Below are 115641 nucleotides of genomic sequence, written 5' to 3'. Positions count from 1 at the left end.
GAAGAGGAAGCGCTAACAAGCAATGGAAACCTTTTGCCTTTATGTGACCAGCTGTGTTACACACACACACACGTCCACATCACTTGACTTACTCGGTCAGTCTGAGGTTCCATTGTTATATTTTTGACGAAAAAAAAGGTAGTCGGTGCATGTGCATGTGCGTAACGTGTGTATAACGCACATTGCAGACAGGCCCGGCTTTAGGAAACGGGCGGCCATAGGCAGATGATGGTCAGATTATCGTCAGCGTTCAAGCTGTCAGGAGACGTGTGATCTTCCTTACATAACCCTTCCCCCAAATTTCCCACTGAACAAAGAGACTGACACAAAGTACATGCTGTTCCTTCTCCAGAGGTCACAGGCTCTGAAAGAACATGCTGTTTCCCAGCAGTGGCATAACCCTTTCCCCAGCAGCCCGGCAGAGCAGGGAGGCGTATTAGAGGGGCAGGCGGCAGCTTTGCACCGTAACGGCGCCGAATGACCCGGCTCGGGGATTAAAAAACATTTAAGAAAAGGGGGAAACATCCAGGCAAATGTACAGCTATGTGTGCTAGGCCCAGATTGGGAATGGCTGATGTTCAGCCAGATTAGCTGGCAAGACCAGCGCTAGCCCTGAGAGGCTGAGAGGCCAGATCACACGCGTTGGGCATGTGCAGACGCCGACTGGCCGTGGGTTCGGGGGACGCGGCGAACGCTTGGAGGCAGCATACAGGAAGTGAAGGACAAGGACAAGGTTTTGAGCACGCCATCGCGCTTAATCAATCACCGCCTCGTTCGCGGCGTGCTGCACGCTGACTCTCCCAGCTGCCGTGGAAAATAAACAGCGGCCGTAAACAGCAGCTGCCTCCTTTGCTCTGCGAGAACGCCGTCGTGAAATTTGCACGCTGCCGCTTAAAAAGCGAGGTGATGCTGTGTGTGTGTGTGTGTGTGAGTGACAGGTGAGCCGGTGCTGTGTCTGTGTGTGTGAGAGTGTGTGCGCCCGACCGGGTGTGTTTGTGTACGTTTTGTGGGATTAGTTGGGAGTGCTGCCACCAATGACACGTAATAGGGGCTTGCTTAACCTGGAGATCCCTGCCGTATCCGTGGTGATGGTAACCAGGCAGCGGCTCGGTCACTGCGCTGTAAAGCTCGCTCTCTGAATGTGCGGCAAAGGTCATCATTGGCAGGTCGTCTCCTTTGCCACCGGTATTACGTAAGCATTTGGAGCAAGCCATGGCGACAGCCCTTTACACACAAGCGCTGCTTCTGGGTAATTTTGGGGCAAAAGGGGAGGGGAGGCATTTCATTTTCTATTCAATCTAGAGAGTAGGATTGTGTTAATCTGCAGCAAATCGACCCAAACCCCAAGGCTTTAGTCCATTTGATTGTGTAAATACGTGTAAATACATACATGTTTTTGTGAATGTGTATGAAGGAATATACAGGGTGGGCCATTTATATGGATACACCTTAATAAAACGGGAATGGTTGGTGATATTAACGTCCTGTTTGTGGCACATTAGTATATGTGAGGGGGCAAACTTTTCAAGATGGGTGGTGACCATAGTGGCCATTTTGAAGTCGGCCATTGGATCCAACTTTTGTTTTTTCAATAGGAAGAGGGTCATGTGACACATCAAATTTATTGGTTATTGCACAAGAAAAACAATGGTGTGCTTGGTTTTAACGTAACTTTATTCTTTCATGAGTTATTTACAATGTCACCAACCATTCCCATTTTATTAAGGTGTATCCATATAAATGGCCCACCCTGTACAGTGCTTTGGTGAGTGAAAATGAGGGTGTACATAATTGCATTCTTTTAAGGATGTATGAACTGTATGTGTAAGGGAGTGTGTATGTACGGTACATGTTTGTGTTTTTAAATATCTACACTGTATCACATATTTGTGTGAGTTGTGCCAGTGTGTGTCTGAATGCAATACTTCGGTGTGTGTGTGTGTGTGTGTGTGTGTGTTTAAATGTGTATTGTTTCTATAAGTGTGTGTTTTGTGTATGCCGGTATTGGTATGCTACAAGTGTAAAAGTGTGTGTGCTTCTGTTTGTGCGTCTGAGGGCCGAGCTGAAACACACACACTTCCCGGGGTTGCACTGCATCTGTATGGAACTCATTGTTCTTAATCCAGTCACAAGAGCATGAGAATCACATGAAACTGCAGGCCCTGTCTCTGTGTCTCCGTCTCTCGCCCGCTCTCCCTTCTCTCCCTGTCTCTTTGGTTTCTCTTCATCTCACAGCTCTGTGCATTCTTTTCCAGTTTAATGCGTCACATTCGAGTCCTTCGGTGCCTGAGATGTTCAGGTACACAGCACTGGAGACGGAACGTTATTCCGCATTCATTCATCCTTTAGAACTGGTCTGAAAGTGTAGTCCTCGGTCCCTCCCCCCCTACTCTCGCTCTCTCTCTCTCCCCCAATGCCAGATGTGACCTATCCCACACCCCATCTGTTTCACACATCTCACTGCACCACCACTGCCGTGTCTACTACACGCTCCAGAATGTCACACTCTAATGTACTGAAGCCACTGCGGACGTGGCGGCTTCTCTCTGCGGCCTTCGCATTGATTTTTGTCTTGATTTTTACTTTGCTTCGTATGATATGGAGTTAGCGTGAGACTCAGTCCATGTTAAATGATGGACACTGACGTGGTCAAGGTCTTCCGGGCCTCTTCCTGAATGACCCACTTATCTCTCCATCCTTTTCTCCCTCCCTCCATCTGTCTATCTCTCTATCTCTCCATCCCAGTCCTCTGTCCCTCGTGCCACACGTCTCCCCTGCAGCCTTTATGTTCGGCTCGCAGTGCCATCATTGCTGTTGCCATGGAGAATGATGTTCCACCATTGCACACACTTGCTCAACCCACCCTGACACACACACAAACACACACAGACACACACAGACACACAGCCCAGAGAAGTCTTCTTGTGTCTCAGCAGAGCGCTGGCGAAAGCGATGATGATGATGATTCCGCGGTGACTCACGTCAGCTGAGACCGTCAAATCTCACACACACGTGCACACGTACACACACACACTCACACACACACGTTACACTGCTCCGTAATGTTGTCATGGTAATTACTGCTTTCTCGGGCTCCCGCTGAGCTGTAATGTATTGTTTATTCTGTGCGGTGGGGGACGGCAAACAGAAAGTGAAAATGCTGCACGCGTGCACGGCACCGGGGTCTCTGGATGCCACGTCCAAACAGGGGAACCGTGGAACCCAAACTAACACCATCGCAAACTCACTCGGTTGCTCTTCCCACAGAATAAAAGGCCGTTTTATGCCGATTCTCAACAGAAAAGATCTGTTTTGGCCGTCATCTGACAGGGTGCGAACCTGGGGGCCGTGTCCTGACAGGGGAAAATTCTGTCCAGCGCCTGACACTGTACACCCTCAGGCCACAGCCAAACCCGGGGCACAAAAAAACGGCTCTGTTGTTGTGCCGTGACGGTGCAGATTCTCCCCTTCGGGGGCCCTGAGAAATTGGGCCAGGGAAGCTGAGGTCCTGTATCTTTCCCCTTTGACTTCCGTCGGCCGTCTTCAGGCCCGCAGACGTGACAGGAAGCAGTTATTATATTGGAAGAGCCAAATTACCCAGACTGAGGTATAATGCATCGATGCGGCGGTGACGACGGAAAACAACATTCCAGGGTCAAGCAGGGGAGAGGGAGATGTATGTACCTGAGTGCAAATTAGGACCCTGATGGATTTTTTTTTTTAGGGAGCCACGGGCCTCTGACATGTTCCCGTCCAATAGCTAATTAGGGCATCGTTTTGCAGGGCATCATGGGATAAGGTGATGCCCCCACCCCAGTCCCCCATCCGAGGAACGGAGGGGAGCTGTGATGCAAGCGGAGTGAAACGAGAGAGCCTTCAAACGTCCTCTTCCCCCTCAGCCTGATAGGGAAAAATAGAGAAAGGAGGGCGAGAAAGGGGAGAAGGTTTGGCAGAGGGCTGTGTTTTGGGTTTTGTGTTGCGTTGTGATTTAATTGTGCATCGGAGCGATCTCGCTGCACCCTGCTGAGTGGGTGTGTGAAAATAGTGCATATTCCCTCTCGTCTTCTATCCCCCCCTTCCTGTCTCCCTCCCTTCTCTCTGCAACACTTAAGTATTCTCTTCCACTTCTCTAAAAGGCTCCAGTAGGGTGTCGGGAGGAGTGTGTGCATGTGTGTGTGTGTGAACATGCCAATGGGGAGGGAAAGAAAGAACGGGAAGGGAGAACCCTCACAGCAGTCATCTTACAGCCCCTGTGTTTGTTTTAATGCGTGTATCGTGTTGTGCCGGGCAGCGTGAGATACACCATGGCTCCTCTGTGTTTGTATGGATTGCACTCTGCTGCCCTTCAGACCTGCAGAGGTGAAGCATGAGTCAGGCTGCAGGCAGGAGATCTGCTGCTCCCTGAAAATGGAGACCCTCGGATATCACTGTGTCTATTCGTTCTGTGTTGTGAGCTTCAGGCGGCCTTGTTCATTGTGCTTTATAATAAAGATCAATCAATCAATTCATCCTCTGTATACATTAAATATGTTGCTCATGGATGCACAAGAATGGTTGCTATTGCTATTTTATTTTTGCATTATTACTTAAATGTAGTTATTTCAGTTGAAATAGTTAATTATATATTTAAAAGATACATATATTTTTTCCCATTCTGTATGCCTTGTAATGGCTATCCTAATAGGCCAGTCTGGCTACCTAAGGGTTTATATTTGTATTGTGAGTGTTTGTGTGTGTCTGTGTGTGTATGTGAGAAAGATTATAGAATTTTGTGTAAGGTGCATGGGGCCCATAGTTGCGGACAGTTAAGCTTTCAACCCACACAGAAAGCTGTTCGAATAGAACATGCACAGATGCCCACTGTGCATGGTTGGCTCAGACATGGTAGAGTTTCCAATGTTGCATATAGGTTCTGTCCCTCTCACAATCTTCAGTGATGACACCCACATGCTGTGCTCTAGTCATGGAAACTAGGACAGAGGATGTTTTCTCCACATAGGAGAAATATCGCACATAACTCTGTATTCCCCTGGTCCACTCAATCCCAACTGGTTCTACCATTCAAAATGCCTTTTTGGGGGTGTGCAACTGACCTGAAATATTACAGCAGAATCCATAAAGATGCAGCACTGACCTACAACTGTGCATCACCTGACTGACAAGAAACCATTTAGTATGGACTTCACTGAACTTTCACTGACCTACCTGGTAGAACCCAGATATCAGTTCTATGTACTGCAGTATCGTGTGATCTTATATTTTTATCTTTTTAATTTTATTTTTAGTAATAGGAAAGCCTGGGATGAACATTTCACTTCTTTCCCTACCTTAGACCATCACTTTCAAATTATTTTCATGAAGTACTTAATAAATAAATGGGTACTGGTGTAATATTTATGGTAGGAGCAGATTTGTTACATAGTTATAATACATGCGTTGCATCTTTGTCATATGAAAATTAGTGTGTGTGTGAAGCCAAGCAGATTTGCTTTATGTCCACTCGTATGTGTCGATTCAGATCTATTGATGGCGAGTGACGGCAATCAATTCAATAACCTCTATAGCCCTGGGGCAGGTGCACTCCCATAAAATAGTGTGTTCTGCAGGCAAGGAAGAGGCATGGTTTAATGATGAATATGGTCTGTTGGGACATCACAGGATAGTTGTGCAGGGATGATCTGATGGTTTCATATCAAAGGAGACCCTTCGCTGCAGAGACGGGTGCAGCTCCCAGAATGTTTGATGGCGGTGCTGCTGCTGATTGCTATTCTGATATTCAGCATTGTGCCATCTGTTTCAAGTTAATATGAAACTGGAGCGTGTGAAAGATGGATTTAGGGTGAAAGAAAAGGCATTTAGTTCAGTGACGAGAAATGAGGATTAGGAGACCATTGCTAGCTCAACTACAGTTATGGTAGTTGATTAAAAATTGTACAAAATGAACAAAAGTGTTTCTATGTATCTTAGAAGACAAAGTTTTCCCAGAGATTTGTCCACTGACTCCAAATAAAGGACACAAACACAGGAGTATCAACAGGGAAAAAGGTTCTTCAGAGGACAGAATTAGTGATGATCAAAGAATATGTTAAATGGCTTCACATGGATTTTCCACAGTATTGATCCCAGAAGAGGCTGAAGAAAGGGTGAACGCTGGGTTATCGGAGGGTTAATATATGCATGCCTGGCGTCCCATCATTCCCCTGCTGGTTCCACATAATGGTCTGGGCGTCTTCTGTCCATGGGAGATTTAAGCACCTTGCCAATCTGAACACCGCACCTTAGTCAGGCCGACTAACTATCAGTCGAGCTGATTGCAGCCCCTGCAAGATGGGGGTCAATCAACATAACATGGGGGCCATGGGAGCAGTGATAGGAAATCAATGAAATTCAAAGAGCAGCTCAGCTGAGCTGATAATAAAAAGGTCAAACGCTGAACAAAATACATGTACTATTAGCTACGGCGCTACACGCTAATTTAGCTTTAGCTCCTGGGTTGCGCTCACTAACATATGTTTTAACGTGAACAGCGCTACATGCTAATTACATCTGTTAGCGAGCGCAACCCAGGAGCTAAAGCTAGTGAGCAACCCAGGAGCTAAAGCTAAATTAGCATTTTGTGCCATAGCTAATAGTTCACATTAAAAGTCAGAAATTAAAACAAGCAAGAAAGAGCTGACATGCCAGCAAGCTAGCTTTTACTTGTTTGGGTTGATTTATTTCCAAAAAATGCCCCTTGTGTATGCTTGGGTATGCTTGTTTTAAGACGTATCAAGAGTGTCCATTTGGAAGGTTTTGCCATCATGGTTTTTGCCTAATTAACTGTTACTTGTAAAACAATTTTTTTCTCTAAGTTCTGGAAAGAATCTGCTTTCCTATTGACGGTGAAGAAATGGCAGATGCCACGTGTTGACAAAATCACCACAGTGTTGCAGAAGAAATAGGGCTGCGTCGAGCCTCGGGGAGATCCTGCGCTGTCTGCTTTGTAGCTTCCGCTGCAACAAAAGATGTTTGAAGAAATAAACAACCAGCTAACAAAAGAACATCTGGAACATGCTTTGCTGTAAAAAAAAAAAAAAAAAGGCCAAGAGGAACTCTATTGACTAAAGCAAAATAATAAAGAACAGTGTAAAATTGTACAGTTGTGTTCTCTTCCAAATATTCTGTACATAGGCCTACATTGTGCAGAAACAAAACACAACACATGGCAGCTCATGTGGACAATTCTTACAATATATTCAGATAACATCTATGTTCAAATAGTTCAATAGTTGAATAAACATAATGTTGGATATGTTGGAGGTGTATATATAAAATATAGCGCTCGAGGAATGTTCCTGAATGACAGATTAGCCAATCAGAATAGTAGGAGTAATCAGGAGTAGCAGTGTATGAATATCTTCACAAGGATTGAATAAGTAGCATGTTTTTTTCGTTTTCTTCTTGGTTTCAGAAATAGTTACACACCAACAAAAAGTCCAGGTGGATAGTTTCTCATCCCCAAGAGACAGATAACTTGTACGCAGTTTTTTTTATTTTCTTAGTTCATTTATGTAAGTTCTGAAGACTCACCTTATCAAATAATGTTTTTATTTGTTACATTGCGGTGCCATATTTGCCATACATAATACTGGATTACATACTGGATGACCTGAAGGTGTATAACATGGGCAACAGCATTAATCAATAGCTACTGTGGAACCACTTACTATTTGTGGGTTGGCTGTGAGTTCTGGTTGCCCATTGGCTCATAGATTTAACAAAGGGCCCTAAAACCCTCTTCCTCTGCCGAAATGAAATTGCTCCGGACTTGCAGATTGTTGTATGGCTTTACATTATTGATGAGGCCGCACTCGGCCCATCTCTAGCGGCCTGCGGGAGGGTGCAGGTCCCCCTGACTCAGCACTCTACTATCCAGCACCAGCAGCTTTCAGCCCAGTCAGCATTATCAGGGAGGAAGAGAGAGATAGAGAGCATGAGAGAGAGAGAGGATAGTATTTCCTGCTTTAGTGGATGCTGCAGATACACTTTTTGCACTGAAGAAAAAGACAAAAAAACGTTTTCAGGACAGTAGAAAAGCCATATCATTCACCTGCTCATGCACCGAAGCACACATCCAGCTGCACCATGGTAATTTATTCCTTACAGTACCCAGCGGAATAATGAAATGCCTTTTTGGCATCGGCATTCCTCTCTACAGAGCGTGAGATATGCCCTTGCTTGGACTGCTTTGGCTTAATTAGTATTTCATCCCCAGGGAGAAAGCCAAAACAAATACACAGAGAACAATGTGAAAGGCCCTGGCCTGCTGGGCAAGGACCACAGCACAGGCATCAATTACACCATCCTTAAACAGAACACCAGATAGTATCGTGTGTCTGTCATTGGGTGTGGAACCGGACCTTAAAAAAAAAAAAAAGAAAGAAAATTATAGTTTGTCCATGTCTGGTGGTATTCAGGATTGTGTTCATTATATGCTTCTGTGAAAAATCTCTCTATAATTTGTGTCTCTCTGTGTGTGTGTGTGGTGTGCATGGTGCATGAGCGAACCCACTCTGCGGAAACGCCATCTTTGCTGGTCGTCCTCTTCCCTCACACACAGAGGAGTCAGGGGCGGTTGGTTAAAGGAACAGGCTTCTGGTTGCGGGTACTGGCCTCAGAGCTTTGTTTGTAATGTGTACACTGGTTAAATATTTCATGCTACACAACATAACTGTATTACTCAATACAATGTGGCTTTGTTGCAGACCGTTTCTCCTCTCTCTAGGAGAAATCGTTCCATAATTATGCCTTAGGTAGAAGTAATGAATTTTTTAATGGCTTGAATGTTTTATTCATAATCTTGCTGGCTCTCTGGCAATAGAAATATCAAGACTACACAGGCCAGGATCAGCATTGGTGAATACATTGGACAAGCACACATTACTGCATATAGAATTTTAAGCGTTTACCCATAGAGTAAACTTAGGTTATAATAATTGATTCTTAAATTTAGCTTGTTCTCTAGTTTTGCCTTATGCATCGTTGAAAGGGGTGGTGTCTCAGTAAATCAGGCCAGTCTGACTGGTTATATGCCTCAGTAATCCAGTGCTTGCACTCTGCCTCTTTCAAACTGTATGATGTATGCATGGATGTGTGTGTGTAGAGGGACAAATTCTGAATATCAAATGGTCCCCTGCTACCCATGTTCCATATTTGTCACAATGAATGATTAAACATCTTGGCAACCTTATTTACCTACTTGGAGCAGAAATTACAAGACAAAGGTTGAGGAACGAGCATCTCCATCAAATTGCAGTGTGCAATTACTGTAAACTTGCTCTCGTGGCTAAAACGACATGTGGATGTTGGGTGAATAATGAGCAAATCATATGCCGAGTTTGGGAATGTTGTCTGGCTGGATGCCGTTGCTTCCAGAATAACTACATTTCTCCTTTTCTCTGGAACGTATCAATCACTGCATGTATTTTTTGACAACTTTTGACAGAGATCAAATGTTAATTTGATTCTGTCTAACATAATGAGAAATGCATGCATTCATGGGTGAGCACATGCTAGCAAGCCATCACAGCTAATCTGATTTTGTTACAGTGAGACTCACAGGGTAGGAATAATGATGATGATGATGATGATGGTGGTGGAGTGGCGCTATTTTAGCGTAAGGATAACAGCAGCGAGCTGGTTTAATGAGATCTCTGTCTGTGGCCCCAGCTGTCCTAGACACCCCCCTCCCACACACACACACCACAACTCTAACCTATCAATTGCAGCCTTAGAGATAATGAGATTGATCCCTTTTGCCCAAAATGGGAGGAAAAGGACCAGCAGGTGCATTTTTTTTTTTCAATGGCCGTCACTTTCATCTGGCATTGCACTCAGGAATCATAGCATGATATAGAGAATTCTTTACCATTAGGCTGAATTGTATAGTTAGACGTATTGGGGTGTACTGAACGAAATTTAATGAAATGTAAAGACTTCCTCCCGTGATCAACGTGTTCCGATGAAGCTCCCTCTGCCCAGACCTCAATAGGCAGGACCGGAGGAGTGAGGGCGGTGCGAGCGGCCGGCGCGACCTCACAGGGCTGGCGCGTCATTGCGCGTCGGTCCTAAATTAGTACACGGCAGACGCGGTGAGCCGCGGTCCGACCAATCGGAGGCGGGCGGAGTCAGCGGGCGTGCGGCCCACGGCCAATGGCGGCATGGCTCGAGGAGAGGGGGCGGGACTGGAAGCGGAAGTGTCTCGCGACGGCTCCCCCTGTCATTTCGCTACGGCGGATTTCTGAGGAGAGAAGGACGGCACAGGCGAGGAAACGCGGCGCTGTCAGCTGGCAGGAGAAAAAGGATTTAAAGAAAAGGGGGAGCCACGTAAAAAACAAACAAACGATGAAACCGTCAGACACACGTAACTAAAAAAAAAAAAAAAGAACTAGTTTCCGAACTAGGCATATATATATATATATATTTTGATATTCGGTTCAATGACGTAATCTTCGTTTCATTTAATCTAACAAGGTTAGCTGCTTGCTAGCGAGAGAGGGCTGTGTCATTGAGAAGGCAGGACACGTCAGGACGGATAGAGAGAGAGAGAGAGAGCGAGAGAGAGAGAGCGAGAAAAAGCTGGGAAGCCGCGGCTAGAATTTACATTCCGGCTACATGCGACAGAAATAGAGCCTTTAACGTCGCCCATTAATATCAGGCACGTCGCAGTTTAGAGGGTGACCAAAGCCGGAACGGATCTCGCCAGTCGTCGCCTGGATCAAGGTAACCACTGGAAGGTGGGGAAAAAAGTGCATTTAATACATGTTCCTTTTTTTTCCTCCTCCGTTTTTTTCATTCTATCAACGCCATATCCGCCTTTGGATGTATTCCAGTTAGCCTGGTGGCGCAAACTGTAGGAAGGATTGTCGTAGACGAAGGGCGAAGCCTTTAATTTCGTGGAATGGGCAAGAGAGAACGTCATTATCGGTCTGCCGTTTAAAGGGTCGACAGTGAGGCGAGAAAAAAAAAAAAGGAAGGAAATTCTCAAGGTTGCCTTCCTGGTAGCCCTTTTGGCTATGACCTGTCGTGCATTTCGGTGCGAATAATTCCGTCCCGCGACGGTATTGTTCGTTGTCTGCGCACAAATGTGACAACGTAGACGCGCAGAGGGGGATTTGGGCGAAACGCTAACAGCTGGCCTTTATCGGGCGGACCGCGCTGAAGCGTTTGCCGGCTTCGCCTGCTAGCATTTCTGTGCTAGTCCGAGGAAACGTCACGACGCTATAATTAGGCAGCGCAGAGTTGCAGAGATCAGCAGCCTTCGGCTCTGGACGGAACCGGCTAGGGCATAATAATCTTTTATCAAACCAGGGACGGGCATTTGCCTCTGTATTGTGTTAATGTTCGATTACCTTAACGCTCGCGGATTTTTTATATATATATATAATCGATTACGGCGTCGTGACTAAATTTGTAGCCTGTAGCGTGGTCCTATTCTCTACCTTTTCTTTATCGAATGCTAATTAACATAAAACGACTGATGTCACCTATTAACCTTCACAGTAGCTTATAATATCTATTTTGAATATTTTTTTTTTTTTTTAACCCATGGTATAAATGCCCAAGTAATAATACTTATTAAGGCTGTACACATGATTAAGGATGGTGGTAATAAGTGTGCTTGCTTTATTATAATTTTTTTTTAATCTCCTTTACCAGGTCTAGGTTGTAAAAGGCAACAGGATTGACTGTCGCGCAGGGCATAACTGAACTGGGCCAGATAAATGGGGGATTACGGGTTCGGAGTCTTAGTGCAAAACAGTGGCAACAAGTCTGCGTTCCCAGTAAGAATACATCCACACCTCCAGCCTCCTCACCACCACCAGAATGCTGCTCCCAGCACCGCCGCCTTCATGAGCAGTAGCACCGCGGGGAATGGAAGCAGCACCGGGTCACCTTGGCTTTTCCCCACCACCAATGCCCACAGCAACATGCAAGATGAAATTCTCGGCTCGGAGAAGCCCAAAGCCCAGCAACAGGAAATGCAAGAAACACAAGAAAAACACCAGCAGCAGCAGCAGTCCCAGCTGTCCCCCAGCCCCCAGGAGAGCGGGATCATATCCGAACTGGAAAAGGCTCGATCCGAAGATGGGAAAGGAGAGGGTGGCCCCTCAGATGTCACCAATGGCAAGGAGAAGCTGCGCCTCGAGTCCCCCGTGCTTACACCCTTCGACTACCAGGAGACGCCTGGTCTGGGAACAGCTGCCCAGTCTGGCTCCTCCTCCTCCTCTCTGACCAGTTTCAACAACTGGTCGGCTGCTATCCCCCCAACCCCACCCTCGACCATCATCAATGAAGACATAAGCTTCTTCAACCCGGCCGCCTCAGCTAACAGTGGACCCCTGCTGTTCCAGAACTTCTCACACCACGTCAGTCCAGGTTTCGGGGGAAACTTCTCACCTCAGATAGGCCCCATTTCCCAGCACCACCCCCCGCACCCCCACTTCCAGCATCCTCACAGTCAGGCACACCCCCAGCAGCACCGCCGCTCCCCAGCCAGCCCACACCCACCTCCACCCTTCCCCCACAGGAGTGCCGCTGCCTTCAACCAGCTGCCGCATCTTTCCAACAACCTGAGCAAGCCTCCGTCTCCATGGGGCAGCTACCAGAGCCCCTCTCCCTCGCCTTCCTCCACCTCCTGGAGCCCCGGCGGCGGCTACGGTGGCTGGGGCGGCTCCCAGGCCCGGGAGTATCGCCGAGGCCTGAACGGGGGTGTGCCCCCACTCAACTCCATTTCACCTCTCAAGAAGACCTTCCCCAACAACCACGTGCCCTCGCAGAAATATGCGCGGACCAGCCCGGGCTTCAACCCCAAGTCTTGGATGGATGAGAGCGTCAGCAGGAGCGAGAACATCTTCCCTTTCCAGGTGAGCGCTGTCGCAGTCTGCCCGGCCCTGCAGGGTTATTTCAATTTAGTCCGATTTAAACAAGTCAGCGTCTCTCCGGTTTCGTCACATGATTAGGAAATCGGTAGTGTGGCAAATGAACGTGCCACAAACCCTGACGACGACCCCGCAGACATTGTACGCAACCCCCCAAAAAAATGGGCCAAAACGGGATGACGTGAGCCACTGAAAACAGATGCCCCTGCAAACACCTCCCCTCCCCTGTCCCCAAATTCACTTACAGCGCTAGCAGAAACACCGGAAAAAGGGGGCAGCGATGCCATGCTTCCTCCTCTCTCGCCTCTCCAGTTCATTAAGCCAATAAATACGCCTGCGTTCTTAGTGTATTGATTTAAGCACGGCGAGCGCGACCATAGGCCGTAAAAAAAAAAAACCGGGGGAGGGTCCACGTTAAACCGAAGATGAAGGACGTCCAGCCCGCACAAGCTACGTCCCCGTCGCCGTGTTTCCATCCCGCGTGGACCTGGCGTGCGGACGGCGTCCGACTCCCCTGGCTGCGTTCAGTCAACAAGAGCCTCGGGTCTGATTTCATGGCGCCTGTGTGCCTTCGGAGGTGGGTCGGCGTTAGCGTGAAGAGAGGACAAACAAACGCTGAATAAGCTCGCAGCAGATCAGCGGCCAGTTAGCGTCTAGATGGGCAGGGCAGAGGGGGGGGGGGTAAGTGCACCTTCATGTGTGATTCAGTTGAATTAACCATAAATTCATCGCGGGGTAAGCCAGAGAGGGGGGGGCAACAGGCGGAACTGACGCCGATGGCGTTTTCCGGCTCCGCCATTCCCGATTTTTCTGAATGGATTCCGCTTTGACGTCTGTAAGCCCCCGCACGCCAATGAGATTGAGTGAGTGGGAAATCCCTAGAATTAATTTCAACCTGGTAAGTCACCGCGGGCCTAATCCGTAGCCGCGTGCCGCGGGCCTTCAAGTGGCTGCCTGAATCTTTGATGAGATTCAGAGCCCTCGCACGGCGACACTGGAAACTTCCACTCGCCTCGCTTTGGCCAGGAACGTCGGATCTGTTTTGTGTTAAAGCAGCAGCAGCAGCAGCCCTCTCGGATGGGAGAGGAAGCACACACACACACACACACACACACACACGTGCTCTCTTTCTGATATTTTTAACAAACTACTTCCTTGAAGAGACTCTTGTAGACGAATCTTTTCTACCTTCTGAGTGCAGCATTTTGCAGCATGGTTCGCAGTTTTGTCGAGCCCTGCAGCTTTTCGTGTCGTAATAAAAAGCGCAGGTGCGTGGGGACGTTCGAGCAACAGGCTCGTCTTTGAATACAAACGTCAGGACTCAAGATGCGGACCCGACTCGCTGGGGTTTTCATTAAACTCAGCGTTCAGCGGCCTGACGGAAGAAACGCTTTGCTCCGTCAGGCCAGGCCCTCCTCTTTCTAAAGCCCAGGCATCCTCTTAGCTGGGCATAAGCCTCTAAAGCCTGCCGTGACCGTCCTGCAGCGGGCACTGCCTGGGCGTCCGCCCAAGAGTCCGAGTCCTGTCAGACCTGTTCTGTTTCTGCTCGTGCCTCGTGCATTTAGCCGGCAGTAGTTTAAGGTTTTCTAAACATTCTGTCTCAAATCAGGGTAGTTGTAGTCAAGCAAAGAGTAAAATGACGCCCACTTAATCAGTTCGTCAGCAGGACGGTGCAAAAAACATGAACGTCGGCGCTGACTTTGCAACCGCTACTGAGACGCGGTGCATTTAGCCGCTGCCTTAGTCTGAAGTGACTCCGAAGGAAGCTTGTTCGGCAAAGGGTTGCTCCCAGCAGGTTTCGGGGGGACCGGGGTTTAGCGTCGATCGTGTTATGCACACTGCGAATATCAGTCCCTTGCTACTCGCGCATTAATAGCGGGTCCAATCGCTCCCGGCAGCGGAAGAGCCGCCCTGGCTCCGTTTGGACCTCCCATGCGCCGCTGGTACCCCTGCCTGCTGTTTTGAAACAGGAAGACGTTGCCGTAAGAGCGGAGGCGAAAGGGAGGCGCTCCGGACCGGGTGTTGTTTCATGACTTTGTTACCAAAGTCGATCTTTGATTGCGGCAGAGCGATCGTAACGCTTGCCAAGCCTGCCGAGCCTTTGGTTCAGCCGGGATTAGCGGCAGGAACACCAAAAAAAAAAAATCAACTTAACCACCCACCCCCTTCGTCCTCTCTTCATCAGTGCAGCGGCCAAAATAATATCCCTGCTGCACCGATTCGCTCCCAATAACAGTTATTTTCTGAAGCATAAACATAGGATTTCATCACGAGTAACACACGCACACATGCAGAAAATGCGTCAGAAGGCCGTTTAATGGTCTTTATGCTTTAGACTTTAATAATAAGTTGATCTTTGCGAGTTGAAACTCCGCACAATGGTTTTATTGTTGTATAACACTCCTAGTGGGTAATGTGCAGCTTGATGGCAAATTAGTTGCAGGGCGTTGACGGCAGTTCAGCATTTTGCAACTAATTGCACACAACAGCCAATCGCTGTTTGGTTTACAGAGGGTGAAACTTAAAAGATCTTTTCAGTACAAGAACTCCCCACTGTGTCATGTCTTTTGGTCGATTGTCTCTCTCTGGATTGATGGAGGGTGGAGTGTTAAGGGTGGATACTATGAAGGGTAATTATCGATGTATTTATTTTTTTAAATTATTGTTAAAAAAAAAAAAAAACGACTGTGCATTACACTGAGGTTTGTATCACTGGACGCGTGAGAAGCTTCTCGTCTTTCAGTTAAATTGAGCATATGTAGGTATGATATTTATTGGGAGATGGAGGCACGGAGGGGTGAGAGATTGAACTCTGCCCGCTCGTATTGCAGACGAATTGGTCTGTTCGCCGGGTTAAGTGCGCTTGTACAAACGCCGCCTATCTGAGCGGATGGGGGGATGAGATCCAGACAGATGTCAGATTGTGGAATTGGAAAAGGCCGATCAGATGGTTCCGTGGCCGGTTCCCTACTCTGATGCTTAGCAACCGCCATGGTCAACATCCCTGTACAAATCATGCCGATCATTCCTGTGGCCCACATCTTCATATTTTGACCTTTCCCCCCTTTTTATTTTTTTTTAAAAAAGAAGCTTTTCACTTTTAATATCTTCTATTTGAACATGCCATTCCTTGTGCTTTGTGGGAATTACCGGCCAAGCGCATTCAGTCGACAGCTGGCCCGGTGACTCTCAGATAGCGAAGCGAATCCTGTTCACCAGGCAATGCTTTATAAAAATTCATTTGTTAATATATACACATATTTTTTAACATGCTCACTCTCCAACTGGCCTTTTTATTTATTTGAATAAATGTTGACCATAGTAAGCAAGTAATTATGGCATTTGGCTGCTACTCCTCTGAAATTAAATATGTATTTTACGTTGGATGCCTTGTCTCTCTTCTGTGTGAAATTAACGGATCAAATTTTCTTCTTTTTGAACACAAGACAGTGTTTGTTCCCATTGATCGTGACAACTCCTCTTCTGTGCCTCTCTGTGAGGTGAAGAGGATTGTGCCGTTGTTAATAATGACGCTGCTTTGATCCTGCGAGAGGGACGTGTTGCATTAGCTCTTGTGATTTTTCTATACGGTTTCATAGCAACTGCCGTGGGCCGGCAGAAGCTCTTGTTTTAATCCAGTGTTGCTCAATGCAGATCCGTTTTAAAGCTGCATAGGAAAAAAAAAAAAGACAATGGTGTATTACTGGAGTTGCGCTGCGTAATGAATTTTGATTAAGATAAAGGGGAATGGAGCTCAAATGGTGCTTTTAAGGTTTGTGGAGGCACATGGATAAAGAGACAATATGCTTCTGTTTTCAGGTAGTCACGGGATACTGGCAGATGTGAGAAAATCAGCTCAGAATAGCATCATGTCGATTATCATAATAATCTAACTAGACTGGATATAAATACATTTAGAAACCCATTTAGGAATGATAATCTCATAAAGGCATTGAGCCATATATATGTATATATATTTTGCCACCTTGATTTGGTGCTCGCTTTTCCATGTGTGTGCTACGATTTTGAATGTTTTGTGGTACGAGAGTCCCTGAGATAACAACACGGCAGTGTTCACACCTGAGCTCGCCCTGTCTTTTGAGGCATTGTGGTCCTTAATGTCGCCTGTCTAGTCTGAGCTGAAATACAGCCTCCGTGACCCATCTGAGCCTCATTATGACGGCCGGCCTCTGGCATGCCATTCCTCGCCAGTTGGTTGAGCTTGGAAAAACAAGGGGACGTTTCTCTCGGCTCATCCGCGTCACGTCATGTGACGCGCCTTCGTTGGTTGCGCTCCAGCTTGGTGCAGTCTTGTCGCATCTCTTGTGCGTGCGCGTTTGAGGAATGCGCGAGGGCTTTAGAACCTGAGCTGCTATCTGGGCCGAGTGTTTTCAGCTTTCGCTGACGTCAGCTGTTTTCGCAGCCCATGGAGTTTAAAGTACATGTCAATCACTTACTTTAATGCAGCACTGTTGGTACAGATACAATCACTGTTTTCTGTCTGTCTCTATCAGAGGGGATATATGGATTTATGCTGTTAATATTTGTTTTTTTGAGGTTTTTCTGAAATATGCTGTGAAGTCCGTGATTCATACATTTCTTAAAAGCCCTAGTAATTGGAAAGGCAGAGCATTTTTTTTAAAAAGATTTTATTAAAGGGAAAATTGCCTCCACTAATCCGTTCTTCTCTTTTTCTGCTTTTGACAGGAGCGCACTCGTTCGTTCGATGGCTTCAACATGCACTCTCTGGAGAGCTCTCTCATTGACATCATGAGGGCTGAGCAGGACACTCTGAAAGGTAGGACCTGTCTGCTTAACGCGACCCTGCAACGAGCTACTCGTGCCCCCCGGTCAATCAACACTTCTGCTTGATTAGACCACCAGGCGTCCTCCACCTTGCCCGCTCATAAAAGTCCCACTGCGCTATTTTTCACTGGCGACTGAAGCAGCCGCTGAAAAAAAAGAATGGAATCTCGTTTCTTCATTTTCCAGTCAATACCTAGTTCCTGCTTCCTTCTCATATATCTTACTTTAGAGGTCAAGAGCAGCACTGCAGTGGTTGAGGTTTTTTTTTTTAACCTTCCATTTCTTTTATAAACTGTTGGTTGTGAAGGAAGCTTTGTAGTTTTACAGTCACCTGAACACCTGAAGCTTCTCGGCCCTGTTCATGGAGACCCCCTGTCCCTGCCAGAATGTTGTCATTCCAGCCACACGCATAATTAATCTGTAACAGTCACCTGATTAAGCATTTGAGCAATGGCTGGAATAAAAATTCAAGTCACTTTAAATCACTTGTTAGACATGTTTGGCATATTTCCTGAACTATATATATATATATATATATATATATAAGGGAAAGTAAAGTAAAGTGATTGTCATTGTAATACACTGCAGCACAGCACACGGTGACACAACGAAATGTGTCCTCTGCATTTAACCATCTCCCTTGGTGAGCAGTGGGCAGCCATGACAGGTGCCCGGGGAGCAGTGTGTGGGGACGGTGCTTTGCTCAGTGGCACCTTGGCGGCTCCGGATTCAAACCGGCTTCCTTAACCGCTAGGCCACCACTGCCCGTGCCCCGTATATATCGGGCAGAAACCAGTCGAACAGTACAGTCCAGCCACCCTGACCCATAGAAACTGGCTGTGGTGCAGTAGTGCTACTCTAAGCCGGATCTGCAGCTACAGCTCTGTGTGAAATGGCTGTGCGGAGGGCTGCTCCCTCGCTTCACGCATGAGCAGAAGACAGGATACGGTTCTGGGGGATAGGCGCCCGTGCAGTGAGGATGATTAACTATTCAGTTTGGAGTGGTTGACCGGGTTAAAGCAGGATGTTTCCAGTCCAGTTTTTTTTGGGTCATTTTTATGGGACGCTGCTTAAAATGCTGTTACGTTAGGTGTATAGGAAACAAACCTGAACAGGTGAGGGGGTCTTTCAAGCTTGAGAAGATTGTAGTATACTGATGGTAAAACATCTATTACCATCGACTGTTATGACGCTACTAAGTTGAGGTCTTTTCAATGAAGCAAAGTAAATTATAGGTTTATTTACCCACACTGGCAAACTTCGCTTTCTTTTTTTTTTTTTTTTATTAAAGAGGAACAAGGACACAAAAGAATTCTCTAAAGTAGGGCACAAACACGCAGCGCTTTTCGCTCTTTGACACTCTCTAAATGCGGACACGGCTCCTCCCTGTAGAGACCCTGGCTGTCTGGCTCTTTGAATGGCGTAATATTTCTCCAATGCCCTCATCCTCCCTCTGTTGATCTGCGACCTGCCATTAGAACAGAAGCTCTGCAATAACTGGGATTTCGCACAGGAAGGCCTTCAAAGCACAGTTGCAGGGGCGTCGTTTGTCTTGTCTGTTTCCGTTTCTTGGGGGCAACACGTGTCCGTGTGCTGATAGGCAGCACTCCCACCGGAGCATAACTACAACTGGCTCTGATTGGCTGGCATGTTTCCTGCCCTCCCTCTGATAGGCTTTGCTTTTGCCCTTATCTAACTAGGACAGCTCAGGGTGAACTCTTCAGGCCCGATCGCTCTGTCTCTGCCCCCTCCTCACACCCCTTGAAATATGAAAGCTGTCCCCCTCGCACCCAATCCCACAAGCGAAAAGAGAAAATATCTGCTGCATAAGTGGCTTTGAACAGCATCCAGCATTGTTCCCCTGGCTGAAAAGGCCCCTCTGTTCTCGTCGGTGCGCTGGCACAGGCACAGCTCTGCCCAGTTCCACAGACCCGCACTCTGACTGGAGTCGGCGAGGAAGGGGTTGGGAGTGTTACGGTGACCCGGCCACAAAAAGGCGTTTGCTCCACGTTTCATGCCGTCGTGCCTCAGTACCGAATAAAAAATGTTCAAAAAAAAAACAGAAAGGAAAAAGGCCCAGCCGCGTCTGGCGTTGGGGGCAGGGAGAAAATGTCACCAGCTACGCTAGTGCAGATGGTGGCTAACTGTCCAGATCAACTGTGAGGGTTTATGACATGTTATGTACACAGAGGTTTGAGGGGGTGGTGGAAGCACCACTTGCTCTCTCTCTCTCTCTCTCTCTCTCTCACAACCATATTTCATGTTGGCTGCACTGGTAATTATTTACACTCTTCCACTTTTAAGGTCGCCTTGGATTCGCTCACCCTGGGGGAGACAGTCCTTTGCCCATAAATGGTACGTAAATGGATTTTATTGCTTTCGGAGAGGCATTGGTCTAACTCTGTTGCAGCGGACGGACGGACGGACGGACGGATGGATGGGTGGAAGAGCGGGTGGGCAACCCGGTGTTGACACAACCAGCAAGATTAGCGCGGTGTTTGCGTTGAGCGGGCCCAGGGCCTTGTGTGTCGCTCTGTGCTTCTGTTGGGCGCACGTTTGCATGCGTCTCAGGATGGGGTTAATGCAAATAGCAGTCATTTCCCCAACAAGCCCAGAAGCCTGCACCAGGGCACACGTTTGCTCACGGCACGATTTTTTCTAAATCGGTTGCTACACTGGTTGAAAACGAGTTGCGATGTTATGATCGCTGGGTGTACAGGGATTGACTGGATCTGTAAATTACCAAAACCCAGACAGTCGGGTGCATTCAGAGAACCTGCCTAAAAAGTGTCTTACCTGAAATTGGAGTCAAATTGCACCCGAATACCAATAAATAAGTAACTAACTAAATAAAAATCGGATCAAATAAAAATCAAAAACTACTTTTTTTTTTTTTTTTTTTTTTAAGCCTTGAGTGATTTTGTGCTGGCCTTCAGATCTGTTTAGTTTTTTTTTTTTTTCTTTCCCCAATTTGCATTTTGTTTTGCGGCGTGTAATAGGAACACAGAGGCCAGCTGTAGAGAACAAATATGGGGTTCAGGATAACAATTTGCCATTTTTCATGTTAAATGCTGGTGAAATTAGAATTCTTATGTTCAAGATTCTAAAAGAGAAACAGGCTGCCAACGAATGGTTATAAATGCTCTGCATATTGATAAAATTGGTCCTTTTCACGTGGCAGTAAAAAAAAAAAAAAAAAAAAAAAGTTTTGAGTAGTGTATGCATGTATCTACTTGAGGTTGTCCTCTCATGGGTCGTCTGTCTTATCTTGCAAGCAGCCAGGAATTATGGGAGGAGACGAGGTAAAGGAAACCTTTCAAACAAGCTGCAAACCTTTCCCCGTAATTGGCCAACAATTTAAATTGCTGTAAATAATGCATGACGTGATTTGGGCAGGAATCATGCATGTTAGCTGTGGATGAACCAGTGTGTGCGCGTGTGTGTTTGTATGTGCAACAGTCCTGTAAATTGGTGTGCAATCTTTTTGTACTATCGTCCATTTTATTTTGTACACTAGTTCATTTTACACCTAGGGCTGTGTGATGTAAACGGTTTGCAATATAAATTTGGCCTACTGCAGAAATATCCCCTCCTCAGATGACCGTAGCATCACCGGCGCGAAACCACGCCTACTTGCAGCATGAGCAATTCGTTTTTTGGCGAGAGCAAAACTAAAACAAAACAGGATTTCTGCCGATCCTTAAAAACTTTCCAAAAAAAACGAGGCCTTAAATATAGTTTTAAAAAAGTTTAAAAATATAAAAAATACTTCAGACCCAATAAATAAAGTAAAACAAGCCTTCGATCAGTCAGTAATCCACGGCTCAGTGCGCGCGGCCCACTTCCAGGTTTACTAAAGGCAGCACATGCTTGTCAGTGCCCAATCTGTACCACTCCCCTGATCGGTCCTGCGTCTGGGTGGTGGTGGCCTAGAGGGTAGCAGAAGACCTGGGTTCAAACCTCACTTACTACCATTGTGTCCCTGAGCAAGACACTTAACCCTAAGTTGCTCCGGGGGGGGGACTGTCCCTGTAACTACTGATTGTAAGTCGCTCTGGATAAGGGCGTCTGGTAAATGCTGTAAATGTCTGCGATTGGGTACTGACAGCATTCAGGGAAATTACCTGGGCCAGTCCTAGCCTCTTTGGTGCACTTCGCAAAAAGAAATCGCTAAATAAAATCTTGGAATCCTGGAGGTGCCCGATGATAAAAAATGAACAAGGGTGGTAGTGGCCTAGTGGGTAACACACTCCCCTATGAACCAGAAGACCCAGGTTCAAATCCCACTTACTACCATTGTGTCCGTGAACAAGACACTTAACCCTTTACGTTTCTCCGGGGGGGGGACTGTCCCTGTAACTACTGATTATAAGTCAAATGTATTTAAATAGTTTCTGACCATATTTTTTAATGTAATCTCTACAGCTCAAATTTTAGATGGTAACTCGTGTCATTCAAATATTTCGTATATCACTGGCCTTATGGGTGTGACAAAATCACCTGGTATATGGTTATGCTATATGTTGATGTAGCTGTAAAAAATTATTATAAAACTTCCTGCTGCAGTGCCTTTGCTATGGACTCATGTGAACTTCTCAAACAGTTAAATTTAAATGTACTTACCAAATTATGGTTAAATTTGTATCTTAATATGAATTTTCTGCCATATCGCACAGCCCTATTCATACCCATGAAAGGTTATTGAACTTTTTTTCAGTATGTGTATAGTAACATGCGTACACACCCACACACATATATGCACACACACATCCTTGTTCAATTTATTGTGATGTTATGTAATGATTTATGGCTGGTATTAGTTCTGTTTGCACGCTTAGAGTAATTTTTAGCCAAATCATTTTCAGTTCTACCTCAGATTACGAGTATGTGTGTGTTTTGTGTGCGTCTCTGTTAACCTGTGGTTGTTTTGTAGGCCACTCATCGCTGTTCCCCATGGAGGATGGTTTTGGAGACGATGAGCGGGCAGAGCAGACCCTGCCAGGCCTGGGATCCCCTCACTGCTTCCCCCACCAGAATGGAGAGAGGGTGGAGCGTTACTCACGCAAGGTGTTTGTGGGCGGCCTGCCCCCTGATATAGACGAAGGTGAGACTGTGTGCAAATGTCTGGGTGGCTGAGTGTTTTGAGCACAGTACCTCTTACAGCACAAATGGCAAAGAGCTTTTGGTTTCTTGTTTTTTTCCATATGTTTGATCCAGAAGGCTTACTTCAGATGAAATCCAGATGGTGCAGTGCAGGTCTTCTTGTCCTTCAGAGGACTGTTTATAACTGCACACTGTCACTGGCTGGTGTTTCTCTAGTTTGATCTAGGTCTAGCACTAATTCTGTTGGATTTTTCGTCTTTTTGGTCTTGTCTCTGGCTTTTTTTTCCCCCCATATCCCTCTTCACGTTTGTTTAGTCTTACATTTTGTTTTATCTCAGACTCAGTTTTTTTGACACATCGTCTTCCATTTTCACCCTTAGATGAAATCACCGCCAGCTTCCGGCGTTTTGGACACCTCTTTGTGGACTGGCCTCACAAAGCTGAGAGCAAATCCTACTTTCCCCCCAAAGGTAATATTCCCTGCATCTCACAATGGTGAAATCTGGGCAGCATTCCCTGCACAGTCTGTTGGCCATGGTTGCCGTTTACATTTTTTTTTTCCATTGCGAAGGAGGCGTGCTTAATTTTAAACAGGGCTGTAATGCCAGCCATGTAGCGTTACCTTTTGCTTTTCCACCAAAAGGAGTTTCCATTTCCTTGTAATGCTGAATGCTAATCACTGAACCAACGATCCCACAAAATTACCATTTGTTGTTAGGTATATGCCTATTGCCTTTTTAAAATGTTAATAGATGTGTAATAGATGATAGTAAAAAGTATTTTTGTTGTGACCCTTGGAAAAATTATATTTTATACATATAGATATATTTGTGTGTGCTTTGCAGGATATGCCTTCCTGCTGTTCCAGGATGAGAGCTCAGTCCAGGCTCTGATTGATGCCTGCATTGAAGAAGATGGGAAACTTTACCTCTGTGTATCCAGCCCCACTATTAAAGACAAGCCGGTGAGACACACTCACTTGCCGTTAGGTGCACTGTTTCACAAGAGGATTATCAGCAGCCACAGCCCTAAACACAAGCAATTCCTAACCTGTTTATAGCCACCAACTGCAAGTGTGGTCATGTTGAACCTTTTACATCGTAGTCATGATTGTGAATAACCTCCATATTGCACACAACAGCTGATATGGTTTTAAGGACTTGATTCATTGTGTCGTTATTCTTTTCAGTTAAAATGACATTGAAACCACTGTGACTTTTGGTTTCCTCCCTGATTCGCGATTTTTCTTGAAGTATGGCAGACACAGAGTATTGTGCAATGGCGAAATGACCATGTCTTGCAAAGACATGTCTTGCAGTTTGTTGACTCCTGTGTGGCTTTTTGTGTTACAGGTGCAGATCCGCCCCTGGAACCTAAACGATAGTGACTTTGTGATGGACGGCTCCCAGCCTCTTGACCCCAGAAAGACCATTTTTGTTGGCGGGGTTCCACGCCCTCTTCGTGCAGGTGCCTGAAAACCTATAGAAGACAAAGCTGACAATGGTTTAGAAATATAAAACAACATTCACTTTTGCATATATTTCGCAATTGATTGGCTCGTGTCTGTCTAAAATATAAGGTCACGTTTGAATAAAGAAAAAAAATATTTCTAATTTATATGGTCTCATATATTTTCTGAGGGCTGTATTTGTTCTATTTCTGAACTGCCCCCTTCCTGCAAGTACATTTAGAGTACATTTAGTGGGACTGTATTGATTTCTTGTTTTCTGTGCTCCCTGCAGTGGAGTTGGCCATGATCATGGACCGGCTGTATGGTGGCGTGTGCTACGCAGGCATTGACACAGACCCAGAGCTCAAGTACCCCAAGGGAGCAGGGCGGGTCGCCTTCTCTAATCAGCAGAGCTACATAGCGGCTATCAGTGCCCGCTTTGTGCAACTGCAGCATGGAGAAATCGATAAACGGGTGAGTGGAGAGGCCCTCTTTACACACACAATTTTTTGTGTGGTCCTGTTTCTTCTATACATAAGATATTAAATGAAGAAATGCAATGGCTATAGAAATGGTAGTTTAAAATGCTTTTTTTTTTCTATTTTTCTTTCTCTCTCAGGTGGAAGTGAAGCCATACGTGTTGGATGACCAGCTCTGCGATGAATGCCAGGGCACACGCTGCGGGGGCAAATTCGCCCCTTTTTTCTGCGCCAACGTCACTTGTCTGCAGTACTACTGTGAGTACTGCTGGGCCGCCATCCACTCCCGTGCCGGCCGAGAGTTCCACAAGCCCCTGGTGAAGGAGGGCGGAGATCGCCCCCGCCACATCTCCTTCCGCTGGAACTAGAGAGTGAGAGAGAGCGAGAGAATAACCAGGTAGAGAGGCAGAGAGAAGGGGTAGGAGGAGTCGCAGAATCATTGTATAAATAAATGCACTTTTCTGTTGCTGGTTCCTTTTTAGTTAAATTTTAAAGTTTAATTTCTAATTTAATATATTTAAGAATCAAATCTTAAAAAAAAAAATAGAAAAACAGAAAAAAAAAAAACCCAACCTGGATTTGTATCCAAATGTTCCAGGAAAGGTTAAGAAATGTGTTGGAAAAAAAATCCCATTTATATATTTTATTCCATTACAGTTGATATTCTGGTTTTATTTTTAGTGCACACAAGATGATTTGAGCCTTATTTTGAATCGCCACTGAAATGACACAACCATATGAATCTGGCTTGGAATTTCATTTGGATTTTTTTTTTTTTTTTTTTTTTTTTTTTTTTTTTTTAATAGAACTTCAGAAGTGCGGTGGAAGTGTTGCTGAAGAAGAGTGCACTTATTTCCTTACTTTAGAGTGCAGATGTGACGTTAAACCCCAGGTCTTAACCAAAGCTCGATCGCTATAATAGAGCATTAAAAAAAAAAAAAAAAAAAGAAAGAAAATCCATATTCAGATTAGCGGATTCTCTCTGAGATCAAAGGTTACAACATTCTCTTGTTTAAGACCATGCTAATTTTTCATGCTACTTGACATGAGTGATTTTCCAGGAGGCGTGTTTGATGGGTTTGAACTCCATTTTGACGTGCAAAAACTAATACCTCAGGCTTAGCTGCTAATGTTATGAGTAAGGTATAGAACCCAAGCTGGTCTCCTTTCTACTTTCCCTTCCCACAACATCACAGCAAAGGGAAATGACGTCAGCAAAAAGCAAACACCCCCCCCCCCCCCCCCCAAACACTGCTTTGTCACTTCCTTTATTCTTTTATTTGTTTTATTAAGTATTTCATTATTGAACCCGTTTCGGTGGAGGGACAGAGCAGAAGTGAACAGGTGATGCTGCAGGATGAGTTTTGTTGAGTAGAGCAGGGATGAACCAACTTGTCGCGTGCAGATTTCCCAGCCTTCCTTCGTTTGTTTTTTTTTTTTGTTTTTTTTTTCTTTTCTTTTCTTTTTCTCTTCCCAACAACAACAACAACAACAAATGTACGTTTGACCCTTCGCTTCATGAGAGCCAGATGGAGTCCAGTAAACCAAAGATTGGCCTTGAATCGACCGGTGGTGCAAGTCAAAATCCAGAACAACACTAGTGAAAACACCAACGACCAAACCCGCCCTGCACACTTGCACACTGACCTTTCCTCGAGTCACCCCAATGCTCCTATCCAAAGGTCAAAATGGAGTCGCATTGCTCAAGCAGTTGTGTGTGTGTGTGTGTGTGTGTGTGTCAACGAAGAGTGTGTGTGCGTCAGAAGTCAGATCAGATTTTAAACCGCCTTTCTGAGGTTGGCACACAGGAAAATACACACACACACACACACACACACACACACACACACACCAAGGAAATCACACATTTGGCTGAAATTACCAGACTTACTGTATCTGAATCTGCTAGCATATACGTCAGGGACTTAGCGCTGAACTATAACTTGATACACTAGTGAGAAACGTATCCTCGTGTTGGCTTGATGGTGTTCCACTGCGCCAGTTCTGCACCATCGCTACAGCTCGTGGGGGTGGTCGGTGAACACTTTTAGAACTTAAAACACTTTTTGAAGAATTTGCTGTTAGTGAGATGATAAAAAGATTATTTTATACATGGCCTGCTGATTTTTGGTACAGTGTTTTCTAGTTAAATTATTTTGTCATGCACATATAAACATTTATTATGCACTACTTTTCTAAATATTTTTTTTCCAACAGTCATTTTAGGCACATTTTTCACAAATGGGAAAACTCCTTTTTGCAATACCTCAAATTTTTCACATTGTGAAAGGTAGCTTTTGTACTTTTGTTACTGAGAGATCTGCGTATATGGAATTTTTTTTTTGTTTTAAGGAAAAAAAAAAAAAGTTGTGATTTTAATATATATTATTTTCGATTATGCTTTTTATACATTTCAGTGCTGAGGAATCTTTACAACAAAGTGCGCACTTGTGTTGATGCGACTTCTGCAGAGGAAAGATCAAAGTGTATTGCTTAAGGTCTTGGAACTTGTAGACTAGACGTTCATGGAAAAAAAATTCTGAAAAAAATAGACACAACAGCATGGCAAGAACACGTTGTCATTTACAATGATTGTTAATGTTTGGATAAAAATGGCTAACCTAGTTGGTAAAAAGGTAACTTTCTCTTTTTTTGTGTTTCCTCTCCGTAGCTGGAATCTTAACTATTATAAGGAGAATGCAAAATTGATTCATGTTAAGGCTGATTCTCGTATCACAAGAATGGATGTTCAGTGTTTAGATATTTTAACATTTGAAAATATATATTCTTGATCTGCCAACTAGCTCCTATTGTAATCCTTAGCATGCATGAAACAAAAAAGATAACTAAGTACATGAATTAGCTATTGAAATTAATTGTTGTGGTTGTGCACCAGATGTTTCTAAAGTTTAATTTGTTAAGGACACCCCCACACTTCGCACCCTTCTCATGTTAATCTGTCCATCCATCCTCAGACCTCTGCAGAATGCACAGAAAATACGACAAACGAAGAGTAATGGAGGGAAAAAATAAAACTCATTAACAGTGTAGGAGTTGAACATCAAATATAACACTGTTGAAAACACTTGACTCATCCCCACTATCTGTTAAAGTTGTTAAAAGATATAATTTTTTTCCCGATTTCTTTCCTGTTTTGTTTTCGTTTGCGGAAGGGGAACTTCAAGACTTGAATGTGGTAGATGTTGCAAGTTAACTTCGAGTTGTTATGTGCAATACTTTTTTTTTAAACTTTTTTCCAGATAAAGACTCTTTGCAATGTAATTCTTTAATGCCATTTTTAATTGCAAACATTTAAAGAAGATGTTAATATGTTTTTCACAGTCATTTTCTACTGTTATTCTAATCCTTTACATGCTGGTGTTTGTAAAAAGAAAAGAAATCAGACTATTTGTACTAATATAAATAATTGAAGTTATTTTTAAAACATTAAAGGTTTTGTGCTCATTTGCTTATTTTGTTTATTTCAAGCTACTGTGATTGATTGCATTGTAATTATTAGGTCAATAATGTATTTAGCTGTTTATTGGTATATTTTTAATTGGAATGTATAATTAATTTTTATAATTTTGATCAGATTTTTGTTATATTTTTGAGGTGAAGCTTTTAATATGTTAAAGTGTCTAGTTTTTACTAATTGCTATATTGTGCTCCACAATATATGGTTCACATTTTCTGAAGGAAAATAAATATTTAAATATTTGTCTGTTAATGATGTTACTTAATGGCAAAATTTCAATAGTTTTTAACTGTGTATGGGAAGGTTGTTGTATTTATTAATAGCATTTTTTACTTAAGATATCACCTTAATTTTTATTGTCATTTCACTTTATAAGTTCCTATTTTTGTATTTTTCTTTCTAATTAAGTTATGTAATACAAAATGTCCATATTCTAGGAGTTGGTCTGTAGAAGTGCTAGTGTAACAAAAAGAAAAATCTAATGTTATTTAATTGTTTGCAGCCAACTATTTATAACAATATGCATAATTTTTAAATATTTGTAATGTGAAATGTTGAATGAATAAAACCTAACTGTGATGTTTTTTTTCTGTTCGTCTGGTTATTTGTTTGTCTGATCCCCCTCCCCCATGACCCCTATTATTATGTGAAAGGCAGAAATTTTATTCAGCTTATGATTCATGTACATGTAGCAAATTTAACTTTTTGTTAATATTGCACATGCAGTATATTTTAATACGATCAGTTGTTTTGGTAGTCTGGTCCTGCATGTTGCTTTTGCCTGATATTTTGAATAGAAGCAAACAATGTTTGTATATTAACATTACATATTACACTCACCTCACACTTGTGTGAATATAGGACACCCTGATTCAATAAATATATATATATTTTACTACATAATGGGGTCACATTGATGGCAAACTCCCTCAGAGCTTTTTTTTTTTAGGCTGCCTGTGGCTATATGAAGAAGTGATTCGAGCGTCCCCTGCAGGGACCCTCCATGGGAATCTGGGCCACACCCTGCCCTCTCCCTCTCTGTGCCGCTTGTGTGTCAGTGTGAACGACTACGCTGTGGGAATAACAAAGTCGGGGGAATTCATGCGAAAAGCTCCTTTTCTGTCCAAAAACCAGAAACAAAAAAAGAAAAATCATGCTGGCCCAGTCTAATCCGGCGTCTGGAAGTCCGCCTCCGAGAAATAAACGTAGTCACCTCACGATCAGCTCTTTATTGCTGTTCCAAGACCTGTTTGTCCAGCTTAACCTCAACATGAACGTTAACCCCGGGCCAGAAGAGGAGGCCAATGTGTGTGTGTTTTTAAAACATGATGACACACAGCATGTTTATTATTTATTTTTACTAAAATAAAAAATAATAATCAAATAATAGTCATTTTGTAATCAATTTTTAATTTTTTATATATATATATATATATATATATATATAAAGCGTTGGTTTTGACCAAACCTACAGCCATTTATTTGCCTGGGCTGGGGTGGCATTGGTGTCACATTTATGAAGCATGCTTGACAGGACATGCGGTGTACTGGGGTTCATGACTGTCTTACCAGTGACTTATACACTTTCTTACACGGTTAATTTGAGGTTGAAGGTCATGGGGGCTGGGATGCTGTTTTTATGTTTCACAGCTCTCTGCCCCTTCCAGGCTACATCTGACAAGTTATTTCCTTGTCAGGCCATCAGATCTTTTCTGAACGTGCCATATTTTGTCTACACCTTGACTGTAGTCCTTAATGACTTCACAGTGTTCCAATTTATATTTAGCACCATTGAGTTCTTTTTTTTCTTTCTTTTTTACCTCAGCATTTTGTGCCATATTGTGCCATCTTGTGGTTGACAGGAAGAAATACAATATTCTCAACCATCCGTCCATCAATTGACACTTTTCTTAAAGTGTCGGCATAAAATGTAAGACTTGAATAATGCCTGCACAAAAAGAATACACACACATGCACATATATGTGTGGTGGTATAGCCTATTGGATAACACACTCGCCCACAAACCAGAAGAACACAAAATTACAGGTTCGAACCCCACTTACTACCATTGTGTCCCTGAGCAAGAAACTAAACCCTGAGTGTCTCCAGGGGGACTGTCCCTGTACCTACTGATTGCAAGTTGCTCTGGATTAGGGCATCAGATAAGTGCCATAAATGTAAACATAGTGTGGCTGGAAACTCATGCAAACCCACGGCGAACATGCAAACTCTGTGTTCTGCAGTCCTGGAGCTTCACTCAGCCATAAAATCACCTGTGTGCTATAATTTATTTAATTTATATATAATTTAATTAATCATAAGTAATATATAATTGCATGTGAAGCACGACCCCTTTTTTTGTAAATGCACCTAAGTGGCAAATGAGCCAAAGGCTCGTATTATACAGAAAGATGCACTCCTGACACAGTGTGTAAGTGGGTGGAAATATAAGCCTCTGTCCCAGATAATCAAATTAATGCAATTTCAAACCACATTTGTGACCCACAGCAGGATGCATGATGAGAGGGACCGTCCCTCTAACATCTGACTGGTTCATTATTCTGTCTGAATTAAGAATGAAATATAATGTAATGTTTACTGGTGGCTCGTCAACTCAGGGGCAGTAGTGGCCTAGTGTAAAATGTTTTTTTAAGTGTTTCAACATGGGTTGACTATTGAAATGTTTAATCCTTACCAAAACCAGGCACTTTGTGCCCCTTACTCAGAAAAATCCTACATCTGCCACTATGTATATGTGCCAGAGGAAAACATATTTCTCTACAGTCAGGAACCTTAGTTTTAATCTCATAATCAAAACGTAATTACACCTTTTTTCACGATATAGTGCAAAGGAATGTAGGGCATTTGTTGAAGTTAAATGTCTCCGAAAAAAAGGCAAAGAAAAAAAGCTGATGTAACTATTTAGCGCAATAATGAATTGAACTTGCTCGGTGTGGCGACCGGGACAAACCGCTCCTGCAGTTCCCACTCGCGGCCACCAGGTGGCGAAAACCCACGCCTCTCCAGTTCGCGTGGTCGCGGGTTGAAAAAGGCTTTTCCCCCCCGTCTTCTTTTCCCCCTGCTGGCGTCGCTGTACAGCCCGCTGGTCGGACGGTGTTTTTCTCATCTGAGCGGCGTCAGTTCCTGCGGCACTCCGGCTGGTGCGCGCCTCCCCAGCATCAGCAGCGCCCCAGTAAAGGCTGAAATCCCGGACCCGCGGCCGCTAGAAAGAGCTCCGCAGCCCGATTCGCGCCCACAGACGCAGCGGTCAGCGGTGAGTGCGCGTCGGAACGAGAAGACAATTCGCTGCTTTGTGTATTCACGCTGCGTGGCGCAGCGTTTCTCGTGTTTCCCTGATTGGTTCATATCGATCATTGTTGGTTCCAGATTGGCACAAAGGGAAGGTCTTGCTGGAGCGAAGATGGTCAAACTCGGGAGTAACATTCAAGACAAAGGCGCCAAGGCGGCGAGCGTGGAGGACGGTTTCCAGAACGTGCCCCTCATCACGCCTCTGGACGTCGGTAACCTCCAGTACCAGGCGCCAGATAAGGTAAGGGGGGGGGGGGGGGGGGGGGGGGGGGTTATGTTAGTACCAGGAGGGGGGATGTGGTGGTGGTGCCAGACACTGTAAAGGAGGGCTGGGGGGGTTGATGTCAGTACCAGGAGGGCTGGGGGGGGGCTTGGTGCCAGACACAGTAAAGGAGGGCTGGGGGGGGGGGGGGGGGTTGTACCAGGATCAGGAGGGCTGGGGGGGTTGGTGTCAGTACCAGGAGGGCTGGGGGGGGGCTTGGTGCCAGACACAGTAAAGGAGGGCTGGGGGGGGGGGGGTTGTACCAGGATCAGGAGGGCTGGGGGGGTTGGTGTCAGTACCAGGAGGGCTGGGGGGGTTGGTGCCAGACACAGTAAAGGAGGGCTGGGGGGGTTGTACCAGGATCAGGAGGGCTGGGGAGGTTGGTGCCAGTACCAGGTGCCAGAGAAGGTAAAGGAGGGCTGGTGCCAGTACCAGGACGGCTGAGGAGGTTGGTGCCACTACCAGGAGGGCTGGGGTGGGGTTGGTGCCACTACCAGGCACCAGAGAAGGTAAAGGAGGGCTGGGGGGTTGGTGCCAGTACCAGGAGGGCTGGGGGGGTTGGTGTCAGTACCAGGTGCCAGAGAAGGTAAAGGAGGGCTGGGGGGGTTGGTGCCAGTACCAGGAGGGCTGGGGGGGTTGGTGTCAGTACCAGGTGCCAGAGAAGGTAAAGGAGGGCTGGGGGGGTTGGTGCCAGTACCAGGAGGGCTGGGGGGTTGGTGTCAGTACCAGGTGCCAGAGAAGGTAAAGGAGGGCTGGGGGGGGTTGGTGCCAGTACCAGGAGGGCTGGGGGGTTGGTGTCAGTACCAGGTGCCAGAGAAGGTAAAGGAGGGCTGGGGGGGTTGGTGCCAGTACCAGGAGGACTGGGGGGTTGGTGCCAGTACCAGGTACCAGACAAGGTAAAGGAAGGCTGGTGCCAGTACCAGGATGGCTGGGGTGGGGTTGGTGCCAGGACCAGGTGCCAGAGAAGGTAAAGGAGGGCTGGGGGGGTTGGTGCCAGTACCAGGACGGCTGGGGTGGGGTTGGTGCCAGGACCAGGTGCCAGAGAAGGTAAAGGAAGGCTGGTGCCAGTACCAGGACGGATGAGGGGGTTGGTGCCACTACCAGGAGGGCTGGGGTGGGGTTGGTGCCAGGACCAGGTGCCAGAGAAGGTAAAGGAGGACTGGGGGGGGGGGGGGGGGGGGGGGGGATTGGTGTGGCACGTGATGCGCGCATCCAACAGCGTACAGTAAAGGTGGGGATAACGCAGGTCACACCTTCATCTGCAAATACCTGGCATCCGACTCAGCCTCAGAAAGCACTTACTGTACACAGTGTTAATTGCCTATCCAATGAATTAAAGCTGACGAGGCTTTATCGGAATGGGAACTGCTGCACGGTGGCCTGACGACAGTCGGCTTTGTGTTTTTTTTGGTTTTTCCTTCCTTCTGTTAGACCAGAGATGCTGTGTTGCCAGGTCCAGCAGCAAAAAATCAGGCAGCGGCCGTGACACTTTTGCAGAATAGCGCCGAGCCCCTCATGTGACATTGTGCTGACGGAGCTTCAATTTAACTGCACCTGCTCACCAGGCTGGCCTGTCAATCATTATCACACACACACACGCCCTCATTGTTTTGTTTTTTTATTCACACGGGGGTAGACGCACCGCTCCTCCTCCCTCTTCTCGCAGCATCGTCCCAGGGGACTCTTCATTGGCCTGCATGTCAAGTAGCATACAGCAGGCAAGCCAGACAGATTCTTTTTTTTTTTTTTGACTGATCGGATGGAGAGCAGAGAATGATGGGTAATGCAGTTGCTTGAATGCTGGTTGCACGCTTTTCCTTATGAGCCTGGATCGGGATCCAACATTTAATTTAGCAATTTTTTGACCTTATTACGGTAACACATTCATTTATGCTTTAATTTTTAATCCCACTTACTACCATTGTGTCCCTGAGCAAGACACTTAACCCTTAGTTGCTCCAGGGGGGGAGGACTGTCCCTGTAACTACTGATTGTAATTCGCTCTGGATAAGGGCGTCTGGTAAATGCTGTAAATGTAAATGTTAAGCATGTTAGGAATTTTTGCTTAAAACATCAGATATATTATACACGTTGAATAAAACAGACTTGTCCATTTTTTTAGTTCTGCAAGAGAAGTTTTCTCAGGTAAATAATGTATATTCAGTGTGGACAAAATTGCGCAGCTTTGTTGCAGATTATTGATCCAGACGAAGTTAGAAAGCTCCGCTTGGTTTGATTGAAGACAGAGAGGTTCTGTGTGATAATTTGTATTCCGTTTGTGAGTGTGGGAGGGCGTTCTGCTGTTAACTCTGCTTCGGCCTTGTTCTCAGTGTTGTGTGTGGGGGGGTGGGGGGTGGGGATGAAGGCTTATGGGGGGCGAATCTGCCACCACAGACTGAACCCCGTCTGGCCCGGACGTATCGCAGCCGCCTCCTGCTCTGACTGGGATTCTCAAGGATGGATCCGTATTCATGTGTATATATTTTCACCTCCACCTGTAGCTCCCCCGCAAATTATTCTGACATCACAGCGCCGGCGTCATAATCCATTTCCTGATTAACCCCACACATCACGTTTACGAGACGGCCGCCAGGAAGCTGATGGATCCGGCCAGGCCTGCAGCGGTGCCTCCGGTCTTTACTGTGTATTGGGTGGTGATTGGGCGATGGGGACCGGAGTTAAGGGCTGCTGGTGGCCCACAAGACGGCATGAGGCCCCCAGGGTGGGATGAGCGGACGCGGCGGGGGCCCGTAATCGAGAGGGAGGTCTGTGAGATAAGCGGTAATTGTGGAGTGGTGCCGCCCGCCTACGTGATGGGGGTATTAATGGAGCGTAATTTTACCACGTGGTCACCGCAGAGAGAGATGCCATTACCTCCCGCCATGGAGGTCAAACACGCACGAAGCCGCCAGAAGCCATTCCCACTGAAACCCCTTTCCAGAAAGGTTCCTCAGACATCCAGCAGAACCCTGGGTTAGAGTTCTGGTATCATTCTGCTACTTTGTTTCATTCCTGTCCAGGTGGTGGTGAAGACGAGGGCTGAGTACCAGACGGAGCACAAGAAGACCAAGCTCAAGGTGCCGAAGGTGGAGGAGTTCACCATCAGCTTCACTGACGGCGTGTCCGAGAGGCTGAAGGTAAAAAGCCGCTTGTTTCCTTTTCTGCACGACCCAGAAGCATCATCATGAAATTCATCTAAAAAAAACAATCGCCATGACCTGGAACAGATGTCTCTGTGTGTCGCCACCATCCGGTGTCCCTGAATCAAACTCCTGAACGCTGTGCCGATTTCGCTAGGCTGCAGCTAGCTTTCTCACATTCTTACAGCATTTCACATTTCGTGGTGCGAGAGGAACTTATAATCACGTTGTCATGGTTGCAGACACCACAGCAGAAAACAAGCACATTTCTAACTCCCACAGCAATTAGAAAACCGTAGCCAAGTTTTCAAGGCCTTAGAGTTGCATTCAGGGCTGAAATGTCAAAGACTTTTTTTAGAGTTGCAGTGCTTGTCAGTCCTTGTCATTGTATTAAGATAAGATAAGCGAACTTTACATTTGCATTTACAACGTAAATTTACAAGTGGACAGTACAAGATATATAAAAAGTTCAATAGACACTGGTGGCCTAGTGGCCCCGTAATCAGAAAGTTGCCAGTTCGAATCACGATCCGCCACGGTGCCACTGAGGTGCCGCTGAGCAAAGTACCGTCCCCACACACTGCTGCCCGCTGCTCACGCAGGGTGATGGGTTAAAAGCAGAGGACACATTTCGTTGTGTCACCGTGTGCTGTGCTGCAGTGTATCACAATGACAATCACTTCACTTTCACTTTAAATATTCTGGAATAAAGAGTGGATGTGTGTATATACCTAAAATATATTTGTGAATGCCTGTATACATAGAATATAAGTAAGTGTACATATATTCAGAGTGGATACATGTACACATATTGCACATGAGAAAACTGAAATGGAGTAGTGGATGTGTGTGCTATGTATGTGTGGTTGGCAGAAAAGACCTTCTGAATCCTTAAAGTTGATACTTAAATCACAGTTAATATTTATTTATAACCGCACAGCACTTAAGTCCTCACCGACCTTTTTATCTTATTAATATTTACTTAGCCTAACTCGGCATTTGTATGTGGGCAGTAAAGAAGAATTGTACACACGACAATAAACGCTTTGAATCCCTGAATCCTTTAATGATTCCTTTTTCCCAGCAGCCTTTTCTTCATTATTGCACCAATCAAGAGTTTTCCATTAAATGTCTACTACTGATTTGAGGCTAATGCAAGTCCACCAGCATTTTCTTATAGTTTTTGTCTAGATGCTTCAAGTCTGTTAAGCTTTGACAGAGATTCAAGATTCAAAGTTTTAAACGTCGTATGTTCAAGGTGACATTGTATTCTTACCTGAATGCTCATTGGAACGCACCCCATTATAAATACCTCACACAAATACGTACCCAGTAGCAAGTATAAAGCAGCGTAGTGGGACAAGGGGAGTAAATGCATGAATCATGGAGACAGCAAGTGTGCTGTCTTCTCCTCGGCCTGAGTTTGAAGTTGATGGGGTAGGTGGCCTGGTATGTGATGTCACATCTCACATGATGCTCAGTGGCTGGCCTGCAGTGAGTCAGAAGAATGTCTCGGACAACCAAAGCTACAATGTTCTGAATGGGAATAAGAATCAGAATGCTAGCTTTGTAAGGAACTGTTTTTAAGTCATAAGAATCTTAGAAGTTGTTTATTTTATCAAATCAAAAATGTATTTTTCTTTGGTTATTGCTGAGGAAATGTGTTTCACAAGAATATTTAATACTTTCTTTTTGTATTATACTGTCATCAGCTGGTTGGTTGGAGGTTTGAGCCAAGTGTATTTTTTGGCCTTCTTTCTTCAGAGTGCACGAATATGATAGCATGCTCAAAATTTTGACAAAGAGGTCGCAATTTTTGTACAATTACTATTATGGAATATGGATTAATAGCAGCTAAGGAACTTAGCTGCCAGTGGATACAGTTATAATCTCACAGCTGGAGGAGCAAGTGAGGCATGAGATTTTTCCTTAGGTTCAGGATAAGGACTTAGATAAGGATTTGAAAAATGCAAAAAAAAAAAAACCCAGACAGAGCAGCACCCAAAATAAAGAAAAACTTTATTTTGGGATGGATACTCTGACATGTAGCAATGCTCTCACTGCGACGTTCTTGCCATAAACCCGCACTGTGTTCCCCGTTCTTTCAGATATGTCAGACGGGTACTTGACTCAGTGGGTGGTCTGTGCACCTGACAGATATGAGCTGGGATGAGAAAAGGAGAAGAAGACAAAGTGCTTCGGAGGGGCAGATTGAATGCTGAGCAGAGTTGGCAGCTTGGCGTGGTGGAGTCTAATGAATGCGAAAGGGAGAGGAGAGATGAAGGTCGTTTACGAGGATGACACAGAAAAAGAACAATTCATTTAGGAGGAGCAGCAACCACTTAGCTCGCCGGGGTTTCTCATACCTATCTGGAAAACGTTTACTTAAAAAGGGGAAAATGCCTGTTTTTTATGTCCAGTATTAACATTATTTTAAACCAAATAATTATTATTCATTACCCAATTTCCATTCCACATGAGCAGAAATGGAACTGTGCGCAATTAGCACCACTACAGGGGGGCGGCTGCAGATTTTCTATAGTAATAAACAGAACCAATTAAAATGTGCCTTTTATCACTTGCTTGTCTAATGAGGCGTTTGACCAAATAATAACGTGACTGAAATCTGAAGTAATTCTTCAGTAAGTGTTTACAGCGAATACTCCAAATTGAATTAACCTCCTGCAAAATGGTCCAGTTGTTACCCAGTTGTTACATGTGCATTACACACCACAGCTCACTGGAAACCAGCAGATCATCCGCTTCCAGCCTACCAGATCAACTGTAGTCTGCAACTGAATGGAACATGGCCGTACAATGCTGTGGGGAAGTTTAGGGCCATTTAAAATGTCCTTGTCTTTTCGGTTGTTTTCTGCTAATCAGCATTATTCCATTCAGTAGATATTCCATTCATTAACCATTTACCAAAGATATTCATCACCTGGACAATGTCTGGACAGGATTTTTAACCAAGTTAATCAATTTAATGTTGGAGAAAGCAATTGTTTACTGTCAAAACAGAGGTGGACTTTTGAGCAGTTGTGTATATGTGAATGTAACATGGCTAGAATGGTAGAATTTCTATCCAATTTCTTTTAGACCTGCCTTGGTTATGAGAAGTGTCCTTTGTAATCAATGCTCTGTTCGCAGGTCTTCGGATTAGGGTCTGAACTGGCAGATCTGCAGCTGCAGAGAAGGCTGTCTCAGGGCCCTCGACCCTGTTTATCGCACAAGGCCCTTTGCTTGTCTCCGGGCTCTCTCGCCTTGTATGATTGCTCCCCGTTGGGCAACAGCAGAATTCCCAGCAGCGATTATATCTGCAGATGGAGAAAGCGTTGCTTTCCCTCATTAAACATCCAAAACAAAGTCGGGCTGAGCAAAGGTCTCCGCGGCATCTGACGCAGCAAAGCGGAACATATTAACACGTCTTGTTAAAGTAAAAAAGAAAAGGGAGGAAATTAGAACGGCTCAATTAAGCGATGGAGGAGGAGCAAGAGGGTGGGCGTTGACGTTTGGCATCGTGGTCTTCCGGGATCTCTTTGAAGCCTTGGAAGGTGACAAAAAGTGGCATCCAATGCTACTCTAGGGACTCAGAGATGCTAACTGGCAGCTAGATGATCTGAAAGGGGCTGAAAGAGAATGGATAATTTCACTTAAAGCAATTTAGTTGGGCATGTTTCGGTTGAGTTGAGGCAGCCTCATTATGTTTAATATTGCTCCATTATTGCTGTATGCTGGTCTGCTGATGATGTGAGCAGTTATGAGCTACAGGCATGCATATGATGTTCATGTCAGTGTTCACATACTGTGGATATTCTGCTGTATATTCTATAATCGGGCAGAATGTAGCACATCTTTGTCACCCCTCACCAGATTGCAGCAAATTGGCTGTAAAAAGCTAGGGCTAAATTACACGGGTATGAAATAAAGTGCATCAAGATGCACACACACAAAGGCTCACAAATGCTCTAAGAATGCATATTTTTCCCAGAAGCCATTGCTTCCCAGACCTCTTTTAATACGTGTGTGTGTGTGTGTGTGTGTATTTGATGAAGGCGTGCCCTGCAGGGAGCTGCAATCCTGACATATCCACCTACACCGCCAGGACCCTGGAGCTTTTGTTTAGTCTACCATCTGATGGGCCCTGGGCTGAGATGAGGAAAGAGAGGGGCAGAGACGGAGAGAGTGAGGGAGAGGGAGGCTAATGACAGGTTACGTGTCCAGCAGAGATGTGCAGGGTTATGCCAGGCATGAAAAGAAAGTGTTGTTGTTTTCATACGCATTTTTAAAAATGCCAGCCTGTGTGTGTTTTTGTCAAAGGCCCACTGCTGCATCTAAGGAGAAAATTCAGCATCAGTTACTCAAAACGAATCCTCCCTCTTGCAGACGGTCTCAAAAAACCAAGTACATTTAATAAAAACTTTCATTTAAGAAAGCTAACCCTTAACCGATGGAGCATGTTGGCCAACGGCTCAGTTTTCATGTTCAGAAATTTAAAAAAATTAAAATGAAAGCAAATATGCTGGTCATCAGTAGTTTATTAAAAAATAAGCACCAATACACTGTGTAGATGTAGGCAGGCGTGCAAGTTGGTCGTGTTGTGACAGTATTAGTAATTAGTTTTTCCTCTTTAACATACAGAAATCGAGCAAGTGCCCGTACTTCATCTCTTATTAACAAACCCCATCCCCAAGCACCATTGCTCAGCACCATGTGTTGAATGTGTTGACAACAAAATCACACAAAAATTATTGCTTGAAATCAAATTTATCAATGGCGGTCTGGAGGTCTGGATTTGGAGTCACACTCAAAACTAAAGTGGAAAAACACTACAGGCTGATCCAAGTTTTATGTAATGTCCTTACAACAAGTGAAAATGAGGCTCAGTAGTGTGTGTGTGGCCTCTACGAGCCTGTATGACCTCCCTACAACGCCTGGGCATGCTCCTGATGAGGTGGAGGGTGGTCTCCTGAGGGATCTCTGGGATGATGTCCCAGATCTGCCCAATTGGATTCAGGTCTGGGGAATGGGCAGGCCAGTCCATAGCATCAATCCATAGCGTCTTGCCAATCACACCAGCATATGGTCTCACAAGTGGTCTGAGGATCTCATATTGGTACCTAATGGCAGTCAGGCTACCTCCCCCAAAGAAATGCCACCCCACACCATTACTGACCCACTGTAAAACCGGTCAAGCTGGAGGATGTTGCAGGCAGCAGAGGTCTCAGTGTGAAATTGCTTCGAAGATCACAGGGCGCCAGTGGCGAATTTGCCAATTTTGATGTTCTCTGGCAAATGCCAGACGTGGTGCACGGTGTTGGGCTGAAAGCACAACCCCCACCTGTGGATGTCGGGACCTCATACCACCCTCATGGAGCCTTTTTTTCTGTGACCATTTCAGCAGACACATGCACACCTGTGGCCTGCTGGAGGACATTTTCAGGGCTCTGGCAATGCCTTTGTGTTCGTCTTTGCACAAAGGCAGCGGTAGCGGTCCTGCTGCTGGGTTGTTGCCTTCCTACGACCTCCTCCACGTCTCCTGATGTACTGGCCTGTCTCCTGGTAGCGCCTCTATGCTCTGGACACTATGCTGACAGACACAGCAAACCTTGCCACAGCTTGCATTCATGGGCCATCCTGGATGAGCTGCACTACCTGAGCCACTTGTGTGGGTTGTAGACTCTGTCTCAGGCTACCACTAGAGTGAAGGCGCCGCCAGCATTCGAAAGTGACCAAACCACGCCTTTATTGTCTTGCTAATTGCCTATAATTTCCAGAATTTCCACCTGTTGTCTGTTCCATTTGTACAACAGCATGTGAAATTAATTGTCAGTGTTGCTTCTTAACAACAACAACAACATTTATTTCTTATATAACCCAAAATCACATACAGTATGTCTCAATGGGCTTTGACACCTCCCACACTAGACCCTTCTGCACACATTGTGTTCCCTTATTTTTTGAACAGTGTATATCCTTGTGTATGTGTCTGTGTAGTACAGACTGAAAGTGATTAGGTTTAGATTAGACTCGCCTTTCCACGCCAAACGGCCCACACGCAATCAGCCCCTAAAACCAGCATTGTCTGGGCGTGTCGCAGGCTTTGCTGCTGTAGTCGTTTGTCACGTAAAAGGGGACGCGCCGTTGGAGGCACAGATAGGGATGTGGCAGGGCTTTGTTTGAGAGATGCGTGGGATGATTAATGACTCCAGATGGCTTTTGCTCTGGCCTGAGTCTGATTAATCTCACATTTGCCTTTGAAAAGGAACAAAACCGTCTCTTTGGTTTCATGGCTATATCAAAATGGCAGGAAAGAGAAATGTGTGGGGTGATATTTTTTGGGTGTGAGATCACTTGATGTGATATTGGCAAAGATTTTTAGGCTTTCATGAAATAAACGCATAGACATTAGAAAGGTTTGCACCACTTTCATGTTCATGGTAAAAAAAAACTCAACATCTAAGCTGACAAGCTTGTGGACCAGCAAGTTTAACAATCTTTGTTGTGCTGGTCACTCTAGACCAGCTAAAATCATCTTACAGCATTACGCTATCTGTTGGTGCAGGATGACGATGGTACAAATGTTCACATTACAAACATTTATACTCTGGAAATTGCGTCTGTAAAGGAATTTAAACCTGGAAAGCTTAACATTATGACCTCAAAAATCCAAAATGCCTGCACCCTGATGCAGCTCATTAGCATATCCACCTTTGTTTCGATTCAATCTGTCATGCACACTAAGCAGTCCATATATTTTGTATGTAATTCAATGCACTGCTAGGATTTACAACTAAATTGTGCGCCTTTTGAGCAAAAACCTTCAGCTATGCTAAAAGCTGTATTGTATTAGCATTTCAGTCATAATCCCAAAACATTCTGAATTATGACTGAGCATTTGTCTTGAGTTTGGTCAGAATCATGGGAACATTTATTTCTAGCTTTAGCACAAACTGGCTGTTGGGTTTTTAATTTCTCCCACGGAGGCCCTCTTCTTCTCCGGCCCTTTTCCCAAACCCTGGGGATCAATTAGCATTCTCCGCCACTGCCCCGCTGCCCTCCTGGGCTCCTCCAGTCACCAAGGTGGGCACAGCCACCCTCACTGTGGCTTGTTAATATTCTAGCCACAAGTACCATTTTAGCTGGTCTAAAGTCAGGTGTGTTTCTGTTTGAGAGACAGCGTTGTAATCATGATCTTTTGGATTTTGGAAATTTGAAGAGTTGGCATTTTACAAAGCAAACCCGTGGAGCACCAATATGAAGTCGCGGAGCATGTTAGCATTTAAAAACATTGGCTCGTTGGCATATTTAGAAAAATCTTCTTTTAGAAATGGCTTGACGGTTGCAAACCGCAAAAGCCTGGAGGAACAGAAAAACTAAAGCATGCCATGTGTTGTTTCCCATGAGATCTGCGATCGCACAAAATTATTCACACACACCCAAACACGCAGGCCGACCCCTCTACCCGACAACTTTATTCGCCGGCATCGGGCAACTCATTAGCAAACCAAATCCGCCTGGTTTGCATATCCTCAGAGTCTCGTTAATGCGGCATCGTGCCGAACAGGTAGAGGCCTTGGAACCTCATCTGAGGCGCATGGAGGTGGGCGAGTTGCGGGTTTGTTTTGCCATCGACACGGCCACGGCTTTCTAGCAGTATTTAAAGTGCGATGAGCCTCACGGGAGTTGATCACCTTAAAACAAAAAAAAAAAGCAAGCAGAAATAGCAGCCAAAGAGTGTGAGAACAAGATATGTCCTTGTTTCCTGAGAGACCTGGTCTAATTGGCTACCATTACCCTCATTAGAAATCATAGTGAGAGAATATGACACCTTTTCTGTGTGTATTTTGTCCACATTCTTCATGCCATGGCACAGTGTTGTTTTTTGCGGTACAGGAACTGGACTAGACAGATTTTTTTTCTTTTAAACGAGGCTAAAACAGGCTTAGTGCATGGAGCATGTTCTCTAAATACACATAAACCCTGCCGCCGCAACCCTAGCCTCCACTGGAACATGGCAGCTCAATTTTGGGCAAAACTATCATTTGAAATTGAAACATCAAGTGGAAATGGGAAACCATTTAAAAAAGGCAATACAATCTATGAATATTAAAATTAATATAACAAGCGGGAATGTTTTGCGACACGTGGCAAAATGAGGACATCGCGGCAAAATGCAGTGAAGCAACATTGTTTTTTTATATTGATTTGTTACATTTTTAATCATCGGTGAAAGACAAATTCATATCCGAATAAATATTGGTTTAGTAGCCCAGCCCTACTGTAGCGACTACGCCTATTTGCTAAGAAGCTAATTTCTGCTGTAACAATGAACAGCTGCATTTTAAAATAAACGAAACAAATTACTGGTCACTTAAAGGCATTTAAAATCCTGGCCTACGCCTACGTGTTTGAGCGTGTAACTGAGCGATCACCGTGTTGCATTCAATAAAATGCCCAAAGGAGTGTGTGTGTGTGTGTGTGTGTGTGTGTGTGTGTGTGTGTGTGTCTTAGACACAGGTTCCCACAGTGATGTTACTGTGTGCGTCACTCTGCTACTCCCTAACCATTGGACCCCAGAGGTGATCTCTCTCTTTCTGCCCTCTCTACTCAGCTCACCGACAGGCAAATTAATAGAAATTTTGCATGCAGCCGGATAGAGCTGTTATCTGCAGCTTTATTATAATTGTTTACTGGACAGATAAAGCCAGGGCGGCTGATAAAGCCGTGTTTTGCAGGAGGGCAAAGCTGGCAGGGCGAAGCTCTTAATCATATTACTGCAGTTTATTTGCCGCTAGGAGGGCTATTGATTTATTTATGAACTCATCTGTTTTGTGGACTCCACCTAGAGCACCTGGAAGGAGCATTTTTGTCAGCTGGTGTGTCACCACATAGGCTCACACAAGTACTATCTACTATATACTACACGTATCTACACATGTATATCCACAAACTCACATGCACGTACTGCAGGTAACCACATGTGCATGAAACATGCCGTAAACCACAATAATACACATACATATGTTCAAAAGACACATCACATTGGCCACTATTTTCATACTGGCTCTGAGCACAGAGCCCGGGGCTTGTTCGCAAGGGTAAGGTGAAGTGTGCCCTCAGGCAAATAAATGAGTAAAACAAAAAAGGAACACAAAATTGAACTGTGGTTGCGCATGTGACATGCCATATTATATGCCAAATCTTTAAAATATACTTTTAAATATTATTCCAAATACTGGTTGCCATTATGTCTGTGCCTGCAGTTCCTCATGCATACTAGTACATTTCATACACAAACACACTAGTGCATAAAAAAAAAAAATATTTCATTATGAATCCTTTTTTGATTGATTGTAGATAATATCATAACAGTTAACAAGTTCATTAGCCAAATGAAAATAAAGCCATCAACGCATTACAGCATACATGTTTTTTTTTTGTTTTTTTTTTTACAATTAATTTAGAAAAAAATTTATCACTTTATGAGATGCGGTAGTACAAGTCCTTGCACTGCCTGTCACCTATATCTGAGAGCAAGATTCCATGAGATCATGTGAGCTTCTAAACACTTACACAGACACTGCAGGGTAGTGTTGACAGGATAAAGAAGTCTAAGTAGCCAGGGGGACACAGCAAGGTCGATGGGATGGAAGTCATTGAACTGTTGCTTTCATATCCAAACCATTTAGCAAACGGTGAGACAGATCACACGCCCTCCCCCTTCGTCTAAAACACCCCCCCACACACACACACCTCTTTCCCTCTCCCCTGTCTTCTTTGGCAACCCCAATCTCTCGCTCTATTGTGCCCTCCCCTCACTCCCCTCAAGTCCACAGCAGCACAGTCGTGGAGAAGTAGGTTATGTCTATGTATTAGCCCATGCTGGGAGGTGCTGGGCTTTAACACGGCGCAGGGTATCATCGGCAGAGCTACCAGTAATCTTTTAATGCAGGATAACACTAATATCGCCACGCGGCTCTTTAACCGAGGCGCCTCTCCTCCCCGAGCCGGGGAATCTGGAGAGGTTGGAGAGAACGCGTGACGGGGTGGAATTGTTTTAGACCCTTGGTTCTCAAATTGGCCTACACTCTCTGATCTATCTGATAATTTTTTATGAATCAATTGAAAATAATTATATATATACTAGGAATAAAACTGATGCTATCCAATTGTACTTTAATTTTCCATAGAATTTTGGTACTAGGAGAGCCAAATATTTTCCGATGTGATTATGAAAAGTTTGAGAACCACTGTGTTAAACAAGAAGTGATGTGTTGTAATATATTGTTGATTATAACTGACCTAGTAAGAGTAGTATTTCCACCATCCAAAAAAAATGGTTCCTTTGTTCTATCAACCTTTATGTACCATATGTACCTGCGTATTTTAGAACTGGTAAACCAGCTCCAGGAAAGCTCCCAGCAGGGACGTGTGGACACGTTGGACAGGCTGTGCGTGATGTTTGGTCCTCTCGCACGGCGAGCGGGCGCTCAAATCCACAGCATCTGTGCCGTTTCATTAGCAGCTTCTTGATGCACGGTTGAAAAGCAGGCGCAGCTGGGTAAGGAGGGAGCTGGCAGCAGGCTCTGAAAAAACTGGGATATGATCAAATTAAATGTTTGCGGTTTGGAAAATACACCTCCTTTTTCTTCAGTAGCTATAATAAAATGAATGAAACTATGCATGAAAAGTATTCGTTTTATGTGTTGCTGCACCGTAAAGAAGATTCTGGTTATTTTACGAGATGTTTTTAAGGGCACGGATGAGAACACAGACCTCCACACAAACACCAGAGAGGAGCAGATTAACACCGTCCAGCCTACCAGGGAGACGTGGCTTCATAATAATCCTAGGCCGGGATTAAAGGGCATCTATCTGCCTGTGGATTATATTGATGTGGAAAACCCATTCAGACACCAGCCACCAGAAAAACAACAAGGGGAACACCGGACGGCAGCTGCGGCAGCCTTGAGTCCGAGAAGCGGGGCAAAGGAGGCGGGAATTAAAAAAAGGACATTTAATGAAAGCAGATGGTGCCTTGTCTCGCCTGGCGGCAAAGGATGATGTTTTGGTAAAATGACCCCATTCAGAGCCGTCCCCGTCCCCGCTGTCACACTGCTGGGCTGAGTGTTTCCGGCGAGGGACAATTCGGTTTGAGGGAGTGGTGCCGTCCGATTCGCCGTTGCTTTGCCTCATTTCGTAATGATTGGGCTCAGCCTATCGGCAATCCGGTTTACCCACACCACCAGATGGATTTAGAAACGGCATGTATGTATCTTTTTTCCCAAAACGCAGAGTTTTCAGCCATGAAACGTCCGTTCCAGCAACGTCCTCCAAACTGGCCGTGAGGGTCACCCACGATCAACTGCTCAATGATCCTCACTCGCTGAGTGAAACAAATGGAATGAGCAGAGAGGGATAAAATAAAGGTAATTTGATTACAGGCTAACCCAGTTATAGCTTCACATTCATCCCTGGATGTGCCAACGCGGATTTCATCGGTTCCCTGTGAATGGGCCGTCTATTTAAGGGATGTTTCCATGGGGACGGAGGCATTGTGTAAATCCACGATAAAGGTCACAAGGTAAAGAAACCAGAACAGGAGAAAAAGATATGAAATAATTTCACTTTCACTGGCTAGATAATGGCCAGGTTTTCATGGTAAAGCCTTTCTGGCTGCAGGGTAAAGTGGAGACGACATGTTGAGGAAATTAGAATCGCGGCATTAGGCAAAATCCCAGGAGGTTTAAGGTTCACTGAGATTATGAATAATGGACTAAGGGCATCATAAATATTTATGACCCGTCTGTTGCCGTTAGGGTCGACTGGAATTAAATTTATACCCAAAGCTTATTGTTAAAAACACTGAAAGTGTAAAGATAAACCCCTGAAGTTAAGTACAATGTTTACTAGTCAGCAATTACACACTAATGAATATCTAAAAAAAAAACATTACTGATACAACATAAGATTGACACTACAACTGGACGTCCACACAATGGTGTATAAGTGAAGTGAAGTGATTGTCATTGAGAAACACTGCAGCAGAGCACACGGTGACACAATGAAATGTGTCCTCTGCATTTAACCATCACCCTTGGTGAGCAGTGGGCAGCCATGACAGCTGCCCTGGGAGCAGTGTGTGGGGACGGTGCTTTGCTCAGTGGCACCTTGGTGAACCGGGATTCGAACCAGCGACCTTCTGATTACGGGGCCATAATAAGTAATTATAGACTGAAGTCACTGTAAAGGCACAACATTTGGAGGAAATGTGCTCAGTGCCTGAGCAGAAATTCTGTTGTCATCATGAAGTGTAAATATGGAGTAAAACAGAAATAAGAACGGTGAAAAATAACATATTTAAATATTTAAGACCCGAGTCTCCACTTTCCACTGTCATAGTTTTAGCAAGCTTTAGTCTTAAGAATTGTGATTAATTAGAGTTAGTTCATTGCTAAATGTGGGATTAATTCATTAAACATGAAATATATGTATGGTATGATAGATAATACAGATAAAATATAGATAGTGTAAATGGAGTGTAAATACAGTGGAGAAAACATTTGAACACAGCTAACATAACCAGCAGGCTGAAGTCAAGAAGCCTTATTACAGGATGCTTTGTGACAGAGTGGCAGCAGTCCCCTGGAGACATGCGGGGTTAAATGACTTATTAGCAGGAAGCAGGGTTTGAACCTGTGACTTTGTGTCCTTCGGGACACAAACACACCCAACGTACAGCTTGAACCCACAAACCTGAGATTAAAAGTCTCACGCTCTATCGACTAACTATAGCTAAACTAAAAAAAAAGGTTCAATGTTAAATAAAAAAAATACAACTTGGACTTAACAGTATAAAAAAAGTTAGTTGCTCTTTGCATTTAATCATGTCTCAGGTCCAACAATGTTAATATTTCCTTTTTTGTCACCACCCCCGGAAAGTGTCAGAGCTGGACTTGATGGCTGAGGGTATTTACGTTGACCTTGCTAATCCTTCACATTACACACATAAAAGCATTACAGACTTGGTATGTGAACCGATATACTGCACACCTACACACATATAGTACGCGAAACACACACAAACACTCCCAAGTGCACACACACACACATACACACACACATGAACACACAATTTTTTTTTTTATCCCTCCGCCCTCTGACTGTGTATCTTTCATTTATCCTTCATAGTACATTTGCATAATTCTAATTAAGCGTCGCTCAGAAACACTCTTTCAGATACAGCAGTTTTGAGAAGAGAAATTCCTTCGCTTCCTGTGTTAATCCGCCTCGAGTAGTCCGCACTGACTGGGAGGCAACGCGTCTTTCAAGCTGCAGATGTCGGCGGAGAGCGAGTCCGGTTTTCCTTGTTTGCATCACTTTGTTGTAACAAATGTATTCTGGCAGACTGGGCTCTGTGCTGGCCTCAGATCAGTCTGCCGCTGACAGTAATATGAACATATTAGCGCGCAGCAGGAATGAGTTCAGTTTTTCGTCCTCGCCAGGCCCGTCCTCCGGGCTGGAGGGGAGCTGGAGGGGAGCTGGTCGTGAGCGGGTTCGGCCGCGGGCTTTGAGAGGGACGGAATTAGTGTAGGTGTTTATTGGATCCGTCTCACCTCTGCTGGCCACTGGTGAAGACTGGGGTAATTTGAACTTCGAGGTCCTCGGGACAAGGCGAGCAGAGAGTGGCAGAGAAAGGAATATTCAACAAATTTCCACGCTTCTCCTTCAATTACGCTCCGTGGCAGAAAATTGCATTTCTGCACTAAACGTAATTTAGATTAGTTTTTCTTTCACCCTAGAAACCTTTTCAGTTGGACGAAAAGAGACAAGGTTTCTAACAAACTGTAAAGGGAATCACCTAAAGCAAATTAGCTACAAAATTAGTAAAAAGTAATCATGGGATTGGACTGTGGGCAATTCGACAGGAACGAGGTGGAATTGAACTAGCCGTTTAAGAATTTTCTCGGCTGGTAGTTCTTGCGTAATGATAAAAAAAAAAAAAAAAGATAAAAAATTTTTTTTGTGCGGATAACTACTGGAACTGCAACGTGAAACACTTGTTCTTCCAAAATGTCTTTCTAAAGAACCCCGATACCAGCGACTGTGTTCCCATCTCATCTTTGATCTTCCGTTCCACCTCATATTCACAGACTCCTACAGATTCTTACTGGACCCTACTTTTTATTGTTTAAAACTTTGTGTAAAATTACTGTAAAGTTGCCACGTTCCATGCAGAAAAAAACACTATTTGCTAATTTGCGATGTAAACGGTGGTCTCAAGAAAGTATTACGATTCATGCTTCATATTTGAAGCACTTTATTATCATTGGAGATGAAACTTGTCTTTTGTACAAATATTCCATTATGCTTTAGAGCCACTGGTTTGAGTCCTCACAGTCATGCCGGTGCCCTTGCAACCAGCGGATTTGCTCAGAACCAGCAAGTCTCATCAATAGATCTCGACAACCAATCCAATGGTGTTTTAATACTAAATGCGTTCACGGCAAAGCCAAATGAACACCTTTTTCACTAGCTCTGTAAAGTTCAGTGAAGGTTTTGTGAAGGTCTGACCCGTTTTTGTGGTTTGTCAGGTGACCATCCTCATCGTGCTGGCTCTGGCGTTCCTCGCCTGCATAGTGTTCCTCGTGGTGTACAAGGCCTTCACCTACGACCACACCTGCCCTGACGGCTTCATCTACAAGGTAGTATTCTGCCTGGGCGTGTCCGAGTCTGACCGCCACTCGTTATGCTGTTATGAGTTAGCCTTAGCATGTGGGGCTAATTCACTAATTCGCTTTAGCCAGTCAGAATGCTTGAATGTTTGCTATGTGTTTGTAGGACAGGGTATAAATTGTTCCGAATGCAGATTGTGGGACATCCCCATGGTCTCTTTCCTGTCGGGCACAACTAGGACACCATGAAGCCTGGTGCTTCAATGATTACATCTTAGCTCTGCAATAATCAGCATGAGCATCATGAAAAAAGGCCCCATCTTATTTAGCCCTAAAGTTCATAAATGATGCGTTTCAGCCTTTTATATGGCCACCCACACAAATTTGCAGCTTACTCAGCTAGGCACATCGGTGTAATCATAATATATGTTATCGACAAGTATGAATTAATAGCGTGGGGTGTGGAGGGGTAGCAGAAATGTCCCCGCTCTGAAGGATTTTATCATGCATGATTAAACGATCTTCTTACAAAACTGCCAACCTAACAGGTTTTCTGATATACGGCCCGCTGATGTCAGTTGTGCAACTTTCCTCTGCCCCATGCGCGTGTGCTAAACTGGACACCGGAATTGTTTTGCTCTTCCATCATGCAGCATAAGCGCTGCATCCCGGCTTCGCTGGAGGCCTACTACAACGCCCAGGATGCCAACTCACGGGGCCGCTTCTACACGGTGATCAGCCACTACAGCATGGCCAAGCAGACCAGCTCGCGCTCCGTCTCGCCCTGGATGCCGGCAGGCAGTGGCCCCCACGACGCCAAGCCGCCCAACACAGACAGCCAATGAGCCCATGCTCCTCTGCGCGTCACGACTGCTTCATACTCATCGACCTTAGCTGCTGCTCTGGAACCAGCTCTCCCAAACAACTCGACTGACCTTAATCCGCCTGAAAAGTAAATGTGGAAACCGGTCTCAGACCAGTAGTTAAAGGCATAATGTGTCTGGTCTCATAGCCCACGCCAGCTTTTTAAATGGAAAGTCTTGTGACCTGCTTCTCTCTTCGATTCTCTGTTCCCCTCCCCTCCACTCCAACCCTTTTCTTTCCTTTCTTGCTATTCTGCATATTCTACTGTCATTCCCTTATTTATTGATTGATTGATTTTTTTCAAAATTATTATTTATTAAACCGGTTTTGTACTTGATGAAAGAAGACTGTTTGTACAAAGGCATGACTTTGAAACCCCCAAACATGTTCATGTTCTGCTCAAGTCCGACATGTCACAGCCATACCTGTTCACAACCCTCGTAGTTTAGACGATCTGTTCCAAAAAAAAAAAAAAAACATGACTAAAGAAGTGTTTTTAATCTCATGTCTCCTACGACCCATTACACCATATACATGTTGTTCTGTAAAAGAATTATCCCTTTGTATGAACTGCAACATGGATGATGCTAATGTAGATGTTTAAAAAAGAAAAAAAAAGCGATCAGAGCTATGCTAAGTATTTTATCTTGACTGAGTGGAGACTGAACACAGCTTAAATGTGAATCATAGTTCCTAATTTGAGCCAAGATGTACATACTGTAGTCCGTTACGGCCATAGTTAACCTTGTGAGTAGTGCTGTTGGGTATGCGGTTGTGTTACTGCCACTACTTTTCATTTGAGCTGTAACACAAAGACCCGAGGGACACAGACAATTTTCTCTGCTCTGAAACAGCCGCAGCAAGTACCTGTATGTGGGAAAGGATCTGATTGGCTGGAAAGCATCTCATCCTTGTCTGTCCCTAAGATGGAGTGCACGCATCGCCTAGATGTCCTCACTGCTGTTCGGTTACCTTTCATTTATATCTGTAGTGGACAAAAAAGGGTTTTTGAAATATTGTGCAGTTGTTAGTGGATATGTAGCGAAGCCTGGAGTATTTTTCAATGTGTAACCTTTAGGTTTGGGAAAAAAAATAAAACATGATGTGTTCAGTAGATTTGTTGAAGTGTTTTTCTTTTTTACCATAGCATACAATTAAAATTTCTATGACATATTGTGAACATTGACATATTAAAGGTGACATTAATTCACGAAAATGTAATCAGGTCTTGCAAGCTATCTAGCAATAAATTATTGTTACACATTTCCTACATTGTAAGACAGTGGTAGGAGAGTCAGTGAAACTGACTAATGAACATCTGTCTGTTATAATATATAATTAAAATAAGCACGCAAATTGCTGTGACTAATTTGAAATATGAATGGAAAATTCTTAATTGTCTTATTGTTTTATCAGAAGTAAATTCTTTTTCTTAATGCTGTTCTTGTAATTGATTTGCATAAGCAAGATTGGCTGGGTGATTAAGGTAACCTTGACAGGAAGCCAGTATGTCTGCAGCATGACTCGATGTGTTGGTTGAAATAAAAAGAACCCCTCTCTCTACTGTATTGTGCACCACTCTATATTGTCTATATTGATAAAAGGCTCATGCAGAAACGTTTTTTGACTTGATAGTTGTACAAGACTGAATGAAGGGAAGTGATTGTCATTGAGAAACACTGCAGCACAGCACATGATGATACAACAAATTTTTGTTTAATAATAATAATACGAATCATTTAGGCCACCATTGCTGGCCTAAATGATTCGTATTATTAAAACCACCGTACTCTTTGCAATAATTTAGAACTAATTAATTATTGTAGCACATCAGTGCTGAATTAATGCTGGAGAGTGGGTGTGTCTGTCATACAGGGAGCACAGGAGCGGCAACCATAATTTCTCAACAACATAGCCTCTTAACCCACAATAGACCAGACTATCTGTGACCCCTTCATCCCTGACAGGGTTTGGGGTGGAAACTTTGACTAACACTGCAGTGGCTAATGTATGTAACTCACACTACGTATCTCATATTATGGAACACACTTGCATTTTCAGCCATTTTGCATTAACATTTATCAGATGCCCTTATCCGGAGCGACTTACAATCAGTAGTTACAGGAATAGTCCCACCCTGGAGACACTCAGGGTTAAGTGTCGTGCTCAGGGATACAAGTGGGATTTGAACCTGGATCTTTGTTGTACCCAGTGGGCTACTACCACCCTCTGCACTCCTCTGTTATTCTGAGAAAAGTGCACTCCGAGAGTGAGAGTGAGGAAGGTTGTATATTTCTCTCCCTTTGTCTTGGCGTAATTAGCACTTTGTGTTCTCACTAAACTCCCCTGTCTCCATATGTTCTCAAAGGGAGGAAATCACCACAGCTGTGCAACCACAAGAGGAATTTCAAATCAGACACTGTCAGAAATCTGTTACATTCAAACAGTCTTGGATGGGGAAGCTGAAAGCTCTGAAGCACACACACACCAATAAAAATCATATGCACTCCTCACCAAAACCCAATTTATTGCAAATCCATTTATTGAATTCATATGCAATTCATATGCAATTCATTCATATGAATTAAATGATTTTTAGTTAGTTTCGTTATTTTTTTGTTACAATTCTTAAACCAACATTGTCCTTAGTGCTGCAGTGACGTCCTGCACTAGATTCAGATGTTCTGCTTTCCAAATGAATTTCTTAAATCAGCTAAAAGCCTGAGCCATTAGTAAAACTCAAAGCAGACATCCAAAGATTGGCCATTCCGTCTCTGATGATTGGAGATTTGTCTTAATTAGCTGCACTTTGGGAGCCTTTAACTATTCACAACATTCCTTGGATAGGGATTAATTTTAATCTCCACTGCTGCACAGTAAAATCTTCCCTTTATCTCAGGAAAATGTGAGGCTCCTAAAAGCTGCATGGATCGGATTAGCTTGTAAAGGGCTGGAGAGCGGTGCAGACATGGTGACAAAGTTTAATTCAGTATGAAGACATCTGCTGCCTGTTTAAATGCCAGTACAATTTTTTTTTCTGCTTATTTGTATTGTAGAAGCAGGGCATGGATTCTATGGACAAGTTCTTCACTGCACAAGTAGTCTATGGGTGAAAAGGCATATATATAAAGTGTCCTCTAGATTAGCAAGGGAAAAACCATGGCGTATTGCCCTCACAATAGTCCGAACCTTATATTCCCAATGTGTTACATGGAAAAAGGTTCACTTTCATGATTAAGAAGGTGGAAAACCAAATATGTGTCACTGGAGTGGCATTGCTGTATGGGTGTGCCTAAATTCTTTATAAATGTCTATATGTCTTATATTCAAAGTTACTATTTACAGTTCTTGGAAATTGTGAATGCATGTAGTAAACTATCCCTTTTATTCCCAAATTTAGCTTGTCATCAGTTCACAGCCCTGCCCACAGTCATCCATTTACATTTACATTTATGGCATTTATCAGACACCCTTATCCAGAGTGACTTACAATCAGTAGTTACAACTTAGGGTTAAGTGTCTTGCTCAGGGACACTATGGTAGTATGTGGGGTTTGAACCCGGGTCTTCTGGTTCATTGGCGAGTGTGTTACCCACTAGGCTACTACCACCATACCACAGCCATGCGTGAAGTACTTTAGCATTAGATTTACCGAGTTTTTATTTTCTGGTGAGAGTGGTGTCTGGTGTAAAATACAGTAGCTGTATTTTACAACACACTGGACCTGGTGGTGGCAAATTCCTACGTTCTGTACAAGGCATGTACAGAGTGGGAAGGCAAAAGAAGATTCTTTCTGAGTCTTCTAGCCAAGGAACTCCATCGCCAGTCTATGCAACAAAAGGCAATGGAGACAGAGCGGAAGGCTGCTGCTGTGCCCGGACAACTCAGTGCTGGATACAAAAGAACTGCAACAGAAATCACAGCAGGTTTACCAGTGAAAAGTGTTACAAACTCACTCACTCACAGGGACAATGGTCACTGGGTCTGCAAACTCTGCAAAGTTTGAAACACTCAACTTTTTTTTATAAATAAAACAGACTTGTGTTTCCATATATTTTGTGTCTTTCATATTTGCAGGTCAGTCAGAGTGTGGGACTTTTAATGGGGGGTAATGGGGGGATGGGGAGTGACACATTCCAATGGGCCACCCATTTACAAATGATAATAAATGAATAATAAAGTGAAGTGATTGTCACATGTGATACACAGCAGCACAGAACACGGTGCACACAGTGAAATTTGTCCTCTGCATTTATCCCATCACCCTGAGTGAGCAGTGGGCAGCCATGACAGGCACCCGGGGAGCAGTGTGTGGGGACGGTGCTTTGCTCAGTGGCACCTCAGTGGCACCTTGGCGGATCGGGATTTGAACCGGCAACCTGCTGACTACGGGGCCGCTTCCTTAACTGCTGGAAGTTCTATTGTTAAAGTAGCTCTGTCTTGTGGTGCTTCCATTTTTATCACACCAAATACAGACAAGCCTAAGCAGACTAAATGAAGTGTTGACTATTTAATTATTTTATTGGCTGATATAAACCTCATGTATTACCTTGTGTGTTTATATGTAGTGTAGCATCATTGCATCAGATGTAACATCAAATTCATGCATTATCTCTGGCTAGTTAGGGTGTTGCTAAAACAGATTTTCAACATTAGGTTTGAGATGCCTATTAATTGAAGACATATGGACATATGTACAGATCCATTCACCTGATGCCCACATTCTGATGGTCTAGTGGTGGTCTAGCGGTTAAGGTAGCGGCCCCGTAATCAGAAGGTTGCCGGTTCGAATCCCGAGCAGCCAAGGTGCCACTGAGGTGCCACTGAGCAAAGCACCATCCCCACACACTGCTCCCCAGGTGCCTGTCATGGCTGCCCACTGCTCACTCAGGGTGATGGGTTAAATGCAGAGGACAAATTTCACTGTGTGCACCGTGTGCTGTGCTGCTGTGTATCACATGTGACAATCACTTCACTTTTAAGAATTGATCTAATTTGTTTTCTGTACAAGAAGACATGAGTAAACCATTTGTGATTTACAGTTTTACATACAGGTCATTATTCATAATCAGTGTTTCTCCCCGAAAAAACAACAGATAACATCTGAAATCACAGCTGGCCCTGAGGCACATCAACGCATTCTGTGGGTGCAGCCTCATGCGTGGGTGAGCTGAGTAGTGACATGCATATGGCAGATTTCTCTATCAATTAAGTAGACTGAGGCAGTAAATGTTTTTCTCAACTGTCCATTTCATGTTGGATGCAGCACAATTCATTTATCGCCCATGTTAAGAGATACAAGGGTGACAGAGTGGTGCAGTCCAGTGCTGATTCACTACAAGGTGCCCTGGGCTCCTTGACCCTGAAAGGGTTCAAAAGACAGAAAATAGATTGATTCATGGTTGACTGTTGACAGATTCAGAAAAAAAGAAATGAAAATGAGGTGGCTTTTATTGCTCGGTTTAATTAGCAGGACACACCCGGGCTCCAATGTTCCTTTTCAGTTTCATTTTTAAAGTGGAAAAATGTGTGCTCTAGCTTGGATAAAGAGTTAGCTGCTGGGTTGTGTTAAATCAAACAAAAGTGATGGAAACTGTATGCCAGAATAACCTCACAGATCAGTACTGCAGGGTTCATGGTCTTTTCAGCTGATTCAAAACTGTCATGAACAAGTGAAGGGAAGAAAGTAAGGGGCTAATGCACAACTCACAAACACATGGTTTAATGGGGCCCACACACGGGCATGAAACATGAACACATGAAATCAAGTACGAATGATGACTGAACAAGGACGTGACATAGCAAGGGTACTAAAAATCACAGATGATAACGATCAAGGTAATTGGGGGGCACGAGACAAGGCTAACATGAAATTTCAGTCAGGATGATGTGTCAAAAACACATTTCCGTGACATGTCCGTACAAGTCTTCTGATGATCATTCAGAACGAATGGTGACTTTTGAAAACAGTAGAAGCCGGGCTTGAGTGAACCAGCGTGACAGAGAGCGCCGGGGGGAGCAACAGACGTCCCGGCAAGGCGGAGAGAACGTCTCTAACCTGCACACAGAATGCTCTACCCAGCATGCATATGTGCTCATACATGCAAATTGATCACACATGATGCTCAGTTCATCTAATACATAACCTTTGCTTAATATTTGGTGCAGTTATGTCTAGAGACATGGGAGCATGGAAAAGAACTCAAATTTTATTCTTCACATAGCAGTGCTCTTGTGAACTCTCTTTCTCTCAGACACACACACACACACACACCTCAGGAGATCCTTTTTTCCGAGGCATGTTGACATTTCATTCCCAGCTACTGATTTGCACTCTTAAGTCCTGTGAGCGATGCCTGATCTATCCACGCTGCCGCAGCCTGGCTGCTTCCTGTGGTGTCCTCCAGCACACACCAACATGCCGCTCTTTAAAATAAAAAAGTTATTTGTGCCTTTAGAAGAAGACTTTTCTTCTGGTTCGCTACTAAGATCTAAATATTGTCCTAGACTCTGTTTGCTATATAAATGAAACAGTTGTGCACAGATTGCTGGTTTAGATTAACGCCACACTAGACCAGAAAACAGTTGCGGCAGAGCATCTTGTCTCAGGTTAACTTTCTATTATCTATTGTCTCTATAATAGGAAATATGGGATGGACGGACATTCCAAATAAAGTGTCCCACTAGGAGACCAGTAAGGCTTGGATTTGTTATCCCTCATCATTTTCAGGAGCACAACCATACTCTGCATCCCAACGTAGTCCACAATTTGTCATATAAGCGCCATTCTGCAGGACATAATAAATCTGTTCAGAATATTGTCCCCACCTTACGGACTGGCAGATGGGTTATTAACGTGGCAGATCGTCTGGCGTGTGATGGAGTATGCCCTTGTGGTTCTGCGTTTATGACTGGAGTGCAGCAGAGGATTGTCCTACTTTTGGCCATTTGAAGGCTGCCTGATTTCTCCCACTGTACAATGGGAACCACGCCTTTTCTTGTGAGCAGCATGCAATATTCAGAGAGATTTAATTATTTACAGAATGTGTCTAGAATGGAAATGTTTTTTGTCTGAAGCCAGTCATGTTTTGGATCGTAAATTTATTGGGGCTGTGTATCTGTTACACAAAGTGGCACAAAGAGATGCATGTAAACATGATGCCCCAATTTAACTTGCAATGTAGAGCTTTTTTTGCCAAAATTCCAAATATTCTTACAGTGCTTTTTTTGTGCATTATAAATGGCCTGGCCTTATTCTGTGAAAAGTTCTATCTCTAAAAGAAACCGAGGAATGGCCCCGGTTGTAATCATGTCATGAAGGGGCATTTCCGCATTTTGAGGTGGAACATCGGACATGACGCAGAGGTTTGTGTGCTTGGCCTCTGGAGTGCTCACCTAAAGACAATCTAAAGCAATCCTCGGTATTATTTATACCCTTATCCATGTTCTGCAAAAAAAAAGAAGAAAGAAAATGACTGTTACTGTTGTGTGGGATTGTGTTTTGATCAGTGTATGGCCTCAAAGAAACCTTTAAAATGGTTCCAATTAATAGAAAACATCAAAGAAATTTGCATTTAGCTTGTTCTGAAAGACCCCCGAAATAATGAGATGTTGCCATCAGTTAATCTTTCCCCTGTTTTGCCAGTACCTTCCCACACTAATTGCACACCCTGCCTTAGTACAGTTTGCCTCCGCAGCTTGAGCTGCCTTATCAGGTCACACCAGCGCCATTAAACCTAATCAAGGATGGGACAATAACCCTCATCTCCTCTTCCACACACCAGCTCCTCGGTGCTGAGAAGTTCACTGGGAGCTCTGCCCCCTCACAGCCGGCAGCCAGACCGCTATCTTAATACCAGAGTGAGCCCAGCGCCAACCGAGGCCATTAGCAATTAAAGTAGCTGTTAATGAACCCCCCCCCCCCCCCCCACTCTCTGTGAGCATGAAGCCATGTTGAATAGGGCAAACAGGCTAATATGTGAACTTGCAATTTGATGCAAATGATGCATAACAAACATCATTTTCCATTTAGTGGTTTATCCAGAATGAATATCCATATAGAAGGCTTTTACTTTTATTGTATCACTTTATTGATTCATTTTAGCAATATTTTTGGCACATTGATCATTTTAAATTGACTTAATTTGTCCTATTCATTCCATTTGAAATAATAGCTTTTGGAGACCACAAGGGGGCAATATGCAAGCTGTTCTGTGTGTACTGCTTCCCATTTTATACTGCTGGTGACCAAATAAGCCCGGGCGTGTGTAGCCCAAAATGGCCATGTGGAATCATGCAGCCATTCATCACCCAATCATGCAGTACAAAGGATGCGGGACACCAAAGTGACAAACATCTACTAATATATACACTTACAGACTGTCAAATATAATGGGCTAGGAATTGTGGGACCCCTTGAAAGAATATTGCTCTAGGCCTCTTTAGCCTACATACTTTTTATAGCCCATTTTCATGTGCACTGTGCGCTCCTAGAAATTGTTCACCCCATTAGCAAGAGTCATGATAATAAGACTCTGTACTGCAATATTTTACATGAAAACGGGCAACTGCTGTGGTGGGTGGGGAGTATGCATCATAGCATAGCGTAATCATATGATACGTTGCTTGTGATAATAATCATACAGTCATACAGTATAAGCTACAAGAGACCCTAGTGATACAGGGCATGCCTGCCATGGTATGTGTCCTTTATTATGGACATCTGGTCTCTGCAAGCGGGGCATAATCAGGACGTTGTGTGGGTGACGTGCGAAAAGTTACCAGGTGTACTTGTGAGCGTGTGCTAGGCATATTTTCTCAGCTTGGTCTTCACTTGTCCATCTGCCTCTCCTCACTCTGAATGACTGTCAACCATGCTTGCACACACGAGGCAGGACGCATGTCTTCCAGAGACGTGGTGTCTGTTGTGTGATTGCTGTTGACTGCTAGAGCTGACATGCCCAGGGGAGCATGATAGAGATTAAGGTGGTCAAGGGGAGGCTGGCCATCAGACACCCAGTCACACAAGTGCTGGGCACTGACAGAGCCAGGGCGTTACGCTATACTGGCACAGCACACTGCATTCGATCAGTGTTCTTTCCTTCTATATCTACAAACTTCACAAAATCGAATTTATTAATGAATGAAGCCAGTCTGCTTATCTAGTCTGCAGTGATTCTCTTCGAATTTCGTACGTGATCTGAATTTGGTCAAGCTCAATTTCCTTCGGCCGTCGTCAAGTGCTAAGTGTTAATTGACTGAAATGTGGCTCGACAGCATTCGCAGACTCTCCAAGGCTTTTACCATACTTTTCAGAGAAGGCTCTGCGGCCTATATAAAAATTATGCTATTATGCGCATGTGTGCACTGGCCATCTGGCACTACTTCCGTAACCAAAAACCACATTCAAATTACAGGAAGATGATTCAGAAGAAAAATGTGGTCTAGACTGCATTTGACTTGGTGCAATTGTTGCAGTATTACCATAAAAAAATAAAAAAAACAATTAATTAATCGTAATGATTTCTTATCTTGAATCTTGCAATAATACATATTTAAAGACTATGAGAGAGACAGAGACCAGTGTGGAAAAGAGTCATCTTTGTTTAGGGTTTGTCTCTGGTGTGTGAATTTGGCATCATTGTCAGACCCACACAGGAAGTAAACAAAATACAGATGCGTTAATTTATTTTAAATGTTAAAAATGTAATTGAATAGTCTAAAATAGTCTAAATAAAGCAGAATATTCTTTAGATTTTTTTTTATTTATCACATATGTTTTGACTAATAAAATGTCTTTTTATCCCCAACTCCACACTGGATAGAAGATCAAAGTCAGAAGATGCTTCTCAGAAGATTTGAATGCCACAAGGTCACTGCAAGACACTCATATCTCACTCCCTCCAGTCCAGGGCTTCTGTGCAGCTGTCACTCTCCTGTGCTGTGATAGCTAGCCCACTGCATTACCACTGACACCCCACTTCTGGAGAGCTAGCTGACAAGGAAAGGATCACTATCTTGAAGGGGACTTTTATAAGAATTTATCAAAGCTTCAGCTGGAGCACATTTGAATTAAAGTACAATATTGTGCTGAACCTCTCCCTACACTTACACTGGTGTTCTGTTTTTCTCCTATATTCCATGATTGTTAGACTAATTGGTGTGTGTGGAAGTATGTAATAGACTGGTGCCCTCTCTGGGGGTTGCTCCTGCACCGAGCCTGAGGATTGCTCGGATCCTGACCTGGATAAGTGGGTTTAGAAAATGGATGAGACCACATGCTGTTTCCCCTCCCTGTGTTCTGGCTCATAATTACAGTCGTAATGATTGATCCATCCATTGTTTTGATTGATGGATAGTATGTGAGGGTTCTGATCACCCTGTAGGACAATTGTGTTAACCTGTACACTGGGATGACAGCTGGTCCCTGTGAGTAAAGCTCAGTTTGTAGGCTATTGACATTGTGACAGAATAGCCTGGATAGAATGCTTGTTGGGCAGAATGAGAATAAAAATAGTCAAGGTGGCAGGAATTACCAGTTCCAAATACCAGTCACTTTGACACAAAACTTTCAAATGTCTGAGAGAAAATGAAGAGAAATTTCCCCTTTCAACATGACAATAACACAAGGAGCCCAGAATCCAACAAAAAATCTGTTTGATATGACTATATACTAATATAGATCTGTAAAAGGCCCTAAAATGTTATGCTGTGTGGTGCGTTTAAATAAATGACAGTCACACGGTCAATGTTTTTAGTGCTCCATCTTTAAAAAACCAGCTTTCTTAGCGTGCGCCATGAGCAAAAAAGGAAACGTGCGGGTTAAAAAATATAATTGTCAGCTGCTTGCCTCCGTTTCATCTCATCAGCATCCATTTTCATATCTCTCATAATTAAAACGCATCACCTGACAACAGTGGCCGAGAATTGCAAATCAAATACAAATTTCACAATAAAACCTAATGTTTAATCAAACAATTTTGCAACATACAAAATGCTTTTACCAGCAGTGAATCATATGAAAAGGCCAGGTACTATAGACTGGAAGTTTGTGTTTGCTGACAAGATCCCGATGAAAAAATTATAGAAAGTTTGCTCAGTGGCAAACCAATACTGCACGTAACGGGTGCAACGACCAATAAACTCGCAGGGAATTAGCAATGAATTCTGGTCACCTTTAGCCAAAATCCTATAGCCAAACTAAGCTATTAAAGTTAACAATATCAACAATAATGCTTTACTGGAGGTGCAACAATTAGAAAAGATAAGCATAATCCTCACACTGAATAAGGCTATATTCATGAAATTATATCTGTATTAATGCACAAAAATATAAAGCCTACTGTTATCAAAGCCAACAACAATACTGAAAAGGGCAGAGTTTTACTGTAGGATGTGAAATCTGAAAATCAGCATGTTTTTTATTTTGGCAGTGTGCTTTCCTGTGCTTTCCTGTGTGTGTGTGTATGTGTGTGTGTGTTTGTAAACCTACCAATATGTGGACATTGACCTGACTGCACACCAATAAGGTGGGGACGTGTGTCATCGTGGGGACCAAAAACCAAGTCCCCACAAAGTTAACTACGCTAGCATGTATATTTCATCAAAATAAGCCTACCCCTTTAATATCTCCAAAGTCCCCAAGATGGACATTTTCTTGAAAAACATTGTGTATGTGTGTGCCTGGAATTGCTCACAGTGTGTACACGCCAACTAGGGTTGAAGAGGGTAATTGCAATTGCAGATACACACAGTAACACGTGGTACAGCAATGCTGAACTCTTATTGGCTCGTCTTGATGACGTCACGGACCATCAGAAACCAATGAGAGAGCTAATTGTTAATAAGTGCCTCAGTTAGCAAGACTGAGTTTGCTGAGCTATAGCACCATCCAGATCTATGTAAGCTAACTTTAACTGCAAGAAAAAAATCATTTAAAGATTCATACTTTTATGATACACATTGTGTTAGGGGTAAATAATATTTCTTTCAATAGTAAAGTGTTTTAGTAAGAAAAGCTATGACAATGCTAGCTAGTTAAATGGTACTAGCTTAGTTAGCACATGCTAGTTTCTGTTATTTATGGATATTTAAAATTACAATTATTACTATATCTTCCATAGACGTTTTCACTAAGCAGTAAGAGAAATAATGTGCTAAGAAAAATGGCTCGGAGGCGACAAAGCCCAATAAACAATGCCATTTTTCACATCACCACCTGCCGTGATAAAGCAGGGCTTGATGTTAAATACATCAATTCCTATAAAGGTGAGCAAAGCAGATATATTATCTTAAACTAATTACTATGAGGGAAAGTAGGTATGAATGTGGGTTGTGATTCACAAATTAGGCAGGGGAGTGTTTGCCGAGTCAGATATTTTCAAAGGAGATTTCATACTGGAGTACAGAGGAGACCTTATAGATCCAGAAGAAAGTAAACGAAGACGGCGAATTTACCACAACTCCCTAAAAGGATTTATGTTCGATTTCATCTGGCATGGAAAATTCTGGACGTGAGTACAAATGGATTTATATATTTTCCTTTGTTTTGATGTATAACTGTATTAAATATTTAAAAAATATATTTGAAAACGCGCTGCTAAAACTAGTATTAGTTTTTTATTAGTATTCTAGTTTTGTTGCCACATGTGGGAACTCGTGTCTTGTGTGGAGTTGCACAGCATGGGGAGCATTTAGATCATTTATCATCGCTAAACCGCCCATAACAGCTTTAAATGTGTATTATTAATTTTTTCAAGTCAGATGTGGAGTCAAAATGGGTTACATAACGTCGCTCAGACACACAGGGATTGTGGGTAATATGGTTGTTTTCTTCTGATGGAACAGAATTATTTCATCATTTGTCTGTCAGCATTTAAGGTACTTATTGTAAACATGCAATACTATATTGACTTATTTACAGTTGGCTTCTAATAGTTAAGATAGCAGCTCATGCATGGTTCCTGCTCAGGTCTGAATATTTTCCAGAAATACAAAAAAAAAAATGTTTATTTGTTCAGCTATTTGAAGTAGATTTATAATGTCTGCATATATCAGTTGTGTCATCACAAGATCACAAAAAATTGTTTAACAATTTATATATTATATTGATAATATAAAATTAAGTAATACAAACTAACAATAGTATAATTTTGCATTTAATAACTATTCTCTTTATTCAAATTCAGTATTGATGCTGCAAGGGATGATGGCACCCTTGGAAGACTGGTTAATGATGATCACATTAACCCCAACTGCAAAATGAAAAGAATCATGGTGGAAGGAAAGCCTCATTTGTGCCTTTTTGCCTTAAAAGACATAACACCTGGAGACGAGATTAGATATAATTATGGCGATGCTGATTGTCCTTGGAGGAATCAGGTAAGAATTGTAAAAGATATTTTGAAATCTGATATTTATATAAATTAAGATTTTAGTATTAATTAATTGTAATATTATGTTTGTTCATAAAGTTTTAACAATCAGAATAATTCACACATGCTCGCATCCATTTTACTGTTATTGGTTTACTGGGCTTTTCATATGTTTGCAGCCCTGGTCCTGCATTCGAATTCTGTAACAAATATTGAATCTAGAGAATTGTGGTTGTTTTGTTTATTTCACTGAAGATGCATCATCACTATACCTACTTAAGCATATTCTCTGCATCTGTATTTATTTAAAAATGCTTTTGCAACCTGACACTGTTCAGCTTTTTTATCTTTTACCAGTATTTGGGGACTTATTGGGGATTCCTTTGATAATTTCAGGAAGAAAGAAGTGGAATGGAAGGAGCCAGTAACTGTCCCAGGTCAGAAAACGCCTCTGAAAAGGATCTACATTACACCCAAAGTTCATTGGATAACTGCACCCTCAACAATCAGGTATAAAACTGCTGTTTAATTACCCGATATTATCCATACTTTTAGAATGAGAGTGTGCATTTTAAAGTTATGCAAACATAACTTTCATATTTGGTCTAATTGTTGGCTGTTTTGTTCATTCCAGGAGACAATAAGTGGTGTAGACAGAGCTAATATCTTCCCCAAATCAGATGGTACCTCTGAAGACATTCAGCATTCCACAGACTGTTCACAGGTTGAGACTTTCCACATTCAGGTATGATACTTCTTTTTAAAATGTAATTTTAATATAATATACGTTAAGTCCCCACACTGTGCAATGTGCATGATATATGTGAAGTCCCCATGAACTATTGTGTATCACAAATCTTTTTGAAAGATTCACAAGACTCAGGATGAGAAGTGCTGCACCTCCCCCACTATGTCCCCACATTGTCTTCTAAAATTAAATCTCTATACTAAGTCCACACACTACACCTATTTTGATCTATTAGGATTTTGTAACACATGTACAACTCTTAGTACATTTAAACATTGAAAATATGTAGTGTGATTGTAGAATGGCAACGTATCTTTTATGTTTGGATTAATGGCTGACTGTTTTGTTCATTTTAGGAGACAATAAGTGGTACGAACCAAGCCAGTAACTGCCCCAAATCAGATGGTGCCTCTGAAGACAATCAGCATTGCACAGACAGTTCACAGCATGACAGTATCTTCCACATTCAGGTATGAAACTGCTCTTTTTTTATGTATTTTAATTACCATATACGTTAAGTCCCCACAATGTGCAATGTGCATGATATATGTGAAGTCCCCATGACGTATTGTGTATCACAAATGTTTATGAAAGATTCACAAGACTCAGGATGAGAAGTGCTGCACCTCCCCCACTATGTCCCCACATTGTCTTCTAAAAAAAAATTTCTACACTAAGTCCACACACTACACCTATTTTGATCTATTAGGATTTTGTAACAAAATTAATTATTTTAATGACATGTATAACTGTTAGTACATTTAAACATTGAACATATGTAGTGTGGTTGTAGAATGGCAACATATATTTTATGTTTGGTCTAATGGCTGACTGTTTTGTTCATTATAGGAGACAATAAAGGGTATGAACCAAGCCAGTAACTGCCCCAAATCAGATGGTGCCTCTGAAGACAATCAGCATTGCACAGACAGTCCACAGCATGACAGTATCTTCCACATTCAGGTATGAAACTGCTCTTTTTTATGTATTTTAATTACAATATACGTTAAGTCCCCACAATGTGCAATGTGCATGATATATGTGAAGTCCCCATAAAGTATTGTGTATCACAAATGTTTATGAAAGATTCACAAGACTCAGGATGAGAAGTGCTGCACCTCCCCCACAATGTCCCCACATTGTCTTCTAAAAAAAAATCTCTACACTAAGTCCACACACTACACCTATTTTGATCTATTAGGATTTTGTAACAAAATTAATTATTTTAATGACATGTATAACTGTTAGTACATTTAAAACATTGAAAATATGTAGTGTGGTTGTAGAATGGCAACATATCTTTTATGTTTGGTCTAATGGCTGACTGTTTTGTTCATTATAGGAGACAATAAAGGGTATGAACCAAGCCAGTAACTGCCCCAAATCAGATGGTGCCTCTGAAGACAATCAGCATTGCACAGACAGTCCACAGCATGACAGTATCTTCCACATTCAGGTATGAAACTGCTCTTTTTTATGTATTTTAATTACAATATACGTTAAGTCCCCACAATGTGCAATGTGCATGATATATGTGAAGTCCCCATAAAGTATTGTGTATCACAAATGTTTATGAAAGATTCACAAGACTCAGGATGAGAAGTGCTGCACCTCCCCCACAATGTCCCCACATTGTCTTCTAAAAAAAAATCTCTACACTAAGTCCACACACTACACCTATTTTGATCTATTAGGATTTTGTAACAAAATTAATTATTTTAATGACATGTATAACTGTTAGTACATTTAAAACATTGAAAATATGTAGTGTGGTTGTAGAATGGCAACATATCTTTTATGTTTGGTCTAATGGCTGACTGTTTTGTTCATTATAGGAGACAATAAAGGGTATGAACCAAGCCAGTAACTGCCCCAAATCAGATGGTGCCTCTGAAGACAATCAGCATTGCACAGACAGTCCACAGCATGACAGTATCTTCCACATTCAGGTATGAAACTGCTCTTTTTTATGTATTTTAATTACAATATACGTTAAGTCCCCACAATGTGCAATGTGCATGATATATGTGAAGTCCCCATAAAGTATTGTGTATCACAAATGTTTATGAAAGATTCACAAGACTCAGGATGAGAAGTGCTGCACCTCCCCCACAATGTCCCCACATTGTCTTCTAAAAAAAAATCTCTACACTAAGTCCACACACTACACCTATTTTGATCTATTAGGATTTTGTAACAAAATTAATTATTTTAATGACATGTATAACTGTTAGTACATTTAAAACATTGAAAATATGTAGTGTGGTTGTAGAATGGCAACATATCTTTTATGTTTGGTCTAATGGCTGACTGTTTTGTTCATTATAGGAGACAATAAAGGGTATGAACCAAGCCAGTAACTGCCCCAAATCAGATGGTGCCTCTGAAGACAATCAGCATTGCACAGACAGTCCACAGCATGACAGTATCTTCCACATTCAGGTATGAAACTGCTCTTTTTTTATGTATTTTAATTACAATATACGTTAAGTCCCCACAATGTGCAATGTGCATGATATATGTGAAGTCCCCATAAAGTATTGTGTATCACAAATGTTTATGAAAGATTCACAAGACTCAGGATGAGAAGTGCTGCACCTCCCCCACAATGTCCCCCACATTGTCTTCTAAAAAAAAATCTCTACACTAAGTCCACACACTACACCTATTTTGATCTATTAGGATTTTGTAACAAAATTAATTATTTTAATGACATGTATAACTGTTAGTACATTTAAAACATTGAAAATATGTAGTGTGGTTGTAGAATGGCAACATATATTTTATGTTTGGTCTAATGGCTGACTGTTTTGTTCATTATAGGAGACAATAAAGGGTATGAACCAAGCCAGTAACTGCCCCAAATCAGATGGTGCCTCTGAAGACAATCAGCATTGCACAGACAGTCCACAGCATGACAGTATCTTCCACATTCAGGTATGAAACTGCTCTTTTTTATGTATTTTAATTACAATATACGTTAAGTCCCCACAATGTGCAATGTGCAAGATATATGTGAAGTCCCCATAAAGTATTATGTATCACAAATGTTTATGAAAGATTCACAAGACTCAGGATGAGAAGTGCTGCACCTCCCCCACAATGTCCCCACATTGTCTTCTAAAAAAAAATCTCTACACTAAGTCCACACACTACACCTATTTTGATCTATTAGGATTTTGTAACAAAATAAATTATTTTAATGACATGTATAACTGTTAGTACATTTAAAACATTGAAAATATGTAGTGTGGTTGTAGAATGGCAACATATCTTTTATGTTTGGTCTAATGGCTGACTGTTTTGTTCATTATAGGAGACAATAAAGGGTATGAACCAAGCCAGTAACTGCCCCAAATCAGATGGTGCCTCTGAAGACAATCAGCATTGCACAGACAGTTCACAGCATGACAGTATCTTCCACATTCAGGTATGAAACTGCTCTTTTTTATGTATTTTAATTACAATATACGTTAAGTCCCCACAATGTGCAATGTGCATGATATATGTGAAGTCCCCATAAAGTATTGTGTATCACAAATGTTTATGAAAGATTCACAAGACTCAGGATGAGAAGTGCTGCACCTCCCCCACTATGTCCCCACATTGTCTTCTAAAAAAAAATCTCTACACTAAGTCCACACACTACACCTATTTTGATCTATTAGGATTTTGTAACAAAATTAATTATTTTAATGACATGTATAACTGTTAGTACGTTTAAACATTGAAAATATGTAGTGTGGTTGTAGAATGGCAACGTATCTTTTATGTTTGGTCTAATGGCTGACTGTTTTGTTCATTATAGGAGACAATAAAGGGTACGAACCAAGCCAGTAACTGCCCCAAATCAGATGGTGCCTCTGAAGACAATCAGCATTGCACAGACAGTTCACAGCATGACAGTATCTTCCACATTCAGGTATGAAACTGCTCTTTTTTTATGTATTTTAATTACCATATACGTTAAGTCCCCACAATGTGCACTGTGCATGATATATGTGAAGTCCCCATGACGTATTGTGTATCACAAATGTTTATGAAAGATTCACAAGACTCAGGATGAGAAGTGCTGCACCTCTCCCACTATGTCCCCACATTGTCTTCTAAAAAAAACATTTCTACACTAAGTCCACACACTACACCTATTTTGATCTATTAGGATTTTGTAACAAAATTAATTATTTTAATGACATGTATAACTGTTAGTACATTTAAACATTGAAAATATGTAGTGTGGTTGTAGAATGGCAACATATCTTTTATGTTTGGTCTAATGGCTGACTGTTTTGTTCATTATAGGAGACAATAAAGGGTATGAACCAAGCCAGTAACTGCCCCAAATCAGATGGTGCCTCTGAAGACAATCAGCATTGCACAGACAGTCCACAGCATGACAGTATCTTCCACATTCAGGTATGAAACTGCTCTTTTTTATGTATTTTAATTACAATATACGTTAAGTCCCCACAATGTGCAATGTGCAAGATATATGTGAAGTCCCCATAAAGTATTATGTATCACAAATGTTTATGAAAGATTCACAAGACTCAGGATGAGAAGTGCTGCACCTCCCCCACAATGTCCCCACATTGTCTTCTAAAAAAAAATCTCTACACTAAGTCCACACACTACACCTATTTTGATAATGACATGTATAACTGTTAGTACATTTAAATTTTGAAATTATGTAGTGTGCTTGCAGAATGCAAACATTACTTTTACATTTGGTCAAATTGCAATCAGACAGTCAGAATTGCACTGCCAGTTCACAGGTTGAGAGTATCTTCCACATTCAGGTATGAAACTGTTCTTTTCAATGTATTTTTATCATAATATCGAATCTCGAATTCCGATCCGCCAAGGTGCAACTGAGCAAAGCACTGTCCCCACACACTTCTCCCCAGGCGCCTTTCATGGCTGCCTACTGCTCACCAACGGTGATGGGTTAAAAGCAAAGGACACATTTAGTTGTGTGCACATGTGCTGTGTTGCAGTGTATCACAATGACAATCACTTCTCTTTTACTTAATAAACATTAAGTCCCTTCAATGTAAATATATGTGACATCCCTACAAAGTAGAATGTGCTTCACCACTATTGTTGAAAGGTTAATAAGACTCAACAAGTTTTGTGTACGTGCCTCAGCAGGTACCCACGTTGTCTTCTAAAATGAAGGCTTTAGTGAAATAGCTAAGAGACTCCATGGTAGCATGAAATGGAGTCTACAACTGACATAAGTGGCTCAGGTAGTGCAGCTCGTTCAGGATCAAATTCAAATTTTATTTGTCACATACACAGTCATACATGATATGATATGCAGTTTTAACAAAAGTGTTTAAGTGTTAGGATATGTTAGGAAGTGTTCAAGTGTTAGGTATATCAATGCAAGCTATGGCAAGAAGGTTTGTGTAGAGTCCAGAACATGAAGGCACTACCAGGAAACAGGCCAGTACATCAGAAGACATGGAGGAGGCAGTAGAAGGGCAACCCAGCAGCAGGACCGCTACCTCCACCTTTGTGCAAGGAGGAACAGGAGGACCTCTGCCAGAGCCCTGCAAAATGACCTCCAGCAGGCCTCTCTGCTCTGCTCAAATGGTCAGAAACAGACTCCACAAGGGTGGTATGAGGGCCCGATGTCCATAGATTGGGGTTTTGCTTACAGCCCAACACTGTGCAGCATGTTTGGCATTTGCCAAAGAACAACAAGATTGGCAAATTCGCCACTGGCGCCCTGTGCTCTTCACAGATGAAACCAGGTTCACACAGAGCACATGTGACATGTGACAGTCTGGAGACGCCATGGAGAACATTCTGATGCCTGCAACATCCTCCAGCATGACCAGTGTGGCAGTGGGTCAGTAGTGGTGTGGGGTGGCATTTCTTTAGGGGGGCGCACAACCCTCCATGTGCTCGCCAGATGTAGCTTGACTGCCATTAACTACCGAGATGAGATCTTCAGACCCCATGTGCACATCTGGGACATCATATCTCGCTTCATCTACCAACACCACGTTGCATCACAGACTGTGCAGGAGTTGGCGGATTCTTTAGACCAGGTCTGGGAGGAGATCCCTCAGGAGACCATCCGTCACCTAAACAGGAGCATGTCCAGTCATTGTAGGGAGGTCATAGAGGCACGTGAAGGCCTCATTACTGGGCCTCATTTTTACTTATTTTAAGGACATTACATCAGCCCATAGTTTGTTTTGCCACTTTAATTTTGAGTGTGACTCCAAATCCAGAGCTTCATGGGTTGATAAATTTGATTTTCATCGATAATTTTTGTGTGATTTTGTAGTTAGCACATTCAACTATGTAAAGAAGTATTTAATAAGAATATTTCATTCATTCAGATGTAGGATGTCTTATTTCTGTGTTCCCTTAATTTGTGAGCAGTGTATTTTCTCCAAGAAAGAATCAAATCCTTAACAATTTTGAATGCATTTGTTTTGTGTTTAAGTGGCTCTTGATGTAGAACCACCCATAGATCCTTCTGCAAAAGAAGTCCAGAAATCTTCAATTGAACAAGCAACAGAAATAACAAGTACCACAACTACCATGAAAGGTACTGTTTGTTAAACTTCATAGAAAGCCTTTATGAACTTAAAAATCTCTGTTTTTTCTGATGTGCTTTGTTCATTCAGGTCGAAAGGTGGTAAAGAAAAAGAAATGGGACAGTGATGAAATGAATGCAGTTGAAAAGCATCTAAACAGGTTCATCAAAACTTGTACAGTGCCAGGAAAACAACAATGTGAGGCCTGTATAAATGCTGAACCTGTTGCCTTGAAAGACAGGGATTGGTTGTCTGTAAAGTTCTTTGTGAAGAACAAAATCACTACCCTTAAAAGAAGAATGTAAAGTCAGTTATTTTATTTTGTTTGGTATCTTATTTTCTGGTATTTTAGATTTCTGGTTATTACATTTGTTTTAAAAGGATCTTAGAATCTCTTTTTTTTTTTTTTGGAAATGGGTGCAATTCAGTAAAGTGTCTTTGAATCGAATGTAAATATGTACAGAATACTGTTCAGAATGCTACATAAAAATAGCAAAAAAAAATAAATATTTTATTCATGTTATTAAATTTTGATCTTTTCATTCATTATAGCTGCATCCCAGCTGTTTCGTCCCCATGTTGTTCACAAGTACCTACATCTTACAGTTAACCAGACAGTTCACTATGTGTGTCTGCTGGTCCTCACAAGTGATGTCTACCAGACAAGGTCCCCAGTTTGTAGGAAAATGTCACATTGCTTTATTAATGTATTTTCTATATTTTAAAGTGACAGTCATTTTTAAAGCCTCAAATGAAACATAAATCTATCTTTAGATTTTTCATAAAGCCTTTAGAAATGCACGTCCCCACGATGTGGCATCGTGCATGTAGTCCCCAAATTGCGGCTACACAAGTATGTGTGTGTGTGTGTGTGTGTGTGTGTGTGGGAGGGTTCATTGCTCTGACTACTGTCTCCATAGAGGAGTGCCCATGTGCTGGAGCTGTCAGCCATGTCCATGCAGATTAAATCAGAGGCAGAGCAGCCCTCTACTGACCTCCAGTCCCCACATGCATCATGTGCAGACAGAGATCTGATGGCCCCTACTGAACCCCCACTCCCTCAGCCCGGTGTCTCTCTGAGGGCAAGTGTTAAAATCACTTACCTGTAGCAGACTGTCCTCACCCACTCCTGCAGCCTTGCTTGTTCTTTCTTGAGGTGACAGTGTAAACTCCTTTTGTGAAGAAGGTGCCATGTCTAGATAAACTGAGCATTTGCTGAGGATGTGTACTGGTCCTACTTTGACAACCATTCAAACTGAATTTTTCTGGTGTGGGGACACTGAAGAGAGTTGCAGAGCAGTTTTAAATGCTAACAGTAGATTATCTTGTGGATTTTGCAATATCAAAGTGGACATACTAATATATTAGTTAACTGTCTATTAATGGGAGTTGTGCTTCGTAAATAACACTGTGCCCACTAGAATCATCTTGCAACTCAATATCAGTCCCCCGGGATTTCATGTTGTTTTTCTTTTTGGGGTGATTTTGCAATGTCACGGTTAGTAAACCCCATATAATTTCTGGGTCTCAACAACAGGACATGTTTGGGTAAAATAGGATGGGTAAACGATTTTAAGAGCAGGCTATAATGGTAAAAAGCACCAATAGCCAGTGTAGTGAGTACAGAGTTGGAGTGATGTGGTCATTTTGAACCGACTGAAGGCATGAGAGGGAGGACTTGTTCATGGATGTCTACATGGCATTACAATAGTCGTATAAGCATATCCATTTGCATCGTGAAGTACTTATCGATAAATAGAAAACATGACATTAACTTTGAGTATGGGGCATGGGAGATGAAAATCTATTGTCCCACTACCAGTGACTGATACCAGTCCAGAAGGTTCAGAAGGTTTTTGTAGAATTACAGAAAAGGGGTTTCCTTTGTTCTCCAGAACTTTTTGTGGGAAGACTTAATGTTTTATGGATCTGTCACGATCCGGTCCGAAAAGGGGTTACTCCGGTCCGGGATCCGGATTGTATAAAGCTGCCCTGTTCGTTTCTGTTCGCCGCCAGGTCTTTGACTTTTATAATCCGTGTTCACCCATGTCAACGTCTCGGATGTCTCCCCTGTCCTGTGATTCACTATTAAACCCCTGTTTCGTGATGTCAGGTGAAAGCGTCCTTCATTCCTCGTCTCCTCGTCACTCTTCGTCTTGCTCTCTGTGCACCCGCCGCGTCATGCCCGCATGGACGTGACAGAAAGACCTGACCCACATTTGGACGCCACCTGATGCAGCCCCGCTGAGATCGGAGGAGCCGGGAGGACGCCGCCAGCTTCCTTGTCCCTGGCCTTCCATGGCTTCTTGTCCTGCAGGGTCCCGACCCCTGCCTCTCAGTCCCGTGTCTGGCGGCATTGAAGGTGAGGAGCGGCCATTCAGCGGGGCGAGCCGGAGACTGACAGGGAGCGGCGGACGCATGCCGGTACCACACTGACCTGAAGCCGTCTGCGCTGGACATCCGCCATTCGTCCATCGTGAATACTGGACCAGTCATTTGTTCATTTATCATTCCTCACAGCTGTTCATCTAATCTTTTTGTAACACGAACCGGGACCAGAACGAGAGACCTCGGTGCGGCGGGACGCAGGGAGGCAGGTAAGTTCCTCCGCGTTAATCTGCGAACGTGGACGGCGCGAGCCACAACACCACACTGATGTGGACCCCCGACGGCCCCGGAGCGGCGGCGGTACGCTGCCGGTACTCAGTCACCAGAGAAGAGTCCAGGATGAAACGACTCGGGATCCAAGACGTTCTTCTGGTCCATAGCCGGTCCAATGCACCAGGTACTGGACCCCCCGACCTCTGCGGCGAGAGGCAATAATGCGCTCCACAGTGTAGGCGGGTCCCCCGTCGACGATGCGTGGCGGTGGCGGATCCGGAGCCGGACAGTTTGTGTGACTCAGTCCTGAGACGTAGGTCTTTGGTGGACAGCCACACCCTCTGTCCCACTTGGAAGTGCAGTCGACGAGGGTGCCGGCGTGCTGGGTGGACATCCTTCGGGAGGCGATGAGGAGGGCCGACCGCCGTTCGGCAACCGCGGATCATCTGACGGGCCAAGGGGACCCCACCTGCAGGCACCTGGTGCGTGAAGATGGGGGGCTGATATCCATGGCAGATCTCAAAGGGACTATGGCCAGTGGCGGAGGAGACTTGCAGGTTGTGGGCCAGCTCCGCCCGGGCCAGGTGCGTCGGTGTTCTGACGCAAAGCACTGCAGGTATCGTCCCAGCTGTTGGTTGGCCCTCTCCACCTGACCGTTGGTCTGGGGATGGTAGCCAGAGGAGAGGCTGCAGGTCGATCCAAAAAGGCGACAGAACGCCTTCCACACAGCTGAGACGAATTGGGGTCCCCGATCAGAGACGATGTCCTGGGGGAACCCATGGAGGCGGACCACGTGTTGAAGCATGAGGTCAGCGGTTGTGGCAGAGGACGGTAGGCCGGGCAGGGCGACCAAGTGGACCGCTTTGGAGAAACGATCCACTATGGTCAGGATGGTGGTCATACCACTAGCTTCAGGGAGGCCGGTGATGAAGTCCCAGGCGAGGTGGGTCCAGGGGCGATGAGGAATGGGAAGGGGACGCAGGGGCCCAGCAGCCGGAGTGTTGGGAGTCTTGGCCCGGGCACAGACGTCACAGGCATCCACGTAGGCCTGTACGTCCCGCCGTACTGAAGGCCACCAGAATGCTCGGCGAATGAAGGAGAGGGTCCGTTGGCGTCCTGGATGGCCTGAGAGGACGGAGGAATGGCCCCAATGCAGTACATCGGGCCGGCAGGTATTTGGGACGTACAGGCACCCGAGTGGGGTGTTGTCTGGGCCAGGGTCGGATGCCTGGGCCGCCTGGACCTTCGTCTCGAGGGACCACCGGAGAGGGCCTAGGATGCGATGAGGAGGAAGAACGGGTTCGGGGTCAGAGGATGGTGAGTCTGGGGCGTGTTGACGGGAAAGAGCATTGGCTTTTTGATTTTTGGACCCGGGACAGTAGGAGAGTTGAAAGTTGAATTGCTCGAAAAATAATGCCCACCTCGCCTGGCGGGGATTCAGTTGTTTGGTAGCTTTGATTGATATGAGGCTTTGGTGATCGGTCCAGACCAGAAAGGGGGTGTCACTGCCTTGTAGCCAGTGCCGCCACTCCTCGAGGGCCCATCTGACTGCCAGCAGCTCACGGTCCCCCACCCCGTATCGCCGCTGTGCAGGGGTGAACTTCTGCGAGAAGAAGCAACACGGGTGCAATTTCCAGTCCGGACCGCGTTGAGAGAGGACAAGACGGGTCGGTTCTGGGTTCAAGGAGGCAGACGGGGAGGGCTGTGGCAGAAGGCAATGGCGATGGCAGTGCGCTCCCCACTCCAACACCACGCCCGATGACCAGGAAAGGTGGGGTTCATGGAGGGACAGCCAGGGGAACCCGAGGAGGAGTGGTGAGGTGATAATATTGGTCACTAAAAACTGGATCTTCTCCAAATGCGAGTCGAGCCGGAGATGAAGAGGGACCGTGCGGTGAATGATGGGTCCTGCGGAGATAGGATGACCATCCACGGAGGTGATTGTGAGAGGACTTGGGAGGAGTTCCAGTGGTCTATAAAATTTCCAGCCGCCCCGGAATCCATAAAAGCTGTGGTGGAGATGACTCGCTGATAACATTCCAGGACGGCCGGGAGAGTGAGTCGGGAGGTCGGTGGCATCAGATGTGGAGGAAGGGGCCCATCTGGCCGCGCCGTGCTGATCTGCTGGGTGTCCCGTCTCCCCGGACGACTAGGGCAGGTCAGGCGGATGTGTGAGGGGGAAGCGCAGTATGCACACAAACCCTCCCGAAAACGCCGTTGCTTCTCTTCAGGCGTGAGGGTTGTCCGTCCCAGCTCCATGGGTTCCCCCCTACGGTCTGGAGGAGTGACGGTGGGCTGAGGTGGTGATAGAGGCGGTCGAGGGGTCTGATGCAGGGTCGGAGTGGGGGCCGCAGTTTTCGGGAGTGCCAGCAGGTGGCGATCAATCCGCATCGCGAGTTGTATGAGGGCCTCATACGTTGCTGGCATCTCCCGGCTGACCATCTCACCACAAATTCGTGGGGCCAGTCCCTCATAGTACATCATCCGGAGGGCGTGGTCGCCCAGTGGAGTCTTTGCAGCCAGGGTCCGGAATCTGGCGGTAAACTGGCTGACCGATGAGGAACCCTGGCGCAGATGGTACAGCTGCGACGCAACGTCTTCCACACCGTCCGGATGACAGAAGGTGAGTTTTAATTCCTCCACGAATTCGGCATATGAGAGACGCAGAACTGGGGGAACTAATTCGCGCAGCCGCCCACTCTGCCGCGGAACCACCGAGCCGGGTTAGTAATAAGGCGATTCGGGACCGGGCGCTGGGGTAGCGGCTAGGCTGCAGCTCGAAAATCAACGAGAGAGCGGTGAGGAGCACCTCGCCGCTCCCCTCGGTCCCGTTCCAGCGCTCCGGGAGCGGCAAACTGGGTTCGGGAACCGCGGGGGGGCGAGGGCTCTGCGTAGCGCTCGCCGCTTCATGCTCTCGGTGCGCGACAGTCATCTCATGTACGCGCTGCCGCAGGAAGCGAACCTCCTGCGACAGACTTCCAAAAAGATTCTCCTGCCGCGCTATTCGATTGCATAAAGCAGCGAGTTGTGAAGCGCGTAATTCGGGCTCAGTCATTCTGTAACGCGAACCGGGATGTGAAAGAGAGACGTGTAGGAGGAAACGAGAGACCTCGGTGTGGCGGGAGGCAGGGAGGCAGGTAAGTTCCTCCGCGCTAATCTGCGAACGTGGACGGTGCGAGCCACAACACTACACTGATGTTGTCGTTCGCGTTTTAAGACACAAGACAGGGCAGGACAGGGCGACAGGAAGGAGTTCGTGGATCAGGAGAACAGAGAGGACAGGTACGGTCTTACTGGGTTGAAGGTTTTCGGGGCCGAGTCGAATGGCGTGCCTCATTCAATGACTGAGCAGTTGGCAGCTGCTCTCCAGCCTAATATATAGGAGTCACGTTACCTCGTTTCCGTGTTAAACCCCTGTTTCGACACTTTTCTGGTTTTCGAACCGATTCCGTCCGATTCCTCTTGTCCACTCGGACCATTTAAGACTCTGTGTATGGACTTTCCTCCCTCCTTCATGGACCGCTTCGTCTGGCCCGCCAGGGGTCATGCCATAAGAGGGGGGATTCTGTCACGATCCGGTCCGAAAAGGGGTTACTCCGGTCCGGGATCCTGTGTAATGTTCCCTAATCATTTTCACCCTGTTCACCCTGTTCGTTTCTGTTCGCTGTCAGGTCTTTAACGTTATGTTCCGTGTTCACCACTGTCAACGTCTCGGATGTCTCCCCTGTCTTGTGCTTCACCAATTAAACCCCTGTTTCGTGATGTCAGGTGATAGCGTCCTTCATTCCTCGTCTCCTCGTCACTCTTTGTCCTGCTCTCTGTGCACTCGCCTCGTCATGCCCGCATGGACGTGACACCATCACCCTTGGTGAGCAGTGGGCAGCCATGACACGCGCCCGGGCAACTGGCAACCTTGCGATTACGGGTACACTTCTTTACCTGCTGGGCCACCACTGGCCCCAATGGATGCAGCACCATGCAAGCACCTTCTGACGCTCTCGATGGCGCTTCTGTAAAATTTGGTGAGGATGGGTGGGGGGAAGCTTACCTGTTTCAGCCTCCACAGGAAATGTGGTGTCTGCTGAACTTTCATGATCAATGAGGTGGTGTTGACTGTATACATAGGTTCCTCAGTCTCCAAAACTTTATACCTTAGCACTGATTTCATCAAATAAAGTCATATCATATGGGAGAAGAAGCAGAAAGGCAATTGCGCTTAGGTTTTCTTTTTATTTTAATTGTCTTGTAATGGTATTTTTTTTTGTATTTTCTGTGTTTTGGCCTCATTCAGACTGATTCACTTTTGCTTTTTTTATGCTTCCTTTCAGGAGTCTTCTACTTGTGTATTTGCTTGAAATGTTTTTTGCACAACATGAAGAATTTACAAAGTGTTCTGTTGTATACCCAATAAATAATGGGCACCTGCTGAGCACTTCACAAGCTCCAATTTTTTTATTTTTATTTCTCCAACAACAGAGACCCTGAGCCCTCCACTGCTGATGCATTATCACAAGACTCCATTCACGGGGGTGCCGAGCACCCCTAACCCTGTTATTTGTATCCAGCTCTGTTCAGCTGAAGCGATATTCAGCCCAGTCCTCTCGGTTCCTCTGCAATAATATCCACACTCAGCGATGCAGAGCAAGGGACGGCATCAAGAGGAGCCTGCAGATTAACATAATAAAGGCTACAGGAGGGAAAAGCAGCTGTCAGAAAAGCTCAGAAATGTGTTGCGCTATGCTGTTCGGATGTCGTGAGTCAGGAAAAGTGAGATTATGGTGCAGAGAAGAGGGGAATTGGGGAGAAGAACCTTCCTGAAAGGGTGTGGGGGTGTAGGGAAAAAATAATAAGAAAAAAAAGCACATTCCACTGAATTGTGAAAAGCCAGAGAAGCTGCAATTACCATGAAATAAATTTGTCAAATTAAAATATTCCAATATTATCATGCTGAGGACTAGATTCCAGGAGAGTTTCTTGGAGAGCCGCTGTTTCTTTCCACTTTGCTTTTAACAAGCCTTTAATCCTGTGGGAAGAGAGCAATATTGGCATTTTCCCTCTTGTGATACAATATCAATACACTGGTGTCGAAAATCAATACTTAATAGCTTAGACTGTTTTTTGCAGAAGAAAAATGGTGGGATTTGAAGGAGGTGTTTGCGATGAAGCAGTCATGTTAATGCAGTAATGTTAGAATTTTAGATCAATGTTGTGATTTTAGTGTGCAGTGAATTATAATGTCATTGTTGCTCTGGGTTGCATATTGTGAGTGTGTTGCATTGTGGGACGCTTTGTAATTCCCACCACAGCTCAAATGAAAGTCGGCGGCTGTTTACAAGCATGAATGCAGTCCAGTACCTAGAAGATACAGAAATGGAGAAAGCTGCAGTAATTGTGACTAGATTTGTACAAGAAACCTTCAAATAATTCGAACCAATGTGATTATGCTCAACAATTATGCTATTTATGCAGCATACATTGCCAATCTACAGCATACATTTTTAAAGATGATTCTATAATGACCTTTTCCAGTTATCTTATTGGTTGGAAAAAGGGGGGGACTCTGAGCTGGATTTCAAACTGGAGAGCAAGCAAACAAGCAAATTGAAATGACAAAAGAAAACATCTTATTGAAAAGAATTGTCTGTCACTGCTTGCTATTTTGTGAATATGGTAATACAGCTCATTAATTCAGTGCACCACAGCGGGAATTAGTGTGATTATAATTGAAAACATCACCTTTCAGGACACAGATGCCAGATTTCCTCAGTCAACTTCACACTTTCTTTAAGGCACAGACAGAAATAGACTAGCACCATGTCAAGGTGTCAGAGTCAGAATCATTGTAGGGTGTAGGCCTGTAATTGTCTGCGTAAATCGTTGCTCTTCTACAAATCATGGCCAGATATATACAGTCTCTCTCTCTCTCTCTCTCTCTATATATATATATATATATAGAGAGAGAGAGAGAGCACAGGGACTGAATTCAGCCAACAGTTCGCCTTTGTTACTATGAAAGAACCACTTTAACTGGCCCTGCGGCGAGGGCTGGATTCGAATCTGCGCAGAAATAAATGGAAGAAGGGAAGGAGGTGCAATAAAACTGGTGTAGCTTGCTGGAGCTGGGCATCGCTTCAGCATTGCTTCCCTGGCTCCCATAAGCTCCCATAAGCACACACATATATACAGTTGTGTTTTTAGTACCACCTCTCAGACTTCACTATCTACTGAGTAGGATATGTGGACATCTAGTGTGGCAATCAGAGTTTTTTTGTCCAGGCAGAAAACAAGCCCTACAGTCCAATACACGATGGCCAACCCCAGTTTGACCTGGTGCCATAATGTGCTTAAGCCTCTTAAACTGTAGCACCATTAAAAATACCCTATTCTGACAGCCTCTGCTGGGTTCCTGTAGGGTTCCTGTAGGGTTCCTCAAAATTCTTGGTTGAAAGTTTTGACAACGAGAAGACATTTATGTTTAACCAACCAAAGGGACTTCTTGTCCAATGAATCTAAGCCTTTAATGGTAAAGACAGTGTTGAAATGAAGGTGGTACACTCCTTGAGGACCCCACACATCCCACACAGAAGTTTGTATAATCCTGTTTTAACATTTTACTCTGCTGCAAATGATCCATGTCATGACAGTGACGAAAAGGGAGCGCAGTGAGGGGAAAACATTGGCCCGTGCCACATGGTGTTCAACAATCCATCACAGCAGCCTTTGCCGCTATGGATTCACACCGTGGGCCATAGAATCAGCGCCTGCTTTCCGAACACCTCCCATAATGAGGCTTCACAAACATGGGCACCTAGAGTAATGCACTGTGACAGCACAGTATGGGAACAGGCTTGGGTGGTATTAAAGGTATTACAGTACATCCACATATTCAGATGCTATGGTTTTCAACACAGTCGGTTCCATTTGGCATCACCACTTCTTTACAAGACAAAACATTGACTGAATTTTCAACCATAAAATTTGTTATGTATTTGCACTGGTTGACTACAAGGTCTTCCTGGCACAAATAATAATTTAGTGGGAGACATCAGAGCCGGTCACTGCATTGCCATTGTGTCAGCAGGCTAATTGTGTTTCAACCCACACTGCCTACAACCTGCCATGTGCATTATTAAGTTCAAGAAGGACATGAGCCTCATTATAGTAAAGTTGGTGTGAAAAAGGCCGGACCAGGATTGACACAGGGTACCAGCACTGCACATTTTTCTTATTTTAATCTCATTTAAGACACCTGACTCAACCCATCTCCCTATTAGCAGCCGGTTCTTGAGTTGAATCAGGTGTGGTGGATCAGGAAAAGGCCTCATTTGACTTAGAAGTGCTTTAAAGACGAGATCTCACCCAGCATGAATCGGAGCGAGGTTGGGCTGTTGTCTTTAAACAATGAGACCAATAAAGAGACCGTGAGGTTACATGGTTGAGCACACATGCTTAATGCAACATCCACAGATCTCTACAAGCTCTATTTGTTGGCAGCCAATGCTAAAGAATTTAGGCACAGCGTGCGCTACGCAGAACAACACAAACACAAATCGTTCTCATTATCTTGCTTCATGCAGGGTGCCAAGCCATTTTTGAGGGTGCAAGCTCATTTTTAATGCTCTCTCTTAATTTAACATCAGTTTTTAACATCTGTTAAATGCTCACAGTTGGGGTCTTAGCCCACATGTGAACTCAGATTTGAGATAACAAGGAGAAATGTACAGTTAGGATTTATTTATATCTGCACAACACTTTAGTCCTCACTTAACCTAACTCAGCATTTGTATGTAGACAGCAAAGAAAGAATGTCATTGAACAGAATTTTTTATTTTTTTTCCGTACACACGACAAATGCTTGATTCCTTTTAAATCCAACTTGTGTGTTCATATGTTGGAAGTGGGCAACAAAAGTTGCATTCTGTGGTTCAGACATGAGTGTACTAACACACGCATGGCAAATGGGAATACACTGTTTCTTACTTTTAGCAACTTACTGACCATTGGGGGCAAAATGTTGAATGCCGCCATTTTACAAATACAGGCTGGAACATAACCGACAGATTCTCTGGGACGTTCTACATCGGCTCTAGAAGATTTTGGGACATTGTCTTCTTGATTCGGGTGGCCATATATTCCTGGCACTATATAGGACAGAGCACATGGACTGCATGCAATATATCTTTATCATGGAACAGAGAACCTAAAAGTTGCATTTCCCTCTACAGCCACTACTAACATGCAGATAGTGTTTCTGCATTTCAAGCATTCTGATTGGTGAACTATGCCTTATATGTAGCGGCATGAACCTAGGGCCTAGGTCTCAACAGATGGACCTTCTATTCAGTCTTGGTCATGTAGCAGTCAGCAACACTCTTGTCTCTTCTCTTGGTGTTCTTGTTGATAGCTTTAGGCTTTGTCTGCACCCCCATGATACTGAAAGGCAACACGTAAGTGTGATTCCTTTTATTAGCAGCAGCCCATTTGGAGTTCAATATAGATTTTCCTCTGTGTGTGGAACACAGTCAGCCTAATCTAGCCATTGATTTTTTTCTTTTTTTATCATCGACAGCGAAAAAGGTAGATGATGCAAGGCTTCTGTTGATTCAGGACTGTGATGATGGGGAACACGTTCACTCCTAGTGAATGAGAGAACTGTAGTGACCTGCAGATGTTCTGATGGACTCCAGCTCTCCTGATTGTATCAGGGAGATTTCGGCATATTTTCTGTAGCTGTGATTAGCACTGTGCTACATTAAAATGTGAACTCAAGTCCTCTGCATGCTGCTGTCCCAACGCAACTCATCTCTTTTCCAATTAATTGCACGCTAAAAGCCTCTGTGTATTGTGTTTCGAATCTCTAAAATTAATTCCATTTGGCCTATCATTCTCTCCTGAAGTAGTTAATGAAAGTGGCTACTGCATTGCAGAGTTTGTATAATGAGAAGAGGGACCTTTCAAGCTAACAAAAAGAAACCCCACAGGCACTCAAGCGGGCAATAGCACAAACAATAATTAATCATGGCATAAACTGAAACGTATACCCTTAATAAATTAGTTTGGATGCACTAATTTGTGCTTGGAGGTGTATTAAAATGTAAAGATAACATTAATACAGTCTTGTACACGTAGTTGTAAGGTGCAAAAAGTGAGAGCTTCACAGCTTTAATAAAAAAAAAAGTATGGAAATTACAGTGACACCGGGAGAAATTGCAACATAAAAAGCTTCAAAGGTATTAGGACACATTTTGCCGCTGCTGTGAAATTGCAGTAAATGCTGATTTTCGACGGAAGGAGGTGTCTGGACAATTTCCTGTGAGACCCATTGTGCATGTAAGTGTGTGTCCTGTGGGTGTGTAAATAACAACCTTTTACTGTTCACTGTGTAGGTGATCTTTCTGTTTTCCTTATAAACCTCACCAATTGTCACACCCGAGGTGTGGACACCGAGGGATAGAACAAATGAACTATGTTTATTAGGGGTACAGGAATAATGGACAAATAATCCACCACACCGCTGCGTTGCATGAAAGGAGTTCCCTCTGGCTTGCCGTGTCCGTGTTGATCAGCGTGCGGCTTCAGTCGGCTGACTGGGCGAACCCACACTCAAACACGCTCCTGTATGGCACACAATACCAGCGTGAACACAGAACACACAAACCAGATAATTGAGACCTTATTGGGTGGTGTTCTGGCCACTACAGGATCTTGGTTTTGGCACCCTTGATGGAGACTTTGGGTCAACGTCTTGTTGGAAGACCCAATGACAACCTAAGTCTAGACTACCAGCAGATTTTTCCAATTTGTCTCTCAAAATTATTTTGATGTAATGCACCCTAACAACGTTCCCTGTGCCTGAGGCTGCAAAACAGCACCACAGAATGATGCTCCCACCACCATGTTTAACTGTGAGAACTGTGTTCCTAAGGTTGAAGTCCTCTCCCTTTATTCACCAAACATAAGAAATAGCCATGTGCCCAAACAGTTCCAGTTTAGTATGAGACCAAATCATAACTTCCAATACTCATCTTTACCTTTCAAATGTTTATTGGCAAACCTCAGTTGGGCTTTGATGTGCTGCACTTTGAGTAAAGGGGTTCTTCTGGGATGATGGCCTTGAAGCCCAACATGATGAAGAGCCCTCACAACTGTATTCCTTGAACCATTGACTCCAGAAGAGGCTAGGTCAGCAACAATCATCTTAGCAGATGCCCAGCCTGGTTTGTTTCTTACAGAATTTGTCTTCTTGAATCCTTATGTAATGTGATGCGTTGGAGGTCTGGCATCAGGGTAACAGAACAAACTACATTCCATTTATTTTACTTTGAACATGCTTCTTGATGATGGTCTATTACTTGAAAGTTAATTTAGTAAGGGTGAGTGGAAAACATGAAGGTATTTATCCAGTGCTTAGCTGCAAAGTGAAAACAGGTACTTGTTCAGAAAATCATGGAAAAAGTATTGAGGACAAAAGTACAATTAAAGGAGCAGACAGGAGGCAATCTTTAAGATAGGTTCTGCCTAAGCACTCAGTTCATATTGAATAAACAGACGTAGGAGGCAAGGGTTTGATTGTGGCCACCTGACCAATGTGCATAGACTTGATGGAACAAGTGTATTTTCATAATCAACTTCCATTATGGCTGAGCAGGGAGGACTGGTGCAAATTCAATTCAAATTGGCTCGCTACTGTTAACACCCACGGCGTCTTCAAAAAGCCTTGGAGTTTGGATTGACGACAACCTGAGTCTGAACCATCACGTTGCTGCGATCTCCAGATCCTGCAGGTTCACTCTCTATAACATTCGCAAGATTAGGCCTTTCCTTTCAGAACAGGCTACGCAGCTCCTCCTCCAGGCAATGGTCATCTCTAAACTCGACTATAGTAACTCTCTCCTGGCTGGAGCTTCTGCAGTCACCATAAAACCACCCCAGATGGTCCAACCAGTTGAAACACAACCATGTCAGTTAGTTAGCTGCACTCCTGCACGCCCTCTCAGATTCGCAAACGAAATAAGACTAAAAATTTCCTCTTCACTGGGTATCCGATCCCAATTGAATCTATTCTCCTTTGTTGTCCCTGGCTGGTGGAAGGACTTGCCCTGCTCCATTCGACTAGCCGAGCCTACTACCACCTTTTTAAGAAACAAATATGTAGCCACTGCAATTCTGCCAATTGCCATTGGGACCATTTTATTTGCAGGATATACGAGGACTTTCTCTGTCATTCTCTGTCTGGGATGTATGGAAATTGTGACTGCTGGTAGGCCAAGCCATCTTTTTTGTTTCCTGCCAGTCTCCTCAAAACAAAACCCTTATTGTGGATTATGGCTTTCGCAGACCTTTACTTTTCTTGATTGCATGCTGCCACGTCTCCACTCTTCCCCGTCAGACCGCTTGTGCACTCTTATGTGTGCAATGGTAGCGGGTCTGTCAGCATGGGCCGCCTGCTGCTGCGTGGCTGCTTTCGAAAAAGCACGTCCTTGCTGTGCTGTTCTCCCCCCTGAGCCATGTCCTCACCTCTACATCAGTGCTCTTTTTTTTTTTCTTTTTTTGATGAATATTAAAAAGATGACTCACGTCCACATTTTAGTAGGCAGGTGTTGCTGTGAACCTGCCCTGGGCAGCTGACGAAAACCGATGCAAGGACCTTACTGGATGGAGCGTTATTAATGACATCCTGTTTATTGCATAAATGTTGTTTCAATTGCATTTCAAAATGTCGTTATGATGCCATACAAGCACACGGTCAAAAGCACATTTTTCCTGAAGCCCCGTGGTTAGAGAACCAACAAACATCTTGGTGCACTATTTATATTAAAAGTATAATTAAGGGGTATGAAAGAGGACCCTCACAGCTTTGAGTGCAATGAAAATGGCGAAACGGCTGTTGCCATAGAAACGTCTTCTAAGTATTGTGACCTTTGCCACTTCACTGGTCTCAACTGGACACTTTGTGAAAGCCTTTGTGAAAGCAGGACATTCCCCTCTCTATCGCTCTTTCTTTTAATTTACAGTCTAAATTATATAAGGTCCGCAATGTAACTGAAATCTCCAGGCAGTTTCTTGAAGATGAAATGAATCTTTGATATTAAATGAATCATAAAGCCCACAAAAGCGAGTGGTCGAGAAGGTTTAGGGCAATAACTACTATAGGGATGTAGCGGTGCACTGCTAATCGGTTAAAAAAACGGCACAATGCACGACAATTATCTCTGGTTGCGATGCAATTTTTACGCTGAAAAGCAAAGCCCCAATCTACCCATTGTACAGTACATTAGGAAGTGCAGTGTTGCCATGATATACAATGCTCAAACGTTTTCAACCATAATTTGTCTGCAGCTCATTCATCTCGTACCATGAGCCTGTAATTGTGAAACATATCGAATCAAAGCATATTGCGTTTACTTGGTTTACTGCTCACAGCGAAGGAGAATTTATCCAAATGGTTTGCGCTCAACCTCAACAGTTCCAGTCTGTCTGGTGTGGTGTGAACGAGACAGTGTGAACAGTGTGGAGATGTGATATTCCTGTAAACCTGCGGCGAATTAGTTCAGTGTGAAAAGCACCGAAGGAAACATAATTTTGCCTTTAAAGTATTTCATGCCCTGCCCCCCGTCGTCTTACATATCCAGTGCATTCATGCATTTACAGACACAGACATCAATAGTCTAACAAGCCACAGAGTCTTTTCAGTTTGTTCAATTCCAGTTCACATCACAGTAATACAACTCATTGTGCCTTGTATCCAGTGATATGTCCTTTCTCATAAGATGAAACAATAATTACAGAGCGTCATGCAAAAATGACAGAATATAGAACCGTAGGCGATAAAACACGTGTGTTGATTGACAGCAGAAAATGTCACAATTGTGAAATAAATATGCCATTTGTCAGATGTCAAGCCAGCTTCCGAAAAACAGGGTAATCTCTGTGGAATCTGCAAGTGCTCTGCCATAATTTCTCATTGTAACATTTTGGGAAGTGACATTTTTCCCGTCCAATTTTCTGTTTCTTTGCTGGAAACCTGTAAAGAGAAAAGAGGCATTGTGTGTGTGTGTGTGTGTGTGTGTGTGTGTGTGTGTGTGTGTGTGTGCACACACTGGAGGCAGGCGTCCCTCAGGAGGCAGGCGTTCATGTTGTTTATGACAGAATGAAGCCTGAAAGTGAGGGGCTACAGTTTAACAATGTGAGAAGCCCCCACAACCGACAGCAAACTGTATCATCAATCACCCAGAATGCCACTGAGTGGGGAAAGAAAAAGAACTGCGCCACAGAATGCACTGTCCTCCGGCGTTTAAACTGTTGGGAATTAAATTTCACTGCTATTAACACCTTGCCGGCTAATAAAAATAACAGTAAAATTGATGTTTTGGAAAACACATTGAAATAAATATTACTGATAAAAATGATTACTTTTGTCAGATTTCTGTCATGGCTGGGTGAAATATGCTTCTTTTGTCTGTGTGTCACACCCGAGGTGTGGAGGGAGACGATGGGTTAGAACAAAAAACGAACAAAGTTTATTTCTAGTCACAAACGATCCACCACACCGTTGCTCTAGGTGCATGTGTTTAAAAATCAATGCCAAACTGATCTCAAAACAGTCCAAATGCTTGTTAGGCCATCCCAGCCCCACCTATGATCAATTTAAGGTCAACAATCCGCCGAGTGTGCATGCCTTTGGACGGCGGGAGGAATTCCCCACTTTTACCCCCAATGTAGAATTTAAACCAACGCAATCTGGCAACACTGCACAACTTTTTTTTCAGCTTTCCACACCGGCTGACCTAAACATTCCAGAGAAATTTGTGGTGATTATACAGAATAGATTGGTCAGTTGGGGCAGTGGTGGCCTAGCGATTAAAGAAGCGACCCCGCAGTCAGAAGGTTCGAGTCCTGACCTGCCAAGGTGCCACTGAGCAAAGCACCGTCCCCACACACTGCTCCCCAGGCGCCTGTCATGGCTGCCCACTGCTCACTAAGGGTGATGGTTTAAAGCAGAGGACACATTTTGTTGTGTCACCGTGTGCTGTGCTGCAGTGTTTCACAATGACTTCACTTTGAATTTTTACATAGAAAGAGCCTGTCTACCATCGGAGCTTGTTTCCTGTTGTTCTCTGCTCTAGTCCAGTGCGTATGTGCATCAGAATTAAAACGGCAATGGATTTGGCATGAAGGTACTTGTGTGAGTGAGAGAGCATGAGATTAATGCTGAAAGTGTGCCGGCAGATGTGTCAGAACTGGAAACCCGACAGCATCATACATTTATCAGAGGATCTGTCATTCATTGAGGGGGACCTGCATAGGAACCTCAAAAATAAAAAGAAAACTATTGTGTACAGAAGCACAGGCCACTGCACTGGATCACATCTGTTTCAGCAGCGAAGACGCCATTTCCACCTACAGCAGTTTAAGTGGGTGCAGAGCCTACAGATGATCTGACCCCCATTTCTCAGGTGTTAAGTGATGCGCCTGATTCAGTTTTGACCTTCCGCCCTTCCCACCTGCCCATCACTCCCCCATTTTGCACAGGAGCCAGCAGCTTACAGGCCAATTGCAGGTGTTTCTCAGGCTTTTACCAAAAAGAACCAAAATTCCATGCTTTTCACATCAATTGCAGAAAATATTCATGATAATTATCCAGGGAATTCACATTACACAAATGAATTACATGGGGCAGCGGTGGTTAAGGAAGCGGCCCAGTGATCAGAAGGTTGCTGGTTCGAATCCCGTTCCGCCAAGGTGCCACTGAGGTGCCACTAAACAAAGCACCTTTCCTACACACTGCTTCCCGGGGTGCCTGTTGTGGCTGCCCACTGCTCACCAAGGGTGACGGTTAAAAGCAGAGGACACATTTCGTTGTATCACCATGTGCGGTACTGCTTATCACAATCAATGAATAGAAACTTTCTAACAAAAAAAACTTCTAATGCATTTGAATTGAACAGCAGGAATAAAAATCAATACAGAGGGTAGAGATTGGTATATTTTTGCAGGTTAAGCCCACAACAAATCGTTTGCTCACCTTTCTCTGAACAAAAAAACACAGTATTCCTCTGCACATCATTCAGATTTCTGTAATATCTCTTATTAACGTAACGTTTTCTTGCAAATGCCAGATCGACGCTGACTGTCAGGATTGACTGCAGCTGGGCTGAACACCGGTGGCCAATCCTGACGGTGAATAAATGCCAGAGACTTCCGCCCCTTCGCAGTCTCCGGCATTTTCGTGAACTCGATCATGAACTTGACCTCCGTTAGTGTATGTGTTTATGTTATGAGTTCTGTCAATCGCCACACGCCTGCGGGTTAGTTTATGTTCTTTATTTAAGTTAAATCCTTTTTGGCCACCGCGCCATTGTTTCTTTGTGTTTATTGTTTATTTAATAATAAAAACCCCTTCCCAACATGTCAAACCTCTGCGCTTCCTTCCCCCGTAAGTCTGTAGCCATGACATTGACGTTTAATTTTTTCAAACTATGCGTCTAAGGGAATGATGCTGCGGCTTTTAAAAGTCATGCACAAGCTTCCTCAGAACAATGGTTCTAATCTGGTTCTAAGTTCTTAGAATGAATTGTGTTTATCTGCATATATTCAGACTGAAAGATTATAATAGGCACCACCAGCGACTGGAGCTCAGCAAGTGCTGGGGGCCTTCTGACCCATCTCTCTCCAGCTCTTCCAGAGAAGCATTGTGATACACTGCAGCACAGGTGAGAAAACGAAATGTGTCCTCTGCTTCCAACCATCACCCTTGGTGAGCAGTGGGCAGCCATGACAGGCGCCCGGGGAGCAGTGTGTGGGGACGGTGCTTTTGCTCAGTGGCACCTTGCTGGATCGTGATTCGAACCGGCAACCTTCTGAGTACGGGGCTGCTTAATTAACCACTAGGCCACCACTGTCACCATGCCACCATGTGTTATGCTTATTAAAAAAACAAATGCTTTATCATCATTATTATTATTCATCTATAACATAACCTCTGAACACCCAAGGAATCAGCACGATAGACAACTATTCTTTACTATTCACAAGTATGATAGAAGGGTTGTACATGCTCTGAACAACGTGCATCAATAACATTGTGGTGTCAAGACAAAGTAATGAAGGTTCTATTCTCCATATTCACTGACCCACATTGTTATCCTGCTTAATAACTATCGTAAAATGACCCATGTGTTTTAATAAGTTGTGCGACTTGATTACGGCATGCAAAAAATTGCAAAAACAAATAAAGATAGACAGTTCTGACCTTAATGAGACAAATTGAGTGAATAGGATGAAATGGCAGAACATAAATAAATTCTGCTTGGGCTTTTTGGAAAGTGTGAAGCGTGCGTGTTTATTGGACAATAAACACTTTTTTTTTTTTTTTACTTTTCTTTACAACATCAAGGTTACAAGGCCTAGGTGTTCTAAATTAGCATCCACATGTGATGATGCTAAAAATTGTATTGCCAAGTCTTGACGCAGCATCCAACTGTAATTTATGGGGAAAAATGGTTCTCCTGCAATGGTTCATCACTTCAGTGTCTCCTGGTTCCGGTAATGGAATCTGCTGATCCTCTGGTTCTGCTCTGTAATTTTTTTTTATGATAGGGAGCATGTCTGTTGCAACATTTTTTTAAAGAGGTACTGGAACCAAGTAAATAGATACTAGAGCAAGCAAAATAATGTGCCAGTATGCACTTGTCCTTGTAGACACATATTTTTTTTACACATATAAATCACGTCTAGTCAGCTGTTCTTTCAAGAAAAATGCAGTCTCATATCTCAGATTCTTGGGCTTCTCTTCCTACTTGTCATGCAATAAACACATGCACACATTTTAGAATGAACTTGAACCAACTTCATTTGCACATTACTTTGCATGTGTAGAAAGGCCACCTTATCTGAGCTCAGCCTTCATAAATCAACTCCTCTGCCTGAATCAAACGCGCAGCTTCTCTGTTCTTATTGACCTCAGATCCTCCGACAGGGAGAAAAAGAGCTCTCAAATCCGAGAAAACAAGAAGCGAGCAGGGAGCCTTTCAACCGCTAAGAAATCTTGTTTGGCGCTGCAGGAGCCGTTCGGTTATCGACCTTGTTTAAATAATGCCTTTGGTTTTGCTGACCTGCGGTCATTATCACCTGTATCACCTGTATTAAGTCCATCATATTTGGAATATGTATAGTGTGCTGAGAACACAGCTATTTATGTGTGTGTGTGTTGATATAAGACCAAAACGTTAAATTCTCATAGCCAGAACGTAACAAGTAATCGGCTCTGATGGGGCTTGGAGGTGAAATTAGAGCCCAGTGTGGGCTCTACTGTGGGAGTGTAGCAGCTGCGCATGTCCTCATGTTCATGGGATACAGGAGAGGTGGAGGCCCAGGAGGAGGCCTGTGTGTGGGAGACATTAACATGACACTTCCTCCTTAAAAATGTTGACCTTCTTTTTGGAAGTCTGTTGTAGTTTTTTTTTTTTTCTTAGGCTTTTTTCATTATGGTAACAAGCAAAGGCGGAACAGATGCCAGTAAACAGGCTTACTTGATTCCAGACACCGTAGTTGTCACTTGATTCCAATGTTCATTTCACAGAAAAAAAAAACACTGCAATCACCTTTCCTGAAACATTTTCACACTGCAGTGCACACAGCGTTCTGGTGCTGAATTTAAAAACTGTTATAACACAGCTTTCCCCTAAAAAAAAACCCCTTCTGATGCACTGTTGAAGATGATGAAAACAAAATCTCTCACCCTGTCTACGTCTTTCCACTTGGAAGCACAGTCCTCTACGTGCTGCAATTGATAAATCTGTCTCTTCATTGCTGTGGACAGAGAAAATTGAGTCTTGTCCTCAGACGCTCCGTGATGAGTTGCGGTGTTGCCACTGGCCTGACGGGTTTAAGAGAGCCAGCGGGCACATGGGAGGATGGAAGAATGAGTTATGTCATCTCTCATATCAAGGCTGTGGTCTAACGTGCTTCTGGATTGGCAGAAAGTCTTGGTCAGGTCATAACTTATCTCGAGTGTATAGAAATTGAATTGGAGCCTGATTGCCAGAACTTTTGGACCACTAATTTTACAGCTCTGGCCCATTGAGGTATGGACTACACTAGAGCCAAGGCTTCTGCAGAAGATCTTTGTAAGTTCTCTGTATTGTGAATGGGGCTCCATGGATACATCTTGACTTTGCTCATATGTGCTTTGGAATCTGAGTGGCAGCCATCATGAACTTAGTTATCAACTCTGTGGTACATTTAGTTCCCCCATATGTGATTTTGTCACTGGAGACCAACAGAATGCAATGCCGCTGTTTTTGCTGCTGCCCATGAAAAATTTCAGCAGGTGCTCTGGAAAGGTGGGTAGATGACTGCAACATGCTTTCAATAAGTTCTGACTTGGGTAAGGCATCTGCTCAGCTGAGTCAAAACACAGAGAAAGCTGCATATTGTATAATACAATGAAGATGGGCATGATGGGCACCACACACACTTAACCTGAATACCTGCTACACTTGTGCTGTTGTCAAAGAATATTCTTCCTTAAGAAAATTTTCAATCTGTGTGCCCTCCTCTACCAGTTCAGATTTAAGAGCTAGTCAACGATCTTGTAGCTTGCTATGTTGCTTTCTCTCCAGATACCTTGTGAATGCAGACGTTGTCCCAGCTGTCTCCATTACGGTGGGTCCACAAAATCGCCATACTGCAAGGCGCGGTTCAAGCCTCCGTCCCCTCATGCACACCTCACAAATGGGCAATAAAAAACCCGAACTCATATGATGGACTGTGATGTGCTGGTAGTGCCCAATAAGAAATTGTACACAATGAAAAGTTTTTAAAAGAGATGCATCTGACTGGTTGCATTTGAATTGAGGCGGTAATAAATAATAATACTGGTCTGTGAGGATGCACTTTTTTCTCTTTTTTCCCATCCAATGTCAGAGACCAAGACAAGACCGAGACCACATAGCTACGAGACCAAGATGAGGCTGAGACCAAATTGCGTCAAGACCAAGACAAGACCAAAACCAAATAGCGTCAAGACCAAGATGAGACCGAGACCAAAAAGCTTTGAGACTGAGACCAAATAGCATTGAGACAAAGACCAAGTAGCGCAGAGACCAAGATGAGACCGAGACCAAGTAGTGTCAAGACCAACACAAGTCTGAGACCAAATTAAGCTGAAACCAAGAAAAGACCGAGACCGAATAGCATCAAGACCAAGATGAGACCGAGACCAAATAGCATTGAGACCAAGACAAGATCAAGACCAACTAGCGGCAAGACCAAGACAAGACCAAATAGCATCAAGACCAAGATAAGGCCAAGACCAAATTGCATTGAGACCAAGACCAAATAGTGAAGAGGCCAAGACAACACCAAGACAAGAAAGTCCAAAAAAATTGTTTTTTGGACTACATCATTAACATTCAACAGGCCTTTGTTTGTTGTGAGTTGCCAGGTTGAATTTGTGAGTAGTTTGCAGATGTCTGACAAGTATAAAAAGGCATGATGGCCATGAAAACAAAAACTATGAGAGCATAACAACAAAACTGTCTGACTTATTTGTCGAATGCGTGTGTGTGTTTACATTTATTAAACGTGAATATATTCTGTAAAGGAAGGTGATCTTTCTACTTTATTCAACATTGACATGAAAAACAACATGACTCCCAGTTCAGCAAATAAAGCTTGAGGAGCAACTAATGGAAAAACCAAAATGATTAAAAAGGAAGCACAATAATCATACTATGATTACCATGGAAACCACCATGTGTAACTGGTGTCCCCTGCTTTGTTCCATCAATCCTCATGGCTTCCCAAGAATCCATGTGAGTGGCTCCCCATTACTCAATTTTTCCAGCAGGCTCAGTCTTCTGATAACGCCAGGCCTCTACAGTTCCCATTTGTTCTGGGAAATAAAAGTAATACCATTTCCCATCGGTCATTTATATTCATGCGAATGCTCTGATATCTGACTTTTCTGCTCTCCCAACAATTGAAAACAAAGTGAATCTGCATGTGCTTTTGAGATCGCTGCTAGGCAACCGATGGTAGATCTGACAGGCCGTACCTCCTCTTAATTTGCACTAGTCACACAGACACATGGCTGGATGGACAAAAAACAACACATGGCCAAATTCAGAGCAATCTCCTGACTAGAGCTCACTGAAAGTAAAGAGGCACACCCTTTTTTATACCTATGTTCTAATTAAGCAAAGCTTTAGACTGCTTGTACGGATGATTTGTGGATGGACCATATAGTGAACGCACTTTGGTGGTCAAAAGAGAGAGAGACCATCTCAACTACCTCGCCCGCCCCTGTGGCAAGGAGCTACTAACATTTATTTTATTTATATATATTATTAATACTAATATTAATTAATAATATCAAATATGCTATTAATGTTATTCATTTGTATTAATATATTTTATTTTACAATAAAATATGTTAATATAGATTTTTTTTTTTTTACATCTTTTTATGCATAAAATCTATTAAGATATTAATACAGTTTTATACTATACTGAATTTAACCAGATTAATTTTGACATTTTCTTGTCCATCTTCCCTCTGTGTTAGTGAAAAAACTGAAAGTGATTAGTTGTCACATGTGACACAGTGCACACTGTGAAATGTGGTCTCTGCATTTAACCCATCCCCTGAGGGAGCAGTGGGCAGGCAGGAAAGGTGCCCGGGAGCAGTGTGTGGAAACAGTGCTTTGCTCAGTGGCACCTTGGTGGGTCAGGGTTCGAATCGGCAACCTTCTGATTACGGGTCTGTTTCCTTACCTGTTAGGCCATCACTGCCCCACCACTTTAACCACCCATGTTGCCCATTTTGTACTGCAGTACCAACACACATCCTCCAATCCGAGGATCACCCCAATGTAAATTGATAATGTTGCTGAATTGTCTGTTCCACCTTAAACACAGGTCAGAAGCCTGCAAAACTTTTTATTTAACTGTCCATATTCATCATAAATCTATGTGCACATGAGCAACATTTCCAGGTCAATTTTACAGTGAAAAATATTTTAGGCCAGAAAGGTATTAGTTGATACTATTTCTACACATGAAACCCTTTTTTTACCCTTAACCAGTGAGTTTTCAGTGGCCCAGAGCTTTTAAACTGTTTTTTTTTTAAGTAAAGCCATAACTCAGTACTGCACAGTTCACATGTAAAATGTTCAGTTAAAACAGTGTAACACTTCATACCATTTCTAATAGTTCCGAATTTTGAGTGGGCACAGAGATCATCAAATACAGATTTAAAACGCTCTCTGTTTCTGAAACAGATTTCCTGGCTGTAAGCCATGCAGAACAATACGGTACTGCGGCCTGCTGAGGAGTATTTAAGGTGGAACTGACCATTCCAAAAAGGAGCTTACTTCAGTTTTATTTTGTGGGCTGGTTATTAGATGCCGCTCCAGCCTATCAGAGAATCTTCTGTCGCCCCTCACTCTGCAGCCCTTACTCCCCGCAAATGGGGAATAGAAAACCAATCGGTGGCCATGCAATCATGATGTCAGGGCAGCATGGGCAGCATGGGTGTGAAAAACCACCCATGTTGCCCATATCAAAAACCACCACTGCAAACACTCTCAAGCACAACAGTATAAAACAACACTATACAATATACTTTACGTTTCTTATACACAGAAAAACTGATTACAGCCATAATACCACAGCATAACACCGTAATATCACAGCACCAGTAGCAGATGAGCTGGAAATGAACTGTGACACACAGATGTATTTTTTTCTTACCACAACAAAGATTCATACTAGTGACCGAGATCCTGGATTTAAACAGCAAAACTTTCACTGTAGCGTCGCTCATTAGCATACAGTGCTAACTCCATTTGAAATATTTTTTTTCTATTAAAATGCTAATTAGAATGTGTCTACCTGGCTGCATGTAGCTTGACTGCTTGGGCCACTGCACAGTGTATCATGCTTCGCAGAGTAGTACGACATGTGCCGACTCTTGATGAAATGAGACTTGGGAAAGTAAAGTGATTGCTATTGTGAAACACTGCAGCACAGCACACGGTGACACAAAGAAATGTGCCCTCTGCCTATAATCATCACCCTTGGTGAGCAGTGGGCAGCCATGACTGTGTGGGGACGGCGCTTTGCTCAGTGGCACCTCAGTGGCAACTGAGCAACCGGCAACCTCCCGTTTCCTTACCCGCTAGGCCACCACTTCTCCAAATCTCTACCATCCTGCTTGTTTGCTGATTAGAAAGAGAGATTTTTACATGATATGATTGTGATTATTAAAAAGAATCTGAACATCAACTTTGTGAATGTGCAGAATGACCTTATACAGCCCTGGAAATATATTTAAAAAAAAGCAAATGCATCAATTTAATAAGATAAAATAAAATGCAATGGCCTTCATGTTTTGATTAAATGTACATATCTGGATTAAAATAATAGCATTAAAATTCAAATGTGCATCAATTCAAGAGTCTTTATATGAAGCAGAGGAGCTAATCACTCAGCCACCAATACAAGCCAATGTGGGTGAACACAGACACATGGCTGGATGGACAAAATACAACATATGGCTAAATTCAGAGCAATCTCCCAACTAGAGGTCACTGAAAGCAATGAAACATACACTCTTTACTATCTTCTAATTAAACAAAGCTTTAGACTGCTTGTAAATTTACAGATGATTTGTGGATGGAGCATGTAGTGAACGCACTTTGTTGGTCAAAAAAAAGTAGTTTCCCATTCTATTCGTGGAGTGTGCAACATGCTTATCTCATACGTTTTTTTCTCAACAGGCACGAGGTGAAGTGTCCTTTTCAGTAAGTGGGATTTGAACCTGGGCCCTACTGGGTAGTAGCCTGCACTTGAGCAGGTGCCACGTCAGTGCCAAACTCTCACAACCCAGTACTCCCTCTCAAGCACTGTAGTTTAATTAACTGTTAAACTCTCCATTCCTCATCTACTTTTACATATTTGTGCCACTGTCACAGTGAGTCGCACTGAAAGGCGCCCTTAAGACGTCGCACATTATCATGCTAATTGCCCTTTTGTTCGATAGATCGGTTTCGTGCTCGCAGTTAATCTCATGAAAGTGCTTGCTCAGATCACAGTCGACTGGGTTCCCACTGTTCCAGAAACAGGATATAAATTGTTTGCAATCTAATAATAGTTCCACAAGTCATCCTCACTGGGGCTTATGAGTTGTTTGAAATGACTTGATTGGTTAAATAAATTGAAGTGAAGTGATTGTCACGTGTGATACACAGCAGCACAGCACACGATGCACACAGTGAAATTTGTCCTCTGCATTTAACCCATCACCCTGAGTGAGCAGTGGGCGACCATGACAGGCGCCCGGGGAGCAGTGTGTGGGGACGGTGCTTTGCTCAGTGGCACCTCAGTGGCACCTTGGCGGATCGGGATTTGAACCGGCAACCTTCTGATTACGGGGCCGCTTCCTTAACCGCTAGGCCACCACTGCCCCAAATGCCCCAAATGCTCAGTCTTGTATTTCTCCTTGCAACAATGGAACATGGTCTTTGGGAAACTATACAAAGGGAGAAGGAGAGGAAAGGGTGTTTTTTTTTTAAAGCAGGGAAGGCTTCGGGCAGAGGTGTTACAGCGCAACTTCACGTCTATGATGGCTTTTAGCCGGTACATGAAAGTGCACGAGTCCCTGCTTAACCCTGCAGCTCCGCTCCTGGCAAAAGGCTCCTGGCGGCTCTTCAGCACCCTGGCAGTGACAACGCAGCAGCGTGTTCCTCTGTGCCAGTATTAATCAGCCCAATCTGTGCCCTGGTCAGGTACCTTGTCCGCTTGCTGCAGTCCCAAAACTGATGCTGCATTCTGCGTGCTGTTGCCATGGCGACCGTTTAGGCTACCTGCTCTCAGAAATGGACATTTTTCATGTGCTGCCTGTAACTCTGCTGTGAAAGCCTCCCCTCAGTGATTCTTATCATAGGATAATGGTAACAGACTGGGGCGTATTAGCAGAGATTTTACAACTGCTGATTCACACAGAAAATAACACACACACACACACACACACACACATCCCAAACAAACATGTCTCTGCAGAGAGGGAAGACGAGCAGCGGATGAAAAGGACATGCTTTAATCTTCAGAGCGTCTCACATAAGGCACCCCCACATCCACTCTCACCTTAGCCTAGCGAAGGTTAGGGCCGCCTTTTCTGTAATAATTATCACACTTCTACCATGGAAACACCAGGAAATATCCAGACCCATCACTGTCCGTGCCAGAGCCTGTCTTATCAGTCGTGGTCGTGCGGCACAGCCCTGAGAGTTTATCTTCAGCTTTGAGTCAGAAATGTCATATTGGCATTAGGCTTAAAGCACCACGGGTCAGCAGCTTTTAGCTGTAATTACTGTACAGAGGAAAGAGAACACAAGGGCGCCAGGTTGGACAAGTTTACATTTACATTTACAGCATTTATCAGACGCCCTTATCCAGAGCGACTTACAATCAGTAGTTACAGGGACAGTCTCCCTGGAGCAAGTTAGGGTTAAGTGTCTTGCTCAGGGACACAATGGTAGTAAGTGGGATTTTAACCCGGGTCTTCTGGTTCATAGGCGAGTGTGTTACCCACTAGGCTACTACCACCCCAAGTTGTCACACCCTCCTTTTTATTATCTTACAGAAAGAAAAAAAAAGTGTTATTTCACCAACATTAGCATTTATAAATGGATACCAACAGGTAAAACGTGAACTTTTAAAATGTGCCCATCTAGAGGTAAATTATTCCTGCAGCACCTAATTCTTTTCTTTTTTAATGAAAATGACAGTGGATGTTCGGAGAGAGAACGCATGCATCCTCTGCGAGAACGAGAAGCTCTCTGAATTTTAGAGTGCCATTGTCTGTTCTGGGAATTCAGAGGAGCATGTGCGGCGACTGCAAAAACCAGGGCGGAACATTAACTGTTATGAATAACGTGCAGGCAGGAGCAAGCTTTTATTCAATAAAAAATTCCTGGTATCTCAGAAAAAAAAAATTAATCCCATCAGAAAGCATAATTAGACGTAATGCAATAGGCCGATAAAGCACAAGTTTCTCCTCACATTTGATTGGTGGAGGCAAAGCACTGAATGCACACTAGTAAAAGTAATCATGTTGTTGGTGGTCAAAAGCGAGAGACCCTCCCAGCTGCCTCGCCCGCCCCTGTGGCAGATTATGGGCTATCTGTAGAGCTGCCACAGCAACACTGCCATTGCTTACTGCTTATATCTACAGCAAATGAATGGACTGGGATGCAGTGGGGAAGGGGGTTCAGTGCGGCTACTGGACTCTACCCACCCAGCCCTGGGCAAAGCGACTCGTGTTTGAAGGTTATCCATCGGTAGGGTGGTAGTAGCCTAGTGGGTGAAACAACTCGCCTATGGACCAGAAGACCCAGGTTCAAACCCCAGTTACTACTATTGTGCCCCTAAGAAAGACACTAATCGCTGAGTGTCTCCAGGGGGACTGTCCCTGTAACTACTGATTGTAAGTCACTCTGAAAGTGAAAGTGAAGGGATTGTCATAGTGATACACTGCAGCACAGCACACGGTGACACAACGACATGTGTCCTCTGCTATTAACCATCACCCTTTGTGAGCAGTGGGCAGCCATGACAGGCGCCCGGGGAGCAGTGTGTGGGGACGGTGCTTTGCTCAGTGGCACCTCAGGCCACCACTGCCCCACAAATGGATAAGGACATCTGATAAATGCCGTAAACGGTAAATGTTTAGGTTGAAAATCACAATCGCATTTATTGGCCAAGTATGTGATCAAACACACACAAGAAATGGTGTCTCTCAAGCACAATAGTATAAAACAACAACAATGTACAATACTTTTTACGTTCCTTATATACAGAAAAAACAGACATAATACCACAGCATAACACCGTAATATCACCGCAGCAGTAGCAGAGGAGCTGGAAATGAGCTGCGACAACACAGATTTATTTTTTTGTCTTGCAATGATTCATACTTGTGACCAAGATCCTGAATTTAAACAGCAAATCTGGCTTTCAGTTTCACTGAAGCTTTGCTCATTAACTCAAACTGGGAAAAAAATCAATTAAAATGCTAATTGAAATGTGTCTCTACCTGGCTGCACGTAGCTTGACTGCTTGGGCCACTGCACAGTATGTTTGCCTTTTTGGAGATAAGGTCCAGGAGGCAGCGGCTGCCCCTCGGCCTGCACGGCTGGTCAGCGGTGGAGCCCGGACAGGGGGCCTTACGTAAGCCGCGCTTCATACACGGATCTGGATTCGGCGGTCAGATCTGTCGTCCGCGGGGGGGAGGTGGGATCGATGGAGGCTGCATACTGATGCGGTGGCTCGGGGACCGGTTCTCAATGCTGCCCCTGTTCTGACAGCGCGTTTACTGATCAGGGGAAAGAGCTGCTGAAGTCAATGATTAATGACCGTGTGTGTGTGTGTGTGTGTGTGTGTGAGGGGGTGGGGGGTGTTTGTGTTTGATAGTGGTCTCATGCGGACCGCCGCAGTTATTGTTCAGAAGAGGAATGGTTGGGAATGCACAGCTGCAGGCCCAGATAGGAGTTGGAATCCTGTGGAAAGGTAGAGAAGGGGTAGAGATAAGGTACAGGAGGAATGAGGCCACAGTATATCAGATGGTGTACGCAACTTATCTGTACCATCTCTCGATAAATAAATGTCATATGGCAAGTATGTGTTGCAGGATGCATTGTTCGTTTTGTTAAAGCAAAACCTGTGCAGTGAGCATGTGCATTATTCAAATCTGCATCTCGCCATGCATACTCAAATGATACAGGATTCCTGAGAAAGTGCTCACAAGCCCAGATAATTCTGGACAATTGACGTGCCATCAACTCGATTCTAGTGGTGAGCATGCAACCATAAAGTAAGACTTCTGCAAGACTACAGCAAAATTAATTATGCATGCATTGTTAATATAGTTTCTAATCTGATAGTCTTAAGTATCGGGTTCCAAATTAGCAATAATGTAGCTCCATTCATCATGCCGTCCATCCTCCACCATGTCATTTTTCGAATAAAGGTGTGATTTCCACAGCCATGTCATGTCTGCGATGAGTGTATTGTCGTCTGGAAGCATAAATGCAGCATCGCTCACAGTTGATATTCAAGACACCTTTCTCCATAAACCCAAATATTTTGTCAGATCATGTCGTTGCATGCGTCACAACACAAAGGTGTGTTAACACTGTCACCCTCTGGCCACGACGGGAACTGCAAGAGAAATTTAAAATTTGTGATTTAAAAATATGTGTATGATCACGTCCACAAAGATTATTTCTTCAACACTATAACGGGCACCATTCAAAACAATGGATGGTTTCTGCATGAATTAACCTTTAAATAATCACTTCCCAGATTAGTTAATAATATATATATATATTTTTTAATAACCAGTATCTGTTAAGGTTTATGACATCTGTGTCACATTGGACATCTCATCTGAACTTTCTGTCCGAGTATTCCCGATGAACAGCGATTACGCCATTGGTATAAGCCGCTCATTAAACCGGAGTGTGTATTTGGCACGCGTTCTGAGCTTTACCGTGGCCTACAAGTGTAATTTGTGCCATAGCCGGCTGATTGGTTCTGTCTTTCATCACAGTCGGGCAGGGGCCGGGAGCTGGCACCACGCTTTACACGGGCGGGCCAACGATTCACAAGAGGGAGCTCTTGCCCTGCTTCACTTCCTTTTGCTGCCCAGGGAAGTGGGACACCTGCAGCTCGCTGGTGAAAAGCATACCTGGGACAAGCAACATTTTGGTCTAACTCGCTCTCAGTTTGTGGGCACAGTCAGTCAGCGTCATTTCCGACAGGACCCAGCGGAAAACGGTGGCGAATTTGGAAACGGCGACAGATTTCTTACGCACATGCACACACGCACACCAGCTCGAATCGAACAAAGCCGGCTGTGTAGTTCTCCTCCCATCCACACCCTTGTCGCCCATCAGCCGGGCGCGGGCCCGACTTCTTCGCGTCTACGCTTCTTGTTGCGCTTCTTGCATCCGAAGGCCGCATTTGAGTAGCCCTGACCTGGAAAGATCACAAGTAGCAGGTCCGGGATGGTCAGATGACAGCAGCACAAAAGAGCGCCACTGCTGTCCCGTTTGAAAGTGACACCACACACTTGTCCCTCTGACCCATCCTTAAACGATGCCTCTTGGACGGGAGCTTTGGTTTTCGCACAGGCGGCCTGTCCTGTCTTATAAGAGTTGCTACTATCAGCCAGGGCTGTTAAAATTAATCTCATAACCAATGCATCACGACGCAGACGTGGAAAATTCCACATCGCTGCAGTGCAGAACATAATCGGATTATATCGTAATGACATTGCTTGGTGATTGTCTGGTGGTGGTGGCGGCGGCATTAAAATGCAAGTTAAAAACTACAACCAGTGGTGACTGTGGCTGACTGATCGGAGTACAGCACCGCTCCGGGTAGGAGTTCGGCCTCGTCCACACGGATGTTCAAAACGAAGGCCCTCTGAGTTCCGAATGTGTTTTTGCTGGACATTGTGGCTGTTTAATGCTGTTTAAAGCAATTTCCTTTGGGATTAATAAAGTTTTCTGATTCTGATTGATTGGGGCTCGTCGACGTTTAGAGTTTGTCAGGACTGCAAAAAAATTGCATTCAGCATTTATTTATTAACTTGTACGCATTGTCTGCTGAATGCTGGTACTGAACGTCCGTGTGGACGCTTTGATTTGCTCCAGAAATGAGCCAAAAAACGGCCGGTGTTCAGACCGCGTTCACCTGGCATCACGAACACTAAAAAAACGACCATGTGAAATAAAGGCCTCAACTCTCATCTCACCGATGTTTCCTTTATGTCGCGTAGAAAAACATTGACATCGATAATCAAGGCATTGATAAATGTGATCGAGAGCGGTGGCGGCTCACACCTCTACATATTTCTCATAACGGAAAGTGTGGAGGCCTGAGCAGATTTCTGAAAACGGCGGCTTTGTCATCACCGCCCCGGTCTCTCCGACGACGCGACGCGTGCGTCTATTTTCCAGCCAAATCCGCCAGGGATTGCTCTCATCAGAGCCCATTGGCTTAATTATGGCCCACTCTGCCGGATGGGCATGGCATTAATCACACGCATCCGTCTTTATTTTTCGGAGCTTTGCAGCACAATGAGTTTTTTTGGCCAAATAAACAGCCAATTTACGTATAAACACCACCCGAGGAAATGACAATTATAACTCATTAAAGCCGGGTTGTTAAATCACACTTTGTGGTTTGAAATAGAGCCCCTTTTAACGTTCTGGTGGGGTTTTTTTTGGCCTGCTGGATTCTTCCACCGTCGTGCGGTCGCCGTGCAGCTTGGCTTTGTTTACGCCGAGTCATATTTGCACTCAGACAATGGGCCGCAGCGGAGCCCGAAGGGGCCTGAGTGTTTTTGCTCTGGAAAGTCTGCATTTAGCAAATCCAGAGAAAAAGAAAATTCAGCAGACGCGCTCGGGGCACGTTGCGGGATGAACGGCGCCAATGTTTAATGAAAGGTCCCCACGTGGGGACCGGTACAGTATCTGCACCTGTCTGTTCGGTTATGACGGCATGGGCTGAAGCACAGATTGGGCACATCTCCGTGCATTTTAATCGACTATGCATGCAAACATGGAATCACTGCAGCACAGCACACGGTGACACAACAAAACGTGTCCTCTGCTTTTAACCTATCACCCTTGGTGAGCAGTGGGCAGCCACGACAGGCGCCCGGGGAGCAGTGTGTGGGGGCGGCGCTTTGCTCAGTGGCACCTTGGTGGCTCGGGATTTGATCCGACAACCTTGCGATTACGAGTCCACATAATTACTTGCTATGCCACCACTGCCCCTGCTTGTGGTATTATTCTGGAATTACCTGAGGTGTGTGAGAGTGCCGGGCTTTGTTAGAGCCAAGGTTCTTGACGGTAGGTACTTGACCTAAGCTGTTATTTGGACTTACTTTTAAAAATTTTCTTAAGTGCGTCCACCCTCCGGGCCTCCAACAATATTCATGGCATTTACATCCCAGTCACGACACTTGAACACATCACAGCGCCTCGTGCGATTGAGCATGTAAGGCTGTAATCCCTCAAACGATCACTGCCTTTGATTCTCCGCAAAGCCCCTTAGGCCCACTTTCAGGAGGCTTAGTGACCTGTGTGGCGAGAATCGAGGCGACAGCCCTGGGCTGCAGAGATGGAGGGCAGCCAGACATGCTTCAGCCGGGAGATTTCGGCCCGTTAGTTCACCAAATGGGAACGAAAAAACACGGCCCCCTGATCCAAACACGTCATTCTGGGTGAAAGCTTATTGCGGGGACTATTACTTTAATTAATGTGTCATAATAGCGGGTGACGTCACGCTTTGAGGGCTAATCCAGGGTAATTTGTTCTAACCGCCTTTTACTTACTTATTTATTTATTGGCTCTTTTTCTTCTCCCCACATGTACACCTCAAAGATCATATTAGTGCCGAACCCGCAAGCTCCACTTTGTCTCAGTGAGATGCCGCGCGTACGTGTTACAACATATAGGTGGATAGAGCCACATTCATCAGACAGACATGTGTTGCACCATCCAACACCAGCATTCCTGGGTATGGCCAGAGAGAGAGAGAGAGAGAGCAGCACCCACACTGATTAAATGCTTTTAAGAACAGTGGTGCCTCATTATTATTACCGCAAAAATATTAGGTAATTGCGAAAAATAAAAAAATGGCAAGAACTTTATCTGATAATACGGTGCTTTAGAGCTTCAGTGGGACCATTTCCTCACAGATGAATATGTGCATTTTCTGCTATTTTCTTTCCTGCAGTTATCTGTGTGTTTCTCTAATTTCTGTCATTTCCTAGGCCTGTCAATTGGGAGATTAAGTTGGGAGGAGGTGTGGGTTTCACTCTTTCTGCCTCCCACGTCCGTCTTGGCCTACGCTGCCAGATCTCTCACAATGTGGTCTCATGTGCTCCTTTTTTTCCCAGGGAAGCCGGTTTACTTCGTGCTGCTGTATATGTTCCAGTGCCTCTGGAAGTCTGAAGAGTAGCTTTTGGACTCGTTTACTGACTGTAGGTAGAGTGAAACATGATCCAAGCCCACAGACAGACAGATAGACACCCAATGACGGGCTGTCATCGAGAGAAGTAACAGAAACACAGTCTGAAGTGACAGACAGGACTTTCCCATGGCATGGACAAGGCCAGATCATTCCCAAATCTGACCTCATTATACTGGAATTGGTCTGTAGGACAATGGGCAGAAACTGAATAGTTCATCCGAGGGCAGGGAGCAAGTATTCTGTGTCACCATGACCGTATAACATAATTGTGAAACAGGTAGCTCAGACCATGAACTGTGATTGGCTGAGTGGGCATATTACATATTTCTCAAGATTATATCTTATAGCAATAAACAAAATGCGCCCAATGCAAGATAATGTTTAGCACTGCCTACTTTGTAAACAAATAAACAATAATTGGTTGATCAAAATGAACACGTTAGTAGCTGCAATGAATTCTGAATGATTAAGCAAATCACATTGACAGTCTGCAGCAACCTCTCTCCTCTCGACAACATTATCCCCAGCTTCATTTACATTTTTACATGTACATCATTTATCAGACATATTATTAGATTAGATTAGATTAGATTCAACTTTATTGTCATTACACATGTACAAGTACAGGGCAACGAAATGTAGTTTAGGTCTAACCAGAAGTGCAATAAGCAGCAAGTGCAGGATACAGTTCAAATAAGTTAAGTTATATATATATACATAAAGTGAAATGTGCTATACATAAAGTGATATGTGCAGTACAAAGTGATATGTGCAGTACAAAGTGATATGTGCAGTGCAGTGATTATCAAGAGTGTATGGGGGGGGGCAGAGGAGTTCAGCAAGGAAACAGCTCTGGGAAAAAAGCTGTTCCTAAGTCTGCTGGTTCTTGTCCGTGGTAGCCTGAACCGTCTGCCTGAAGGCAGGAGAGAGAACAGTTCGTGGGCCGGGTGGGAGGAGTCCTTAAGAATACTGCGAGCTCGACGCAGACAGTGCTTCCTCTGGATTTCCTCAATGGATGGAAGTGGAGTCCCTGTGATGCGCTGGGCAGAGCGTCTTATCCAGAGCGTCTTACAATCAGTAGTTACAGGGACAGTCCCCCCGGAGACACTCAGGGTTAAGTGTTTTTGTTCAGTGCCACAAGAGTAGTAAGGGCAGTTCAATGGCACGTGATGTCCGTCCATTCAAAGTGATAGTGTAATCACACTGTACACATGTGTTTGTAGTAGTTTTAAACAGTTACAAACGTTTTAACAATGAATTGTGATTCATTGTTAATAAAATGAATTATTAGAACATTTTGTGTTCCATTGGCAGCCCTAATAATAATAGAATATGTTCTATGTAGCACATGATGAGTGTTTGCTACTGTCACGGAAATTCCATTGTCTGGACTTGCAAACAGGTACAGCCTGCTTATTAGTTTTCTGTATCTGTAATTAACTTACCAACCACCTGTAGTTATGAGTAGTCATAAATTCTCTCACTGCTTACTGTGATAAAACCATGGAGGCCATCCATTTTTAAACCGGTTTTTGGAGTAACTTGGTTCACGAGGTCACTCGTCACTTGGTGAGCGAGATCAAAGCTGGAGGTCAAACCTGTTAGTAAAGAGCAAGCACATTATACCTTCAAACAAACATCAAGCATTGCACACTAAGCTATACTTCACTTTTTTTTTCTTCTGCTTTTGCAGGGAAGCGTCTAGATTAAAAAGTTCCTTAATAAATTCTTCATGCCAATAAATCCACAAATTCAAATGGAAATCTTACAAATGGAAACAATGCATTTTTATTAATGTAAATAAAAAATATATGTTTTATGTAATATACTTTTATGTAATATAATGATCTGAAAGCAGACGTCACTTGTGGGCTTTTTTGAAAATGGTGTGCCCAGAGCAACATACTCAGAGTTCCTGAGAATATAATATATAAGATTTGGTATGATCTTGGAATCTGGTCCAGAATCTCCAGTCTCAGTAGCTGTGGAGATGGACTCTCTTCGTCCTTCTCTTTAGTCTTTTTTTTATGATGGTGGAGGATGTGCTCTGCCAGACATTGCTCCAGCATCTCCCAGAGATGTTCAGTCGGGGGGAAAATTATTTGCCCTTAGTCGGGACATAAATGAAAGATATTGTATGCATTCGGTGGATCCACAACCCTGTGGAAATGCTAGGTTTTGTGATATAAAAACAACAATTAGTGATTTCGAACCTTTTTTCCATGTGTGATATATATTTGTACAGTTCAATTGGTTTCTTGTTGAAGCACCTTTTTATTTAATACAGCATTTATTATTCTTCGGTTCACAACAACCATCAATTAAAGAAACTTGGATTAACCCCAGTTCCGATGTCACAGTACGATCCTCAGGGTTCACAGAGAGCTTACAAATGCTCTTTTTTTTATCACAATTATCTGGCAGTTAGTATTAAGCCATCATTATCCAAACATTGTCAAGGAAACCCCCCCACACAAACTTCATTTGTCACCCATCCGAACTCTGCCTGAGTTTAAATGACACAATCGGCCGTGGTTGAGTGTGGTTATTGTAGTAAGCTCGTTGTGCAGCAGTGCAATGAATCTTTTTTCGACAAACCCCTCTGTCTGCCTTGCCAGGAAAAAGACACGGCTGACAGCATTAAATTAAGAAGTAATTATTTTGTTGCCTTCCTCATTACAGCCTAATGTGTTGAAACATGCCGACCTTTAAAGGCCACACCTTCTCCTAATTGCAGGGATTACGGCGGCCGAGCCGCAGAGCCTTCGCGCGCCACTATCACTAACATGACATTAACAGGAAGCGCGGAAAAAATAAACACCTCAATTACAGGCCGCTGCAAAGCGGCAAGAGCGTGAGACAGATCCTGCTGAAAGGAGGAGAATTACTATTCGCATTACAAAGTGCAGGTCTATGAACCAATAACTGTGTGTGAGTGTGTGTGTGTGTGTGTGTGTGTGTGTATATATATATAAATATCTAAGAAAAATGTAATAACCCTCTAACACTCCTATCTGAGCGTTATCTATGCCAGCCCCTGGCATTTCGGAGCAATATGTGAAAAAAAAAAAAAAACACAAAGAAACATTTAAAAGGCTCAGAGTTCCTTTCTCTCGTTTGTTCCCCCGAAGCGAGCTTTTGGTATGAAACCCTTCAGTGTTTTTTTCATAGGCAGTCACATGGTGCGCCCGAATGAACAGGGAAAATCTGCCAAAGTAATTATGCAGAAATATATATGATTACCTGGAGCGTAATTATTGTCTTCATTAGCCGAGCGTTCTGCAGGATATATTGTAACCTCCAGGCGCGTCGCACACATCCAGCGGCCTTAATGTTTTATGACATGCACTCATTAAGAGTTATTAGTGCTCAGAGAGCGAAATGAGCATGAAAGAAAAATGGTAAAAATTAAAGAGAGCGAAAGTAGACAAGATCCAGATGAGGATAGTCTGTGTATTCATATATGTGTGTGTGTGTGTGTGTGTGTGTGTGTGTAGGTAGGAACGCAGAACTTTATTAATCCCTCGGGAAGGCTTCTCAGGACAATTCACTTTCTCGCAGCAGTACACTGGCAAAAAAATTGAAGAAAACATAAAAAGCAATATATGATAAATTATATATATATTTTTATATTTAAAGTATAAAACTAGCAGCAATCAAACAGAGACAATGAGTAATAATAAATAGCGGTGGGATAATTAATGCACGGTCAGTAATGTTTAATTGTCCAGTTTGTGTTTGGTTAGGCTAATTCTTCATACTTCATCCCTGTCCTCCTCTGCCCTTCTCTTCCTCTCCTGCCCCCCAGCAAGAAGTTGGACAGTTTGATGGCGTGTGGGACAACGGAGTTTTCAAGTCTGCTGGTTCTGGACTTGAGGAGACGCATCCTGTCCCTGAACAGGCTCCTCTGGTTGTTCATCCTGACTAATGGCCGGCAGTCTTTTTTCGCTGCCACTGTCACCAGAGTGTCCAGTGTCATGCCAACCCTCATGATCAGCTTTTCCAGCCAGGATGAGTCCTTTTTTGCTGTGCTGCTCCCCCAGCACACCACAATGAAGAAGAGGACATTGCATGTGTGTGTGTGTGTGTGTGTGTTTGTACTTAGATGATAGTGAAGAATAAATGTCCTGAAGATTTAGAAACTAGCCTTTAAGTCTAATTAGCTATAGTGTAATTAATTAGACTACAGCCTTTAAGTCTAGCTTAAACAAGACTACATTTAACAGAATTTAAGCTATAGATTTATAGTTTTGTCTTTAGTTATTAGAGTTAAGGGTTAGGCTTGGGCCACCACATACTGGTAGTTACACATTTATAAGAACTATAATATGTTTACTTTAACATCTACTCAAATCCTAACAAAAACATAAGAACAGTTACAATTTTGTGAGTATTTGTATACAGTGAAGGTAAAGTGATTGTCATTGTGAAACAATGAAATGTGTCCTCTGCTTTTAACCGTCAGCCTTGGTGAGCAGTGGGCAGCCATGACAGGCACCCAGGGAGCAGTGTGTGGGGACAGTGCTTTGCTCGGTGGCACCTCAGCAGATCGAGATTCGAACCGGCAACCTTCTGATTATGGGGCCGCTTCCTTACCCACTAGGCCACCACTGTCCTACAGAGGGGAAATGTTGAAATCTAGATGACATTGAAACTGACTACAATATGTGACCCCCCCAATGCTTTCCAGGACCTGACAGTAACTGTTTACAGTTTACGGGTCTTTCTGCCTTTAATTTAGCATTCAGTAAGTGAAACTGGGTTGAGGTCATGTGACTGTTACAGAGATTGACAGTTATTCTACTTATTTGCTTGGAACACAGCATGTTCTTGGTCATTGTCCATGCACGTCGTCCTCTGGGTTGGATAGATTTGGCCGAATCTGAACAGAGACAGAGTCCCCAGTCGCTGCAGGACTCGTCCTGATGCTTCTGTCATTGGCCAGGTCATCAATCAGCACCAGTGACCCACTGCCATTGGCAGCTGTGGGCGTGGTTACCGCAACACCCCGCCATCTTTGCTATTCTCTGCTTTTCTCCTCACTTCAACCCTCTTTTCACACCTGATACAAGGTTGAACTTCAGTTTCATCAGTCCAAACAGTGCTGGACCAGGCTCATTTTAAAATGTTTTGTGTGTGTGTGTATTTGTGTTCTTCTGTGTCAAAATCAGAATGTTGCCTTCTGTTATATTATATATATATTTACAAAATACTCACATGCGAAAAAAACATCTGAATCAGGCAAAATTTCCGTTTCTAAAAATGCAATAATTCACTCAAAATAAGGCCTAAACTTGCCTTGCTCTTTGAACCTCATTATAACGAAGGATCCACCCACAGTCAACCCACCCAACCCACCCAATTCATTCACTCAATGCTTCAGATGGACACCACTTGGCTCGTGTGTTGAATCGCTTCATTTGACGTCCGTTGGGGTGGTGTTCAGACCCCAAACTCTGAAATCCGCCTCACTGTTCAAATACTTGGAAAACATCATTCCGACACACAAAAAATGATCTGTGCCAGAGAGATGCTGTTCTGCACGTGTGTGTGTGTGTGTGTGTGTGTGTGTGTGTGTGCGTGCGTCTCGTAAACTGATAAACACTGTGATATCTGCCAGAGGAACAGCTGTTTTGTGGCAGTTCAGATTATAATTCAGAGAGCAGCGCTGTGCTCCAGAGTAACAAACCCAGGACCTGAATGTCAGCAAAGACATTCACTCTTTTGTTCTGTGTGTCTATGTGTGTGTGTGTGTGTGTGTGTGTGTCATAGTGGCGCTCCTGGCCTCTAAATCACTTGAGCGATAGGATAATTGCGGGTCGCTCAGCTCTCTAATACCCATGAGGCAACTGTGTGCTCTGTTGTGGCGCCATGTATTGTGAAATCGCTTGGTGCACGTTCCCGGCCAGTGCCCCCGGCGGCAGCAGGGTTAATCTGCTAAACACTGGGTGACAAAATACTGTCAAATGAAGGGGTGAGCAGCGGCGGGAGGGGGAGGGGCTTTAAAAGCAAGGTGTTTTTGACAGCTGTGTTAAGAGTTCATCATGGTGTCACGCGGCCTCGGGTGATTTCGGTTCACGTCGTGCCGCTGAAGTGAGACTTTTTCAGTTCTCTCGTCAGCTGTAGAGCCGCAGAGCAACCAGAACATTCATAAAAAAAAAAAAATCATCATAATCGTCATCACCAAAAACTTTGATGACATACAAATTCACGTGACTTTACACAAAATACTAGAGCAAGTTGGACATTTTAATACCTGATTTGACTGATCATTGGGATTATAATAATTTGAGACACTGGATTTTAGTTTTTTCTGAGCTTTCAGCCAAATAATTCTAAAAATTTACTTTAGGTGTAACAATTGTCGTATATGAATTTTTGTTTATTACATTTTTGACCCAAAAAATTTGAAATGCATTAAAATAAAATAAAGGCTATATATATTTATATATATATTAAATTAGTTTGATACATTTTTTTAATTGTTCTACATTTTTAAATAAAAAAAATGGTAACAAGCGCCTTTTTGTACTTCTGTGTGTTGAGTGTAAATAAAAAAAAGGTTTTCTTACATATGATACATGTTTATCAATTTTGCATGAAATGTCCCTTATGCCAAAGTGCTGCAGAGCACTCAAGACACACATAAAAATAATAAAATAATAACTTTTCAGTGAATTGTTAAATTCATGGAATTGACTGTGCCTGAAATAATGTAAATGTCAGTTAGATTTGGTTCAAAAGGTTCCCATAAAACCCGCTCATTGTGTCACAGACAGCTACGGGGGAATCCGATCAGGCTGTTTTGCCACCAATTGGCGTTTGGCGCCATCATTACCTGGTGGAATTCACCCACCCCCACTCCTCCTCCTCCAAAAAAAGAGAGAGGGACATAATAAAATGTCGACTCCATCTCAGCCCATATCTCATAGCTGGAGATTTGACAGACTAAACACTTAATTTCATTACCGCTGACCTCCGGACAGCCTCGCGGCCCTGCCTATTCATTACCGCGGCAACCGCTGTTTAGTGTTCCTGTCAGCCCGGATCAGAGGTCAATTGAAATACCGGCACTGTAGCATCACAATTACGAGTCGCTCAGATCAAACGGCCGCGGAACAAAACAGGACAAAATGAAAACAGAGGCTTGGCAACGGAATTAAAGGACAGCTGAGTGGCGGTCAGGAGAACCGGCGGGTCTGACGTCTTCCTCCCTATCGGCCCGCATCTTCGCCATTAAAGCCCTGCATGCCTGGCGTTTTTCATACGGGGACGATGAAGCCCGGGGGGACGAGAGCGGGCCGCCTCCTCCCAGTTCATCGGGGCCTGTTTATCTGGCTGACGCTTGACCTCTATCTGCGCGTAATGCCTCCGGATCCATGTCCGTATTTAATGGGTTTCCTCAGTGTTGTGCGGATTTTGCACGCCCACAAACCATCTCCCAGTTATGTTTTATCGCGTAGGGCATCGGGCCGGGGGGGCTGCGGGGCACATCAGAGAGAGAGAGAGCTGGAGACACCGAGATGAAGATGGAGAGAAAGATTCCACGGCTCATTAAAAACACTCTGATGTCATTACATTTATTGGCAATATCCGTTTGTTATCAACGCGGCACCATGGCGCTCTATTTTGGGAGTTTACCCCCCCCCCCTCTCTCTACCACTCTCTTTCTCGGCCTCTCTCCCTCACTCGCCCACCCCGCCAGCCCTCCCCCTCCCTTCCTCCTCTCTCTCTCTCTCTCTCTCTCTTTTTTTTTTTTTCTGTTCGGTAATTACCTGAACAGTCATGGCAGTGAACAAAGCGCTCAGGGAGGGGTAGTAAATAGACGGGCCAGACTCAGTGTCTCTCCTCCACACTCCTTTGCCAGCGTTTAGCCGCCGTGTTTGTGCCCATGTTCAAAACAGGCCTGCTGGGAGATAAATAAGGAAGCAGGACGTTTAGGCTTGAATGGGGGTCTCAATCACCGCATGGGGCGCCCTAGAATATAATGATATTGTTCCCATGAAGGCATATTAAGCAGCTGTCGCTGAGAAAGAAAGAAAGAAAAAGAAAGAAAGAAAGAAAAAAAGAAAGGAAGAAAGAAGGAAGCATTTGGCCACTGTGTTCATGCTTTCCCCTCCCATAATCCTTTGCAGTCTTTACAAATTAAATTCTTTCAAAACACGAGACACGCACCCATTGTTTGGTTTTCTTTTGCGATTCTTATCTTTCTTTCCCTCTTTACATCGAATGTCGCTAACATAAACACTTCTTTTTTTTTTCCAAAGAGAACTTCAAACGGCTCTTCACCAAAAAGATGTGGTTCCGCGGTGTTTTTGTTGCACTAAATGATGGCTTTGACCTTTGGCTCGTGCTTGTTGCCGGGGTCCAGGCATCATTGTGCGCGTACCGAGCCGCCAGTGTTTAAGGGTGGAGGATCAAAGGGCCCGGGGCCCCGGGTCTGCTGAGCCGGGCTCGCCGGCGCTCCACAGGGAGCTCATTCAGACACTGGCGGCCTTTGCCGGGGAAAAAAGGGCACAAGTTCTTGAAATGGAAACGGCCTGGGAAATCAGCAGCAAATTGCTGCAACAACTTCGGATCGCGTAGTGTCTCCTGAGCCGGAGAAGAAAAGCGTCTCGAGTGTTCCGTTGACGCGCCGGCAGGCGGCAAGAGCCGGCTAATGGTACGGTAGTCGGTCGCCTACGAGCGCAGACGCGTACGGCGTGTTTGTAATCAGCTTAATTGGTTGTAATTAGGCATCGCAGCCTCGCTGCATCCGTGGAAAGAAAGGGTTTCAGAATCAGAAGTGTTGTTACTTCGGCTGTAATTACCGTAATGACAGCCATTACTCCGAAGCATCAAGTTGACTGGAAATTGTGTGGTCTACTCCCTGCAGTCTCTTTTCACCGAAAAAAAAAAATGGCGTATTTATAGTTCTTTTATTTTCCATGTCCAGCTTCCATGTCTGCACACGGTACTTTTTATTCTACATTAACATTTAAATATCGTTAAATGTCCTTAATGTCCTCCATTTTTACTGTAATAATTACTCAAATAATTGTACTCCACACATTTGGTGTTGCACGTTAGTATGTAAGTAGGCCAGAGAGCCTCATAAAAGTGGATTTAAATGCAACAACATTGAGGATTTTGAACGGTGCAAAACGCTAATAACCCACATTTTTCACCACACTGAGTAAACTGGCCCAGAACGTGCATGGAAACCACCCACTTTTTGGAAATGTCACGGTTTGATTAGCGTGATTAGCATTAACGTTGCATGGCCCTTGACAATTACACCAGATCGCCTGATGGAACCATGGAGCCATACCTGTTGAATATTCACCTCTGCCTGCTCGAATGCAGCAGATACGTCATGTCAACCGCGGTGACCATCGACAGACTTCTTCTCGCTCGCTCGCTCTCTTTTTCTTTTTCATTCCTTCTTGTCTGTCCATCTGGTCTTGATCAGCTCATTTCCTGGGTAGCATTACAGTGAACAATTATCTTTAGATCTGGAGACAGCAGGAGTTAAAAGGCCTAAAATTGCAGGAGGTGGGAGGGTAGGGCTTGGGGAGAGATGAGAAGCGGAGCCCATGTGACCCGACGCTTTAATAAAGCCAACCTGACTGTCCTGCTGTGGCTCCTTTTAGCAAGTGAAAATACACACAGGATTGAGTCACACGCGTAGAAAATGGGTGCATATACACACACACACACACACACACACACACAAAAAGCATATTTATGCATCAGTGATGGAGAACGAACTGAAGCCGTGTTCTTGACTGCCAGACTTCAAGCAGCAACAGCCGCCTTCACCAAATTTCACGTGAAGAAATGATAAAGGCTGAAATCTTGTCATAATATGAAAATACACTCACACACACACAAAGTAAAGCTCTAAAAACTACATCGTAAGACCTAAATTATTATATTGCTGCTAATGTTCCATGGACGTTCTTCATTCTCAGTTAATGTTCCAAAAAAAGGGGAACATAAACTGTCAGATACAGAGAGAGAGAGAGAGAGAGAGAGAGACATAGACACTCATCACCAAAAACAGTAATTACAGATCTGCCAATCACTTACACACACGGCCCCAATTCCTCAAAGGCGCATACTGAGGCCCTGACCTCTGAACCTGTGGGAGGTTGTAGAGCAGCCTCGCGAATGTGTGTGTGTGTGTGTGTGTGTGTGTGCGTGCATGTCTGTGTCCGTCCCACTGTGACTGGCGTCTCTCTCTCATTAAACAGTGGCGAGTCAGAGGCAGGCGTCTGCTGGGGGGAACGGGGGCAGGAAGGATCATATTAATACACACACACACACACACACACACACACAAACACACGCACAAACACACACTGGCCAGGTGTCAGGTGACTCTGTTTTCCTCCTGAGGTTTTTCGGGCTTTGTCGTTCTGACTACTGGCCTGATTCAGGGAGATGATGCTGATTGTGCTACTTTTCTTTTCTTCTTTTTTTCCTCCCCCGTCCCTTTGCTACACACACAAGTGCTTATTTGTGGCCTTTGAACTCCGTCATGATGGCCGCCCTTTCTGTCGCTCGTATGCTAATGCTTAAGGACGCTCATGATCCCTGTATGTGTGTTTCTGCTCTTTATGTTTTTATATTTTACTCTGTAAAGTGAGGATCAGACCCCTGGCCATGTTGTACAGTTTAGCATGATTATTGCGGTCACATCAAGGTTTTCATTGCAATGTTTTTTTCTCCTTGTTTGTCTGTACTAAAACGATATAGGAAACAGAAGATGTAATGATGGAGGTAAATATTTCATGATTATACGCTGACATAAAGTTCTTTCTTAACACGACAATCT

At 43.9% G+C, this 115641-nt stretch overlaps 2 protein-coding genes and 1 long non-coding RNA gene across 8 annotated transcripts; all 3 read left to right on the top strand.

Annotated features, from left to right (window-relative positions):
* The first annotated feature begins 10261 nt into the window (after positions 1-10261).
* cpeb4b (cytoplasmic polyadenylation element binding protein 4b) lies at positions 10262-28820 on the top strand. Of its 6 annotated transcripts, XM_028983142.1 has the most exons (13): positions 10280-10402; positions 10513-10761; positions 11698-12905; positions 17628-17718; positions 20031-20081; positions 21005-21028; positions 22660-22830; positions 23210-23299; positions 23675-23793; positions 24182-24296; positions 24572-24753; positions 24899-25155; positions 27734-28820. In XM_028983142.1, the coding sequence occupies exons 3-12, from the start codon at positions 11763-11765 to the stop codon at positions 25124-25126; spliced, it is 2214 nt and encodes a 737-aa protein (XP_028838975.1). In that variant the 5' UTR covers positions 10280-10402; positions 10513-10761; positions 11698-11762; the 3' UTR covers positions 25127-25155; positions 27734-28820. The 6 variants fall into 6 exon arrangements, with proteins under 6 accessions (XP_028838978.1, XP_028838973.1, XP_028838974.1 ...); XM_028983145.1 differs by having other exon boundaries at positions 10262-10761; positions 24899-25016; XM_028983140.1 differs by having other exon boundaries at positions 10262-10761.
* A 2486-nt stretch (positions 28821-31306) lies between these two features.
* nsg2 (neuronal vesicle trafficking associated 2) lies at positions 31307-51604 on the top strand. The gene is made up of 5 exons (XM_028984533.1): positions 31307-31511; positions 31625-31787; positions 34829-34945; positions 49546-49656; positions 50280-51604. The coding sequence occupies exons 2-5, from the start codon at positions 31659-31661 to the stop codon at positions 50469-50471; spliced, it is 549 nt and encodes a 182-aa protein (XP_028840366.1). The 5' UTR covers positions 31307-31511; positions 31625-31658; the 3' UTR covers positions 50472-51604.
* A 17788-nt stretch (positions 51605-69392) lies between these two features.
* LOC114792565 (uncharacterized) lies at positions 69393-71555 on the top strand. The gene is made up of 3 exons (XR_003750134.1): positions 69393-69410; positions 71075-71179; positions 71259-71555. It is a non-coding gene; the product is annotated as an uncharacterized LOC114792565 (long non-coding RNA).
* Positions 71556-115641: the final 44086 nt, after the last annotated feature.

This window comes from Denticeps clupeoides, chromosome 6, assembly GCF_900700375.1.
Source record: "Denticeps clupeoides chromosome 6, fDenClu1.1, whole genome shotgun sequence".
NCBI classification, from domain to species: domain Eukaryota; kingdom Metazoa; phylum Chordata; class Actinopteri; order Clupeiformes; family Denticipitidae; genus Denticeps; species Denticeps clupeoides.
This window is presented reverse-complemented; position numbering and strand designations above follow the sequence as displayed.

What these genes read in the sequence shown, in the direction of transcription:
- cpeb4b (XM_028983140.1), top strand. Translation starts at nt 11,763, where the DNA reads ATGGGGGATTACGGGTTCGGAGTCTTAGTGCAAAACAGTGGCAACAAG. An exon ending in GAATTATGGGAGGAGACGAG is followed by an intron (nt 21,029 to 22,659) that starts GTAAAGGAAACC and finishes GTTGTTTTGTAG; the next exon opens with GCCACTCATCGCTGTTCCCC. An exon ending in TCCACGCCCTCTTCGTGCAG is followed by an intron (nt 24,297 to 24,571) that starts GTGCCTGAAAAC and finishes TGCTCCCTGCAG; the next exon opens with TGGAGTTGGCCATGATCATG.
- nsg2 (XM_028984533.1), top strand. Translation starts at nt 31,659, where the DNA reads ATGGTCAAACTCGGGAGTAACATTCAAGACAAAGGCGCCAAGGCGGCG. An exon ending in GCGTGTCCGAGAGGCTGAAG is followed by an intron (nt 34,946 to 49,545) that starts GTAAAAAGCCGC and finishes GTGGTTTGTCAG; the next exon opens with GTGACCATCCTCATCGTGCT. An exon ending in CTGACGGCTTCATCTACAAG is followed by an intron (nt 49,657 to 50,279) that starts GTAGTATTCTGC and finishes TCCATCATGCAG; the next exon opens with CATAAGCGCTGCATCCCGGC.